The sequence below is a fragment of the Podarcis tiliguerta genome (genome assembly GCF_965153285.1).
Source record: "Podarcis tiliguerta genome assembly, chromosome: 1".
NCBI classification, from domain to species: Eukaryota; Metazoa; Chordata; class Lepidosauria; order Squamata; family Lacertidae; genus Podarcis; species Podarcis tiliguerta.
Genome location: NC_139534.1, coordinates 71,709,219 through 71,853,397, shown reverse-complemented (window position 1 = coordinate 71,853,397; position 144,179 = coordinate 71,709,219). Strand labels below are relative to the sequence as shown.

General features: G+C 42.4%; 1 protein-coding gene across 9 annotated transcripts; it reads right to left on the bottom strand.

Annotated features, from left to right (window-relative positions):
• Positions 1 to 61,366: 61,366 nt before the first annotated feature.
• On the bottom strand, positions 61,367 to 114,114 carry WT1 (WT1 transcription factor). Of its 9 annotated transcripts, none has more exons than XR_014512482.1 (9): positions 112,952 to 114,092; positions 104,368 to 104,490; positions 102,641 to 102,743; positions 89,872 to 89,949; positions 77,534 to 77,636; positions 76,479 to 76,629; positions 67,849 to 69,216; positions 65,515 to 67,253; positions 61,367 to 63,681 (listed from the first exon to the last, which is right to left on the bottom strand). XR_014512482.1 is itself a non-coding variant. In XM_083445262.1 (9 exons), the coding sequence occupies exons 1-9, from the start codon at positions 113,355 to 113,357 to the stop codon at positions 63,560 to 63,562; spliced, it is 1,269 nt and encodes a 422-aa protein (XP_083301388.1). In that variant the 5' UTR covers positions 113,358 to 114,114; the 3' UTR covers positions 61,367 to 63,559. The 9 variants fall into 9 exon arrangements, 5 of the variants coding, with proteins under 5 accessions (XP_083301388.1, XP_083301389.1, XP_083301392.1 ...); XR_014512483.1 differs by having other exon boundaries at positions 65,506 to 67,253; positions 112,952 to 113,997; XM_083445262.1 differs by having other exon boundaries at positions 65,506 to 65,598; positions 69,127 to 69,216; positions 112,952 to 114,114.
• Positions 114,115 to 144,179: the final 30,065 nt, after the last annotated feature.

Genomic DNA, 144,179 nt, shown 5'->3' with positions numbered 1-144,179 from the left:
TATTCCATAGCTCTGTTGGTGGGGAGAGGCAGGGGAGAAATGAATCTGATCTCATTCTGCTTTTGATTGGGTTTATCTTATTCTTGCGCTGTGCTATTTTCTGTGCTCCAGTTTCTCAAAAGTTTTCTTCTTCGGTGAAAGAAGCTTTCGTTTTTCTTCATTCTCAGTGGATGGTGGGTTTTGAGCTTAGTTTATCATTGCACAGATGCCAAGACTGGTGTGTTTTCTTTCCAGGTATACGTTTTTTCCAGCCCTCTGCAGCCTCCTTTACTGCCTGTGGCTCCTGATGTGAAGAAGTCTGGTGGAAAGTATTATCTCATGATGTGCTCCCTTGGGCTTTTATTAAAGTTCAGGCACCCAGGAAGGCTGCAGTGCAGACCATTGGTGAGGTGATTTATAAAATGAAAAGCCCCTTGCTAAAGAATTATCTTTTATTGCAAGAGATGAAACTTACAGAAGTTTAAAGTAGGTGCTATAAAAAAAACCTGCACCCCATCCATAAGAATTTTCCTCAGAATTTCTCTCCTCTTTGATACATTTTAATTTTATTTTATTTCATTTCATTATTTCATTTCTTAATTCAGTTTTAATAAATGTTATTGATTAAATTTGTTTACTGATCTATACTCATAGATCTCCGAGTGGTTCACAACATAAAATCACAATATAAAAAACAGAAAATACATAATAAAAACAAAAACAATAATTTCCAGATTGATGGATGAAGAATGGACAGGACAAATGTCCATCTAATTGTCTATCTAATTCCCTCCATCTAATGAGGGGGAAGCAGATATATCCCAATCTTCTGTTCATCGAGGTAAAGTAAAATTAAAAATAAAGGGCATCTTAATGGTAACCATATGTACACATGCCTGGGAGCAAGCTCCATTGGACACGGTGGGACTTATTTTTGAGTTAAACATGCTTAGAATCATGAAGTTCTGTATTGGTTTGCAATATGCTTGTAAAAACACTCCCATCACCCAAAATGCAAAGACCTGCATATCAAACAGCAGTCATGTTTGCTTTTGCTGAAGGAGTTTACTGTACTGATATATGCAAGTGTAGTGCTACTCTTAAAGACAACTCCAGGCTTACGTGTGTTTACACTAATACCTAATTTGCAATCCAAAAGGCAAGCGAGGTGGGGAAAATTCTGTATAATCCAGCTCCATATCTGCCATGTTTTTCCATCAGGGAGGTTTGAGGCCAACCAGGACTCATGATAAGTTTTTTAATCTAGATAAACAGGCCTAAGATATCTGACAGCTGTTTCATGCTCTTCATCATCATCTGAAACAATCAGTACGCATTAGAGAGTACTTTTCCCTTTACAAAGGTGATAATTAGATAACAAGCTGAGATTAAAGTAATTACAGTTAGACAGCTGGCAAGGCAGCACAGTCATGTTGAAATACTGTTGATGCTTCAGCATCTGGTTCTAACAACAGCACAGGCTAAAAGATTTTACATTAATTATATCACATAATTTAATATAAACATATTTAATTACAATTGATGGGTGATAAACTGTTCAAGAATGACTTAACCCCTTACAGATGTCAAAATGATGGGAGCGGCGTGTTGTTCTTTCCACTTGAGGTGCAACGCTGGAGTCTGGGAGAGAGGTTAGGAGATTCTCACCACTATAAAGCATTCAGAGGCAGCAACATAGAGAGAGAAAGATGGCTTAGGTTTTGTTCCATAACACACTGGAAGCTTCTGCTTGCACTATAGAAGCATATGTTCAGAACGAAGGAGGTTGCCATAATAAAAGTCTCTCTTTCTATTTCTTTTTCTTATTTTTCTGCCCTCATCTAACACTTCCTAGAATCAATATGTATTCATCAGGAGTCTATTCCCCACATATTTCCTCTCTTAATTTCTGGCAATGACATTTATTTTAGCCACTCATATATGCTTTTTTCCTAGAAAAATAGGTGTTGGCACTCACCATGAAGTCACACTTTTTAACAACAATGAAAAGAGGTGCCGGTACTGAGTACCCTTGAGTACCCCCGGGGAGCACTGGTCATAGGCAACAGGTTCCGCAAACTCAGATTCCTTCCTGTTCCTCTCAGTGTTTTCTAAAGTACCTCTTTGCCCACACCAGAGGAGTAAGTTGAACAGACAGACTCCCACACATATAGCCATCTGAAATATTACAATTATATGTATTTTCCCTATCTACCCATTCCATATTTCAGTCATGTGTCACAAAATTAATCAGGTGAAATATGATAAATATATACAGCTAACAATTAAAAAGTCTCTGTATTCAGAGTGTAAAAATCTTTAACTTATTTTCTTTATTTCTCTGATGTTTGACATCATCTTAAAAATAACTGATAATTTAATTCACAAACTGGGCTTAAATGGGCAACTTACTGTTTTGTGGGTGGTTTTTTTTAAAAGTAGATTTGCAGGCAGCTTAGAGTTAACATCTTCCTCTGAACATCAGGTTCATTAGTACTAACAGACATGTACTCCATCTGGGACCAATATTTTGGTAGCAAATTGTGTTGTCTAGCATAAAATGACATTGTTGTAAACATTTGTATTGCAGTTCGTTTACCGTGAATCATCAGATGGGATGTTGGTGGATAGAGTATATTCTTCCCTACTGTTATCGCCATGGTTTTTCATTTACTGGCTATTGTATAAGCCAGACTTCACTAACCTAGTGCCCTCCAGATGCTTTAGACTACAACTATGAACAGCCCAGTCACACTACCATTCTTGTAGTCCTAGAGGGCATCAAGTTGGTGAAAGCTGGTCTAAGTCAACGGGGGACAGAAAAATCTCCTCTTTATGTTTTCTATGTCCAAAATAACCATGGGTTGCATCCAGACTTGCCTTTCCAGAAATTGAAAGGATCCTTCCACTCATGAAGGGACTGTAATCCAACAGAAATTCATGCTGGAGGAAAAGGAAGGGGACAGTTTAAGCCCATTCCCCCTCTAGCCTCCAGCACCAGCTTTCAAGTTGTTCTGTAAAATAGCTCAAACAACTTTTTGGGAGACTCAGAAGGTTGTAGGGGAGAAGGAGAACCAGCAAAAATTGCCTGCCCCACATCCTTCCTTCAGGGTCTCAAGTACTGTGCTGAGTTCCACCCATGTTTTTTTCTGGATCTTATTCCTTAAAATTTACTGCCAAGCAACACTATTACAACCCAAATGGCAAAGCATTAAAATGAAACCTCTTCCCTAAAGATTAAATGAAAAAAATGTAGGGTCGTCTAGCTATAGGACTTGCAATAATGACTGCAACTAGGATTTCAGAAAGATGACAATCCTATGCTCGCTTATTTGGGAGTAAGTCCCTTTAAATTCAACGGATCTAACTTCTGAACTGAAATGCATAAGAACGCCCAGTGCTAAAATGTATTACAATGGTCACAATCTCTTCCCGACTTTCCGACTTGAGAGCAGAACATTTGTTCTCCTTCTTCAACACTTAAAATAGACATCATAAAAGATATGTGCTGCAGGTGGGATGTTTCATAAGAAAAGGGAATAATGGAAATTAGCATATGCTAGCCATGCCTAAAGCAATTTGTGTCTATCATTTGTTCAGATATGATATGCACCTACTACCATCCACCCATGTGAACATATCTGAGGTATTAAAAAAAGGAAAGAAACTGCATGAGTTAGAAGGGTAGTAGGCAGTTTTGACAGGTCTGTGGTCAAAAGGTAAGGGAATTGCTCACAGAGAGTGCTGCACTGGTAGACATGTGTACATATAGCCTGTCTTCTCTCCACTCTTTGATCCTTTGATGGACAATTCCTCCTCCCGTCGCCACCCCTTCATCCCCCCTCACAGAAGATCTGTGGAGTTTGGTTCTCTGGTGGGAAAAGAAACCTTTCCCCACTTGCTTATGGTTGAGTCATTAAGCCCACTTTTATACATCATAAAAAGAAAAAAGAAAGAGAGTTCCAAATGTATTCTTTGCCAAGCTGATGCCCTCCAGATGTTTTGGACCACAACTTGCCTCAGCCGCAACCAGCACAGCCAGCTTCTTTTAGTGTTGCTGCTTTAAAAAAATGAACGCACATTCAGTAAAGGGCAGAGCCTTTAAATAAATGGTGCATTCCTCACAGCATCTCAAAAAAACAGATTGACCGTGGTGCATGCTCACAGGAAAAGTCACATCCACCACTTTGAAGTCTCCATGGCTTTGAAGCCAGTAATATTCATCAGGTCAGATGGACCTAACCCTGTTAATTCCATGTACTTCACCTTACAAATCTAACAAATGGGCCCATGCTGGTTCGGCACATGAAAAAAGACAAATTCTGAGTTTCTCCACCAAGCAGGAGAAATTCAGGCTTCCTGGTTTTAGGGTTTGTTTTTTGTTTTTTTAATTAGAGGCTCCAAATAAGGAAATAGAAGAAAAAAGTTGATTGCACTGAAAGCAAAAGATAACACAGATTTTCTGGTTTTAGTGGGCTTTCAGCACTTGCTTAATGGACAGCATCTCTCCTATGTGCAATGAATACGCGGATCTCTCACACCTTCATCTGGCCTGGCAGAGAGAGACTCCTGAGACATGTCGGGGGAGAAGCAGCTTGATGTTCTTTCTTGTGAAAATTAAAAGAAAACTTCAAGCAAAGACAATGCATATTCAAAATTAGCCTTTTTAATGTTTCCCCCCCCCCCAAAAAAAAAAGTGAAAGAGAAAGCTCAATGAGCAAAGGGACCAGCTTTCAATCAGAGAAGATCTAGGAGCCAGGTAGGCAGAAAAGCAATACTTAGTACCTCACTAACCCAGGGAAACTTGAGGAGATCTTGAGGCATATCCAAGCAGTGTTGCTTATGAGATTTCTCTTTCCGGAGATCATGGAAGAAGTGAGACTTTGGACAGAGATAGAGAATTCTAGAGAGAAGAATGGTGGAAGCTGGCTTTTCTGTTACATTGAAATGCTGAGATTTTTCTGCAGAAAGGTCACTCACTTGTACTAAGATTATAGTCAGATAAAAGCCAATAGTCTGCATCTTGAAAGTCTGCAAGTTAGATGAGTTTCTTTCCTTGTAAAAATTGCATTTGCTGAAAAATTGCAGGAGTTTCGCTTGCTCCAGGAGATTTTTCTGCGGGTTGGTCAGACCTCACTCCATTCTGCATCACAAGGTTCACCTATGCTTTAGGGTCTCAAGAAAGCCCATACCACCAACACAGCTACCACAACCAGCTCCTGTCTGCCTCAACCTTGCTACCACCACTGTCCATCCCCATTCAATGAGTGCAGCACTGACACTGCCAAGAGAATGCCACTGTCTCCTCTCTCCATCCTACCCACCATTGGAAGCCATTTGTGGGAATGATGTGGTGGTTTCCTCCTCAAAGGAAAAGCAGGTGCCCCACTGGGCATCCTCAGATCCTCGGGGCCCCCTAAAGTAGCTAGTTGGACCTCAGCTGAAAGCCTGTTCTGTTCCTTCACTGGCCTTGAAAGTCACATGCAGCCCGTGAGTCCTTGGATGCTTGGCTAGTCACACAAAAACCTGATGACCCTGTATTATTAGAAAGGGAATAAATCCTTTGATGCAGAGTGATATCACACAACCTATATGTGTTTAAAAGCAACTTTAAGAACCACCTGAAATTCCAGTCTAGATAATGAACTCATTTAATATGCAGCTAAAATGTAAGGGGAGAGGGAGAGTGATGAGCTACAAATCGGCTGAACAAAATTAGCCAAGTCATCACACAATTGAAATAGATATCTGTGACAGGGAAACACAGATTGAATTCAGAAAGTCCAGCTTAATCTGGAAGACATCTTATTTGACCCCAGGCATGCTTTATAACCAAGATAGCTAAGAAAAAATTCAGGTAGATTCTCATCACTGTTACAGACATATAGATGGTATATTTTCTATTTGTAATTTCAGCTTCTGAACATGAAGTAAACAGCCTGGTTTTACGTACCATGGTGTCAAATGCTTAGAACATGCCTTACCAGCAGCTATGCCAATTCATATCATAACATTACACCAGCACCACAGATAGATGCACTAATGCAAAATCTTAGGTTTCAGATGTTGGTTCTTTGGGTATATCCTATCTTCCATGCATGGAATCATTAGGAAAATGATTGAAAATAAAACTACCAATATCATAATGCCATTTTACAAACTGATGTATCCCAGCTCCTACCCAGAATATGACCAGAGGGGCTCTTGCTCATAAGCAAGGAGGAGATCTTTATTAAAGCAGAGTTAACAGAACAGACTTAGCATCAGGCAAGCTTGAAGGTGCCCCTCATGGCACTATGATGTGACCACACTCGGAATTCCTGTCTACAGTTCTGGCTGCCTCACCTCAAAAAGGATATTGTGGAGCTGGGAAAAGGTGACCAAAATTATCCAGGTGGCAGAGCAACTCACCTATGAGGAATGGTTACAACATTTGGGGGGGTTTTAGTATGGAGAAAAGATGAGTAGAGAGAGAGATAATAGAGGTGTCTAAATTTGTACAGGATGAGAAGAAAGTGGACAGAGAAAAGTTTTCCTCCCTCTCTCATAACACTAGAGCTTGAGGAGATTCAAGGAAGTTGAATGTTGGAAGGCTCAGAACAGACAAAAGAAGTACTTCTTCATGCAGCACATTTGATGGCTTTGAAAACAAGTTAGACAAACTGGCCAAAGTGTGCATCATATCAAAGTCTGTTATTTTAAATAACATATTTTCTCTTAGTATGCCAGAAAAAATCCAGATGCCCTTGACTATTCCACTCTGCTGGGTCTTGATCCTAAGGATATATTAAATTCCTCTAGCCCAATTGAGATAAATGCAGCTTTTTTCTTTTTTTCTTTAAAAAAAAAGATATTTAAACTGTGACAACATGTGAGACCGTGGTTGTCCTTATGATTCTTTGGCACTCCATCACTGAGGTTATATCTATTTGTATTTTAAAGTGCACATTCTTGCTTATTAGGCATTAGAACTTACCCAAGACAATCATGACTGCACATTCGGATTTTTGTTAGTAATATGTATCTTGTCTGGAAGAGTGTTCTCATTACCAATCTCTTTATTTTATTTTATTTGGCAAATAGATAAAATTGTCAGTAGTGCAATTACATCTGATGCTTTTTAGAAGCCTTGCTAATGTTGCAAGTGATACAAAACAAGATGCATGTTGGCTCCTGCCTATCTCCAAAACTCATACTCATTTGCAAATTTAAAATAGTCTCCAATAATAACATCAGTGGAATTGCAACAACAACAGCAGCAGCAGCAGCAACAACAACAACAACCAAATACATGCAAAGCAATGTAAGCGCCTGGACACGTAAAATTTTTCAGTGGCCTGGGGGCTCTGTTCTCTGGTCTTTTCTGGGAAATCACTCATCGTGTAGTTATCAGGGAAAGAGAGAGAGCTGCAACCCCCTTTTCTGGGAGCAATCCAATGTGGTATGGATATTAATTAAATTTATTAAACAAATAACACAGCGACTCAGGGAAGCAGGGGTCCATCTGCCAGCACTACAGATTGATCTCTGCAGAGACGCAAGCTGAATGGTAGTTAAAGCTAAGTTGCAGAGCTCAGCAGATGGGCTCCCGTCTCTAGCGAGGGAGAATTTGGTGGCGGTCCAACAGCTTTCTCCCCCTCCAGGTTTTTGTTCCTTGCCACTGTGATTGAAGAAGCACTTCTCTGTCTTTTCTCAGCCTCCTCCGCTCTCTTGCCTCCCTCCCCCGGTTCACATTCCCCCCCCCCCCCCGTTGTTGTTTATGTGAGCAATGATTAAGTCTGAGTGATTTGTTCGAGAGGCAAGTCCCGGCTGATCTCATTCTGTGCCTGTGATGTAAACCTCAACCAGAAAATAATTAGGAAAATGTAATCCCATTGACTTTACACTCCATTTGTGTGCCCTGTTACATCTTTTGGGGAGGGGGGGCAGAGCAGAGAGGAAGGCAACAAGGCAGGCCTGCATCAGATCTATACAATCACTGTATGTTTTCTGCACATACTTTATCCTCTCTCCAAGGCTTATTGCAAACTGTCTGTGAACTAGGATCCATTTGTTTTTCCTGTTTGCAGCTTTTTTTATATATATATAAATTATATACTCTTTTTTCTTTTTTAGTTGGGGCACTGAATTTTTTTGAATTCTTTGAAAAGCAACCTGCTTTTCCTTCCAATACTTTATTGACAAAAAAAGTGTTTTCTGGCCATATGCCTGTCTCTGGTGTATTGAACTCTAGTGTCTCCCGTGATCCTTTTAGCACCGCAGCACTAATTGGAAGTAGGAGGAGGACCCTCAGGGAGGAAGGACCGTCTCGCGCAGGGAGTTGAATGTTTGCACTAGGGATGGACAGACCTGGCAATTTCAGTTCGTCTCCGTTCCTCATGTTTCTAGCCTTAAGTTCAGTCACGAAATTTCCGCATCAGTTTTGTTTTTCCCCTGCATCAGCATTTTAGTGGGCATTTCTTCTTAAGAGACATTTTTTGGTACGCAATTTTGCCTTGAAGACCCATATTTGCAAGCAATTTCCCCTAAAGTGATGCATTCATTTTGTGTTTCCTTTTGACTAACATATTCATTTTACTAGATTCAGGTAGGTAGCCGTGTTGGTCTGACGCAGTCTAATATATATATATATATATATATATATATATATCTTCCAGTAGCACCTTAGAGACCAACTAAGTTTGTTCTGAAGAACTGTGCAAGCACACGAAAACTTATACCAGGACAAACTTAGTTGGTCTCTAAGGTGCTACTGGACAATTTTTTTTTATTTTTTTATATATTTCAACAGTCATTTTACGTGCACTTGTGCTTTGGCTGGCAACGTACATGCAAAATTCCGAGAAGTGCCAATTTCAAGAGATGATTTCATTTCAGTTTGGACACTATTTCAGGAAATATGAAACCATATGCAAGGCGTATTAAAATGCAGCTTCGGGACCAAACTGAATTTCTTCCCCCCCACCCCCCGTTTTTACTAGAGCCTGTTTTTAACTGCCTCGCCATACTGATCCTCCTAGATAACAACCCCAGTCTGCAGTTTGGAGTGCCTGCAGAGCTGCGGCCAGTTAGAGTCAACATTACTAGGACAGATAATCACTTTCCAATGTTAGCTGGACTTGCAGGATCAGCAGCATTAGTCCCTATGCGGCTGCAGGTGCCAGACACACTGGATTTCTGTAGTTAAGCCACCACCACCCCCAAAATAAACCCTGGCATAATATTACTTGAGGAATATTGTTAATTGAATACACTCCTAACTGAGTGCATAATTGGCCTCCCCGTTACACCTCTGCAGACTTCAAAGATGTCAAAGCTACCACTGGGGAGATGAGATGAGCCCATCAGATACCACTGGGCCTTTTTATAGAATCAATTATCCTGGGATAAAAGGCAAATCCATGAGCTCACTTCAACCACTGATTTGTTTACACATTCAAGAGGTGAATCAGAGTTGAACTGTTCTGAAAGAGTCAACAGGAGTTTTAGGTGATGGGCCTATTGGCTCCCCTCTCCTTCATAGATCAAACCCAGTCACCCAGGCTTGTAAGTAAGTAAGTCAACAAATATTTTCAATAAGTTCATGCAGATTTGCAGCTGCACCGGTCCATGGCAGACAGATAAATCCATCATGAGAACTGATCTATATATTCAGAAAAATTATATGGTGCAGACCCTCCAAATGTCCCTATTTTCCAGGGACAGTCCTGGATTTACAGAAGCCGACCCAGTTTCTGATTTGATCCCAAAATGTCCAGCTTTTCCTTAAAACAACCCTATTTTCATTTGAGAAATGTTGGTGGGTATAGAGTTATGCAACCACCAAGCCTAGGAGATAAGTAACTATACAACCTTTAGAAGGTATCTGAAGGCAGCCCTGTATAAGAAAGTTTTAAAATGTTTAATGTTTTATTATGTTTTTATATGTGTTGGAAGCTGCCCAAAGTGGCTGGGCAACCCAGTCAGGTGGGCAGGGTATGAATAATAAAATTATTATCATAATCATCATGGAATAGGACTTCCCTGTTTTCATCGGAGAAATGTTGGAGGGTATTCATGGTGCGGTGTAGTTTTCTGGGACTTTGCAATTTAAGAATAGGCATTTAGGAGCCAGTGTGGTCTAATTTCCAACTAGAATCTGGAAGACCAGGGTTCAAATCCCCACTCAGCCAGGAGGCTTGATGACTCACTGCCTCTCAGTCTACCCTACCTCACAGGGTGGTTGTGAGGACAAAACGAGGAGGGGAGAACCATGTACACTGTCTTGAGCAATTTAGAGGAAAAGACGGCCTGTAAATGCAAGAAATTAAAACAAAATAAATAGAGGTTAAAGAATAAAGAAAGAAATATGTGTAAAGTGCACACAACTCCATGCCAAAGGGTAGGCTAGAACATAATAGCTAAGATTAGGGAGACCTGGCCTACAAATCACAACTCAGTGAATGAATTTTGCAAGGGTTTGTTTGATCCTCAGTGTACAGCATCCTTCCCTTTTGACTCTGCTCAGTGTCAGTTTAGTAGGACAATGCCAGTGTACAAATGAAAGTCTGAATTCCTCTTAGATTTCCACTACAGGAAGGGGAAATGGCTGAGTGCTGTGTGCGTCACTGTGGTTGAGCTTTCAGTTTTAGATCATGCTGACATTAATAACATGAATGCTTCAGTTACTATGGTAAATTGTCAGAATTAGTTGTTTTTTCATTAGTGTCCTGCCAAGAATTATTCTGAATTCCAACTCAAAGACCCATCACTTCTGCCACAGCTCTTTACGGTCTTTGAAACTAGGCCCGCTTAATGGATAAAGGAGAGAGTTTTCCTGAAAAATGTTTGTTTACCAGGATGCAGTAGGTGAACTACCAATTTATTTGTCTAATTTGTAGGAACTGAGAAATCTCAAGAGATGTGCAAGCCGCATTTGAATTCACAGGCTATTTACCACAACTCTCTTCACCATCATCTCGTACCTGGAATAATTTTGTTTTCTGATTTAAACAGCAATGTAGTCACTATGGCATCTCAATTTAAGATAAGATTGGATGGTATTCCTGAAATCAATTACAAGTGTTTTATCCCCCCCCCACCCTGGCTTGAAACATATTTTGCGCTTCCCTCCCCAATTAAATGTAAATTGGAAAATTAGATTGAGATATCAGAGTATGTATTTTGCAAGAAACATTAAAACTTCATTAACATGTAGCATGTAGGAAAATCGGAGAAGTCTATGCAACAGTTTAGTGGGACTAGCAGTATTTTAAGCCACTCTAAAACCCATATTAAATGTTCTGCTAGCTGCTGCACCCTTTCCTACAAGGGTGTATATTTGTCTAGAAAAAGTACATGGGTAGACATGGGATGAAAATCACAGGAGTGTCAGTTTGGTCTCAAATCTATTTGTTCAGGCCCCATTCCAACTGTGGACATAGACTCTTGCATAGTCTTCACACAGCATGAAAAGCTGGCTTCTGTACACATGTATTCATGACACAGTCATACCTCGGAAGTCGAATGCCTTGTGAGTTGAAGGTTTTGGCTTCCAAACGCCGCAAACCTGGAAGAGAGTGTTTGTGAACGTCCAGTTTGTGAACGTTCTTTGGAACCTGAAGGTCCGATGTGGGTTCCACAGGTTCCGATTGGCTGCAGGAGATTCCTGCAGCCAATCAGAAGCTGCACCTTGGTTTCTGAACATTTTGGAAGTCAAATGGACTTCCAGAATGGATTCTGTTCAACTTCCATGGTACGACTGTACTGTACAATGGATGACACACAGCTGAATTGAAAACAATTGCTAAAACATTATACTTTTAAAAAAATAAATAAATAAACACTACAGTCATACCTCATGTTGCGTTAGGTTTATGTTGCGTCTTTTCGGCTTGCAAATACGGCAAACCCGGAAGTGTATACTTGTGGGTTTCACTGCGCATGCATGCACAGAAGTGTTCTGCACACTTCGCACATGCGCAGAAGCACTCTATCGTGCCGTGCAAGTGCGCAGAAGCAGCTCTCTAGTTATAGACTTTTCGGGGTGCGAACAGCACCCCCGAACAGATTGAGTCTGTAACTAGAGGTAGCACTATATTAATACAGACATACAAACAATATATCCCATTCTTTAATTATTACAATTTTATTTTCCCCCATTCTGTTTTATCCTTACAACAACCCCATGGGGTAGGCTAAACTGAGAAATAATGAGTGAGGGTCACTGAGTGAACTACATGGCTGAACACGGATTTGATCGGGGGTCTCCATGATTCTAGACCAGGATTCTAACCGGTGCGTCACATTGGATCTTATTAAAATGTCAGCATCCCATGAGAACAAAAGTATCTAAAAGCAGCATAATTTGTTCTGAAGACTCTTTGAAAAAAGAGCAGTGACTGAGCCAGGCAGACCTCCCTTGGGAGGGCATTCAAGTCTATGGCATCATAGGAGAAAGATTTTCCCCAGCTTTGTGACCTCATCCACCCCACCTCTGATGGTCAGTGGAAACTGTAAGGTGTGTTGTATTTAACAAAGTAATATGAGAGAGAGAGAAGGAGCTTTACTGAAACAAGCGGTCAAACACAACATTTCCCTCTGCTACTTTCCACTTACAGTGGTACCTCGGGTTACGAACTTAATTTGTTCCGGAGGTCCGTTCTTAACCTAAAACTGTTCTTAACCTGAGGCACACTTTCGCTAATGGGGCTTCCCGCTGCCACCTCACCGCCGCCACGCAATTTCCGTTCTCATCCTGGGGCAAAGTTCGCAACCCGAGGTACTACTTCTGGGTTAGCAGAGTTTGTAACCCGAAGTGTTTGTAACCTGAAGCGTTTGTAACCTGAGGTACCACTGTACTTGTCTAGCACCCCATTTCTCTTCACTGACTCTGTTTTGTTCTTTTCATGTGTCCTCTCATCCCACAAGAAGGGTGCACCTATTTGTCATTCATGAAAATGCAAGCAGCCAGTGACCCACACAGAATCTCTCTCACACCATTATTATCCTTCTGGAATGATTCTTGGTGGAGTTTGCCAGCTGACGGAACCAAGATTTCATAGTATCAAGTAGTTCAATAGCAATGCCTAATATAGATGTCAACAGATGGCTTGAGAGGCAATTGTTAACCTACTGGATCTCTCAGTCCTTTTCCTGGCAACATATTTAATTTATTTAATTACCAGAAGGTGTGAAGAAGCTGACAAACGTCTCTGTTGCCCAGACGTGCATGGAAAATAAAATCAGAAGGCACTGGTTTTGTTTTGTTTTTTAAAAAAGGCTTAATGTCAATATGCAGGGTTGGGCTTTGACATCCAAACTTGCTGCACATCTTAAAACAATAATACTCATTGATGTTGTGATAACTCCCTAGAATCCTATAGCCAAAATTGCAGTAAAGGCATCACATTTAATTGTACTTGGCTATTTTAACAATGCTGTTTATTCAATGCAAGAGGGGAAGAAATGAACAAGCTTGAGATTCCTTTTTGCAAAAGGTTTATTTCAGGAATTCAATTTAGCAAGGGAATCTCTTTCTCTCTTTCTCTTCTCTTTCTCTCTCTTTTACACACACACATACACCTGCACGATCCTATGCACATTAAGGGTGGATTTCAACATTTGTGTTATTACAAACGTTTTGTCTGCTCAGCCATATAAGCTCGCCAGATGGAAGTATCACCCTCCATATACTGTTCCTGGGGGTCTCTAACACACACACACCCAGCCAATTTGGGGGGCAACCCCAGAGGGAAGGGGGGAAGCCCCATTGTGCAAGTGGAAGCCTATTAGTTTAATCCCATCCTAAGTTCTGTTTGAACTCAGTAATACTTACATCTGAGTAGACATGTATAGGATCACACTGACAAGCATACCGCATACAATTGTACCTCAAAAGTACTCATATCTCTGGTTTTGATGAAGTATAAAAAATGACCACAACATTAGCTATTTGAGGAGGCAATGGAGGCAGTAAAGTATTCCTCACTGCAATGCTTTAGGCACAATCATGCACACTAATGTGCATTCAGTTGTCTTTGCAGTGAGTCTTATACCATTTGTACTCAAGACTGTTGTCCAACCTTTGTCACTGTCCACAACTTCCCCAGAGTAATCAAGAAACAATGTAGGTTCCTCATCTAATACATCTTGTCACTCCATGGTGAGTCTAGAGCCTTGAAGGGACCACCAATTCTGTTCACCCAAAAAATTCCACAGAGCATTCAGGAGTCCCTTGCATTCCCAAAGTCTCTGGGGTTGGACTATCTTATTGGGTCCATCATGGGGAGGAACTGCCACTGTGAGATTAAATGCCACCAGTGAATGACCTGACCATGTTGGAAGGCTTATTTCAACCTCCCTCTATTTCCAGATCATTTCTTCCAAGTCCTGGGACAAAGATCAGATCCAGGGTATGCCTTGCTTTATGTGTTTCTGCCAATGACAAACTCACACAGCCTCATTGTTGCTATGGAGGCCATGATGTCCCAGACTGTCCCATTCAAGGACCATTGAGTGACTTTCTCTCAGCTCTAGCCTATACTGATGGACACAACTGTGGACCAGGTGGACACATCTGTATCACATCAACCCCACCCAGCACACCCACCCAGGTCTTGACAATAAATGCCAGGCTAAATTCCTCATCCATGATCAAATCATGAATGTGGGTCCTTATTATGAACTGACTTCACACTAGTAGCACCTTAGAGACCAACTAAGTTTGTTATTGGTATGAGCTTTCGTGTGTATGCACACTTCTGCAGATACCTGAAGAAAGCTCATACCAATAACAAACTTAGTTGGTCTCTAAGGTGCTACTGGGAGGAATTTTTTTATTTTGTTTCGACTACAGCAGACCAACACGGCTACCTACCTGTGACTTCACACTGAAAGAACATCACCAGGCTGGAAGGCATGGTGGCAGAGCAAACCAGGAATCTGAGGAATAGAGAAAGGGCCAGAAGAGGAGGTGGTCCATAAACACCTGTAAACTCTTAACACCATATCTCCCCCTTCCCATAATGACCATTATAGGTAGATTCCTCCATCCTTCCTCCTGCAGAGTCACCTCTGGCGCCATATTTCCAATAAACACACCCACTCAATACTCAGCAACCAACAATTCACTCCTACACTTAGCATGCAGCCGCCTGTCCTGGCAGGCATTTGGCTTGCCAGATGCTTAAGCACTTGCTACGGGATTTTATTTTAGTCTCCTGTTTTTGTTTTAGCTTGTGTTTTATTTTGATTTCTGAGCTTTCGTTGTAAAATGCCTCGGTAATTCATACTGAGGCAGAGGATGTGTACACAGGAGAGGATGTCAGAGAAAAAGACATGAAGTTGCATTCATGCAACTTTCCCCATGCAACCTATAAATTCTGAAATTTTAAATTTTGCATTCAGCCATAGATGCACAAGAACATAGATAACTAGAAAACACCTGGATATTATGAACTCTTCCCCTCCATTAACTATGCCTTCCTCAGTACAACCTCAGCTGTATTGTTGAGAGAGATTGCTTTTCTTTTCTTTTCTTTTCTTTTGCCTTTTGAGAGCACTATGAATGTACAGAATGTTCCCCAAGGTGTTGTTATCTTCTAATTTGCTAGTGGGGCAGCTTAAAACAAGGAGCAGCAGGAGCTTAACTGGTAATGGTTAACCAAGATCATTCTCTCAGTCCCCAGAGCCATGTCAATTTGTATACCAACACAAAGGTCCCAATACATGTGAAAGAGACGTTTTTCTGAAAGAAGCATACAATTATTTTCATAGAATCATAGAACTGTAGAGTTGGAAAGGACCGGGGGGGGTCATCTAGTCCAGCCCCCTCAATGCAGGAATCTTTTCGCCCAATCTTTTTACACAGCGTGGTTCGGAACAGGATAGGGATTGCATGTGTTTTTCCATGATGCTGGATTGTTTAAAATGCGAATGCCAAATTATTATCATGGCCAGGTTTCACCCAGAAAGGATTCTTAAATCTGGGTTTTATGTCAGAGTTCATTCCTGGAACATTACGATTTCAAATGAGGCAGTGGTGGATGCCAGTATGATGATAGTGTCACCTATTACACAAGAAGTGTAAAAGCACACAGAGCGCGAACAAGACTGAGTGTATGGGGGGGGGCTCATTTAATTTCACTGCACACAGGTGGTGTAGTGACAATAAAGGTTTATTATTTATTTATTTATTTATTTAAGACATCTCAAAGTGACTTGGCAGTACGTTAGCATCTCTACCCCACTGTGGGGTGGTGACAGCAGTAGCTAAAAGCTGATCCTCTTGAGTCCTCCAGCCTTTCTGCTCTTTTGCCACATCACCTTTTCTAGGACCCTGAGTCTTTTTCTGTTGCTTCAGGTGTGGTGGAAAATGCTGCTCTGTCCCCAGTGTTGAAGTCAGTTTCAACTGCCAATCGAGTCAGATTCTGGGGACGGAATGTGGGGCAAAGTATATTGGCCCAGGATTGTAAATTGCAAATAACTTCAGATTGTTATGAAGATCACAACAAATTGCAGGGTGGTACCAACATTTTGTTGTTGTTAAATTGTTGTTGTTTAGTCGTTTAGTTGTGTCCGACTCTTCGTGACCCCATGGACCAGAGCACGCCAGGCACTTCTGTCTTCCACTGCCTCCCGCAGTTTGGTCAGACTCATATTTGTAGCTTCAAGAACACTGTCCAACCATCTCATCCTCTGTCGTCCCCTTCTCCTTGTGCCCTCCATCTTTCCCAACATCAGGGTCTTTTCCAAGGAGTCTTCTCTTCTCATGAGGTGGCCAAAGTATTGCAGCCTCAGCTTCAGGATCTGTCCTTCCAGTGAGCACTCAGGGCTGATTTCCTTAAGAATGGATAGGTTTGATCTTCTTGCAGTCCATGGGACTCTCAAGAGTCTCCTCCAGCACCATAATTCAAAAGCATCAGTTCTTCGATGACCAGCCTTCTTTATGGTACTTTACTATAAATTGTGCATAGCCGCTTCACAAATAATTAAATGATAGTTAGTTAGTTAGTTAGTTAATAATTAAATATTAATTAATTACAGTTTTGACAACATAAAATCATAGAATTGCATAGTTGGAAGGGACCCCAAGGTTCATCTAGTCTAACCCCATGCAAAGCAAGAAACATCATTCCAAGTTGCCCAAAGCCAAAGTACATATTGAAGTTTGTTTGCATTTCCCTCATCTTTCCTCTCTCTGTTTCATTCTTTACTTTCTGTATTAAATTGCTATGATTTCTCCCCCACCCTCTACATGATTAAACAGCTGGTTTCACCACAGAGGTGACTTCATGTCAGGGGTGGATGAAGTGATCCTTTTATATCAATTAGTAATTACTGTAAAGTGCTTTGGGGTGAAAGGTACTATATAAATGCCACAAAGGATTAAGATTTCAAGGGATGAATAAGCAGCAGGAACACACAAACTCATAAGTGGCATAGATCCTATTTTTATGCAAATTGCCCTGGTGATAAAGAATGAGGAAAGGGTCAGGGAAATAGAGGAATAGATGATTTGGAGAATAGACATTTTTCTTCCCAGTTTCCGAAAGACATCAGAGTGCCTTTAAGCCTACAGCTCCCTCAGCTGAGCACCAGCTAGCTTCACATCAGTAATAGTCCTGTGTACAATAACATTCCAGGTTCTTTGACCCTGTTGACTAATTAATCCATGTTTCTGCATAATAGTATATTCAAAACTGTTCACACTCATGCCAAAATAATCAGAAGTCTGTGCCAAGAAGGCTCAAATGCTGCAATGAAAGCAAAATATGCACAGTGATAATATTCGTGTGATGTTTTGTTTTAGCTAAACTTGCTCAATTAACATGTTTTCATCTGAAGCTGTTATGTGAGTATTTGTAAAACCTGGTGAGATGTTATTTGTCTTTTGGGGAGTGGGATAAAAGAAGGTGGTGTAAGGGAACATAATTCAAAAGAGAGAGGGGGAAAGAGGAGGGGAGGGGAGAGGTGTAGCCATGGGCAAACACACATCCTGAAAAACGAAGATTTTCAATAAGTCTACATGAACCATTTTCAATCACATCCGCATCATAATGAGGACTAGAAACTTCATTGAAATGTATCAGATGTCATATTTTGAGTAAATTTTGCAGAGCTGCAGAAGATAAACAATGTTGGCTGTGTGTGAGAAGTCTTTTTACAGAGCAAAGTCGACTAATCTGAGATGGGGGCAAGATCTCTCCCACTGCTGCTTACAGCAAAATAAAATTTTGCGATCGACAAATGTCCCAGGAAGCTTGACAACAATGTTTGGCAGTGAGAATAGTTGTTTCCAACTAGAAACTAAATTCATGTTCTTTTCATCTCAATGCAAAAATGACCCCCTGCCGGTGTATCTGTACAATTCCTAGATCATTAGCTTGTCTTCCTATGCGCTCACATGTCTCTTGTTCAGCCATTCTTTGAGCATCAAACTTATCTCAATTTTGCAATGCAATTCTCCAGTCAAGTACAGAATGTATATACAGTGATACCTTGCTTTTCGAACGTAATCTGTTCCGAAAGACCATTCAAGTTCCAAAGCATTCAAAAACCCAAAGCTCAATATGGAACCCTCAATATGGAAAACGCAATACAGAAGCCTCATGGCATGTTCGACTTCTGAGGCATGTTCAAAAACTGAAGCATTTACTTCCGGGTTTACGGCGTTCAAAAACCGAAATGTTTGAAAACGGAGATGTTAAAACACCGATGTACCACTGTAACAGGTAAAGGCACATATTAGTAAAAGTAACATACAAAAACATATTTCAGTGGGATCAATTGCCCGGGAGGTAGGGAATGTGTGTTTTGCAAAATTGCATACAGAATGTATATATTAGGTGAAAGTTAAAATAAAATGTGGATGAATTTTCATGAGGACATAATCATCACAAGCTTATGTGTGGAAATGTGGAGAAGTGAATCTAAGATTGGGAAGATGAGAAGCAATGAAACAGTAATGGACATATCCGTCAATCTGCCACCCTAGCCAAAACCCCTGAACAGCCCTGCCCTGCCGATCTGATTATGACAGAAGCTGCAAAAGGAAGGCTTCCATAGCAAAGACCTTTGCACTGCTGTCAATTAATTGGGGCTAGAAGGAGCTATGATGAGTTCCATCTTCTCAATTGCCAAATCTGCAGAACAGAGGGTGCAGTTGCACCCCTGAACTTCCCCCACCCCCGCTCTCAGTTCAGGATGAACTTTTGAAATATCGAAAGTCCAGCCCAGTCCTGCTATAGCATAGGCTACGCCAGAGGGCAAATGCAATCACCACTGTAAAGCACTTCACAATATGAATAATACTGTGGGGAACTGTGAGCAGAAATATGCAGTATGGAGGGGAGGGGAAACCAATGTTATCACTTAGATCAGCCGGGGAGGGGGGCAGGTTTCTCCAAATTAATTATATCAGTAGAATTATCAAGCAAGAAGCCTGAAGTACATTGTGGTCATTGATTGAATGCTTATTGAGCATTCTCTTTCATATATTTGAAGGAGGTTATATGTTATTGCATCATGCAAGCATCTTTCCACACCTCTCGGTATATTTCTCCATCACTTGACTTATCACATATAGTTCGGTTTTGGGGGAAGTGGGTTTGTTGCATAAAAGCTCCAAATCAACATGAATGGTTGAATTATGCAACCTGAATTTGGCAGCACGTGGCTGAATCCCACCCGAAAAGAGTGATAGTCTAGGAGCATCCTGTATTATTTTTTTTAATTAATAGTGTAACTGAACAAATCCAAGTCCAAAACAAATCTTCATTGCATTTTTGCAAACCGATGTTGTGGTTGTATCTTCTGTCTGAGTTGCAAACGTTTGAAAATGATGTATTAAAAATTCAATCATAAAGCTCCACCAAGTGGAAATTCCTAAAACTGCACCCAGAAAGTTGTGCTCCACGTCAAGTTTCCGGGTAATGCAAATAAAAGAGAAACACAAGTCAGCTCTTCTTAGCTATGATGGTATCTCAGCATAAAGCAATTCTTGGCCTTCTTTGCAGCCCAACATCTCTATGATATGCATTGCAAGTAAAATTTCTGATTTGGAAGACAGAAGTTACAACAACAACGAAATCATAGATGAAAATGCACTCTCCTAAAAGACTCCCTTCCCAAACCTGTAAAATAAAACAGCATTTGAAAAAGGATCCCTTTACTCTCCTTGACATAAATGGGGAAGTGTGTGTAGACACTAATTTACCGCCTGAATGAAACCACCCTTCTGACTTCTTGGAAATGCCATGCGCAGCCATTTAATTTCTTTTCTTAACAGGCAACTTTGGTTATATATACAGAATTAACAGGCATTACTCTTCTAGGTGGCACCAGCTTCTAGAACGAATTCAGTTTGCTAAATGGTTTGCTCTTTCTCCTCATGAAATATTCATCACCTGTGTAGTTTTAACAACCTGATAAAAACTGTTAAAAGCATAGCTGTGCTATGCTAGCAGGTAGGGCCATTTTTAATGAAACCATAGCTACCATAAATAAAACATGACTGGCTCATGCAGTATTAAGACTTTACCTCGCCCTCCATCAAATGTTGAGTTTGGGTGTGGGGCCTGCAAAAGTTGCAAGGATATTTTGTATTCATTTTCAAAAGGCCATTTCCGCCACCACAGAGCTAATGTGTACTGATTTTATTTCAGGAAGGAGTTCTTAACCTCACAAAAGCTTGGTGGTGAAGGTTGCGCTAAGAGATAGCAAGTGGCCCAAGATAACGTACTGAGCTTCATAGCTGAGTGAGGATTTGAATTCAGGACACCCCAGGCCTCCTCCAGCAATACACTAGATGACACGGAGCTGGCAGGAAGAGCAAATCATTCACAGGTCAGAGAGGGAGAAGCGAGGCTGATGTGCTGTTAATTTCTTTACTAGGGAAAGGCAAAAAGACAAGGAAACTCATCAAGGCAAACCTCTCTAATGAAGAAGTTGCTCAAACTGGTGTGCAGCTCCTCCTTTGCTCTCCAGCCCTCTGAGTCAGAGCTCCTTCCCTGTAATCTTCTGCTACAATGATCCACTGGAGCCTCTCTCTGTGCCTGTCTGGTTCATTGCTCGGCAACATGTAACATCCTTTGCGTTCTAGGAGTAAGTGGGGCCAGAGAGCCATCAGCAGAAGAAGCTGTTGCGATGGAGCTGCAGGAGAGAAGCAGGGTCTGGCTCCCCTCTGTCAGAGCCTGTATCCAAACTGGAAACCTCATCACCCAGCGCCAGGCCATCTGCCTGCTTCTGCCTCTTTGTGATCCCTCACGTTTCCTGCTTCTAGTACCTTCCAGCTTGTCCCCTCCTCTGAGGTGTGGCCAGTATCTGGACCCGCCAAGATATGGGTTCAAAGTCATCTTCTTCTGTGCCTTCCCTGCAGGGTTCTTGGGTTCCATCACTCTTCCTCATCCTGGCTGTCCTGGCAATGGACCAGCAGCATTGTGTGTGCTCGTTTTGATTACTAAAAGGATACAGGCCTCCACAAGAATTCAAACACCTCAGGGTTCCCTTCCTTCTGTAAACACTCAAAGCCCCATACCAAGACCTTGCGTCAAATTTGTGCCTGTGTGTCCAGCAAAGCTTCTATTTTCCCACTCACCTACCTCAGCAGCATGTTTCAGATTCAAATTGACTATTTTGATAACTATGGTTGGGGCTCCTATGAACTGACCAGGCAATATTAACGATCGTCTGCCTCTTTTTGTGAGAAGTTTCAATACTGCAAAATAGTTCATGAATCCTAACTTGTGTAAGTGGTAGCCTGTGGCCCTCCAGCTGTTGTTGAACTCCAAGTCCCATCAGTCCCAGCCAACATGGCAAATGGTAACAGATGATGGGAGCTGTAGTCCAACAACAATCTCTCAAAAGCCACAGACTCCGTCCCTGCCCTATGCTATAATAACAACATAAAATAGACATGTGCAGAAGACTGGTTAGCATACTACAGAGTTGCTGCAATGGCTATTTCAGCCCCAACCTCTTCCCAAATAACACATTGTTATGTATTTGGATGCCCTTGAATATTGTGAGCGGGCAATCCAGGGTGGCTGGGGACTTTAGCAAGAAGAAAACGAAACAATAATGTATATTGAGAACTGGAAAACTCTGTCCAGCCCCTTCCTACAAACACATTTAAAAGACTGTAGAATGTTAATCAGCCAAAGGCCTGGTTGAAGAGGAAACTAATGCATGAAGTGCAGTTTTGCTGCCTATTTTTTGAGACTGTTAAAGGTTGTCCCTTTCTCCTTCTCATCAACAGGTGATCATCACTACCAGAAAGGAAATATTTAGGTATTTATAGGAGCAAGTATGAGAAATATGCATAAGAACATTTCTGGTTTGGAATCTAAGTACTTCCCTCGAGTTTGCACTTAAATCCAAACATTGGATTCAGCCAGAATCTATTTTAAAGAATGTGATATTTCTTCACGAAGTGTTTAGTATCACAGTATGAAAAATCTAAAAATACCTTGTTCTTCAGGAACATCCAGATGTAATTATTTGTGCAAAAGCATCTGCCTGCAGTTCATTCTTATTTGATCTTGACCTGGTTGTGAGTACACCCATCCTAAGAATTTATTTCATGGTGTGGCATTTCATTAGATTAATCTCTTGGGCTCTTTTACAGATAATAACTACCATCGTCAATTTTCTTTTGACCTAAATTTTCACTGAGATTAAAAGAATCCTCCTGTTGGATAATTACACATTCCTTTCTATCTGGAAAAATAAAAGGCTTGGCTTCTCTGATCTCAAACACAGCTTCAGAATCAGAGACTAACAATCTAATGGGCTCTTTCGGAGCTTTAGTACAGAAGAGGTAGTACCAGAGCCAAACATTTTAGTAACATAATCTCTGGAGCGGAAGGCAAAGAGAATTTGGTTTATTTCCAATGATGCACTCAAAATAATTTCCAAAGAGCAAAAATGTCAGACTGAATGATCAAAATATTAATTGTGGTTCTGTATAGTGGGCCATTTTTCACATTCATCTGGAGCAATTTTGCTTCCCTAAACCACCTGCTGGAAAGATCTTGGAAGCAATGCTCATTATTCAATGCCAAACAGTTTACATTTCATTTAGATATTCATAGGATACCATGTTCAGGTTGGGCAGCCAGACAATGAAGATACAGAAATGCCCACAACTCTTAGTTTTTCATATTACAAATAAAAATTATCAGTTAAAGGCTTAGATTTTTTTGTAGCCATGTTAATCTGCTGTACATAAAAATGCACAGTTCTGCAGATTATAGATGAATAAATTTTTGATAGCAAGAGCTTTTGTGAGCTAAAGGGCAAATGTTGTCTGATCTATGTAGCAATCTAGGAAGTCAGTAGGTATTTGGGCTCCTTTGGGAGGCAAGGAAAGAAGACATACATTTTGCAGGATTAATGCATCGTCCGGCCTGTGACAAAGACAATGCAAGGGGTAAATCCTGTATGGAGCCGGGATTAATTCAAGATGCAATCACTGTGGAACATTTCTCATTCCCAATGTGGTCTGAGGATGGAGGGTTGCTACAATCCTCATCCAGTTCACACAATATGCCACACAACTGTATTTGCTTGTAAAGTTATGAATCCTGTCTTGTAAATATGGCGGAAAGGTAAAATAAAAAATACACAGAAATGCCATAATGACTTTGTGAAGTATCTTGTAATCACACTAATAGCTGAATGTTAAAAAAGTTGCATTAAGGCATTTAAAAGCTGCTTACTTAAATTGTACACATCACTTAAGATGGGAAATGCCAGTTTTCCTTTCTCACCTGACTACTTTGACAGCACAGAATTACGTACATTTTTGGTGACATCTGAATGTTTTTCCTTCTTAATATTCAAGACATTCCAGTCAACTGGTCCTGGTGCAGGTATTCTGCAAACACGCCCAGGCGAGACCAGACCAGCCTTTTCTAAGTTTATTAAAAAGACAAATTCTTCCAGAGAGCACTCACAATCAAAAGTACCCCAATCCCCAACTGATGTTTTCTTGTTCTGATAGCTTTTCTCAACAACGTTTAAAGTGTTACCCCTTCCCTTGTGGATGTTGTTGTTTCCTTTGGCTTAATTCTTCACCTTCACATTCCATGCTATTAATGAAGAATTAACAGCATGATCATTACCCTTTCGCCTAGAAAAACACTGGTGTGTCCACCACAAAACCGTCTGTCAGTGACAGACTGTTTTGGCCTGTATAATTGATAACAATTTGAAACGGGATACTGCTATGCTCTCTTCACAGGCTGTCGTTCTCACGTGCAAAAACTGTATTCTGCAACCTACTGCCCTGAAAAAGTCAGTTTAAATGGGGATACTGTAAAGTAAATGGGGGGTAGGCACTGCACCAAAACAATGAAAGTGAATGGTTTCCTGTATTGTTTTAAAAGCCATCCCTTACATGCATAATTTAATGTTAGAACTACAAAGTTATTTTGACATGAGAAAATAGCACACACACACACCCTTTTTTTTTCCTTTCAGGACTGCATTTAAATCTTAGCAGCTACTAAGCAAGATTCTGAAATGATTCAAATGTCATTTTTATATTTAAAAAATGTTGTGTTGAGTAATGAAAATCATACTATTTTCCCCAGCATTATGCCCCAAAGCATGTAATAGACTTTTTAAAGTTCGTTTTAATTCTTTACAGTATTAGTGTAGCTTTTGAGCACTGGACTACAAATTTCTTCAGTTTTTTGGCACTCTTGCCGGCTTGCTGAGCTGACCACCATTCAAACGCTATGCTGGTAAATTAATCCAAGCTTTGGGGCCTGTTTTATGCATCTGCCAGCCCGCTGGTGAACTGAGGTGTTACAGGCACCATTGTGATGGACTAAGGAAATGCTAAGGTCTGTTGCTTTACATCATCAATCTGAGACCTGAAGGGAACTTTCCCTGAAGGCTGCCTCCAAATGCATTCCTGAAGGGTAGTGATTAGTGACCAGAAAGGCTGAGAAAGAGGACAGTAGTCATTTAACTAGCAGTACACCAGGATCTACTGCCCTTTTGAGAAACTTGTATCGTTTTTGATAGCTAAGAATAATAATTACAACCTTCCGTTTGCCTAAAATTATTCATAGGCCATTATCCTCTTCAGAGGATGCTAACCAAGAAGAATCCCACATGGGTTGCTCGAATGGAGCTGCAGATGGCATCATAGGGCAGCCAGCCATTCAGTCTTCCCTCACTGGCTAACTGCAATTGAATGAGCCTCCAAATCTATCTGCGTCTCTGTGGCAGCTCCTGGCAGCTCTTATAGCCCGTCTATGTGCAGCATGTTCTTCCTTTATTAAAGATTCAACGTGATTCAAGAGAGGACCTCCAATATCTCCAGAATGCTCGCTCTCTGTGCAATGTAATTTCAAGGTGATTTGTTTCGAATGGTTCTTTAGTCACCAGAAGGCTGGCCGAAGGGGTTCAGGAAATGTTGCAATTGCTGCTACACTGCTGGAGAGAAAGGAAAATCCACTGGTGGGAGTGGGCTTATGCTGCCAGGAGTCCCAGCGGTGCAGCTAAGGCACAGGCCCTGCGCAGGCCAGCCTCCCCCCCTCCCCAAATGACCCCAAAGACACCTCAGAGGCACCGTGGCAGTAAGCAGCAACAGCATAGGAGGAATTGAGGGCTGCATTGGCATCTAAGCTTCAGCTGCCTGCCAGGGAGAGAGTGACAATGTCAGTTTCACAGGTCTTTTAAAGTCCATTTTGTCCCATCAATCTGTGGAGCTCTTTAAGAAAAAAATGTATTATAAATCATATATAAATATTTCATCACAAAATATGTATTCAAGCGCATATTTTGTCTCAAAGTGCAGGTTTCTTAAATGCATATTATTGAAATAAGTGTGTGGTGGCAGAGTTATGCATCTGAGTACTTTTCTGAGGTGACAACTATATTGCAAAACTCAGAGAACTCTGAAACCCAAAGGATCATTATGTTCCGATCTGTGTGTTAATCCAGGATCTGAAAATAGTTTCTCTTTCAAATGCAGATAGAACAAACAAACAAAACCAAAAACGTCTCTTAAAAGAGAGCAACTGAAATCAAAATCTGCACGCAAAAGACAAAGAACCAGGTGGAAAGAACATTGGCCAGGTATTACATTCAGCAGGAGAGGCAGCATGGATAACGGTTGCTGGGGAACATGCATGGGAGTTCTCTCTTGTTGCCCTCATGGGCTGTGTGTGGACATCCATGAGGCCTCTGGAAAACAGGAAGTTGATATTCTGATCCAGCGGGGCTCTTCTGTGTTCTTTTTCTTACTCTGGAATCCTAGAGTCATAAGTAAGATTAATTTTATGCATAACATACTTGGGGGGTGGCGGAATTCAGTACCATCCATGCTAATGCTCTGGAATAAGATCAGGCTGCAGAAAACACATTTTGCTTTATTGTTTTCTCAAACAGAACACAAGAGGGCATACTTCTCTTCAACCTGAATTTGTGTGTAAGCAAAGCGCCAAAGCTTTCCTTGCTCCATCCAAAGTGGGCAAACTTAGGCAGTCGGGAAAGTTCTGTGGCTCAGTCTGACTCCCGATATTTTGCATAATTACATAATCACACAGACATTAAAATGTCTGCAGTATCTGTGTCAAACATCTGTTTGGGATAAAACCAATTTCAGGAGGTAGTGGGAAGCAGGAACATGAGAAGAGACCAAATGACTATCTAGTCCAGCATCTTCTTCAGATGCCTATGAGAAGCCCCCAAGCAGAACATGAGAGCAAAAGCACCCTCCCCACTTGGGATGTCCATAAAATGATATCTGAAGGCATACTGCCTCTGTCACTGGACGTAGTACAGTGACTAATAGTCATTGGTAGCTTTATATTCCAAAAATTTGTCTTAACCCCTTGTAAAGCCATCCAGGAATTATCTGGTTTTTAAAAACTATGTCATCTTCAGACTTTCTAGGTCAAGAAAACATCCCAAACTCTATAAGTGTAATTAAAGGCCAATTCAGCAGGGTTTGTTGATTGGTTTGTAGTAGCAGAGTTATTAGACAGATTCAATTTTCATGAAATAAAGTGTTTGTTCAAAACACCTGAATAAAAGTTAAATGATAGCTTCGGAAAGCACTTTTATTTATATTTATTTATTAAGATACATTTAAGGTGGCTTACATACAATCTGTAAAACAATGATAAAATACAATTAAAATGTGATACCAATCCAATTAAAACATATCAGGATATAAATATAAAAGCCAGCAAATAATTCACTCAGTCAATTCGAATTTTAAAACTGTAGGTTATCACAAAAAAGACTAGAACTGGAGAGATAAATACAAAAAGGCATGAGTCCTCAGAGAATGAAATAAAGCCATGCTCAGAACAGATGCATCAAAATCAGTGGACTTAACTATCAATTGCACCTCTAGATCTGTTCTGAGTAAAACTTAGTTGCAACCTATAGCACAGTAAATGTCATGAAAACTAAAACACATAATCAGTAAAAAGTAATTTAATTAAAACTCTGTATCTGACCCTTCAAATGGCACATTTTCCATCATGCCAGTTTCTTATTTTAATTTGTAGCTAACTATTGGTCAAGCTTCTCCAATATTGGCTTCTACGTTTACCTTATAACATTTGGCTTCTGCTATTTAAAAGTTGGCTACTCTTCTCATGATCTTAATATCCTTGTTAAAAAGTAGGAAATCTGTCTTTTGACATGTTTGCAACTGGGCACCATTTTTTAACAATCATTTTTATGGAATAAATCATTAGAATTCCCGTGGAACTGAAAATGGGAATGCTTTCACAAAACTGTTTCCTGAAAACAAAGAAGCCACTCCAAAACAACTCTTCTACTTCAAAAATGTTTAGCTGTACCTGGCTGACAGAATGAGAACTACCTCTTCTGCACAGCCATATTTCTTTCCTCTGTTTCTTCTATCTTTCTTACCAAATGCAGGTTTAAACAAATGTAGTTTCTGAGGCTGCGAGCTTCAGCAGAGGAATGAAGGGGTGGGGAAAGGAGGAGGAGGAGGAGGAGGGGACAGCTTAACCTTTTCCCTTTCTGACATTTTCCCACACAAAACCTTTCCTTTCAGAAACATGTTGCCCTGTGTGAATAAAGATCTTGGTACTAATTATATGGAATGATTTAAGCAGAAAAATAACGGGAAGGGAAAGAGTTAAACAGCCTCTCCTCCATTGAGACTTGTAGGCTGCTTTATTTTTTTAAAAAGAAAAAGAAGAAAATAAAAGAGAAAAAGCTGCAACTGGTTACATGTGATGTGTACTTTTGCCTTAAGATGGTTTGATAAGAAGAAGGAAGCGACAATAGGTGCTAAATGATTTTGACTTTACATTGCTACTGGCTCCTGTCAGAGAGAAAGCTAAGAGGGTTAGCCTAGCTAGCAGGAATCTTGGTTGTCAGGATAGAGTCAGGTCAAAGCAAAAATAGACCAAGCATATTTGCTACGTCAAATCTATACTATAATGCAATATATTATAGAAAAGCATAATATATTATTCCATTATAGTATGATTATAGTTTATATGAGATTGCCAGCCCAGCAGCCTTAGATACTAGTGTACCTGCCAGTACCTCTGATAGTGCCACGAAAAATCGCCAAAAATATTCCCTTCAAAAATCTGCAATGCATAACATTGAGCAACATGCCCACAGTATTTAATATTCCTGTCACTTTTTCTGATATCTTAAATATGGCAGCCGTTTTGTGTGTTGCCACACCCCCACAACTCCCACCCCCCCTTTTTTGCCGCACACTCTATGGCATCCAACCTTAAAGCAGCCATTTTGCAACCAACACCCATGGCACTTTCTCAAAATTCCAAACGTGTCCAGAAAAGTTAATGATCCCAGTAGGCATGCCTTTGTAAAAGGAAAAAGAAAACAGGCTTGGCAAAAAATCAAGCGGCTGCCATAATTAGTTTTTATTCCGTCTTTTTCTATATTTAAAATGTAGACTGTAGGTAACAAAGCACAAAGCTCTGTTTATCACTCTTTCCATTTCTCTTGTGTGTGTTTTTTCTTTTCCTTTCAGTTGTGCAGAAAAGCTTTGTTTTACCTGCTCTGTCCTGCTTATTTCCAACATCAAATGTTCTTGCATTTGTTTACTCCCAAGTGGCTAGCCTGTATGTTTTATGATGCCGTAAGTCGAAGCTTAGCAGTCCCTGTGAAATCTATGGCAGGGCAAGTGAACTTGCAGGCATCCTGGCTTCACATATAAATCTCTTCGGAAATAAGGAAAAGAAAATACAAAGAGACTAAAGCCGAGAATTACATCTAAAGAGGACACAAATATTCCTTTACGACGTTTGGCTGCTGATAAGGGTCAAGCAGGAGGAAATCCGCTCCTAGTTGATACTCCAAGAGAGGCATGTTTTCAAGGCAAGCAAATGGCAACTGTCAGAGAGGAATAATTTAGTAGCCCATGACTTATTTCAAATGTGGGTGCCTTGTGGAATTTTCTAGGGCAGCTTCGTGATCATAGAACCGCTTACTCCCTGCTTACATATTATACTTAGATTTACCTCACCATGATCACAGTGAAACTCAGTCCTAGGCTTTAGAATGGCTGAGCATGTTTTCCTGACTGGGGATAGCTGTCAACAGTTTATGAGGCAGACATTTCCCCAGTGGTGCTTCAGCACACGCTGGGCTCTGTGTATGGAACCTCAAATAACTTCTCCAAACTTAGCCATTCTTCAGTCCCCAGTGATGAAGAAGATCCTTGGTGAACTTCCATCCCAAAGCTCATGAAGTGGGTTCAAGTAAATACTAACCTACCAACAGGAGACATGGCAAAAGAGAACTGAGCAATATTTATAGGCTGTTCGTGTTAGGAAGCTTCCATTCTTAAGGTTGCAATTCTATTTCAAAGCTGTTTTTTCTCAACAAAGAAAATCTTTAATAAAAATAATTTTTTTATACATAAAAAGATGATTTTTCTCCAACCATCTTCTCTCACAAACACTCAAAATGCCTTACCATGAATAATGAATAATGCAATTAAATGCTTCTGCTGTAAATGAAGCTCTAGATATCTGTTGCTAGCCTTGGCTACTTGTATTTTCAGCAAAGTGCTCCCTTTGTGATAAGCTCTTCCTCACTTGTGCCTTCACACTTCTGGGAATAAGGGGTCGAGTGATGTAGCCTCATGTCCTGTGCATTGTTATATGAGTTGGGTTCCCTTGTTAAGGCCACATTCCCTTGTGGTGGGTAGCCTTATGGGGACCACATGCCCATGTTGGAGCCAGTGGGAAAAGGAGGTGGAGCAATGGATGTAACTCTTTCTTTTGTCCAGTAAGCTACATTCTGGGCCATGCAAAAGGCAGAGATTTCTACACACCCATACACATCTCCCCATTCTCCATCTAGGCAGGCAGCAGCATGACCACTGTTCAGGGACATATTCCAGCCAGGCAGAAGCACTCAAGAAGGGGGCAGAGCAGGGCTGGTGAAGGACATGGAAAGCCCCGAGGGCCAGATAGAAATGCCTAGGGGGCCACATTTGCCTCTGGGACATGAGGTTCCCTACCCCTGGTATAATTTGGTGTTCAGCATTTGGAGCAATTTCCTTACACCATATATTTTGCATGCATAAAGGTAAAGGTAAAGGGACCCCTGACCATTAGGTCCTCTCGTGGCCGACTCTGGGGTTGCGGCGCTCATCTCGCTTTATTGGCCGAGGGAGCCGGCGTACAGCTTCCGGGTCATGTGGCCAGCATGACTAAGCCGCTTCTGGCAAACCAGAGCAGCGCACGGAAATGCCGTTTACCTTCCCACCGGAGTGGTACCTATTTATCTATTTGCACTTTGAGGTACTTTCAAACTGGTAGGTTGGCAGGAGCAGGAACTGAGCAACGGGAGCTCACATCATCGCGGGGATTCGAACCGCCAACCTTCTGATCGGCAAGTCCTAGGCTCTGTGGTTTAACTCACAGTGCATCCCCTTTTGCATGCATAACTTTGCACAAATGGAAGCAAGCCCGGAGTGAGCACTGGATTCCATCTAGTTCTGATCCTTTGTTACCAAATCTTCAGCTCTACCTGCTTTGCTGGCAGCACTCCACCAACCTAAGAGTTTTGCCCAACGGTATTGTCTTCCGGGCAAAGATTTTGCTCCCTTGAGGGCATCAAGATCCTTTCCCAACCTGAAGATTTAACCTAGTGATAAGATTGCCCTTGTCAGTGGCGATGTAAAAGCCTGGCTCTGCCGCAGATTTCCTGTGGGTAATAACCTGCTTCGGTGGTGCTTTAAGAGCAGGATTACATTTTTCTGCTCCTTAGAAGTTACCACAACATAAGGAGCAATGGGTTTTAAAGAGAAGCAAAGATCACATCAACTTACATTAATTATTGGCCTGCTTCTCTGAAATGTTATACGTTATCTTCTGCATGTTTGTTTTTATCTGTCGGTGTGGTTTATTATTAGGGAAGTATAGTATCGGCTGTCTCTTCCCAGCCTTCAAAGCTGCTTCATTAAAGTTAATAGTGTTTGACTTCCAGACTAGGATCTTTTACCAAGGTAAGACAAAGGAGCTTCAGCTCTTGACTTCTTTCTACCCCCACAGTAGTAAAGGCACCAAACAGATGCAGTAATTTGTTCTGTCTCTTTTTTAAAAAAAGATTAATCTATTCTATTAAGTCCATTGAAATTGTATTTGCCTTTCATCCTTTGGTCTGAGCTCAAGTTGCGTAATGGCAAAAGCTTGGCAGGGCATCTCCTCTGGCAAACAACGATGAAAGAGGCAACGTTGAGTCACTGCATCAGTTCAAAGACACCTGCAAAGCAAAGACACCACAATTGGGTAATTGCAATAAAGCTCCCAGGACTACGCATGCCTTGGCACTGCAACTCCTCAGGGACGCATCCTGCACTCTCCCTCATGGCCTTCTGAAAAGCTTCAGGGGCACCACTTCAGGAAGTGGTGTTATTGCTGTGGTTGAATTATTTGTTGCTGGAGTAGGTAATAGAAAGAGAGAGAGAAATTGAGTGAACTAGAGCCACATTTATTGCTACAGATCTCAAAAGAGGGAAATAACAATCGGCATGGGGGCAATTCTAATTGTATACTGCCTTGGGTGAGTCCCTTTGCCCAAGAGAGGAGACCTTTCAGCATCATCCCTGAGCCACACCCATTCCATTGGGAGGTTTCCCTGACCCCTCCCCAGGGCCTCACAACTGTGGGTTCTAGGCTGCCTGAAGAGTGCTCCACAACCAGTCCATAGGTTACCCTGAGCAGCTGGCCTCCAGAAATAACTAGCACCCCAAGGGTGCCTACAGGTGATCACCTAATTGCCTCACCTCTGTACCCTGCACCTCCATGCCAAATGTGACCAGATTATTATTATTATTATTATTATTATTATTATTATTATTATTAATACCCCACCAATCTAGCTGGCCCCTTCATGGATCACTGCCTTGCCGTGGCGAAGGGGCTTGAAGAACTCAGAGAAGCTATGAACTATGCCGAGCAGGGCACCCAAGATGAACAGGTCATAGTGGAGAGTTTTGACCAAATGTGATCCACCTGGAGCAGGAACCGGCAAGCCACTCCAGTATCCCTGCCAAGAAAACTCCATGGACAAAGACAACAGGCATATAAAAGTTATGACGCTGGAAGATGAGCCCCTCAGGTCGGAAGGCGTCCAACATGCTACTGGGGAAGAGCGGAGGACAAGTACAAGTAGATCCAGAGCTGATGAAGCGGCTGGGCTAAAGCCAAAAGGATGTTCAGTTGCGGATATGCCTGGAAGCGAAAGGAAAGTCCAATGCTGTAAAGAAAAACATTGCATAGGAACCTGGAATGTAAGAACCATGAACCTGGGTAAGTTGGATGTGGTCAAAAATGAGATGGCAAGAATAAATATTGACATCCTGGGCATCAGTGAACTAAAATGGACGGGAATGGGCGAATTCAGTTCGGATGACCATCATATCTACTACTGTGGGCAAGAAACCCGCAAAAGAAATGGAGTGGCCCTCATAGTCAACAAAAGAGTGGTGAAAGCAGTACTAGGATGCAATCTAGGAAATGATAGAATGATCTCGTTACGAATCCAAGGCAGACCTTTTAACATAACAGTAATCCAAGTTTATGCACCAACTACTGGTGCTGAAGAAACTGAAATTGACCAATTCTATGAAGACTTACAACACCTTATAGAAGTGACACCAAAGAAGGATGTTCTTATCATTATAGGGGATTGGAATGCTAAAGTAGGGAATCAAGAGATAAAAGGAACAACTGGCAAGTTTGGCCTTGGAGAGCAAAATGAAGCAGGGCAAAGGCTAACAGAGTTCTGTCAAGAGAACAGGCTGGTCATCACAAACACTCTTTTCCAACAACACAAGAGACGACTCTACACGTGGACATCACCAGATGGGCAGCATCGAAACCAGATTGATTATATTCTCTGCAGCCAAAGATGGAGAAGCTCAATACAGTCAGCAAAAACAAGACCTGGAGCTGACTGTGGCTCAGATCATCAGCTTCTTATAGCAAAATTCAAGCTTAAACTGAAGAAAGTAGGAAAAACCACTGGGCCGGTAAGATACAATCTAAATCAAATCCCTTATGAATACACAGTGGAAGTGAGGAACAGGTTTAAGGATTTAGATTTGCTAGACAGAGTGCCTGAAGAACTATGGATGGAGGCTCGCAACATTATACAGGAGGCAGCAACGAAAACCATCCCAATGAAAAGGAAATGCAAGAAAGCAAAGTGGCTGTCCAGTGAGGCCTTACAAATAGCGGGGGAGAGAAGGCAAGCAAAATGTGAGGGAGATAGAGAAAGATACAGGAAATTGAATGCAGATTTCCAAAAAATAGCAAGGAGAGATAAGAAGGCCTTCTTAAACGAGCAATGCAAAGAAATAGAGGAAAACAACAGAATGGGAAGAACCAGAGATCTGTTCAAGAAAATTGGAGATATGAAAGAAACATTTCGTTCAAAGATTGCCATAATAAAGGACAAAAGTGGTAAGGACCTAACAGAAGCAGAAGACATCAAGAAGAGGTGGCAAGAATACACAGAGAAATTATACCAGAAAGATATGGATGTCTCGTACACCCCAGGTAGTGGGGTTGCTGACCTTGAGCCAGACATCCTGGAGAGTGAAGTCAAATGAGCCTTAGAAAGCACTGCAAATAACAAGGCCAGTGGAAATGATGGTATTCCAGCTGAACTATTTAAAATTTTAAAAGATGATGCTGTTAAGGTGCTACACTCAATATGCCAGCAAGTTTGGAAAACTCAGCAGTGGCCAGAGGATTGGAGAAGATCAGTCTACATCCCAATCCCAAAGAAGGGCAGTGCTAAAGAATGCTCCAACTACCTCACAATTGCACTCATTTCACATGCTAGCAAGGTTATGCTTAAAATTCTACAAGGAAGGCTCAAGCAGTATGTGGACCAAGAACTCCCAGAAGTGCAAGCTGGGAATCAGAGACCAAATTGCAAACATGCGCTGGATTATGGAGAAAGCTAGAGAGTTCCAGAAAGACATCTACTTCTGCTTCATTGACTATGCAAAAGCCTTTGACTGTGTCAACCACAGCAAACTCTGGCAAGTTCTTAAAGAAATGGGAGTGCCTGATCACCTCATCTGTCTCCTGAGAAATCTCTATGTGGGACAAAAAGCTACAGTTAGAACTGGATATGGAACAACTGATTGGTTCAAAATTGGGAAAGGAGTACGACAAGGCTGTATTTTGTCTCCCTGGTTATTTAACTCATATGCAGAATTCATCATGCGAAAGGCTGGGCTGGATGAATCCCTAGCCAGAAATAAGATTGCTGGAAAAAATATCAACAACCTCAGATATGCAGATGACACAACCTTGATGGCAGAAAGTGAGGAGGAATTAAAGAACCTTTTATTGAGGGTGAAAGAGGAGAGCGCAAATTATGGTCTGAAGCTCAACATCAAAAAAACGAAGATCATGGCCACTGGCCCCATCACCTCCTGGCAAATAGAAGGAGAAGAAATGGAGGCAGTGAGAGATTTTACTTTCTTGGGCTCCATGATCACTGCAGATGGTGACAGCAGCCACGAAATTAAGAGACGCCTGCTTCTTGGGAGGAAAGCAATGACCAACCTCGACAGCATCTTAAAAAGTAGAGACATCACCTTGCCAACAAAGGTCCGTATAGTAAAAGCTATGGTTTTCCCAGTAGTGATGTATGGAAGTGAGAGCTGGAGCATAAAGAAGACTGATCGCCGAAGAATTGATGCTTTTGATTTATGGTGCTGGAGGAGACTCTTGAGAGTCCCATGGACTGCAAGAAAATCAAACCTATCCATTCTTAAGGAAATCAGCCCTGAGTGCTCACTGGAAGGACAGATCGTGAAGCTGAGGCTCCAATACTTTGGCCACCTCATGAGAAGAGAAGACTCCTTGGGAAAGACCCTGATGTTGGGAAAGATGGAGGGCACAAGGAGAAGGGGACGACAGAGGACGAGATGGTTGGATAGCGTCTTCGAAGCTACAAACATGAGTCTGACCAAACTGCGGGAGGCAGTGGAAGACAGAAGTGCCTGGCGTGCTCTGGTCCATGGGGTCACAAAGAGTCAGACACAACTAAACGACTAAACAACAAAATCTGGCTGGGCTTCCCCAGCCACTCTGGGTGGCTTCTAACAAATATTAGAAAATACATTAAAACATCAGTCATTAAAAACTTCCCTAAACAGGGGCTGCCTTCAGATGTTTTCTAAACATCAGATACCGTAGTTGTTTATTTCTTTGACATCTGATGGGAGGGTGTTCCACAGGGCACGCGCCACTACCAAGAAGGCCCTCTGCCTGGTTCCCTGTAACTTGGCTTCTCACAGTGAGGAAACCGTCAGAAGGCCCTTGTGCTGAATATCAGTGTCTGGGCAGAACAATGGGGGGTGGAGACGCTCTTTCAGGTATACTGGGCTGAGGCCATTTAAGGCTTTAAAGGTCAACACCAACACTTTGAATTGTGCTCGGAAACATACTGGGAGCCAATGTAGATTAAACTATTTAACAACACCCATTACCTAATCCCAACCTCCACAAATGCAGACAGTGCGGAAGAAGAGAAAAAAGCTGCCCCACAAGTCCAGTTCCTACTGAACACCAAAGTGACTTGCCAAAGTCTGTAGAGCGTGCTGGGTGGCTGCCCTGCAACTAAACAGACCAATGGGGACAGTGCAGGAGTTTAAGCAGGCCATTGGCTCAGCCCCTGACATCACTCAGTGTGTCAAAACATGACTTGTCACAACGTCACGTCTCTTCTCACCTCCCAGCCACAAATGACACTCCTGCCCTTTCAACTTTCTGCTCATATCTTGGCCAAAAATGGCACTCCTACTGAGTGGCTTCATGCCAGCAACTGGAACATTTTCTGGTGATTGCTGTATATTTAATCCACTTAGTTCTGGGGCTTTATGACTGCTTTACTGTATTTATTGCTGGCAATATTTATTATTGTTGTTGTTAAGTAATTGTTAGTTGCCTAGGCCTCACTTAAGAAAGTTGGGGTATAAGTGTTTTAACTAAGCAAGTAAATAAATACTGGGCAGGAGGGGTCTGCCAAAGGGAGCTGTGAAGCCTGGATGAAGCCAGGACCAAAGAGATGTGTCCATAATCGCTCAGCACTTCAGGTATCTGGTAGTTCTGTGGGTGATGTCGCATGTAGCGTTTCCCTTGCTATTTTCATAGCAAGCGAAAGGTCCACTTTTTCAAAAAGAGATAACCTGACAGCAGCAGGAATGATTTGGAAGCAGGCGGAATGAATCCTGTCTTCCAAGATGGGCTGGAAAGAGACAAGCATCTGAGCAACCCCAGCCTTGAAGCATCATGGACTGGCACACTTAACACCTTGATGCCAATCATGTTTGCTGGGGAGTCCTGTTGGTTTCCTTCTCCTAACCTGATATGTAAATTCCTTCAACCTTGCCTCTCTGTCCAACTCAGCCTTTGCCTCCTCTGCCCTCATAATATCCTCCAAACAGTGAAAGTGTTACTGCTTCTTGGGGTGGTGGGGGCAGGGGGAAGTTGGTGCATTGTAAATGCAGTAATGCACCAGCAGGAGAGCTGGATTTGGTCACTGCCCCCCCCCCGCCCTCTATCTCCCAGTAAGCAGCAGTGACACAACCAACCAGAGGTCAGGTCAGCAGTGCCTCACAACACACCATCCACTCTGTTTCTGCTCTTTTTTACACCTGCTCCTTTCAGTTTCCTCTTCCCATTGTCTTTCCCTATCTTAATTTAGAATGTACACTTCATGGGGCAGAGACCTGTCTTTTGTCTCTGCTATTCTGTACAGCAGCCTTCCCGCAGCCTGAGGTCCTTCAGATATTTTTGACTACAACTCCCGTCAGCCCCAACCAAAACAGCATTTGAGAGACACTCTATGGATACAGCTAGGCTGATGGGAGTTGTAGTCCAAAATATCTGGAGGGCATCAGGTTGAGAAAACCTGTGTATAGCATCCCAAGTATCCTAATGGTGGGATAAAAAGAATTAATTTCTAAATATATATATGCTTGGGAGTGAAGCACAAAAATGAGTGTGAATGATTATAGAAAAGTATTTGCTGAATTATTGCTTTTGAACCAACATTTTTCAATCTATAGTTACAGTTATTATTCTAGAACTTCTTACTAGAGGACATTTCAGAAAGCATATCTCCTTTTAAAAGTTTTAAGGCTTCATTATTTTAATCTTCTCCCTCTACATCTTTCCTTATCTTTCTTTTCCATTTGGCATTTGAGAGACACTCTATGAATACATACAGCTGAGAAACATGAAACGGGCATCACTTTAGCAAAAGTGGCTGTAAATTTTATTGGTTGTCTTTAAAAAGCACACATGCCATGAATACTCTCTACTCAAGTCAATAGTTTTGTTTTGGTAAGGCAACTGGGGAGGAGGAAGGGTAGGCGGGAACAGCACAGAACCCGTATTAAAATAAATCTGGAAGGAAAAGATGTTCATTCATTAAGTGAATGAACCTAGAAAAAGCCTCTTACTTTTAATTAAGCTGCCAAATGTAAGGCACCAGCAGGTCCCCAAATGTTTTGGTTTTGTGTACAGCAGAAATGCTGGCTCAGTTAATGGTAAAAAATATAAATTGACATGGCACTTAGACAGCATTCAGATGTCACAAAAGGCTTTCATTCATTGTCATACAAACAATCCTAAGTGGGAACAACATAGGAAGCTGCCTTTCACTGAATCCGATCTCAGAAATGTTCCCTTAAATTCCAAAGGGCCTATTCCCAGGTAGATAGGTTTAGGTCTTAATCTGACATACAAATCCCTCCAGCATGTTGAGTACATCAACTGACAGGCAGTGGATTGGGTCCTGAGAACCACAAGTGGGAGGAAGTTTGTGGAAGGGGACTTTCCTCCTGCAGCCCCTTGCGTCCCCAAAAAACTTCTCCAGAGGTTCAGGATTACCTACTGAATGGCTTAAGATGGGGGGTGAGGAGTTCCAGCGGCAAGGGAATTGTACAAAATCAGGCAGAGGCTGCCTTTCACAAACTTTCTTCCACTCGTATTCTTGGGATTCATACTTGCGGAACTTCCACATTCCTTTGTAAGTGGCTTTATAAATGGGATTGGCAAGCAGAAATATGGAGGTTCACCTTGGCATTCCCATCTCATAGACTCATAGAGTTGGAAGGAATCACAGAGTTGGAAGGAATCACGAGGGTCATGTAGTCCAATCCCCCACAAAGCAGGAATGGTTTGCCCAACATGGGACTCAGACCCCTGACCCTGAGATTAAGAGACTCATGCTCTACCAACTGAGCTACCTCATTCCGTCAAATAACCTTATTTGTCAGGATAGCCTAGAGTCCCATCTGTGAATGCACAATCAGCATGGCAGAAGAGACTGGAATTCCATCATCTAATTCATGCCAAGGAAATGACATTCCTGCCCATTCACAAACTGTTGAGGCACTTCTGGCTTTTATAGTACGCTGGATTGTGATCAGTCTTGTTTTTGTCACCTTCCACATGGAATATTTTCTTTCTTTCCTCTCCTCTCTTTTTAAAAAGTTGTCATCATGGCTTTCATGAAGAGGACAGAAGATTTAAGACCTTCCGTACCAAAACTATCCATTGTTCAAAAGGTTCTGAGCAAAGCTTTGAGGAGCTCCAGCTTGCCAAGAGCTGCGCTTTCCACTAATAAGCCAGCAAACTCATTTCATCCAGCTTAGATAAAGCTCACATTTCTGCTGGAGTTGGCTCTGTTCCCCTCACCCACCCGCCCATTTCAAGTTATTCTGTGTTTGGTGTCCAACATAAACAAAACATGTTTCACGAAGAACTCTGACCCCCAACCCTTGGAAACCATAACAAATGCAGAGGAGCATTCTGAAGTGCTAAGGTCAGAGTATTTGTACTGCCAGATGGACGCAGCTTCAGTTAACATCACTCGGAATCTCCTTTGCAAAGTCTCTGTCTGAACTTGGCAGGCTCAGGCTGGAATACCTGAAGTCCACTCACAGGCCAGAGACCAGTGCTCAAGCCTGAAATGCATGCAACCAGCATCTTCCTGTGAAATAACAATAAAACCCTCTGTCATCATTTGGAATGGGCAAATCTCTCACTCTCAGTTTCTTACAGTTTTTCCTCCTACCAATCGTGACTCCAATTCTCCCCATTTCCACGTCAGTTTGTTTTATATGGCCATTTTAGCATGAATTTGTCGTACAAAACACATGTTAGGAGCAGTTGTGGAATTCTTTCCAGCAGTTATGGAATTCTTTTGAAAACAACATGCAGAGTCAGTGTGGTGCAGTGGTTAGAGTGCGGGACTATTGAGTGACTTTTTGTTCTGTTTATTTGTTTGTTGCTTCCCACACAGTGTAAGGCAGGAGGCCAACAGTAGGTGGAACCAGAGCCAATGACAGGTGCTGCCACAGTTTTGATTTTTCCTGCTGAGCTCCACAAGGATTACCGTATTTTTCGCTCTATAGGATGCACTTTTCCCCCTCCAAAAATTAAGGGGAAATGTGTGTGCGTCCTATGGAGCGAATGCAGGCTCCTTGGCTTCAGCGAAAGCAACGCGAAGCCTCCGAAGTGCAGAGGGAGCGCTCCCTCTGCGCTCTGGAGGCTTCGCGTTGCTTTCGCTGAAGCCTGGAGAGCGAGAGGGAGGAACCTGAAGCAAAAGGAACCTGAAGCCTGCGGAGCGCAATGGGAACTTGCGCTGCACTCCAAAGGCTTCAGGCGGCTATCCCTGAAGCCTTCGGAGTGCAGCGCAAGTTCCCGCGGCTAAAGAGGAAGCCAAGACTTGGCTTCTTTAGCCCTGCGCAGCCTCTCCCTGCTGGAGACGTTGCGCGCGGCTAAAGAGGACGCCAAGACAGCGAGCAGGATGGATAGCTGGATAGATTTTTTTTCTTGATTTCCCCCTCTAAAAACTAGGTGGACTTATGGTCCAGTGTGCCTTATGGAGCGAAAAATATGGTACATTGAAACTAAGGAGGAGGAAACTAACAGTCAGATTCATGTCTGGGCTAGCTGTATGAAAGCTAAGAAGGTGGTGTGGTTGAGGACAGATAGAGATTGGTGGGGCAGTGCCCCATTTGCCCTAGTAGACCGGCCTCCATTGCCATTTGTGCCAGATGGACAACACACCGGTTCCTAGATTTCTTTCTGAGTGCCAAAGCAGCTCCTTAATCTGCCTTTCTTTTATTCTTAAAGCTGGTTTCTCAGAATGTTGCTTTGCTATCAGTTAAGCTGGAGGAGAACATGCAGGGCTCCCCGCAAAACGATTATGCTTACAGGCAAGAGAGCTCCGTCAGTGTGGTCATGGAAAGCAGGATCAGTCCAAATAAAGGTAATCCATTGCAGCACATAACCGAACAGGAACAACTTAACAGTAATTGCCAAGAGGGATATGGCTGAGGATCAAAAATGTTTTACAAAACAGAAACACGATGATAAGAATAGAAGGATGTTCATTTTCAAAGCAGGAGATAAGATATGAATTACAGTTCATTCTTAGAAGAGTGCAAGAGGAAAAAAGGCTTAAAGCCCAGTCCCTTCCCCCTGTCCAGGAAGGTGCTCTTGGGCTAATGCATAGCCCTTTGCCTGGGCCTCATACCAGTTCAGGAGCCTTGCGGCTTCAATGGCTATAATAATAATTTATTATTTATACCCCGCCCATCTGGCTGAGTTTCCCCAGCCACTCTGGGCGGCTTCCAATCAAGTGTTAAAAAGAAGACAGCATTAAATATTAAAAACTTCCCTAAACAGGGTTGCCTTCAGATGTCTTTTAAAAAGAAGACAGCTGCTTATTTCCTTCACATCTGAAGGGAGGGCATTCCACAGGGCGGGCGCCACTACCGAGAAGGCCCTCTGTCTGGTTCCCTGTAACCTCACTTCTCGCAATGAGGGAACCGCCAGAAGGCCCTCGGCGCTGGATCTCAGTGTCCAGGCTGAACGATGGGGGTGGAGACGCTCCTTCAGGTATACTGGCTACCAACCAGTCACTGGAAACTGCTGGGAAGGAGGGTGTTGTCGCTCATGCTGCTTATGGATCTGACCATGGAGGCAAAGCATAGCCGTTGCGGCTAGTGGCCGTGGATAGACTGAACCTCCATGTCTTTGTCAAATCCTCTTTTAAAGCCATCCAAGTTGTGAGAGCGAGTTTAACTATGTTTAACAGTTTAACTATGTGCTGCATCCCATGAAGTATTTTTTAAAAATCTGTTCTGAATCCTTCAGCATTCCGCTTCCTTGGATGTCCAAAAGTTCTAGCATTATGAGAGAGGAAGGAAACCTTTTCCTATCCACTTTTGCCAAGCCATGCATAGTTCTGTAAATTCTATCATAGCGCCTCTTACCTTTTCTCTAAACTAAAAAATCTGAAGCGCTACAACCTTTTGTCACAAGGCAGTTTCTCCATCCCCTTGATCATTTTGTTTTTCTTTTTCTTAACCTTTTCCAAAATATATATGCAAAATTAAGATTTATTTATTTTTTTGTCCTGGCATGCATTGCTTTATACTTCTTTATGTTGAATTGTATTGGCCATTTTCCCATTCATTCACTCAGTTTGGAAAGATCATTTCTGTAATCTCTTTTGTTTTGACAACCCTGAACAAGTTAGTATCGTCAGGAAACATGGCCACCTCACTTCAGTGAGGCCACCTCAGAGCCAGTGTGGTGTAGTGGTTAAGAGCGATAGACTCGTAATCTGGTGAACTGGATTCGCATCTCCGCTCCTCCAGAAGCAGCTGCTGGGTGACCTTGGGCCAGTCACACTTCTCTGAAGTCTCTCAGCCCCACTCACCTCACAGAGTGTTGTGGGGGAGGAAGGGAAAGGAGAAGGTTAGCCGCTTTGAGACTCCTTCAGGTAGTGATAAAGCAGGATATCAAATCCAAACTCTCCTTCTCCTTTAGGAAAAGTTTAAAAGCACAGGTCCCTTTATGAAAAGCTAAAAGGCACAGGTCTCAGTAACAATCCTTGCAGGACTCCACTTTCTTCAACTCTTTTTTCAAAGAAGTACTCTGCATCCTGCTACTCAAATAATTCCTGATCCACAAGAGGACTTCTCTTCTTATTCTGTGACTACTCAGCTTACTCAGGAGTCTTTTGTGAGTTACCATGTCGAAAGCTTTGTGGCTTTTTAAAATTTATTTATTTGATTTTTCAAATTAAAGTTTTACAGAGATATATCAAACATAAATAATCAAAAACAAGATTCCAAGGAATCTCCTGGACTTCCATCCTCCCCTTTGCGGGTCCTGTCATTAATCATTTCCTCCCATTATGGTCCAAATCTTTTACATCTCCACTGTATCCAGAATTCACCCTTAAACTACAAGTGATATTCCAGTCCTACTCCCGATTCTAACTGTTTACAATGGTCTTTAAAATAAGTTATAAATTTTCCCCATTCCTTATTAAAATTTTGATTTCTGATTCTTCTGGTCATTTTAGCCATTTCAGCATAGTCCATCATCTGCCATTCTTCTCTGGTAGGGACTTTGTCTTCTTTCCATCTCTCGAAAGCCTTTTCGAAAGGACATACATTGATTAGACTTTTGCAGGTGCAAAGAGAGTTGAAAGTGGGATTGTGAAGAACTGCCCTGAGCACTAATAATCATGAATGCACAATGAAAAGAGCCTTCCAGATGAGGCCAGTGGCCCATCTAGTCCAGCATCGTGTTCTCAAAGTGGCCAACCAGATCCATGGGAATCTACCCATGGGAAGCCCAAAAGCAAAACCTGAAAGGGGAAACTGGAAGGGCGCCATGTTTATGCTGAAGGAGCTGATATGTATATGATGACACTTTAACAACATTTTAGCACTTAAACTCTTTTCGTGCTTAAATCTTTTAGCACGACTGTTGGGTCTTTTAGATCTCTTTGATCAATAAATGTAGCTCTCCCTTATCCTTGTGCACTGCACGAAGTGCTTTAAAGCTCACCAATGGTTTCATTCACTAAAATGGGTATTTGAGTCGATTCAATGAAATTTTTAGGTAAAGTCATTTATCAGAACCTAGATTCCCTCCCCCATTATAAATATTCTTCTTTCCTTCTCCCTGAATCCCTAAAAGATACCCATAAAAAGTTACAGAGGATCTCTGGTAAGCAGATAAAGAGCCAGTAGGTGGCACTCAAGTTTGAGAAGCCCAGCATCTTTACCAACATAGTTCCTTTTGCCAAAGTATTTCATCTTTTATTTTATAGCCATGTAGAAAGCATAAGTTATGTCTTTAAAAAAAAAAAAGCAAAATAGAATAAAATTGTCTATCTAACGAAAAGGAAAACGTAGAAGTGCCAGCTAATATATTACATATAGCTTGATCAAAGACTCTCTTGATCATCCTCTCTCCTTCACACCCACTTCCTTAGCACCAATTCCCACAGCCAGGATGGCTGTCCTGCTTCCTCTTCTGAAGAAAGCATTACAATGGGTCCTGCCTTGTTATCCATAAAGAGATCTTGCCTAATGTGTCTTAACAGGCGAGAATGAATTATTAGACCACCATTCAAAACACTGAAAGTTGGCATCATGCATCATCTACAAATTCCTTATTTGCACTACAATTTACAGTGGTATCTGTAAAGCTCAAATTCAACATGCACAGAAATATGGTCCTTGTGCAGTGCCATAGCTTATGACAGGGGCTCCTCTTCAATGCTGTAGCGGCAGCATGTCCTCAGCACAGGGGCTCAATTCAGCTGGGGAACCTGTCAGACTCCCATCAGATCCAGCCAGCGCAGCAAATGGTCTGAGATGATGGGAACTATAGTCCAGCAATCTCTGGAAGGTCATAGGATAGAAACCAATCAGAATGAGGAGATGGTGCTTTGTTGACTCATTATAAAAAGGCAAAATAGATGCAGGCTGTGTTGACATCTCTGATTAAACTGTCGCCAAAGGATGCTTTGTTCTGTAAATCTGGTAAACTGCAGACAAACTGCAGATGATAATGTGTGCGTGTTTGTTTTAGCGGTCGAGTCTATGGGCTGCTGGCACTCCTTGGCAAACAGGATGTTACGTTTGTACCAGGGAAGCTGTGAGACTTACCCATTCCTCTTGGTGGTCTTTTTTAGGTATTGTGCCCAAGTAGGCCAATGCATTGTCCACTGAGTGCATGTACATGCAACTGTAACCCCTTGGGGGCAACTTCTTGAGGCCTGGATGCCAGAGCCCATATCACTTGACTGGGCTGCAGAGGAATGCATTGAAATAATAATAATAATAATAATAATAATAATAATAATAATAATACCCTGGCCATCTGGCTGGGTTTCCCCAGCCACTCTAGGTAGCGCCCAACAGAATATTAAAAACACGATAAAATATCAAACATTAAAAACTTCCCTGAGCTTCCCAATAATATCCCTCAAGTCAAAACCCTAAGTCTCTGTCATTGAAAACAACATGCTTCAAAAACCATATCTGAATTAAAAGCCATAAACTACATAATGTAGATTGAACACTGTCATAGATGGCCTTATTCAGCAATATCAAAAACAACATGATGGCCAGAAACAATTACAATTTGAAAAACTTTATGGAATAATTCAAAACATCAAAACTAACAAACTGAAGTCTCTGAAAGTCTCTGAAAGTCCTTAAATGAATCACGGTGCCAGACTTCACCTGGAGGAGAGCAAGCTGTGAAGATTTGTATAATCAGCAAATGTCCAGCTGGGTTGGTTGATTCAGGATATATACTCAATGCCTTTGCCAAAGCCTACTTATATCTGTAATCGATAAAGTTGTGGCTTATTTTAACCCAATGCTGATGTCCAGTGCCTTGTTTATCCTGCTTGTCATTGACCCATGGCAGTCGCAAGCTTCCTGCTCATAGGCCTGCAAGTCACCACAAACACACTGTAATGACCGCTCCCCGCTTAAAACGGGGGGCGCCCTTTGCGTGGACGCGCGCAGCCCTAGATCTGGAGCGGCCCCATCAGCATAGGCTTGGCTTTGCCTTCCCTCAGGTGGGATACCTGGAGGTCTCCGCCTACCTCAATCAGTTGTCCAATCCCACCTGGGGGAAGCGTTGCCATGGAGACCAGGCCAGGTAGGGGAGGGATTACCTGCCCACACAATAGAGGGAGGATCTTACCTGGGAATCCTCACTTGGCTCCAGAGCTTCTCCCACCCTACCCACCCTCAGTTAATGTCTTCTTTTGCAGGTTAACTTTTCTTCATAGGTTTTGCAGGTTAACTTTTCTTCACAGGTATGCGGGCGCTGCTACGTTAAGGTCGCTGTTAAAGGGCCGGAAAGGAATTTCCCTGCATTGGCAGGTTTCGCCTTTCCCGTAGCAAAACGTCACAACTTTGGCGGTATCAGGCCTTGGGCGGAATCCTTTAGTCCATCTTCCTCTTTGCAGCGGTGATACCAGGGTTCCCCGTTAAAGGGGTTTCTGAAGGGAGGCTTCAACCGTACGCCGAAAGGTCGTCATTGCTCTCCCCTGCGGCGGCGGCGTAACGGGGGCGGCTATCTCTGCTTAAACATTTGTTCTCCAGAGCCGGCCCATCCCCCACACACACACACTGGATAACCCTATAGCTCCCTAGGTCCCCGGCTGGGGACTGGGGAGGGAGAACGCCCAATGCCTGAGCACATTTGAAATTTAATAAAGTTGTGGCCAATTTAATCCCATAGCACGTTGTCTTGAGTCATTATTCCACATGACGGGGGGGACCACTCGGGATCTGGGGACTCCGCCTGTCCACGCAATATATGAAATGTGGGTACCAGAGGCACACATTACTGGTATAAATCCAGAAAATACGCACAAACATTTTATTGGTCTTAATCCAGTTTCTTCTGTTTAATGAACCAGTAGAGGCTACATTAAAATTCCAAGTTTATCAGTACTTATACATTCTGTATAAGTAACCCGACAGATTGCAATAAACAGCCGTATGCAACTCTATCTGAAGTCTCCTTATGCTTCAAGTGCATGGGAGTTGTGCCATCAGAGCTGTGCAAGAATGGAAGTTCCAGTAATTTATTACTTCAGGAATCTCATGTCTTAGTTAGTAATAGGCTTCTTTCCCCCCAGAAACTTTAACAAGCCATTGACCAGACAACTGAATTTCTCAGCATCTCACTTTCTCAGGTCACCCATAAGCACCTCAAGATTTATGCGAAGGAGAAAGAGTGTTGCTATTTTAGGTGGCGGTGTTTTCTTAAGCAGTGCATCTCTGACCGAGATTTATTCTAGCGAGGCATACCGAGGGCCTCTGCTCTGAGAGGGCTTGGTATGAACTGGGTCACAAAGGCAATTAAAAGTCGTAAAGCAGATGTATCGTGTCTTGGTTCAATCCCTTTGCTTTCTGTCAAGAGGTGAAATCATTGCATGGTACTTGCTGGTGCATTTCTTCATTCCAGAAGTGGAAATGATGTAAACGGGGGAAGGGGGTGCAAGTGAGAGAGAGGGAGAGGGAGACTCTCTCTTATGCTATAATCCATGTTATTTTATATGCTGTGGTGTGTGTGTGTGTGTGTGTGTGTGTGTGTGTGTTTGCATGTGTGTATAAGAGAGAGGTCGAGATCTTGCCACTGATTTCACATGCACAGCTGGTTCTCATGATCAATCCATGATGTTTAAGGGACAAATTGCAATAGAAATTCCACATGCCAAAGCGCAGAAGAGGAAAGAGCAAAACATTCCATGGGATTGGCTTCAATGGTGCTGCATGGGGGAAGAGTATGCAAGAGTCCTCCCACCCTAAAAAATATTTTGTCTTCTCCCAGTTGCAGAACATCACTCAAGGCAGCACATTGTTAGCTATCCATAAAACTATAGCCAGCAATGAATGCCTCCCGATTCAGTCCCACAGCCTGAACACAGATTGGAATGGAACTAAATACTTTCTGAACTACTACTGCACATCAGTCAGTGGTGATTCTCACACACACACACACACACACACACACACATATATATATATATATATTAGAGGCTTTCTTATCATGTTTGCTTCCCACACATGCACATACAACAGTTCATTCTTCTTAAACAAAATCAGTGTTGCAAACAGATTTACTTGACTGTAAAATAATCAGCCGGTGGTGAAATCCCCCTGAACATAAAATTAACTAAGCAATGGCTATTTGCTTATGTTGTGGGAAAACAAAGAACCCTTTTCTATAGTTTTCTGGAGATTATGAATTATAATGTAATAGGTTCTTGTCAATTCCCATGTGTTTTGCCCTGGGATCCAGCAAGTGAATATTCTGTAGTTACCTGCATCCATCAGGCCTTTAAGCTAATAAAAGTCTTAGTTGGGACAGGTGACATTATTGAAGGGGTACACTGGCAAAGATTTGCTCTGTGTGGAAAAATCAACCACACTTCCTTCTCACTTTCTTCAGAGATAATCACAGCCCCGCCAGCCCCTGAAAAATGTGCAAAAGACACATTTAATAAAAAGGAGCTATTTCCAAACAACAGCATATATACATAGCAGACATTCACATTATTTCACATTCACATAATTTCCTCAAACAGAAAATCAGACAGTGAGGAAATTAGGCATACCTCTAAAAAAAAAATGGTGCCAGGACTTTTATTCTCTTTTATTTATTTGGCACTTGGAACAGTTTCCATATAACAGTTGTGTTTTTGCCGTGTGACAAAATCCCATAAGTGTTGCAACCATTCTTGCCTCTAGTGAGAGGGAGTTCTATAACTGAGGCCCTATGCAACTCCCATGTGATATAAGCATCGGCACCCACTTCAAAATGGAAAGCAAAAACTTCTAAGAAACTGGCATTTCCCCGCTCAAAAAAATATTTTATTGTTTTATGCATTTATTTATGTGTATAATAATAGTAGTAATGGCAAGTAGTTCAAACTGGAAAGCAAAAGCATCTAAGGCACAGTTCATTAAAAAAAGAATGTTTGCAAATGCTATCTTGCTTTCCAACTCAGTATAAAGTTAATACAGTTTGCAAGCAGGAAAAGGACTAGAAATAGATTACAAAAACCAAAATATGCTGATACTAAGAGGAAGGAAAGGGTTTTTTATGCCAAAAGAGAGAGGAGGGACGATTGCAGTATGACCTGGAAGTCTGAGAACTTGGAGAGCATTGCTGCAATGTTTAATTTTCTTTTTCTTTGGCACAGTTCAATTTACTGGCTGTGCATTAGGACACAGATGTTGACTGTCTCCAGCATGCAGTGATTATGACCTAGTACTCCAGTGATTTACTAAGCCTCAGTTCTATGTAGCCACTCAGCTAGTAAAGGCCTAATCCCTTAATGGTCATTTGTGTCTTTGCAACACATCTTAAGGAATTCAACAACACTGCAAATTGTACTTGGTGGATTTACTTGCACGTTGTCCACCCTTGTTATCTTATCAAGAGGCTAATTCCCACAAATTATCATGCAGTTTCAAGGAGGGAAAAAAGGAGCTGAATCATAAATTTGTCCTTCTCCAGACAGTTGCTAAATCAGTAGAATCTTGATCAAGTGAGAATTAGCAACTGCTCTGAACGATGAAAACCTGAGAAGATATTTGACCCGGGGTCAATGAAATGTACATTGATCGAAGGAGCTGATAGCATTTTGGGGGGGGGGGGGGAGATTCATTCCTAGGTGGAAAATAAATAATTGTTCTCAAAAGTTCTCACAAAATATATTAAACGTTTGGGTTATTTCCTTAGGACCAATCTTTGGAAAAGTGATGAATACATACCTCTGTCAGTATTATCTACAATCAAGCACTGTATAAATTTTATGAAATTAAATGAATGAATGAATATTGCATTCTAAACACATTTATAGTGCAATCCTACAAATGTCTAATCATAAAAAGTCCCACTGAGTTTAATGGGACTTGCTTACAGGTTAGTGTGTATAGAATTATTCAGCAAAGTCATAATCACCAGTGTTGAAGCAATGATTCTTCAACATCAACTTCATTGGATGCCTGATGATCATCTTCCAAAGCAACTACTCTATCCTGAACTTAAAAATGGAAAGCGTAATGCTGGTGGTCAACAATAGAGATTTAAAGACTCTCTCAACAAAAATCTTTTAAAAGCTAGTATAAACACTGACAACTGGGAAACACTGGCCTGCAAGCGCTCCAGTTGGAGAACAGCCTTTACCAAAGGTGCTGTGGGCTTTGAAGACACTCGAACTCAGGATGCAAGGGAGAAATGTGCTAAGAGGAAGGCACGCTTGGCAAATCCACACCATGATCAACTCCGGCCCGGAAACCAATGTCCCCACCGTGGAAGGACATGTGGATCCAGAATTGGCCTCCACAGTCACTTACGGACTCATTGTTAAAATCGTGTTTATGGAAGACAATCTAACTCGGCTACGAAGAATCGCCAAAGAAGAAGACTCAGTGTAGAAACAAAGTATATTTTCATTTGAATTTTTAACATGTACTGTATGCAACTTATAAACCAAAATATGGTGTGCTTCCTGGCGACAAGGTACGCCCTCCCGTTCTTCTACAGAGGTACACAGTATGTCCATCAGTAGATTGACTCTCAGCTGTACATCACTCAGTGGTAACATCCAGCAGTGACTTGTATGTGTGAACAAACCATTGTGTATCAAACATCATGGCTGGGACATTCCCTTCACCTCACATTGCTTCCAAAGCAATATTTTTCAAGGTAGTCAGTTCACACATTAAACCATGTCATTTTCAGGCATTTTCCTCAACATGCACCCTCGGTAGCGATGGAGGGGGGCAGAGGCACACATGCAAACCCACCTCACCTTCCCACATGTTTTGCCTCATATGCTCTCTGTTGAATGTGGAAAGTCTGCAGGCGATTCTACTGCCACCCAACATTATTTTGTACCAATTACCCCTCACCCAACTAGAAACATTAAATTTGCTCTTTCCAATTTATTTATTTTATTAATCATTTTTAATTGATTTTACAAATATAAGTTTATAACAATACCAAATACCGTACATATCCATATAAAGAGATCTCTCTGAATCTCGAGACTTTCCCCCATCCCCTCCATAGGTCCTATTGTCAACATTTTCAACTGAATATTATTTCATAATCTATATTTTCTATATATCCATATTATCCATAGTGTTTGTTACATTACAAGTGAGATTAAAATCCTGCTAATGTTTTCATTTGCTTACAGTGGTCTCCTAAATAAATTAGAAAATTTTCCCATTCTTTTTTAAAGTTTTTGTCCTCTTGTTTCCAGTCAGCTTTGCCATTTCGGCGTAGTCCATCAGCTTAGTTTGCCATTCCTCTCTGGTAGGGACTCTTTCTTCTTTCCATCTCTGAGCTAGTCTTTCTAATTTTGTTCAGTACTTCCCCTGGCTTGTTTCTCTTCAGGTGACGGAGATCTTCCTTTGCTTCCTCCTCCCAACTCCTCTGTACCCCGATGATCAGCATTGGGTGGGGGAGTGGTGGATTATTGGGGGGGGGAGTGGTGGATCAATGAGCTGGTGCTGCCATTGATCCAACCAAAATGCTATATGGCATTGCCAGGGGGCGGGGGGCAGGGGTAAGGAGGCAGTTTCCTTTGGCCCCAAAGCCCACCTGAAAGTATACTTAGCTCCGCCGGTGATCCTTTGAGTTCAGCATTTGAGAAACTATGCTGTAAAGAGGGCTCTGAGCAGATACACTTTCATCAGCATCCTATTCATTGACATTATTTGATGAAGCTGTTATCCAGTGCAAGATATAAGCAACCCTGCTCCTTCATTTGAGCCAAGGGTTTCAAACGTTGGTAGGGCAAGATGGGAGCCAAGAGTGAACACAACTTTAATCAGTGGCGGCAGCAGCAGCAGCAGAGTAGCAGCAAATGTAGTGTGTACATAAACAGGTGATAAAAGCCGATAAGAGAGATGACAAAAATTAGGAAAATAAAAAACACTGTTATAAAGATTTATGGAGCAGCTAAAGCAGAGCTAAATAAATGATAACAACCACTGATAAAAAGAAATGGGGCATCAGCCACATAAACAGTCGGGGGAACTTCAATGCTTCTGTGTGTTACTATGACACTGGTTTGTTTATGCCAGCATTGACCTTCTGCACCGGGAGAAGTATATTAACCATCTCAGTGTCTTTTGTGTTGTTTCACTCCTCAAGAGAAAGTTGTGCAGGGCTGATTCTGATGAATGGCTTTTGCCAAAAGTCAAGTTATCCTTGACTAGATGCAGATGGCCCAGTAAAAAATGAATACTGCCAGCAGACGTCGTCTTTATCAGTCGTAAAAGTTCAGCAGGGACTAGACTTCCTCATCTCTGGCCAGAAAATCCCCCCCAGCCTTCTTTTTCAGCACCAGATCACATATTGTCCTGACGAATTCTTGCACTGCACTGCGGCTCAGATAAATATGCTTATGTATGAATGGTTTCTGGCAGTTTGGCGCATGGTACAGAATTTAAACAAGCATTTCAAGTCCCGCCTGGGACAGACAGCAGGAATTTATAGAGCTCAGAAATATTAGACTGTTCTAGCATTGTTTGTCCTGCCTGCTGACCCGCTGTGTCACAGAGCACAGTTTTGTGGTCTCCAGACTATCCTCCAAGGGGTGAAGTCAGCAACAGACTTGAGATGAACTCCTGCATCCCAGTCAAAACAGGACAAGACATCAGCTTGCTTCCTTACGGGCAGTTGTGCTCTTCCTAGGAATATAGAAAGTCTATGATGTGGGAGTCATTCTAAAATGGAGCTCAGGGTTCAAAATGATGAAGTCTTGTGTTCCATTCACTTCATGTGTGCTGTTGGTGTCCAAATTGGGCAGCAAGCATTTTCCCTCGTTGATACTCTACTTCTGGTAAAAACAATAAAAGTTAGCTGGAAAGTAAATATGTTTGCCAGATTATCTCTAAACATAGGACTCTTATGCAAGGGCAGAAGAGCCCTGCAATAGTCAGGAGGGGAAAAAGAGGGTTAGGAAACACAGAAGCAGCATGAGATGAGAAAAAGCTGCAGTTTAGTGTCACGGCATCTGCTTTTGATACAGAAAGTCCCTGTCTGAATTCAGGAGAGCCATTACCAGCCAGTAATAGACACTAATGAGCTACAATGTTTAATGCTCTGACTCAGTATAAGACAGTTGCATGCATTCCAGATACGTAACTCTAAGCAATGCAGCACCATAGCTACGGGGGGGGGGGGCTAGCCGGGGGTTTTGCCCTGGTTGAAGCTTCCAGAGGGGGTGACATTGAGGCTCCCAGCCTCTGTGTGTGCGCATGCAAATGTGGTGTGTGTGTGTGTGTGTGTGTGCGCCAAACTGGGTTTTTGATCCAAGTGAAATAAAGCCTAGTTTCTTTCTTTTCTCCCCCGCCCCATCTCTTTATTATGTTCTCTTTTCCTGTACAGTGGTATCTCGGGTTACATACACTTCAGGTTACATACGCTTCAGGTTACAGACTCCGCTAACCCAGAAATATTACCTCAGGTAAAGAACTTTGCTTCAGGATAAGAACAGAAATTGTGCTCCGGCAGCGCGGCGGCAGCGGGAGGCCCCATTAGCTAAAGTGGTGCTTCAGGTTAAGAACAGTTTCAGGTTAAGAACGGACCTCTGGAACGAATTAAGTACTTAACCCAAGGTACCACTGTATTCATCAGAATTTTTTTAAAATAAAATATCCCCAAAATAAAATACAAATTACTGGGAGGGTGGGAACTGGCCCCAGGAGAAGAGGCGAGTGGGAGTGCCGGGGATAAAAACTGTCCCACTTTCTGTGGAGGAAGGCCCCTTCTGCCTGCCACAGCTATTATATCTGTAGAGCATGCCCTTCCCTCCTCTGACCAGCTGCTGGAAAAGGGTAAGCCCAATCCATGGCTGTCCCAGTCCTCTCCCAAGAAACCAGAGCTAGATTTGGGGTGGGGGGTGGGGGAAGGAAATAAAGCCTAGTTTTAACCAGAGATGAATGGCTGATGAAGGTGATTGACTACGCCGAAAAGGCAAAATTGACTTGGAAAATCAGAAACCAGGAAGAGAAGAATTTTAAGAAGGAATGAGGAAAAAATTATAATGTATTTAAGAGAACACTGTAAACAACTAAAACCTTTGGCAGGATTTGAGTAATGCTTGTACAAAAAACCATGGTAAAAATTGATTATTTTTCTTTTTAAAAAATAGAGAAAACAAGGAAGCAGTTGGAGAAAAAAAGATTCATGATAGTAACCATGGAAGAGTGGAGGGGAGTCAAAGGATTCAGGGTAATGGGGATGGTTTGTTTGAATTTAAATTTGTTATGTAAAACTTTTTTTATTTTTTAAAAGAAATAAAGCCTAGTTTCACCCCTAAGCAATGGCTGTATTTTGGTTTGAATTTGGTAGGTTCGCATTTCAACGTGAACTGAATCAAACATCTGCCTATCCATGAGGCAGCGAGGACACCCTAGGATGCCTCACCTTCATCTGTTGCTTGCCATGCATCTCCTGCTTTTTGTTGTTTTGGACTTTTTAATGCTCTGGGGAAGGGTGAGCCAAGGGTTTCCTATTGCACAGCGCTGGAGATTTGGTAAAAAAAAAAAGAGGCTCAGTGTAAAAGGCTGCTTTGAGCTGCAGCCTGTTTGTGGGCTGAGATTCTCCCCCCCCCCCCTTTTCCCTGAAACAAAAATTCAGGGGAAAAGGCACTTGAAATGTTTGTTTTGATAGGACACTCCTCACTGTGATTTTTCTTTTGTTATAAATTTTCAGCCAGAGGTATAATTTCTCTTTACGCAGTGCTTAGCCAAAGAGGCGTAATGGAGGAGGGCTTCCACCTAAAGACATAGGTTAGAGGTGCATGCCATAAAGCAGTTAAATTAAAATATGGTACCTACTGAGCTGTACAGTGGTACCTTGGGTTACATACACTTCAGGTTACATACGCTTCAGGTTACAGACTCCACTAACCCAGAAATATTACCTCAGGTAAAGAACGTTGCTTCAGGATAAGAACAGAAATTGTGCTCCGGCAGCACGGCGGCAGCAGGAGGCCCCCTTAGCTAAAGTGGTGCTTCAGGTTAAGAACAGTTTCAGGTTAAGATGCCTCACCTTCATCTGTTGCTTGCCATGCATCTCCTGCTTTTTGTTGTTTTGGACTTTTTAATGCTCTGGGGAAGGGTGAGCCAAGGGTTTCCTATTGCACAGCGCTGGAGATTTGGTAAAAAAAAAAAGAGGCTCAGTGTAAAAGGCTGCTTTGAGCTGCAGCCTGTTTGTGGGCTGAGATTCTCCCCCCCCCCCCTTTTCCCTGAAACAAAAATTCAGGGGAAAAGGCACTTGAAATGTTTGTTTTGATAGGACACTCCTCACTGTGATTTTTCTTTTGTTATAAATTTTCAGCCAGAGGTATAATTTCTCTTTACGCAGTGCTTAGCCAAAGAGGCGTAATGGAGGAGGGCTTCCACCTAAAGACATAGGTTAGAGGTGCAGTTAAATTAAAATATGGTACCTACTGAGCTGGTGGAAGAAAGCCCTTCCTTTCTCTTCCTTAATGAATGAACTGTTCATTAATTCCTCTGAGCTCTTCAACTATTTTCATGCATGGAGAAGATACAGGCCTTAATTTGAGAATTGCTTGCTAATTCAGCATGAGACATATGGGTCCAAAAGTAATGCACAGCACTTGCATCTTCTCAACGAAGACATTTTGAGGCTCACCTGTGAGAACATTCAAATGTTCTTACATAACTAAAGAAACCCATCTTTGCTTCAAGCTGTAGCTTAGAGGCTATAAAATTGTATAGTCAATAAAAAAATATATATTTGGGAGTGAGCCATCTAGTGGTTGAAGATTATTATACTGCAAAATTAATTTTTGAGCAGTCCAGATATGTGGTTTTGAAGTTTCCTGAAAGCAGTGTTATAACTAGGATGGGAAGGTAGAGGGACCTTAAGAGCATCTTTTCTTTGTGTTAGAAAGGCTACAGAATAACAAGCGTTTTATTCCACATGTGTCAGTGAAAATCTTTTGGCCTCAAGTGTTTGAGCGTAATTTCAGACATAACCAAAGAACTAATTGTTCCGGAGCCTAAATTTGCTACATTGTCTTTATTTCCAGATAATCAAAATAAAATACCATGAAAACACAGTATTGATTACACTCAATTATGGCCATAAGAACAAGGATAAAGGGGAAATATCAGCAGGTTTTTTGCTATGTGAGCTTCAGATTTTCAGAATGTGTTACTTGGGTTCTCTGAAATTAAATGCATATGAAGGGCTTCAAATATATTAGCTAAATATCCACATTCCCCAGCAATAGTTGACCCTCAGTCCACAGACCATCTGGCTAATATGAAAGGGTTTTTTAAAGCTTCATGTCAGCACATCTCTCGGGCTGCACAGAAAAAGGAGAGACAGAAGAGAAGAGAACCACAGTTTACAGTCCACTTTACACTGGAGCAGTTGCACTGATCTTAGTTAAAAGAGCAACAGAGGACATGATTTGTGGAATAAATCCATAGAATAATTGTATGCAAATATGTCTTCAGGTTACTACTGTGTTAGTGCTCTCATCCCTATCACTTCTATATTGGTATGTTTGGTGAACTAGATAAAGTGCAGTTCTTGTGTGGTTCTGCCAGGTCTTCATAAAGTTATGTTGGCCTATTTGCTGAAGTTGACTTTTTCATTTACTGCTTTATTGTCACATAATGTCATTTTCAGATCAGATTGTGAGAGTATTTCACTCATTCTTGCTGCTGCGATCATTGCTCCTTACTTTCCTGTATTTGATACTTTTCCAGTCCTCAAACTCTCGTAGCTACAATGAGACTGAGCCTAGGGGTTTTCTTTCCCTCTGGTGAGCCATTTTGCCCCAAGTGAGAGGGAAAGAAACAAAAACGTTATTGTCTTCCCCACAAATTAAGTAAGTGGAAGTTCTTACTCATAAAAAGTAATTTGGATTGGTCCTTGGAACATAGATCAACAACAGCTATTACCCTGGAAGAGGAGGGAGTTTTGGATCTAGCCTCAGAAATTACCCTTCCCAGAAGCTGCAAGCCAATAGCTACTGGGAAGGATCGAAAAGCACTTCAGATGTTAATGGACAAAGAGATACTGAAAGTCACATCTTTTCTGCAGTAGGGTGAAATGAAGGCAGGGTCAGGCTTTGAACAGGAAAATAGCTGGGGGTCCAACGGTTGGGCAGACCCTTCCCCATGAAGCTTCTACAGCTATTTTTTAAAAAAAAACACTTGGGGGAAAGGAGAATAAACAACTGAGCATCAAGTATAATTTGGGCCTTAAACTGCGGTAGGGAAAACTTTACAGTTATGTGCAACAATGAGCATATGTATAGGCAGTGCTTTTTTTCTGGGGGTACGCATACCCCTAAACATTTTGTGAATCTAAGTTTGGCCTCATTGAGGGGCAGTATTTCAATATGAGTAGGAAAATGAGAGTACCCCTAAACATTTTTTAAAAAGAAAAAAAGCACTGTATATAGCGAAAAACCTAGAATTATCAGACCTCCTTGTCACAGATGTGTGTGTGTTTAACAAAGCAGCTGCTCCTATACCTTGCAGTGTGGGGTTGGGTACCTTAGTCTACATGCTCCTTGGATGATCCATAATGTCGGCTTTGGCAGCACTCCGATCAAGATCAAGGCTTCTTGTTCGTATTCTGAAGACAGAAGTCTGTTTTTCAAACACACGTGCGGCCTTCATACTGATGGGATAAGTGTGTCTTTTTGAGTTTGGGCTTTTCTTGTGCAGGTTGAGTGGACTAGGGGAGAAGCAGAAGTGGGATGGGTTTGGCTTGATGCAGCTTCATAATGATGGTGAGAAAAACTGAGGAGTCAGAATCTCAGGACATTCAAATGCCTTTTTAAAAATAAACAAACTAATAATGGGAACTTCACAGTGAACAAAGCCAAATCAAATATCTCTAGCGCACTTATTAGCTGAGAATTCTACAGTAGGCAAAAGGAGAGCCTGGGATGTTATTCACACATGCATGTTCCTCACCTGATTACTTGCCACTTGCTGGCTGGTAGCAGATGTATGAACTGACACTCCTTCACACCTCTGTCTTTGAGATGATGGAAAGTGATGGAAGTCATATTGGCAGACTTTTCTCTGGTATATGAAGTCTCTCATTCACACACCCATTTTCGTTCAAGCGGTCACTCCATGTTCTATGAAAATAGCAGCTATACACAATCTATGTGAAGCATGGCTGGGATCTATGCTAGTGTAGTTGTTTCTAAAACTTTGTTGGGGCCAGGACTGGCACGGTCCCTAATGACACACTGCTCTGAAAAATTGACAACAAATGTTGTTCCATTTTCCTTATGATCCTTACCATCAAGACCCCACACATGGGAGGTAATTGGAACTGTTAGGAATGATTAAAAGAAGGGTGGATCTAAGAAAACCACACATACACTAGCTGCAAAAAGGCTTTTCATTACTTATACCACTAAATCAGACTGAAGAGTCAATCTGGTTATCATGGAGCAATGTCAAATGCCATTTAATGACACCTCAAAAAAGGCACATGGGTACCTTAGAAAAATTATATCACAAGGCATACTTGAAGAACTCATGTTGGACACCATTCTTTGAAGAATACCTAAGACAGGGCACACCTCTCTTGGATACCTAACTTAGCACAATCCTATTCATGTCCATTAACAGATCTGTTTTGGGGAGGATGACTGCAGCTACAGGAAAGAGGGTGTGTGTGTGGTTTGTGGAAGAGAATGGGACTTACTTCTAAGTAGACAGGCATATAATTGCATTGACAGACATCTTGGAAGAGGCTGTTGTCCTCCTCTTTCAAATAGGAGGGAATGTTGTTTCAAAGCAGAGCCCTTATGACATACCTACGGATTACCTAAAATAATATTTTTCTTTTCAGAATTCTTGTAGTTTATATATATATATATGCAGATTTAAGCAGATTTACAGTGCGAACATATACCTAGCTACTCAGAACCAAGCCTTACAGTATTGAATGGAGCTTACTCTCAGATAAGTGTGCATATGTTCATACTTACCAGTAAATGTCACTGAACTCAACACAGTGTATTTATAATCTCATAATATTCTTTGACTAAGAATTCTTCAATTGGTGACAACCCAAATCAAAACATTTTTATGATTTGATTCCCAAAGTGTCAGTATTATTCATCATGAACAAGTTCTTAAAATTATTTAACTATTGTACATTTTGAGTTGTAGCATAAATCCATTTTAGCAGGTGTTTAGGATGCAAATTAAAACCAAACCAGCCTCAATATATTAAATGCATCATTCTTATTAAGTCTAAACTTTTTAAGAGGGCATTTTTACCTGAATCATCAAGATATATAATCCGTAAATCATATGTTGTGTGTGTATCTATTTCTAATCCATATCTATGGATTAAATATGGAGGTGGGGTGCATGTGAATATGCATAAGCAGCTAAACATACGACTTTTAAAATGCCACTCTTGTTATGAGTTTCTCCAGAGGCCTACTGTCTTCTGACAGCAAAAGATAAAGCTGGCTAATACAAATGAGTCACTGTTCCCTTGAAATAAGATGATTCAATTCCTATGTAAGAAAGGACTTGAATAATTGTTGGCTTATCCTAAAAGATGCATCAGTAAACAGTAACAGAAAGCATAAGCCTCATCATGTTTGCTCTCTTTCTTCTATATATTACCATGGGGGAAATGATACACACACACACACACCCCTACTTCTGATGTGTGTTGTGTTACTTCTCGGGTAGTTTGTCCACCTTTGGTTCTCACCCTGAACTCAGCTGTCACCTGTGGTTCCTAAAGGCTGTCAGCATGTTACAGTGGCCACACCCTGAGAACAGTTTCAGCTGGCCAGCTAAACCAGGTGAGGGTAGCTGATGAGTCTCAAGCCCTCAGTGAGTTAAGGACATCCCCTGCATGTGAAGCAGGCTCCGGTGGCTTGAATGGATGAGACCAATAGCAGGTCCAAAGGTCAATAAAGCAGTTTCTATGCGTGCAGTAGAGGCAAGTGAGGGACAGATAGGGCTTGCCAACCTGGGAAGGTAGCCCACCTAGGAGAAAGAAAACTTTGATTCTAAACCACCTCTGCCTTGTGGGATATCTTCGAGAGAAGAAAAGGCTAAGGAGTAAACCCAACACAAATCTGGAGCAGAGTCCCTAAGACGGTGGGATGATACCTTGTATGCCTCCTTATGGCAACTCCTGCAGCCAAGCTGCTGCCAAAGGTAAAGCTATGCTTTTCTTTGGACCACATCAGTCAGACCAAGATGGGGGTCTTGTTGTCTGGGCAGCCCGGGACCTCCATACTCACAATCCAGGCTTGCACCCTGGGGAGGCCACTTTGGTGCTGCTAACACAGCAGTTTGACTTCATTCCTTGTGTCTCGAGACAGATGGATGCCAACAACATGCACATCCAGATAAATTGCAAGATTTTAAAAAATAATGAAGGGCATGTATGCACCATGTATGCCATATAATATCCATTACTGTGGGAAAATCCAATTGGCTGTATACCTGGTCTCCACCACCATCGTTCAGCCCCAACACTGAGATCCTCCTCTAAGTGTCTTCTGGTGGTTCCCTCACTGCAAGAAGCGAAGTTACAGGTAACCAGGCTGCCCTGTGGAGCACCCTCCCTTCAGATGTCAAGAAGATAAAGAATTACATAACCTTTTAAGTTTGATGTTTTACTATGTTTTATATGTGCTGTAAGCCACCCAGAGTGGCTGGGGAAAGCCAGCCAGATGGGTGGGATATGAAGAAGAAGAAGAAGAAGAAGAAGAAGAAGAAGAAGAAGAAGAAGTTAATGCTAATAATAATAATAATAATAATAATAATAATAATATATTTGATGCCTATATCCATACTTTATTATGCACAATGATTCAAGTGCTGGAAATAAGGGACACTTCAGTCATTATATTTTGGGGGGTATATACCTAATGTTTTTAAAGTGCACAACAACAAATGTCCATTTGCAAACATATGTACCGTGATGCAGGTACGCTAATCAAGAAACGATGACTGGCAACCATTCCCTGTTGAGTGTATGCTTGATGGCAAATCATGCATCTTGGTAATGTGTGAAATACACCACCGCTGTAAATTAAATATAATTGTATAAGACAATCATTCCCAATGTGAGTATTTTAATCTACAGCTCCTATTATGCCTAGCCATTGATCATGCTGGCTGAGACTGATGGGAGTTGGTGTCCAAAACATTTGGAAGGCCCCACTTTGGAGCAGGCCAGTATGAAGAAATAACTTCCTAATATAGTAGTCATTTCATGTTGAGCATTTCCTGAGATTTGAACAGGAGCCGGATAATAATTACTATGCCAAACTTACTAGTTAGAAAATTTAAGTTCAGCATACTTGCAAGGAAATGGAAAACCAATATAGTGTAGTGATTAGAGTGTCTGTGGAGATCAGATCCCCACTCAGCCTCAAAGTTCACCATGTGTCCTTCAGACATTTACTCTCTCCAAATCTAATCTACCTTACAGGATTGTTGTGAGGATAAACTGAGATAGCCTAGATCTATGTACACCACCCTGAGCTGATAGGAAGAAATGTGGGATACAGATGTGGTTAAAAATAAGAATGCACTCAGCCATGGTTAGGCTGGGATTGTGTGGTGATATGATTAAAGTTAGTGAGACTGTAATCCTTATCTGGGTGTAGCTACATTATGTTTGTCTACTCCAAAGTAGGGAAAGATAATTCACAGAAATCAATGAGACCAATTCAAGTGTGGCCTGTGGGTCATTCTCTTAAAGGAAAACTGCTGCAAGTATCTGGGAAGAAGAGTGAACCAACTCTCTACAACATAATATGAAATTTGATACTGTTGTCAGTACAATTCCCCAGTGAGAAGGATAAATTGTGGTCAAGACCTGGACAGGTTAACTAGTGGTCATCCCTTCTGGTGGTACCTTTTATATACAAAAAGAGGTCAACACGATTGGAGAAAAAATCTGAAACCTAATACCAGCCATGAAACAAGACATCTGTTGGACTCTTATTTGTTTCTTTTTAAATGGGCTTTAATTGAAAGCTCAGTGAAAAATGCAGGTTACAGTCTTTGTGGTATCAATAGCTTATAGCAACATCTGAACTGTGATGCATCTAAATTATGTTTGTTCACTTTCTAATTTTAATTGTTTAAGAGCAATACATTATTAGATATATATTTATAGACATATATACACCACTTCAAACAATTAATCGTAAATAATAACCCCTAAACCCTGAAATAATATATTTCCTCACATTGGGCATTTATTTTCGCACATATAATTGTAAATGAGAAGACGTTCAAGTCACTTAAGAGCTATTTGTGTAGCTTAAGAGCCATATGTTAATGGAAATTCTGGACCAGCCTCTTCTTGAGTTCAACTTTAACTTTATTTTACACATTTTGCTAGCCATATAACCAGCATGGCTGCATGTTAAACAAATCCTAAACATTTACAATGATACTGACTTTATTTTGTGTGAGGATCTGTATCTCAAAGTGGAATATTTAACATTAAAAAGCTGAAATTTAAACCAGCTTCAAAATACAAAAAAACCATACATTTTCTCTACATTAATGCTGTTTGTGTTAAAACAAGTTAACTTCAATGCAAGATTTTCATTTTCAGTATAGAAAAATATCAGTTCCTCTAACTTTACCAGTTTTAGAAGCAAAGCTAGTGATCTTGCAGATCGTACACACTCTCATAGTCTCTCTCTCATAGTCTCCTATGGGAAGGGAAAGTCCAATGTAATATATTGTTTGAGCTTCCTTAGAAAACTGCAAGTATACCAGCACTTCTTTCTATTGCCCTTCATCAAGGCAATAGGGGAGGAGAAAGAGAGTCTCCAATAGCAAGATGATGACCAAGTCATTGGGGTGCAAAAAATATTGTGCTCAGTGGTGGCTGGCACCTAAATATGGGAGTCAGATGACTCACATCTTGGCTGCTTAGGAGGACAAGAAGCATCTCTCATTTAAATGTTGCTCCTGCCTAAGGCACATTCAATTACAGTGGTACCTTGGGTTACATATGCTTCAGGTTAAATACGCTTCAGGTTACAGACTCCGCTAACCCAGAAATATTACCTAGGGTTAAGAACTTTGCTTCAGGATGAAAACAGAAATTGTGCTCTGGCGGTGCAGCAGCAGCAGGAGGCCCCCTTAGCTAAAGTGGTGCTTTAGGTTAAGAACAGTTTCAGGTTAAGAACGGACCTCCAGAACGAATTAAGTACTTAACCCGAGGTATCACTATACCAGTCTGCATAACACATATGACTATACCACTGTATAGGGTTCTCTCCACTTGAACAGGAATCTTGAAAAAGAAGGTTCCCAATCGGACATAGAGAAGCCTATTCATATATACTTATATGCTCATCGGTTCTGTGCAGACTTTAAACTGAGCATGCACATGTTGTGGAAAGGCGTTGTGCAGTCCTGGCCTCCCCCATATACATCTATTTATTGACTTTCTGAAACCAGCCACACTGGTCCCTTTGTTTTCCCTCTCTTCAGTGTAAACTATTGTGGGAACTGCACAAGCCTATGTGAATTGTGGGGCTCTGGTGTACATCAAAGTGTGCATCCAACCCCCAGATGAATTGCATGTGCATATAAGAAACTACTAGAGCACCCACAACTCTGAGGAGTGCAAGCAAGATATTGGAATGGTTGACACTGAAAATTCACAGAATGATATAAAATTGTCCCATTTGGGCAGTACAAAGATTACTAAAATTGACTCAATATTTGTACAGGACTGCATCAGTATTTTGAAACTACAGTGTTTGCAGTAAGCACACAGTATACATGGAACAGACTTTCAAACCTACCAATCATTTATATATGAGCATGACATAGCACTAGCTTGCACTTGCAAATTTCAAGTAAGAAATAAAAAGTACAAAACCTTTTAAGGAAAGAACAAATATACATAGCTAAAGTCTATCGTAATATTTAAAGTATAACATAGTCAACTTGTAATTATATAATAATGTTACAAATCGAGGTTTTGGAATAGGAAGGTTCAAAATTCCAAGCAGAGGCCTATACTGAACATTATCCTACAGTTTAGTTAACTTGTCTCAACCGCATTATGAAGGCATCTGAGATTTCCTAAAGATTTGACAGACAATGGTTGAAATGTTTGCAGTAGTTCATAGGGTCCATCTGGTTTGTACAGACAGTGTGAAACATCTAAAGCGTAAGTTGAAGTTTAGTCATGTTCCTGTTGTGCATATTATGATGACGGACCAATTCATCAGACCGAGCAAATTTTTTTTGACAGCTGGGCCACCGACAACTGAAAGGCTTTTCACCTGTCAACAAAACACAGAGTTATTAAACTGTCACAGGATGAATTTTTATCATCTAGGCCCATCCCTTCTTAGCATATAGAAAATGTCAATAGAAGCGTGTCCCTAACTTTTAAATATATGGTGCTCCATCGAGGTCTTTGGAGTCTAGCCTACTGATTTCAAAGGGAGATGGATGGTGCTTTTAGCTTCTACTACTTTTCATTAAAAAATATTAATTATGTTTCCACCATTCTCTGCCTCCAAAAAAGCTCAGAGTGCCTTATTTATGCCTCCAACAGATCTTCCATCCAGGCAATGCTCAGGAGTAGATCTAGTTTGCTTCAGCAGGAGAACTGCTTCATCTCCCTATATATCATACTCTGGGCAATAGCTTCTATTATTATTTTCAATGGGAAATGAACATTCAAAATCTATAAAGAACTGAGACTTATGGAATGATATTCTCCTGTTATCATGTAGTTTAAAGCAGTTATTTGTTTATGGTTTGTTTACAGATTTATATGCCCTTATGGGGAAATGCTCACAAGGCGGCTTACAGATAATTACCATTAAACAATAAAAACAACCAAATCAACAATAATCACTTTTAAACACTCACTTTTAAACAAAGGAATGGGCAACTTCTACTCTCAGCTAAGCTAGTTTCAGCTTCCTTTTCACATTAGAAGGCAGTCTATTATTGGCCATCCCAACCCCACCAACTTTCAGCAATGAACGCAATAGTATGATAACACAACAGTACTGAAGAGGCAACCGACCTCAAAAGAATAGATCAGCACATAAGTGGCATAACTAGTACTCTCTGCACTGCAGTTTTCAGAATCGGACTACGTTCTATGTTAATGGTGTATTTGAACACCATCAGAGGCAAACTTTGTTAATATGGCTCCCTAAGCGAGGACAAAAACTACCGCCGCCACCCTCTATTTCTGATATTTCACAATAATTCCTTTTGGTTCAGTGGCTTTTTATGGATCTTAAAGGGTACACTTATAAATATTGGTTCTTTCGAATTACTATTATTATTTAGTGCCTCCTCGCCTCAGTTCCCTGTGCAGGAAAACCGCCTGCATCACCCTAAATCCGACACTAATCTCATGCAGCACCAAGGCCACAATTCAGATCAGCACTTTAGCCCAAGGGAGTAGGGTTTAACTCTTCCTCTGGCAGCAATCCTGCGCTGCTGAAAATTGCCCCTACCTGAAGCTGCAACTTGCCTCCAGAGCTGCAGAAAATGGCAGCTTTGGGGACAAACAGAAGCTATGTATTGCGGGATATGATTTTTTACAAGAAAATGGGGCAGGGTGAAAGCTAAATCTCCTCTTCTGTGGTCCTGACAGAGATATACAAAGAGGGGGATTGATTATTTGTAGTGGCAACACCACTCTAAACTTCTAAGAATTTTTTGTAGATGACCCATTAATGAAAGCAGCAGATAATTTTTACATTCCTTTCAAAATATGATCCTACAGTCTCCAGCTTCAGTGCAGTTCTCACTATTTTTCAAATACTTAATGTTCAGGTGAAGGCACACGAAGCTTCATAGGATGGACTAAGCAGGATCACTTGTTTAGTACATCTCCATATAGCACCAAAAGAAAAGTGCTGATATCACCTAGAGAAGCTCTGAACCTTTCAGCATTTATTTATATTTTGCACCTTTATTTGAGTTTTACTTTTCCACCATGTGATAGTGATAACTCTAACCCATGCCTCTTATGACATTCACTAATTTCCTGGAACTACCATATGCATTTAAAACATAGCAAAATCAATTCAGTTAAAAGAAATTTAAAAATATAAATGGGAAAAAAGTATACGCACTTGTTTTACCTGTATGAGTCCTGGTGTGAGTCTTCAGGTGGTCAGATCTGGAGAACTTTCTCTGACAGGTTTTACACTGGAAGGGTTTCACACCTAAATAGATAAAAGAAGTCTAGTCCCATGTTCCAATACCTTTTCAGAGGAGGGAGGGACACCAGTTGCTTATGACCTCCAAACTATGGATTTTTGCTTTGCGTTTGTTGTTTAATAGTTACCGAAATTAATCTTTCTCTTTGCACATGCCTACACATCCCAAAGGTCATTAATCAGGCGTCTCAACTTCATAACCTTTCTTCAACCCTCTTTCACCAGTTAGTGCTTTCACAGTGCCTTTGTTCCTGGCAAAGCAGGTATGGATTAACTCACTACCAGCCCTCTGGTGCTGGGGCATTATTTCATTTAAATTTGAAATTTACTTTTGTTCAATATTCTACATATTTTCCTAACACGTTAAAAAAAAAGGTCCATCAATTATGTGCTTTAACCTAGGAAATTTACTTTCTGTATCCAGCAAAGGATATGCTAACCAACAAAAGAGCTAACCTACCATAAAGCTAAGCACAATATTCCATGTCCTTCATCACCAAGCCTAAAGTTTTAATATTTGTTAACAAAATGTTTGATGCCCACAAAAAAAATGTTTAATGGTTTATTTCCCATAGCAGAAAGCACTTCCACAAACCAAGGCATTTTCTTTTCTTTTATTCACTCCCCACCTGGTTAAGTTCCCCCATCCTTTCCAAAAAGCTGCTCTTGAGGGTTTGGAGACTTCTGGGATAGTATGGAATATGGCATGGAGTGCTGAAGTAAATTGGAGAAACTGGATGGCAAGGGTACTTAACCTTTTTTGGTCTGAGGGATACATTCATCCTTGACCAACCTGGGAAGAGGGGCACATGCCACGTGTGGGCAGCAACATCCCTAGGCTCTCTTGCGCCCTTTGCAAGGAGCTGTATCAGCACCCATCCACCCTTCCCTTGCACCCTTGGTAGGAGATACATTGGTTCCTCCAAAGCCAGGAGAGACCATGGACCAGAAACTCAAAAAGTTTACTTTTTGTTGCCTTCTGCACTCCTCCAGTGATTTCCTCCATGGCCATCTCCATTGGGTCTGCTCCACCTCCCCCCGTTCTCCTCCTCCACTGGTTCACCTCCCTCCCTCCCTCCCTCCCTGCACTGCTTTCCCTTCTGCATCCTTCCTCCTCCCTCCCTTCCTTTTTCCTCCTCCTGCAACTCTCGCCCACTCTCTTTAGCTTTCTTCCCTCCAAGCCCTGCTGGGTGCTCCACTCACACTTCTAATAGTGCCCCTAGCCAATTGGAATGGGCTCCCTGCAGAGATGTTGCGATGGTCCACACCAGTGACCAAATTCTTCTGCCAAGGTGCTCAGAGGAGCCTGCGTGTATCACCTGGCCACCCGGAGTAGTGGAAGTCCTGCCCAGGGAGTATGCAGATGGGTGGGTGCACCTCTCTGGGCCTATGCCCTTGGGAGGGGCCAACCTGAGTAACCCCCAGGTACGCCCCTGCTTGTGGGTGTAATTGAAAATTGGTGTGGCTGCCCCACACTCTCACTTGCAAATGCACAGAGCACATCCCCCAACATCCCCCTGTAGATTAGCTGGGGGGGGGATTATTGCCCCCTTCCTACTCATCACATGATTGATCTGATGACTGAGGAGGGGCTGGATTGTATCATCGTCAAGAATGTTGGGCTGGACAGAGAGAGTTAAACTTCACCATCCACCACATCACTGTTTCTACTTTCTTAATTTTTCTTTTTGGCACAACACAAAATATGTGGGGTCTTTGGGGTCCCCCAAAATTTGCTTGGTGACTGCATCAAGCCCCCAAATCTATGGCTAGTGATGCCTGCACTAATCCAAAGGCACTACTGGGTACAACCCTATATATGTTAACTCCAGAGATTCCAAAATCCAGAACGTTCTGCATGAGCAAATGTTCTCATTATTTCTTAAAACAAACATATAAAATGCTCAGGATTATTGCCCATTCACAGGACCCTTGGGATAGGTCTATCCCAAGTATGATTGGATTTTCAATCCAATCAAAGCGCCGCTACTTCCACATCATTCTGGCCAAACAAATTTGAACCATAACTTCACCTCTACTAACTCTTAAAAGAGTGTGTGTGCATGTTTACTCACTGGGAAATGGAGAGAACAGAAGGGGGGTCCTTATTTTTCTAACTGATGGGATGAGAAAGAGTGAGAAGGCAGCTTCAGTGTAGCTATGTTAAGAGTACTGCACCAGATGTTCTGTTTTGTGCTGAAGATGTTCTGTTTTGAGCAGCTGAAAATGGTGCCAAATGGAAATGGCTCCTAGAACCAGCCTTTGAAATTGAGGGCTTCAGGGCAGCTGAAAATTAACAATGTACAGTGCCATGAAAAGTGCATCTTGCACAAAATTCACTTCTGATGGCCACGGTAAGCGCACCCAGTGTCAGGTGATTGGCAGCTGGATGTTTGGGCTGAGAAATGCCACCTCATGAAGCAAACTAGCCTGTTGGATCAAATTAGACTGGCAGCTCAGAGGTTCCGGCTTTCTTCAAAAATACGCCCCAGCATTTTAAATTGGGCTCAGGTTGAAATAGGCAACCAATACTAGTCTTCCAAAATAGGTGTAATATAAATTGCTCTGGCTGTACCCATTAAAAACCTAGTAGTCATGTTTTGCACTAAATGAAGTGTTTAATGCAGCACAGTAGTCCAGCTTGGAGGTTACCAGAGCATTGATCACTGTGGCTAGGCTATCTCTATACAGGAACAGTCACAGCTGAAGAAGCAGCCATCTCTGATGAAAGGTTTCTCTGACTTTTGTATAGCTTGCATGTGACCTACTGCACAAAGGCACGAGTCACACCCATTGAGCCACCCACTGTTGTGCCTGGCCGTCCCCACCACTGGCATGTGTCCCCCAGAAGATTGCCTGTCAGGAAGCGTGATCTGATGAGGTTTCCCCATCCCTGTTGTCAAGAAAACCAAGAAAGCAAAATAGCAATATTATCTGCTGCTTTGTTTGAAATACTGAGACACAGACAAGAGGCTTTTCACAACTGATTTAACAATTCCAGAATGAAGACATCAAAATCATCAGGCATTAAGTCAGCATTAATAATATGTTATAAATTATACATGTAAATAAAATGTATAAATGCATGTAATGGCTCTCCAAATAACAATGTTTCTACTTAGTGAAGTTTGCATAAGCCCTTTCACAGTATTATTCATCAGGATCACCTGTATCAATGGACAGCATATTTGTTCTTTGCACTGACTCCTCTTAAAAACAATTGGATTCTCCTGCATCTAACAATATGTACCAAAAGCACAAATCTTTTTGCTTCTCCCCAAAACAGAAGTGTTAGTGTTGCTAGCCATGCTACAATTTTAATGATACATGAAAATATCCACTGCATATGTTCAATAAACTGCTTTTTTGCTGTTTAAATTTGAATGTATCCAAACAATTGATGACACATGAGCCCATAATCCTGAATTACAGGGGCAAGGAGGAGAGAAAGGAATAAGAATTCAATTTTTCATACGCTATGTTATGGAAACTGCAAACTGCTACAAATTTCAAAAGCCAAGGCATGCAACAAACCTGTATGTCGTCTTTGGTGTCGTTTGAGTTGATCTGAACGAGAAAATCTTCGTTCACAGTCCTTAAAGTCACACTGATATGGTTTTTCACCTTAGGGAGAACAAGTTTCATTTGAAAAAGGTGAATTAAGTTGGAAAATAAAAGCCCATACAAACACACTAGAACAATTTTCAATCACATACACATTTAAAGGAGGTGAATATATCTGTGTTGTAGCAGGGGTGCTTTATATAAGTTATTTTCAAGGAAAATCTCTGCATGGGAAGAATTGGGTATGCAGTCACATTTGAATTGTGGCAAAGCAGTTTATTTTGCTACCAGTATATGGATATGACAATTTATGTATACTGCAGTTACCCCATCTGTGTACTTAATGCAAAGTAAGTTAAAATTCCTTTAGGAACGATAATCCTGAAACAGATGTTTGTCGGATTCTGTCAGTTTTCTGCCATCAGAAATCAGTTTAAAAGCTGTTCTGACAACCTTGTAGATTTTAAGTACCAAGGGTGGGATTTTCCAGACCAACCCCGGCAGCAGAAGACTTGAATGAGGACTTTCGATTGCATAATGGGGCTTTCAGTGGGCTGGATCCAAGCGAAGCATGAATGAAGGTCCATTGAATGGTGGGGAGAAGGTGACTTCTTCCAGTTCACCTTTCTGCCTGAAGTAGCCCTTTGAGCCCCCTTAAATCTGCTGGGAGGAAGAGGGAACCTTCCAAATGAGAGTGAGAGGTGTTACTGGAGACTGCAGTGTAAGGGGGAATCACTTCTGTGGATTCATAGCCCATTCCATGACCAGGACTCTTGTTACTTCTTAATTGCATCTTATGTTTTGAGAATATTCAGTCACTGTCTACCAAAGTCACAGCTGGGCCCATGCTTTGTTTTGATTTTGATTTTTTGATTTTTGAAGAAGGTCAACATGTACTGGAAGTGATTAATAATTCAAGATCACAAGTGGCAATTTCCCAAAAATAACTAAGGATAAAGTTACATAAATAATATGCTTATTTTCTTCCAACATTAATAGATTGTGAGACCATAACATTTGTTGGAAGAAAGGCCATGCCTTCATCTTGCCCCAAAATTGTCCTATCTGTGATTTTGATTTTGTTCTCTAGATCTAGTAAAATATGTCAACTTTGCTATAAGGGCATCCTCCCAAATTCTTCTATGGATGCTTCATTGCTCAATCTCCATTTCTCAGCATAAAGAATTGTAGCTGCGACTGGCAAGTAAGAAACCATGTCTAATAGAACCTTCCAAACGATTTAGCAATATTTTTAAAAAAATACTGGGGTTCGATTCATATGAGATTTTAGTAGGGCTTTCAATAGAGGCCAGATAAACATCCAGAGTGGTGGCAGTCTTTGTTCTGACCCTTTGCGGGCAAAAGGCTTAGGAAGTAACTCTATACATGCCTCACTCTGTCACAATAAGTCATTTCATACCAGTTTTCAATCTTGAGACAGAAATGCCATGTGCTTATACTTGTAATGTCCCAACTTTTCAATATTTTGATGGCAAAGAAGGAAAACAGCATACAAAAAAATATTGCATTTAAAGCAAAATGGGCAAATGTGTATTGGTAAGATATTTATAGTCAATGGTCAATTCAGATGTTCAGAAACAAAGGAATGCATATCCCAAAGGAGCCCAAGGGAGCAAACGCCTCTGTGATTATTATTTTTTTTTTAAAAAAAGAAAGATTAAAAATAAAATGAAAACATATTATACTCATTTTTAAAAGGAATAAAAAATCTAAAAACAATAAAACACAATAAAACATATGAATCAGATTTAAGAGCAGGTGTAACACAATCTTGTGTCTGGATTGGCCTGCCAAAGCTGACGTTTTCAGCAGGCATCTAAAAGGGTAGTGATGATGACTGCCTAATATCAATAGGCAGGGAGTTCCAAAGTTCAGGTGCTGCCACCCTAAAGGACTGGCTTGTTACAAATGCAAAGCAGACTTCCTCTGAGTGACAGTGAGTTTCAGGCTGGGTTCCCCTGCATCCCTTTCATCTTCTAGAGATGCTAGTGATTTGGCTTGTTCATGCAAAGCATGTGCTCTGACCACACAGCTAAGAATCCTGCATAGTGGCATGCATTTCTACATTTCTTCAGGACTAATAAACACTGAATCAGTTCTAGTTTATTCAAGATGCTATATGATTCTTTTGTAAACTAGGTTTATTCCTATTAAAAAGAGTTATTTTTGCTAGCATGCCATAAAGCAACTGCTTTGAAACATTGTTATGTCTTTTCCAAATGACAAGGGACATCACCCATATTAACTTCTCTTTCACATTTACACTGAAAGCAAGGAGTTCAATATCTAAACGTTTCTGTTGGATATCTGTAAGAGAATCTTTATAGCTTCCTGTGGAAGTCACCCAAAGGAGTTTACTGGCTTTTAAAACCCAAAATGGGTTGTTTCCATGTCCATTCAGATTAATTTATTTATACAAAAAGTTATATTTGTCACATGTGTTTAAAACGGTTCCTTTTAAATCTGCCCACAAGGTCTCCCGTAGGAATTGCTGTGCCTTAAAACTGATTGTGAGGAAGGCTGAAGCCTTGGCAGATTTAAGGCAGAGAATGCTGGTGGAACACAATGCACTGAGCAGATTGTAGTCTCCAAAGTTCAGTGCAAATGCAGTTCTAAAGCATGAGCATCTGAGCAGCATGAAGTGATACATTTCACACTGCTTCCACATTGCAAACAAAGGTCTTCTGTTATTATCAGGCTTACTGGAACTGTTATATCTTTCTCAAGTTAAGCTACAGCAACCATCTGCTACAGACCTCTGCTGTCATTCATCTATGTGTGGGAATGTTTTCAAACAGAATATGTCATTTACCCTTTTCAGTATCTTACTATCTTCACATGTCTCTGCATTTCCGAATAGAAACGTTTGTCATTGTAGGAAATCACATTAGATTTTGATGTAAAACATGCATGAAGCCACTTATGTAATCAAGAAAGTTTCAATAACCCAGGGACCTTGTCACACTTCATGAGTTGTATCGAACTAGGCCATACTCAATGTAGATCCATTATGCTCAATCCATTAAAATCAATTGACCTCCACTAGTTTCAGTGGATCTACTCTTGAGCAATGCTTTTTCTGGGGGTATGCAAGGGTACACATACCCCTAAACATTTTGTGAATCTTTGTACTTTTGTTCATTTACTGTATTTATTTTTGAACTATAAAATGGTGTTTTTCTTGAGACAAAATGAGAGTATCTCTAAATATTTTTATAGGGGGAAAAGCACTGTTCTTAAGTATGACTTAGTCAGATGCAACCCTATAAGCCTAAGATGTTTCAAGTTTAAACCCATAAATGCAAACATTGGTGTCATACAGTTCCCTTGTCAGGAATTATATGCTGAATAGCAAACAATGTACAATGTGTGAATGGCTTTTGGCATTGTTACAAATCTTATAGCTTCTGTGTGTTCTTCTTGAGCTATTGCTACTATTATCTGATATTTATTCAGTGTAAAAAGTATGCTAGGTCCCAAGCACTTTGTTGAATGATAACATGGGGCATCTTGTTATGCTTCTGATGCAATTTGTGTCCTGAAATAAGGGTTAAGAACTTAGGACAGTGCCATGGGAGTTGCCCTGTGGTGTCCTGCAAGGTTACATATTGTGCCCCATGCTATGTAACACCTATATGAAGCCCCTGGGAGCTGTCATTAGGAGATTTAGAGTGAAGTGTCATTATGCAGAAATGATGGGGGCCTTTTGCTTGCAGAGTATGTGCTCAGGCACTGGGCTACTGCCCTCCTCCCTATAATTAGCTACCTATGAATTTCTAGTAAACATCAGGATTGATTCAGACACATGCTGAGATATGAGATGCCAGAAGCACTTTCCAACACAGGTTGGGCTCATAGAAAGCACCTGCTCAGCAGCACACAAGGGAACTAGATGAGCAACATCTGACCTACTGAAAGCCATAGATTAAGGGTAACCACCACATATCTATCCATAATGCAGACTGCTGCTACTGTGCATTCATGCTTGGGTGCACAAATTATTCTTATAGCATGGTAAATTTAATGTGCTGAACATCAGAAAACCTTTTCCCATCTCCTTCCAAAAAGGTGAAGACAGATATCATTACTGCTGAAAATGTAAGCAACAGAAACTTGTGGAAAGTCACTCAATGGGGAATACCTGATAAACCAGCTATGAAACATTTACAGGAAGAAAGACCATGTGTATTTATTTTCCAAAGAGCTTTGTGGTTATGTAGAAAACCCCATTCATGTTACTTTTTTTATACACTAGCTATCTATAAATTGAAACTGGCCTCAAGATTACACTCGGTGCATACATTCCAGGAAATAGCAGATGTTCCCCAGAGAGCTGTCTCCCACTCGTTTCTCCTCAAGGTTAAACCACTTCATTCTATTCTGTTGAGGCAGCAGACTGATAAGGGCCCAAAAAAGTGAAGTTTAAGGGACATCCCCATACTGATCACCAGTAAACTCCTTTCCTGTCCCTTTTGCCTTTGGTAATTAGGAAAACACATGGAAGGTTCATCTTCACAGCTACCTTCCCACTGTCTGGTCCCAAATCTAAGGTGCAAAAGACTTGGGGCCAGATTCTGCTGAAGAATTGTGCTAGTGGGAAGCAGGCAATGAGTTTCACCAGCATGATGGAGATTTCCCCTCTTCTACTCTCCACTCCCATTAGGTCTGGAGAGTCAGGAGAACCTCCAGAACAGCTCACAGGGAGAGAAGAGCAGAGGTCAGAAATGCTTGCATTGATGGAACAATTGTATTAGCTCAATGTTGAATTCCACCCATTTGCCTGAAAAGAGTCATGAAGCACAATTGCATCTTCAAGAATGTTTTTCTTATAGGAGGGGAGCGAGAAACCAGTCATACCAAGGAGATGCTGTCTGTTATGTGTAATCAGAGTGTAATTATGGGAATGCTGATCTTTAGCTTAGCTTGGTATGTGCATGCGTGCTTGCAGCAAGCTCAGCAACGTGCATCAGTGCAGCATAGGGTGACCAGAAAAGGAAGGTGTGTCTCCTGCACCTATAATACCTGTGTATAAAATGGCTTTTCAGCAGGTGTAGGCTGTCATTCAAGCTACCGTGTAGCCATCCTAATGTATAGCCAGAGCTGAAAAGTTGGCATGAAGTTTACAGAAGGGTTTATATGTGCTGATACTTTTTCCCTCATAGTATAATACCTCATAACTGATATAGTTCTCCAAGTTCATGAATACATCCATGGGCCTTGAAAAAAATTATTGTTCTGAAGAGGAATGGGGTACTGGATGAGGTTGGAAAGACTGCACACCCAGAGAGTGTGTTCTCACAGAGAACAACTTCATAAGCTAACTCTAAAGGCAATCCTTTAATTGGAAGAGACCAGCCTACAGTGATGGAGAGAACAAAATGGCCTGGTCAGGAAAGAATGTGTAATAAGAACCACAAGACCCAGTATGAACTGGGGTGAGCTGCTCCAGGTCATCAGGTTTGTGACAGTGACTTATGCAAATGTTCTGAAGAAGAGACGGTTATTTAATTTACACACTCTGTAATTTACACATCCTGGAGAAGGAGCCATGACTTTCCAAACAAAATCTTTAATATAAATTTGTTAAAGTAATGAAATTTTGCTTTTCAAAACTAGAAAAACTGTTGCAAGAACTGTGCCTGTTATATGGTTGTTTGTTCTGTGCAAAACATTTTTACAGTTTTGCTGAGAAGAAAACTCTGATGGGTACAAAGTAGTACACTTCACTGATTAAAAAACTAAGAGTGGCATTCTACTAATGAGTCACGTCAGTGCATAAGGACTTCTGTTTGTGCAATAGGGCTTCCCCCCTTTATCTGGGGGGTTGGATCAGGCGAATCCCTGGAACAGTGCACGGGGGAAGGAGGTGGGGGGTCATTTTGGCTTGAAAACGCGAAATTGCATTCCTTCCAGACTCCCAAACCATACACCAATTTCCAAAAAACCTTCAAAAACACAAATCATAGTTGCTGGGTTATGTTAATGGTGATTGAAAGCTCCATGAAATCTTACCACTTAATCCAGTGTATTGTTTATATTTCTTTTCCCCCATTGTATTTCTCAGCTTCCTAATGCTCCAAATCAACCAGATGCCTTTTATTATTATATGTTTCGGTTAATGGTATTGTTAATAACCAGCAAAGCACTCAATAAGCAGTTAAAGGGCACATGAGAAGTCAGCAAAAGCTGTGTCGAAACATTAAGAAATGCTGACATGAATTCCAAATTTTTCTATCCGAGCTCTGCATGTTTTCTAATCCAACTGTGGGTAACACTATCTGAGTGAGCAGTCTGCAGGAAATGTAATGAGCCAGTCATGTATAAATATCTAGGTGATGAGAAAGAGGAATCTTATGGAGCACATCCAGCTCCACCCCCACATTTGTGTGTGTGTGTGTGTGTGTGTGTGTGTGTATTATCAAGCACAATTCACTGGAAAAACATCACATACAAATCATTAATTTGGAATGATATACAGAAGCATTTTGTTCCTTAAAAAAACCCTTCCAGACTTGTGAGGCCTGCCTGACAAATAAGGTAGTCATTCAGTTGTGCTGTATATGCAAAGCAACCACACACACACACACACACACACACACACTGCATCCCTATTAGAGGTGACCAGTGAAGGACTATCTTGCTCTTTTTAGCCCAAGGACCCTAAAATGCCCCATGTTTGAGGGATTATGAACACAGCATGGTCATGTATTCCACTGTCTGAAGGAGTCTTCTACTTGAAGGGTCCACTCCAAGGCTTAATTAAAAACCATATTAGTTCCTTGAAGTTCTCCATCAGCAGTAAGAAGGCCCAAAGGTCACCTAGTCCTAGTGTTTCCCATTATATATATTGTATTTCTATTTAAATCATATGAATTTGTATATAAATTTGCATACCTATAAACCTATGCGAATTTTATGCAAATCAGCACTTGCTTTTGCTGTTGGTATGTAAATAGCCATTTTATATGAATGGGTTCAATTCCCAGTACATTGGTACCTCGGGTTACATACACTTCAGGTTACATACGCTTCAGGTTACAGACTCCGCTAACCCAGAAATAGTGTTTCAGGTTAAGAACTTTGCTTCAGGATAAGAACAGAAATCGTGCTTTAGCGGCGCGGCGGCAGCAGGAGGCCCCATTAGCTAAAGTGGTGCTTCAGGTTAAGAACAGTTTCAGGTTAAGAACGGACCTCCGGAACTAATTAAGTACTTAACCCGAGGTACCAGTGTACAGTAAACACCAAAGCACAGAATCAGACTTCTAACTAGGGACAATTTTGCAGTGCATTAAAATACTTACCTGTGTGCTTTCTTCCATGCATCTGCAGATGAGACAGTTTGAAATATCGTTTATTGCAGCCAGGGTATTCACACATGAAAGGTCTTTTCTCATTTGTGTCACCTGCTGATCTAACAATCATAGGAGCTACTCCAGGTACTCGTCTCACATCCTATAATTGCATTAAGAATTTGGATTATTATATGACCAGTTTTCAGAACTGAAAGCAGTGCATGCAATAACTGCTCCAATTATACTACCTTAAACTCAAAACATATCTATTGTAATTAATATTTATCTAATTTGTTTATTAATCTTTTTTCCCTTCCTGTAAAACAAGCTTTAACATATTACTGCTTAGCAAAAAATGAAAATTTCAGGCCTTCAGTTAATAATCACATGTCATCTGACATGCCAGATCTAATATTTAGGAAAGTGCAATGCCACTTTGAAGTTTCCCATTTAGAGGAATATTGTAGCTTGTTCTAAAGAAAATTATTTCTGTTGTTTCTTTTTCTTTAAGTCAGCCAATAGTTTCTCACTGAGTTTATTACTGATGCAGTTGAACAGTAGAGAAACGATCCTGTATAGAAGTGTAAAAAATAATAATGCATGGCATAGAAAAAGTAGATAGAGAAAAGTTTTTCTCCCTCTCAAAGCACTAGAACTCATGGACCTCCAATGAAGCTGAATGTTGGAGAATTCAAGGCAGGCAAAAGAAAGCTCTTCACACAGTACATAGTTAAAAATATGGAACCCATTCTCACAGGAGGCAGTGGTGGCCACCAATTTAGATGGCTTTAAAAGGGGATTCAGCAAATTCATGGAGGATAATGTATATCAGTGGCTACCAGCCATGATGGCTGCCTCCATGGTCAGATGCAGTAATTATTCTGAATGCCAGTTGCTGGAAACCACAGGAAGAGAGAGACTCCTGTCATGCTCAGGTCCTGCCGGCGAGCTCCCTATGGGTATCTGGGACCATGGCCTGATCCAGTTCTTAACTTAAAAGCAGCAGTTTCCAATGACAGCCTGGAAATCCATTTAGAATTGTACATTTTCTGCAATACACTTACCTGTATTCCTCTAAAGACTCCATGGGTGTGTATTCTATACTGGGCCCCACAGCTGTATAACATAGGGCCTGCATGGTTATCACTTTCATATCCTGTTGCATGGCTGAAAATAAAGAGAGGCCAAAGGTTGGAAATTAACTATACTCTGTTGATGAAGTATTAGCGACAGGCCTTCATTCAATCCAAAAACAACTAAATAGACCAAGGAAACGTAATGGAAACTTAGTGATTCTGTTTCAAACATAGGTTTCAAAGAGAGAACATAAGATTTGCCTAGTAGTGCTTTAAATTTTGATTACTGAAAAAAAATAGTACAGATTAGGGGTGGGGGAACACAGAGAAGCAAAAGTTAACACAGCAGATACGTGCAAGTTATTTATCAGTTAAATGCCAAGTTGGCTATTGCTAATATCTTTGGAATGAGCAAAATGCCTCAGGTTTCACATTAAGTGCAGTGGGTTTTTGTCAGCACCTCATGACTCAGATATAACCAGATAGGACTGAGAAAGTGATGACATTTACAAGAACAGCAGTGGTGCAGGCACAGGATAGGATTACAAATCAGAGTCCTAACTATTTAACCCACATATCAGCTTGGAAGATGTACTGTAGCTTAACCTTTAGTAAAATCAACAAACAAGGAAATCGTTACCTTGTGGAAATCAAGAACCCCCCTCTGTGCAGCAAGGATGCAACCCAAACGTTTCCCTTGAAGTATTTAGGACTTTCAGTTTAAGGCTAAAAATAAGTGAACTTCATCCTGCAACATTTAACTTTCTATAAATATAAACCTGTATTTACCAGACTTCTGATAGCTGAGAGACACACTTTTATTCCAAAATGAAACTGGAAAACCATTTCAGTCTTACACTTGAAGAAAAAATTTACCTTTAAGTCGTGTAAGAGTTAAGAAATTAAACGACACCATCCCTTGACTTCTGTATCAGTCATTGATCACAGTGTGCTTCCTAATTGGAAATTCAATGGAACTTACTCCCAGATAACTGTGCAAGACTGCAAATATGCAGGGCAATAATAATTATAATAATTATAATTTATTATTTATACCCCGCCCACCTGGCTGAATTTCCCCAGCCACTCTGGGCGGCTCCCAATCAAGTGTTAAAAACAATACAGCATTAAATATCCTATGCATCCTATGCATACTTGTTTAGAAGTACATTTCATGGTGGCTTTCTCCCTAGTAAGTATGTTTTAAGGACTGTAGCCTCAGGTTGTTTGTTTCTTATGGCACAGCACAGAGAATGGAAATTACTGGCATAGATGGAGACCTTTTGCGGGGGGACTATTTGTGCTCAGAACTCTTCTTTACCTTGAAGCTAGGTTACTTGCCCATGGGCAAACTTCTAATGAATCACTCAGTTTTCAAAGTGAATGTAGTTAGACACACACACACACACACAGACACACGCACGCACGCACACACACACACACACCACTATCTATCCTCCATCCAGGCAAGCAAGAAGTATTATCACAGTTCAAGGGACATTCCAGCCATATGTAGTGGCAGATGCGGAGCATGGCTGTTGGGGGTCATGGCCAGTGGGTGAGTGTCCTGTATAGAGTCCTGAGGGCTAGAAGGTCCCATTCATCCCCCAGGCCTAAGGTGCTCCACCCCTGGTATAACCCAAGGAAGCCTCTCCAAATATCACATCCTATTATAATGACCCAACACAAACAACATGGAAAAGGAAAGAGGCACAAATAAAAAATGGATTCTCCAACCTGCAGAGCAATAAGAAACTGTAGATTTTATCCTCATCAATCAGTCTGAATGCTATAGAATCATAGAACTGTAAAATTGGAAGGGACCCTGAGGGTCATCTAATGCAACTCCCTGCAGAGCAGGAATCCTGCCCACAGCCGTCCCTCAGTGGGCTCCAACCACCAACCTTTTGGTTAGCAGCCACATGCACTAAACCATAGCACCACAGGAGGGCCCCAAGATGTATGTAACTATTCAATAAAATTTCCACTGCTGTACCTAAATAAAAGAACATCCATGTGTCTTTGTGCATTATGTAAGTATGGATGAATATATTATTATTATTATTATTATTATTATTATTATTATTATTATTATTATTATTGCTACTTAGTATTACTTTTAAAGTTGCCCTTCAATAAAAATTTCCTGGGTGGCTTACAAGCAAGACATTATTTTAAAAATACTGAATTAATAATTAAAATCAATAAAAGACAAAAACTATACTTGCAACAGCATAGTCTGTAGCCAATTAAGTCCTACTCAAAGTTAGACCCGTTGATATTAATGTAATAAATTTAAGTCCATTGGTTTCAATTGGTCTACTCAGAGTATGTCTTATTTGGATATAACCCACAGCCTGGATTATACTGCAATAGCCCACAGTAGACTAGAGCAGTATAAAACACAACTGCCAATTCAAACAGTTTGAAGACCTTCTTTCAAGTGCTAAAAAAAGATGCATTCACAACCGAGAAACAAAAAAATACCCCCAAAATGTTAAGCAAGCATTATATATTTCTCTGTTTAGAAGACCAAAAAATACTTGATCCTTGGAACAGAAGAAATGTAAAATGATTGAGCATAATAGTATATAGTACACCCAAGGCTATTTAAATGTATATCTTATATAATAAAATGTGTGATGAAAAACAGAGCAGTTCTGAAGAATCATGACAACTCTGTTTAAAAAAAAAAATCATAAAAAGATATCTGAAAAGTATGAATCCTTGAATTACTTCCTTCCAGAAACTTTATTTTGTTGCACTGGCATTGTTCGTAAGACGGATAAACTAGAGCCCCAGGTTAATAAAGATGTACTAAGCTTTTTCTAGGGAATCCAGAGGCAAGTTAGCAAACATCAGCATAAAATATGAAAACTGAGTGATTCATCACCATCAACCCTGGATGTTTTTTAAACAGTTCGGGGGAAGTGGGGGGGAGATTACACAGAACAGATACCACATTAAGCCATAACTTAATAGCCGTTCAAGAAAGAGATCAGGATTTTAGCATGGAGAAGCAGCCAAAAATGTGAGGCACAGGAAATATGCCACTTTCATTTAGGAAAATAATGAAATGATGTTCAATATGACTGATTATTTAAAACAATTGTCATCATAGCACTGAAAAAATGTACACTGCTGCTTTCTTTGGTAATAATGCTACTACCAAGCAGATGCATTATTAAGATTATTTACATTTTTTTTAAGAAAAAGTAAAACTCTGTTGAGGCATTCTCATTGGCCAAGCAAGGCCAGTGCCACAGTCTAGAACAGTTAGGTATTCTTAAGCCCATTGCTTTCATTGAGCTCCGCTAATTGTACCTATTAAATTAGCTCCTCCATTTCCCCCTTCCTGCTTCATCCCCCAACATCCAATCTTGTTGCAAAACGCCCAAAGAACACTTCTACTGGGGAGGGAAAGTTGGGAATGGGGTTCTGCCCATGCATATCCTGATCCGCACCTATTGATTATTGCAGTCTTTGCCTTCTGAGTTCTAATTTGAATTATAGTCAGGCTTGGAAACAGCACCAGGCAGCTCCCAGAAAATTTTATGATGGCAGGTACTTGACATTTGCTGGGAGTCAGCATTCTGGAAATCCTTTTAACGTGCTGATCATATTGGGAAGTCACCAATTTGAAGAAGAAAAGAACCCAACCTTTTTTTTCTTTTTTTTTGCAAGTGGAACCACCATAACCATGAAAAAAAGTAGTAGATAACGGAAATGTAGTTGGGTCATTAGTGTTTAAACTACATACCATGGGAGAAAGTAATTGTCAAAGATTGGCAGTGTTGTATAGATTTAATACACCTTTGTCACGGCTAAAATGGCCGCTGTTTCTGTAATGTGAATAAAGCTGGGTCAGCATGGCCTGCACCAGGTTGTATATATAGAGTGAGAAATGTTAGTTTGTTGCTGAGTTGGGTTGGTTGGTTAGTTAGTTAGCTAGTTAGTTAGTGAGTGAGTTAGTGAAAGCTGGTAGTGTTGGTGTGTACAATTGGTCAGTTGCTTTTGCACAAAGACTTTTAAGAATAAAACTCTGCAAGGATACTTTTCTCATGGACTCTTTTATGCCGACAAGGGTCTGAGGACCAGGCTGAAGAGACAAAGGGAGGTCAGAACCCTTTCCTTTTTTTTTTTTTTTTTTTTTACAAACACTGACAACCTTTTCTTTTTTGGCTTAGATTGAATAAGATCTTTTTTAAGGACCAGCTTTTTTTCAGAAGCCATGCCAGGCTATGATGGGATAGGAAGGAGGTGAGAAAGCCGTGTTGTGAACAAAGAACACTGCATGCACTTCCATGCCAGTAAAATTAGGATAAAGAAAAGGTTGTGTGCATCTGTGAACTTGTGTTACTTCAGCATGACCTATTTGGAAAGAGTGTGAAACATTGCTGATAAGCCCTCGTGTGTTCCGGTTTATGATTAATATATGGCTTTGAACCTCTGCAGTTATTTAAATGTAGTTTATTGTACAGTGGTGCCCCGCAAGACGGAAAACCCGCAAGACGAAAGGGTTTTCCGTTTGCAGAGGCGCTTCGCAAGACGAATTTCCCTATGGGCTTGCTTCGCAAGACGAAAAATGATGAAAAAATTTGAATTTTTTTTCCGCTCCAAAACCCCTTATTTTGAATCGCTAAGCTGCTAAAAGCATTTTAGCAGCAAAACCGCTAATCTCCCAAGCGTTAAAAAGCCATTTTTAGCCCTTAAAATGTCAATAGCGCTAATAGCGCTACTCCGTCAATGGGCTTGCTTCGCAAGACGAAAAAACCGCAAGACGAAAAGACCCGCGGAACGGATTCTTTTCGTCTTGCGAGGCACCACTGTATATCGCTTTGGATTTTTTTTAAAAAAGAGAAAACCCATAACCCCACTTAGGATGGGGAAGGGGTAGGCTGGCACAATCACCTCTCCACCAGCAGAGAGAAGTGGTGCTGGGTGGGGAGGCAGGCTCTGGGGCAGTAGAAGGCGGAATCCAGCAGAAAACCCCCAAACAGGGCATGAGTGGGGTCAGGGACTGAGGGCACCAGAGAGTTTGGATCTGCTAGATTCAAGTCTCCTCCAGATATGCCATCCTGGAGCTGACACATCAAAACAAAAACAAAAAACCTACTGCCTGCACCATCTTTCTGCCTGGCCAGCAGGAGGCAACCACTTTGCCACTCCACATCTCCCTAGTCCAATGTTAGAATTGCTCTGCCCACATGGCATTTATAAAAACTAGAAATCTCAGCAGTAGAAATATAACAACTTATTCACAGAGCAGGGAATCCTAGCTTCTACTTTTTGTGTGCTTGTAGCATAAAAGAAGGTTGCTTAAAGTGGTAGATTAGCAGATAAATCGTGAAAAAGAAGCAGCAGATGAACCTCCCTTAGAATAACATATCATTTCCTTCTGTAGTTCTTTGTTATTACTCCCACTGCTGTTCATTGACTGTTACACCACTGGCAAGGGCTTGGCTTTTGTTTTTAATTGTATCTAGAATATCATGCACTTATCATCATAATTTTAAATGCATTTTTGTCAAACACAAAATGAATGGTTTGGTTTAATTGCAATTTAATTTTAGGGTCATGTGAATTGATTCTATTTGGAGTGTACTGTTTTAATATGAAAAAGAATTTATCACCCACCTTTCACCAGCAGGTCTGAGGATAGGTTTGGACAATTTAAGAATCAGTATTAAAAACAGTTAAATATAGCTGTGATTACTGCATTGCAGGGAGTTGGAATACATGATCCTTTGGGTCGGTTATAACTCTGGTTCTATGAAATCACAGTCTCAGGAGCAGGGTTAGGGTCCTGAAAAACACATCTCATTTGTGCGTGTGTGATTATACCGAATGTCATATACATCACTTGATCTGTGTTTAAGGTTTACTCACAACAAAGTACATGAACTTGCTATTATTTTAGTGTCAACGATGCAGTGCCCAGAGACACCAGCATGCCTGCTAGTACTTCCTATGGTGAAAGGTCTCAGAATATATCTATTTATTTATACAGTGTTTTACCAAATTTATAAACCTCTTCGCAGATTGAGGCCATCAAAGCAGTGTACAACACAATAAAAAGTAAGATAAATCCAAATTCTAAAAACAATTTAAACCATTTCTGGAAACTCTATAGATGTACAATTAATTTTTCACAAATGACTCGATCACACCTCAGGGAAACAACTTCCGTAGGTGCCTAAACACTGGACGCCTGTATCATAATTAATTCCAGAGGTCTGGAGCTGCAACACTAAAAGCCCAGTTTCTAAGTGGACTTCCAGGGCAGGTGATACGCTCAGCAGCACCAAATCTGGGGAGCACAGTTGCCGGACAGGGATATAGTGGTGGTGGGGTGTTGCTTAGGTAAGTTGTTTATGGTTCAAAAATACATGATAACATGTTAGCTCTTCCTGCCCAGTTCCTATTTGCACAGGCTCAGACTCTTCTACACTGAACACACCCCATTAAACATATCTACACTTCACTGGATTACAGGATTGGACACCCACCTTCCCATTTGTTTTGAACAGAGGAGAGTTGCAAAGAGCTCCTCTCTCTTGAGTGTGGCAGTGGCTGATTTGGGTACCTTCCCCACTAATTAATGGGGTTGCTGACAGGTGAGTGATATGCCCACACTATTTTATGTTCCCATCTCCTTTTCTGCTCTTTTAGATGTGGTTGCGTCTTCAAAGTATCTACTGTGTGTTGTGCCACAACCATGGAACCATTTTGTGTTGCGTCACACCCCAATGGCAGCTGCTTTATGACTGGTGCCCATGGCACTTCCTCAAAATTCCAAGTGGGGCCCAAAGCTTGGTGACCCTTGAAGAGAGCTGTTCAAAGACAGTGATTCCAACTATGAGTGTGCACACAGCAATGATGGATGTAGCCCTTTCAGAAAATCATCAGTCGTACTAAAACCAAGTGTTTGACAAGTTGGGGCCTAAATCCAGCAACATCTACCTATTCTGAAAGGCTGTTCCAGAAGCTAGGTATGGAGATGATTTCTGTGTACACCACCCATCATTGTGTACTATTAGGGCTATGCCTATGTCCAATCGCATATGCCCCCAAGCAGAATCTGCTTTGGTACATTTAAAAAAAAAAAACTTCTCAGATTTGGAAAGCCTTTTCAAACATTTTGTTGCAGTATAGTATGGGAAGGAAATCTTAACTGAATCACATAGGAAAATGACAGCAAGTACGGTATATAAAGGCTATAATCTGTGAAGAGATATATAGAAGCCACATATTTCAATGCAAAGAAGGATGCCAATATTCATTAAGTTCTTCAAGAAGGAGGGAAACATCTGAAACACTACACTCCTGGGAATCCCTTATGAACAGTCCATGTATTTTAAAGATGTAAATCTTAGGAAGAGTAGCTTATGTTCATGGCAACTGAAACTGAAGGCGCTGTGTTTTGTAACTCTCTCAGCCAAAGAAGACAGATAACTATTTTGGCTCATATTACCAACGATGAGGCTATGTCTAGCTCTGATTTTCCACAGATTCTACAATCTTGGCCTATACCAAAACATTTAAATTGACTTTACCATAGATCGTTCATCATGATTCCATCTTCTCCTTGCTTTTTCCTCCTAAACAACCCAGGTCGCATCACTGCTAAAAGTCTGCACTTATGGATGCATAGAATGCCATTTATTGTCTTCATTCTACTTTCAATATTTCTGTTTAAGCCAGGGGGTTTCCTCCTCCTCCACCACTCAGATCCCTAAAGAGTAACCTCTTCCTTGCTTTAATTACTTGGATCTCAGACAAGGTTTATATGCTTCTTCATTTTGCAGGATATTTTCTCTAGAAGAGACAAAACATCATATCTAAAGAGGAAATTGCAGACAATGAAGGAGAAAAGTCCGAAATGGCCTCCAAAAAAAAAGGCAGAAGTGGGTATTGTATTGAGTTTTTTTAAAAAAAAAAAAAATCAAAGCCATGTAATGTGATGGATTGTTGAGAAACTGGGTATCCTTTCCATTTTTTCTCTCCTTTGAGATGTCAAAGGTACCGCTGGAAACATTGGTCTCAGTTCATTACCATGTTACCGTTACATTTTACATTACTATGTAATGTGAATTTTATCCTGCATATTTATTTATTTTTGCAATGTAACAAGTACCATATCTGAATGGGATGCAAGAGTACATAATTGTTATTGTTGTTGTTATTATTATTAATTTGTGTCCTGCATTTTTGCCTGACAGGGGCTCATGCAAGTCTGCAAACACATTACATGGGTCATACAATAACGTTCGCCAAGGAAGTAGCTTAAGAATCCTTTAATCAGTTGGAGGTATGCACTGTTAATATTATTCCCATCTGTGCTCAAACAATCCAAGAGAGATGGGAAAACCGTGATCTTCCAGATGTTGTTGGGCTTGCACTTCCATCAGCCCCAGCCAGTGGTCAGGGATTATGGCATTTATGGTTCAATAACATCTGGAGGGTCATGGGTTCCCAAGCCCTGCAACAGAGGATATAACAGTTTGCTACATCCTAGGAGTAGGGCTTATTTGTTTTTATAAGCTTACCAAGATGAATAAGTAGCATCATTAACTTACGTTTATTCGCAACAGATTTGCAACCACACCACTGAGATAACTACAGGTTTCGATTTTCAGTCATCTTAGCATGACTTTATATGTAGCAGTTTCCATATAATAAATGGCACGTTTTCTCAGTGCTGCCATAGCAACATAAACAATGCGCTCCATCATACTGTTCTCACTGTAAATTTGCTTACTGGCCTAATTTTATTTCCTTTCTTTTTTAAGGGGGGGGGGACTCCTGATGTCCAACACACAGAAAATGAGCTGAAATAGAAAAAGTGTTGTTTTTTAATTGCTAGCATACGCAGTGCTGAATCATTTGAAACAAGTAGCACTGAATAAGAGTGCTATCTAATAATGCTACCTCCCCATAATTAGATAGTATACATTTTGGTTAAGATTTCCAGTGACATGTTAGGATATCTCTTGCACTATAGGTTAATCCATTTCTGTTTAGTGTCATGTCAAACTCACATTACTTACACTCTATCTTTATTTAGTTTTCAGCTCATTCCAGGGCTTCTGTATAATAAGTACATACTATGTCTGCACATGCTGGATTTGGGGGGGGGGGGAGAGACCTGGATGAGCAACTACTTCTTCTTCATCTTTATGTCTCCCTTCCCACTATTTTTTTTTTAGAAAGAATCTCTTGACAATAATTGATTATGTGTGGATGGGGAATGCTCAGATCTAATTTTTCATGCTTCTGTTAGGGCTTGGTTTCAACAAATACACGAAGCATAGTCAGGAAAAACTAATTCAGAACCTCAAATGAGAGGGTGTGGAGGAATTCCAACACAGAGAAATGTGCACTTAACACACATTGGTCTCAGTGAGACTAAGTGAGACTAACTCTTCCAGTTGCAGCTAGGCTGTTTGAACTGTGGGATTTCAGTCCACAAATAAATATTGTTATAAGATAGGATAAGGAAATTTGCTTTTCTTCAAACCAAAATTATTTTCAACATGCTAACACCAGAAGGATCCAACTATTAGCTATTACAGTGGTACCTTAGGTTATAAACGCCTCGGGTTACAAACACTTTGGGTTACAAACATTTTGGGTTACCGACTCCGCTAACCCAGAAGTAGTACCTCGGGTTAAGAGCTTTACCTCAGGATGAGAACAGAAATCATGCAGTGGCGGCGCAGTGGCAGCAGGAGGCCCCATTAGTTAAAGTGGTACCTCAGGTTAAGAACGGTTTCAGGTTAAGAGTGGACCTCCAGAACAAATTAAGTTTGTAATGAGAGGTACCACTGTAGTTAATTAATACTGATATATCTTTTAAAAAATAAAATAAAATGCTGCAGTTTTACTCTCAGAAGATGCAAGTAAACACCTTGCCAGAAAAAAAGCAATTACCGTACATATAAATGAAAATAAAGCAATTATAATGATTTAAAATATAGTGAATCATTTTTTCATACATTTGTGAAAATGCATTTTCTTATTTTCTCTCAAGTGTTGATTTCAAATCTACACACCAGATACAAATATCATTTATAACTCACACAGTCGAAAGGTTCTACTCCACCAAAACATGCTAACCAACATTAAATTCTGTGAGTTGTCCTCTGATTGCTATACTTATAATGACCTTCATCTCCCCACTCTGTTCAAACTTCAGGAAAAAAAGGAGTGCACTGTCCATAACCGCCCCCATATCCTGCCTGCAGCTTCATCAAATATCTTTAGTAGCATGCGGCTCCTTCAAGAAGGACTTCCTGCTTCCAGGGTAACAGGAAACAATTTCTGGGCAAGCAGTGGCCAGACTGGAGCCCACTCCCTACAGGTGGGAGAGAACAACAGTCCGGTCCATAGGGAGGAAGCTAAGGAAAATGGGAGGGACAGCGGAAAAGCAAAGGCAAAGGATGTAAGATGTATGAGAATTCAAGGTAATAAAAGGACGCGAGAGACGGAAAAAGTATAAAGAAACGGGGAGGAAGATTAGAATAAGGCATTTGAAAAGGGATGGAGAAAAGGAAAGCGTGGGCTGTGGCATTGTTACTGTCAGGAGCCACTGTGGCTGGACCGGGAGCCACTTTGGCTTTGACCTGAGCTCTGTTGCTCTTTGTGTGAGCAAGCAAGGCCACAGACTAAAAGCATCTCCAGGCCCACAGTCCTGCTTCAGGCTCCAGAATGACACAGCCCATCCAAGCAGACCACTGGTCTCTTCTGACCTGGCAAAGCTGTAAAAGCTTCCAGATCAGCCTTAGGGTTTCCCCTCTTTGGGGACAGTTGACAGAAAATTAAAGGGCCAACCGAGGTTTCCCCCACATATCCACTCTCCATTATGTAGCGTAAGTAAATAAAATCATGCTGTATTGGACCCTGCCTTCACACCCTTTCCAAACTGATGAACTTTAGCACTTGGGTCCATTTCAAACCCAGAGAACTCAATTCCCCAACCCCAGGCATCACCCAGACCCCAACATCTGGTATCCCTGGTCAGGCTTGGGTTTATACTAGGCAATAGTCAGCGTGGCCTTTTCTATGTGGTTACTATGCCCAAACCTTATTTTTCTGTCTGCTGGCCCTGGTCCTAGGTACTCTCCATCTCGCCAGCTCCCTGCGACACAGCCCTGCAGTTTTGGGAGGGCTGGATGCAGTAGGTACAGATTTTGATCAGGTCCATTTATGGAGTTATTCCAAAGAGCTGCCAGTTTATTCAAGGTGTATGGTTTTGTTAAGAAATGCTGGTGAAAAATAGTGTCACTGTTCTGAAAGTCACCCCAAAAATAAAAAGGCTGGTTAGGCCAGAATACCATCCACATCAATGAATGAATGCTGTCACAGCCAAGGCATCTATGGGACTATCAGGCTGCAGTCATTTACCGTATTTTGCGCTTTATAAGACGCACTTTTCCCCTCCTAAAAAGTAAAGGGAAATGTGTGTGCGTCTTATGGAGCGAATGCAGGCGGGAGGCTCTGCTCAGCGCTCCCTTTAAAGAGCCGCGTGGAGCTGCCCTTCTCCCTCCTCAGGGAAAAGTCCCCAAGAGCCGCACACACACTCCACACACTGTTTAAAGAGAGTGCGGCTCTTGGGGGAGCCTTAGCTGCACACAGCCTCTTCCGGGCAGGGGACAAAGGCTCCCCTTGCCCGGGAGATGCTGCGCGCGGCCAAGCAAGAAGCCAGGACAGCCAGCAGGATCACTGTGCAGCGATCCCACTTGCTGTCCTGGCTTCTGGGATTCAGAATATTTTTTTTCCTTGTTTTCTTCTTCCAAAAACTAGGTGCATCTTATGGTCCGGTGCGTCTTATAGAGTGAAAAATACGGTATGTTCTTACCTGGGAGTAAGTTCAACTGAACTCAATGGGACTTACTTTTGAGTAGACATAAATAAGATTTCACTGTACATCAATGGATACTGGAAATCTACAAGATTACACCAGTGTAAGTGAAAGCATGATTATCAGAAGTGGTTATGACTGCACCATATTTTTTCCAAATGTTATAAAATGAATGCAATCCACACCTATAATGTGTTATATAAAAAATTCTAGCTCATAACAAATTAGATAATATTGCTCTCTTGTGCCCTTTAACTGCTTAACACGCTCAAGAAAAAAATGGTTTTATTGAGCATTTCAAAATCTAACACACACAAACATAAACAGCAAGGATGTCAGTGACAAATATCCACATGCTAAGAAGTTTAGTATTTTGATAAGTCGTTTTATCAAAAAAATAAATTATTTCATAATTCTGCAATATAAGATTGATTTAAAAACAAAACAAAAACATAAACCTTACCCCTTAAGTTGAGATCCCAAGTTCATTTGATTCCATGTCATGCATTCAAGCTGTGAGGTCATTTGGTATAAATTGTCACTGTTACAAAAATATTTAAAGTTAGAACTAAAGTTATGTGATCCAGTTCAAATAAATTGTTTTAACTGAGAAGCAATGTTCTTATTTTCTTCTTTTAAAAAAAATAATTTCAAAAATAAAGGTAAACCAGTTTAAAGTAATTTATTGCTTTGACAACATGGTGCTTATCTGTAAGGCTGAATTAAAAAGAAAGAAAATAATAAAAAAAGAGGAGAGTATCAGAGGATAATATATCATACTACTTTCAGGGTAGCATTCAACTAAGTTTTATTTAGAATAGACTCACTGAAATTAATGAACAAGACTAAGTTAAGGTCATTCATTTCAGTGGGTCTACTCAGAGTAACACTTAGTTGCATACTTCCCTTATAGTGTTTGTAAAATGTCCATAAAATATGATATAACGAAATTAGTTCTGCAAAGAAGAAAAATGTTACATGCAATTAAATTACAGTATTTATAGACCCATAACAGCAAATTTTTGCTTTGGGGGAGCTGGGGTGGAATTCAGCATCACGCTCTTTTGATCTGAACGCCCCTCTCCTTCCCCATGTGATGTTCTGGGGGTTCTCCAGGATCCCTCCTCATCAACTTTTAGGGGTGTGGGGGCATGGAGGAGGAGAGGAAGGAAAGCCCTATAATGCAAGCAGAAGTCCTTCTGCAGGGCTTCCGCTGATAGGGCTTGTTAGCTCAGTTCCACCTATGTTTTTTTACTCTTCAATGGAGACTGCAATAGTTAGTTAACTGAAACAGCTATAGGGATAGGTGATAAATATTGCTTCATAAAGTAACATGACTCCAAGTAAAAAAACCATAAGAACCTGAACTTCAAACTGGGCTCCACCATGTGGGGACAAGCTATGAAGTTTGTGAACACAAATGCTTTTTATTGTTTCACTTTTATTATTATTAAAACATTCTTAGGCAACATCACCTTAATGTTATTAATATAATATCTGGTGACTATTCTTGGGGCATTGACGTGGGCAAAATGTGGTATGTAAATGTTTCTATTTTAAAAAAGGAGAACTAAAATAGCTGCAAGACCAATTACATGATTGTCATTGGACACTTCCACCCCATAACAGCAGGTTAGTACTGTAGTGATCCAAGCAAATACTTACTGCACATAGGTGCCAACTCCCTGAGGCCCTGGGTGCCCAAGCACCCACAAAATTACGAAGGGGGCGCGCACCTACAAATTTCGGTTCTATAGTCATGCATGCTGCATGGGCACCCACAGACCCAGTTACCCATAGTCGCAGGGCCAAGCTGGTACTCCTGTTACTGCATAGTTCTTTCAGAGGACTAATTATTACATGGAAATGCTCCCATTTCCTTGGAGCTCTTAGGAGAAAAGTATTTTGGCTACCTCATGAGAAGAGAAGACTCCCTGGAAAAGACCCTGATGTTGGGAAAGATTGAGGGCACAAGGAGAAGGGGATGACAGAGGACGAGATGGTTGGACAGTGTTCTCGAAGCTACTAACATGAGTTTGACCAAACTGCGGGAGGCAATGGAAAACAGGAGTGCCTGGAGTGCTCTGGTCCATGGGGTCACGAAGAGTCGGACACGACTAAACGACTAAACAACAGCAACAGCAACAACAAACAGCTAAGATCAACTTTCTTACAAGTTGCTAAAGGAACCTTCCTGATGAAGGAAAAGAAGTTACCTTCCTTGATTCTTGTTCATACTTGCATCAGGTGTAAGACAGCATAAAGCCCCAGGGCCATATCAGGCACCCCAAGGCTTCCTTGCAGCCTGCACATAGCCCTGCTCTGCTGTCAGGCATCCATTTGCCCGTGTTCTTTGTTATCAGAAAACATTATTCTGAAGAAAGTCTTGGTGTGCTGGCCATTCACTGTGAATTTTTATATACATATATAGATAGAGGTAGAGATAGATACACACAAACACACACACCACTATAAATTACCAAACCTTTCTAAATTTAATTAGAACTAATTTCACTCAAATATATATTTTTATACCATTTTCTCTTCAAATTTCACTGGACCACTTTTAATATACACCCTTAGAAGCAAAGAAATAAAGTTAAATGACTTCAGCTACGAAGTATGTGTAATATCATTTGTCATTACCGCTGAATACTATTATTCATGAGAGTGTCTAAACTGCTATTATGTGACTACAATGTCCTGCATATCAGCTCAGAAATTGTTAAGACTCTCCTGCAGTTTCCCCATTTGCAACAGCAGCTCGTGCTGGTCTGTGCCACTACATTTTGCAATTCCATGAATTCTTCCTGTAATGCTGATGTAATTAATTCCTCCAGGGCCCTGATTTTTATTAGAAGCGCCAGACCTCTGCATTTACAGCAGGAGATTTTCCTTTAACTTTATTTCATTTGACAGTTCATTTATAAGGGCCTCCTCCACAAGATCTCCTTTTTTCCTTCATTTGCTTTTTCATCAAGTAATACACTTACTCATCTTGTCACCAGCAGAAAGCCACTCAGGTTGCCAGGTCCAGGCCCTGAAATGACTTGCATGTATATTTTTATGAGTTACACTGAATGAAGATTTCTGCTAGGGCAGCGTTTTCATCTTGCAGTGCAGTAGTGACAGGAGTAGCCAGACCATATGCAGTTTTTGCTTGAATGGAAAAACCCATTTTTATATATGTAGATACAGGAGAAGGCAATCGCCAAAAGGATTTAGAAATCAGGACAATTTTTGAACTCAGGCACAGGTTGCAGTATCTTAAGAACCTAAGCAGAAGCCTGCTAGATCAAAGCAGGGATCCATTTAGTCCAGCATGCAGCTTCCCACAGAGGCTAACCAGATACCCACTGGGAAACCACAAATAGGTTATGAAGGAAGGCAATACATCTCAAACTGTTGCTTATGAACAAGCAGGTTCCAGGTAGCCATCTTAACTAATAACCATTGATAGAATGACTCATGGAGCAAAATCAGTCTAACTGCCTTTCAAAGCCATCTAACCTAATGGTTGTCAACAAATTAAATAGCAGTGAGTTCTATACATTAATTATGCTTTTGTGGAGTACCTAGTTTCTCCAAAATCTGCTGTAAAATAGTTTCATTGAGTAACCTCAAATTTTCATTGAGTAACCTCAAATTACAGTAGGGAGAAAACTGTTCCCTATCCACGTTGATGGTTCCCTATCCACGTTGATCCACTATTCATGGTTTTATATCAGGACCTCCCTTGCTCACATTTTTCTAAAGTAAAAAACCTAAAATGTTTAAACCTTTCCTCATTTGGAAGCTGCTCCTAACTCCTTGGTCATTTTAGTTGCCCTTCTTTTGCACTTTTCCTAGTTCTACAATATTATAGATCCATGCTATTGACTCGAGCTAAGCGTTCAGTATTCTGTCATTATAAAACATGAAAATTCTGTTTGTCATGCACTCAGGACAACTTGTAACTACTTTGTATGGAGAAGCAACAGGTGAGGGGTATAATCTGACCAAATGTTTGTTTATTTATTACACAAATTTATAGGCTGCTTCACAGTTTAAAGCCAGCTAAGCATTGAACATGGTAAAAACTGAACAAAACACAGATATGGATGCTCTAAGAAAAATAAAATCAATTCAATGAACTCTAAAAACAAGAAAACAGACCGTGCGAACTCTAAAAAACAGTGAGAAACAATTGCATCAGATATAAAACTGATCTTCCAAAAATTGCTAGGTTGAAAATCTTGAAAATTCTGATGAAGAATGGATAAGTTATACACCAGTTTTTGCACCACAGCCTTCACACTGTTTGTAACTTTTCTGTGCCTATCCAAAACATACATTAAATTTACCCTGTTGGCAGTTTAGATTGTGTCGAAAATTGAACGGTATTGTGCCTTTTGCCAGTTTAGTGAAAATCCAGTGTGTATTGCTTAAGTTTTGAGAATTCAAAGTTTCTGTTTTAATCAATCATTTAAGCGAGGCAGGGGTCACCAACCTTTTTTGAACCCTTTTTTGCAAACAAGAGAAACTGTCATGGGCACCACGCATTAGCAGTATGCATTGTCTGCATAGGCAGAATAATGAGACAAATTGTGGTGATTTGAGGGTCCACCCAGCCCCCTCCAGGGTTGAAGCACAATGTCAATAAACCCCACTGGGTAGGATCAGGGCTCCCCAAAGCCTCATGTTGTCCTGTCACTCTGGTTTTTTATTTTCTTCTATACTTTTCTTAGCTTTATATTTTTCTATATCTCCTTGTTTCTCTAGGTCTGTGGACTTTGCAAGAAGCGAGGCTGTGCAAACTGGTTCCTGCAGAGCATTGAAGAACTCTGGATTGTTTGTTAAAGCACAGCAGTGGAGGATTAAAAAAAAGAAGTTTAAAGCATCATTGACTTTTTTAAAAATCCTGTGTTGCTCTGCTTTAACACACACATAAAAACAGAGCTTCATGTTTAAGGTCTGTTGGAGGCCTGAGGACACAAGCAAGTCCTGGATTTATTTATTTTTAAATGTACAAGGAAGAATATACAATACCTGGCGACCTATTAATTATTTTAAGGTAAAAAAAGAGCAAAAAACAAATCTCTCTCCCTCTGTTGAAAACATGATGTTAATATGAATAGTGGAGTCCAAATTGCCTAATAAAGATATTGCCCTAATACAGTTTTTATAGAGGAAAGCTCCTGACAAAAGCCCCTTGACCAATATGTCTGAATTTTGGCAGACTTAAGGGGGGAAAGGAAATTCCTGATTATGATGAATGGGGACCACAAAGCTTTGTTTTACGCAGAATGGCTCAGAACTCAAAGCAGAGATCAAAACTTGATAGAGCACGGAGCAGGGGTGCCAACTTGAATAAACTATTGGGGGACCCAGGTAACCCCTGCCCCACATAACTGATCATAATACGTGGAGCATGCACACCATTTGAATGGCAATTCCATTCAACTGAGGGGGGGGTGGCCCCCTCAAATATTTTATTGGGGGGAGCCGAAGGGACCTTGTTGCTACGAGTTGGCTCCTATGGCACAGAGTGAATGAAAAAAAGATCAGCTTTTTTTTTTTAATTCACAGATACTAGGCCAGTATTGGGTCTTATGCACACACCCCTAACTACACACACACACCTCAAACAAGCAGTGTAGCAGACCTCTTTGTTTCCATGATGGGAAGGACCCTGTGGGTACATGGAATGTCTCTGTGGATGCATGTTCACCTGCTGATGCCACATTGGTCACCCTTGAACTGAGGACAAGTATTGTGGCACATGGCTGTGTAATTTATTGAAGCCTCCCAGAAGAAAAAACAGCTGCTGTTGAAGTGAGCAGGCTGTGAAGTGGAAGGCAATGCACACAGGTGTAAATGCTGCAATTGTGCAGACTCATTAACATACGTAATATAACCCTAAGACTGCAATTTGAAGAGAAGATTTTCTGAATGGCTAATGCACGGTAATTGATTGCAACAGAGCACATGCGGATACATGTATGGAAAAATAACAAATGAGATAGTGTCAATGCAACCTTAGGTCACTTCTACAGGAGGACCTTTGCCTTAGAAGATACCTCTTCTGACCAGAATGATCAGATTATTCCCCTGACCGTGCAATCAATCTACTTAGAAGTTAGGCCCATTAAATAAATTGGGAATTACTCCCAGTTAAGTGTATATAGGAATGCAGCCAAAATATGCTGTTGCTAGTTTCTGTTTCTACTCCAGTCATTCATGACAATGAACCAGAATAGAAGCCTGGAAGATCCAGAGAATGAGCGAGTAAGGAAATAAATAAATACTGTTTCTGATTTATGAGGGAGCAGAAAATAATTCCATGACCCCTCTATGATGGCTAGAAGAACTTCTGTCATATAACATAGTGTTGTGAGTGGTTGAGGGCTTAGGCTGTATGCCTGAGTTCCTTCTAATTCCTGGATGCAGCTGGAATAGCCAGGCCAGCTTCTTGGTAATGCCTCACCAAGCATGTGGGTAGGCCTCCCCTCCCTCAACTGGCTGGTAGTTAGAAGGACAAAAGCCAGAGTTTTGTGAGAGAGAGCTGGGCTAGAAGCAGGAGGCAGGCAGAAGCCTGAGAGACATACTTGATATCTGCTTGAATCCAAGGTTGTGACTATGGGAGACACAAGACCTTCTCGGGGCATTAATGCTGTGAGCCCCTCCATTGTAGGCTCAGGTTGAATATATGTGTAAATAAACCATATATCATAAAGACACCACAGTCTCCGCTGTCCCTCATTACGAGGAAACCGAACCCTGGGTCAGTGCCTGCAACCCCTGGAATCTTGCACGACTCATAGATTGGGATGGCACACAACAATATTCAAATCTCATTAAAATTGGCTTACATATCAACATGCAATAGAATACATTTTTGAACCAATGGATCTATTCAAATATCTGCTTTAAATGAGTCTGAAGTACTAGAACTAATTGGAAATAATTGGATTGTTTCAATTATTATGAACTGAACCTCCTAAGGCACTGCAAAGAAAGTACTACAAAAGTCAGTCTTCCCTTCCAGAGATGTTTTGAAAATGAAGTAGGGGGAGGGGAAGACATTCATACAACAGGGATTAATGTCAGTTGGAGTGAAATAAAAGGAAGTTAACTTTAAGCAAAAAAGGGGGGGGGACTTAAAAGGAAACCAGTAGTAGATCATATAGAGTTTGTTTTGGCCTGTACTGCTGCCTACGAGTTCTTGACCTTGGTGCAGAAAGAGCTATAATCTGTGCTGCAACTCCTCCACTCTTAAAGTCTTTGTAAGTGTGACTCATAGTAAATTTTCAGCATTAAACATGTTTACTACATCAAACTGCATCAAACTGATACAGAAAAGTTCACAATGTCATTTTAATAGATCCGCAACTGTTGGATATCTAATGCATGTTTGGAGTCTGTGTTTCTTTGCCTTCTGCGCCTGACCATCAAACACTAACACAACGTTCTTGAAAAACAGATATTATGTTGCAGCCAGGGTTGCCAAGTCAACAATGAGGAGATTCCTGTTAAGGGTTATATAGAACGAACGAATATTTTTTTCCAGATACAGCTTTCCTACTTAACAGTTCTGCTATGACAGGAGAAGCTGTATTTGGGCAAATTCCCCTTTTCAAATATTTCACTCATGCAACATAATCCCATGCAAGTTTTTCAGACTCTCTCAGTTCAGTTCACAAACTGTGTATACACGTAGCCTTTCAAACATACAGGGCTTGTTTTTTCACAGTGTGCTTTTGTACGTAAGAGTTTGCAATTGTACACAATAACTTCCTCTAAGGCAGCAGCTAATATCTGTGTTGTCTATGCACACCAGTGGGCTTGTTTTCCAACTAGTGCACACCTGGTGTTCTCTAGACCCCTCTCCTCAATTAGTATCTCCGCTGAGTTCAGATACTTTTCGCCCTTTCAAAAGAGAAAGGTGGAAACTGGTGTGCTGATAGACTGGTATTCAGAAGTATACAGAGATGAGTAAGTCACTGTACTGTTTCCTGTTTTACTTATTTCGCTCATTGACAAGTGAAACATGGTGAGGGGGAGTGGCACAGCCCTGCAATGTCAGTAGGTCTGCCCCAGTAGGAGGTGACCTGACAAAGCACTCTCCTCTGTACACATGTCTGCAGCAAGCACTTGAGAAGTGCATGCTAGGCACAAAGCAGATTACAACGGTTTCAGCAAAATGTGCTTTGGATCGGCAAATAGTGCAGGACGGGGATGGCATTGGGATGATGTCATGCATACAGCACTCCAAAAAGGCACCTGCATCCAGCACTGGCTGCTCCTTATCACACAGTGTGTACACGCACTCATAGATAAAGGAGCTATCCTGGCAACTGTTCTTGCTACAAGGAGGAAACATTTACTAAAACAAAAGCAGGACACACACAAAAAGTCCACCATAATATTTGTACTGTGAAAAGTTATAGGATTCCAGTAGGAAGCTAGGGACATGCACAGATTGGAAATGAAGCTTCCTTGAAAAGGGAGGAGGTAGAGAGAGAGAAAACGGCATGGTGCATCTGCAGCAGCACAACTCAACACCTTCCAGCAGTTTTATTAAAGTGCTAACCAAGTCAGTAGGTGCTATGGCTTTTTAATAGTTATTGAAAAGTACAAAAGTACTTTCACCCTATGCTTTTGGGTACTTTGACGGAACTGTTTTTAGAAGTTGTTTCTTTGAACGTGGATGGATCAAGCTGTTAAATGGAGGGACACTGAGTGATACAGATTTGAACAGCTCTGCTCATGTTATAAACTGCAGAATGTATCTGCTTAGTACAAAATCTGGTTGCTTTGTCAGAATTATGAGAACATCAGCGTTAAATAATGTTTAGTCCACAGTTGCAAATAAAGTTAAAATGATATTTTAAACCTCAAAAACAACATGGTATAAATTTCTGCTCTAAAGATCAGATTTTTAAACAGGTCCTTGTCCACAGTACTAGGACTCCATGTGTGCAGATGCACACATCAAGCTATGGTATCCCCATTTCCTGCTTCTTAGCCACGTATGCACAGAGCTGTCATGCCCATTGGTATAGTGGAGCAGGAACACAGGGGATCAAAGCTCTGATACTTCTCTGCATAGAAAGAGCAGTGGTGTAATATGCCAGAGTTGTAAGGTTTTTTTGGGGGGGGGGGTGGAGGACAGAATGGAAAGGCTCACCCAGTGACTAGCTCAAGTTCACTCAGTGAGTTTGATGTCTGAATGGAGATGTGAACCTAGGTCTCTCCAGCCCAAATCTAACACGCAAACCAGTACACACACACACCCGTTGCCAGATCACTATTCTATGACTGCCATAGCTGATCTTAATAAAATGGGCTTTATACTATGTACTGTTGCTCTTTGGTGGGGTGGAGGTGTATCAACAAGCTGCTGCATTTTTGCATTTTCCTCAGGGAGTGTGGCTGTGGGAACCATCATGAGAAGCTCCTTCAAAATGTACTGCTACTTGTTATGCCATGGCCTTCAAAATGGAAATAATGGAAGCATCAGAGTAAGGACATGATGTAAGTGAGTGGAAGCACACCACTTTCTTGCTTAGGAACCAAATCTTCTGGAGCCTGTACCCCACTCCTTTGCTGTAGGGCATTCTGCAGTGTCTTGGCATTGAGGAGGGTGGTTCTGTCCAAAGAGGACTCCTGTGCAGCTCAGAAGGCTTACTACCAAGTTTGAGCAACATGACTACTATCTCTAAAATAATGGAAGTTATCTTATTGAAATTCTAGCTGTTATTAAGTCAGCAGAATGAAGTATTATTATTTTTTCATAAACAAGTTACTGTGGTCACTGACAGAAATTGTGCTCAGTGAGTGAATGTCTTGCCAGCCAGTCATTAAATATTATTAATTGTGCTTCCAAAGATAGTATCCTTGAGAAATGTAGTCCTTTCAGTTTCTCAGAGTTTGCTCCTCAGTTTTCATACTGGGTATCTTCATATCTACCACAATGGGAAGGCAAAACTAAACAAATTCTCAAATGGATGAAGAAGTAGGTTAAGGTGGTAGAGGCATTTCGAAAACATGCATATTGGGTTTGAAATAGTAAGTCCCATTGAAGTGGTTCCTATGGAGCAACATCTTGACTTGTAGTACCTTGGTGTAAGCAAGGGGGGAGAGGTGGGGGCCCCTCAACCAATCCAAACGGAAGGCCAGCTTATGAGGAAAGTAGTTTGCAGAAGGCTGATGCCACAGCGAGGCCTTTGGAGTCAGCAAATCATGGTTCTGCAAGAAACTCTTGGGCAACCTAAAGCAGAAAACCGCGCGGACTATGTGCGAGGCGAATCAGGTGAGAGATGCATTACTTGGGCAGAAAAGAGCTACCCTTAATTCGACAATAATAAATGGGACATAGAATCTGGGAAGCCTATTAGAGCCGAAGTCTTGGCTACACAATGCATCTCTTTCCGCTTCGTTTGCTGCCGCATTGCTTCTGGCACCGACCGGTGAGCGACAAACAGAGCCTAGAGGATACTTTGTTCGGTTCCGCTAACGGCTGACATCCCAGCCCTGCTCCACTCGGATCTCACTCATTAAGCTTAATGAAGCAAGCGCAACACTCGGCTCCACGACTCCTGCAGAGCAACACCTCCGAAGGCGGAGAGGCGCTCAGGTCCGCGCGCCCGTCACCGCCCCACCTTGGCCCTCCTTACAGGACCCTTGTGGGGTTTCGCGGGGCGGAGACCTTTGAGCTGCCCTGATCTGAAATAATGTAAGAGGCACAGGAGTCTCCGCAGCCCCGATTTACTGGAACCATGTTCAGGAGGTTACCCGACGCAGGCAGACTTGGGAGCAGGCTCGTTTAGAAACAGTGGAACTGACTGCTAAACACACCCAGCAAAGAAAGAAATCGTGGTGTCCCACAGAGGTACGCATTGCGCGGAGACGAGATTTGCTCCCCACGGTTATTCCTGTACAACATCTCTATCTCTATCTCTCTCTCTCGCCATCCATCCATCCATCCGATCCATGCATCCCATTTTCCCCGCGTCTCCTCCTTCTATGACTTCAGGTCAGGCTCACTAGCAAAGGGGCTTCTAGAACTGAGCGGCACAATATCAATCAGTAGAGTTAGAACGAAAGTCCGCGTCGCTCTCCTTTGCAGGAGTACATTGTTTTTGCGCCGCACGTTTCTTAGCAGCTCCCTAGACGTGGGACTGGTTCCAAGTTCACCAAAAGTTGAAGCATAGGTGGGAGAGAGCGGAGTGGAGGGTTTTGTTCGGGCTCCTAAACAAGCTCAAAACAAACTTAAAAGGTGCTTCGCTCTTCTCCCCTCGGCCCCGGGCCCCTCTCCACCATCGCTTCAAAGCAAAGGGCAACAGCTACCGGTCCCAAGGCAAAGGGTAGCAGATGGGGCTTGTTTTGATTTTTAAACGCCTGCTGGACGGGCCACAAAGCTAAGCCCGGATAGAATGGAAAGGGACGGTTTTGTTTAAAATCAACACAGTGTGGATGGCCTCAAGCGAGTTACATTTTCAACCTCGGTTCCCCCATCGGCAGGGAAAGGAGAGGGGAAAGAGAAAGCTTATTAACTACCAACATCTCCTGTAGTGATGTTATTTCAGGTACTGCATCCCGCATCCGACTTCGAAAAAATGAGAATATTATTTTGCTGTGAAACCCCGCAGTTTGGTCTTTTTTCTCACAGTTGGTATCCATCTCTGGTAAGAGGCCGTTTGCGCTGATTAAACTTTACATCCCCAGAATTCCGGAATGCTGCCTATCTCAGGGACGCCTTGACATTTTGAAGTGGCTCCTATTTGGTCCTGCCATTCTGCGGTGGTGGAAAGGAACACACCCGGGTAACTCCCTTCCTCCTTTCTGTCAGAGAGATGGACTTTTGCCACAGACCAGAATGGAGAAATATTAAGGAGCGCATCCTTTCCTTCGGCTTACTAATTAACAAATGAACAAGCTCCTTAATTTTCCATATCACTGACAGACCAGGCACCCAGCACAGTTAAACTGAGCAATACTTCTGTGTCCAGCCAGATTGGTCCCATTAACTTCAGTGGACCCTAAACTGAACTTGCTTCCAAGGTCCTAGTAAACTGGACTGTGAGAAAAGAGTCGAGTTCCTTTCTAGATCTGAATGCAGCTTTATCAGAGGACAAGGCCTTGGATGAAATACAGAATAAACCCAGTTGTTCCAGGCTTAGCACCAAATACAAGTAATAATGCTCTATAATCTATACGCCCATTTTGTGTCAGAAACCATTTTTTTAAACTGAAGAGGTTGGCTGGTTAATTGGGACATGAAAGCTTGGGCTACCATAAATTTATTCATCTTTAAGGTGCAACAAGATTTTTTTATTATTATTATTATTTGCTTTTGCTTTTGCTGCATTGTATTATCAAGACTAAATCCACTTTAAATGATAGCCACTGTTAACAAATATGGGCCTAGAGTCACAAAATCCTTTCAGTGAGAATTGAATGGGCTTGTTGGAAGGAAAGGTGGGATAGATATCTATGAATTTAATTTTTTTAAAATTGCAACAAGAGTGGAGTAATTTAAAATAACAAAAATAGATACGGTTTTTGTTTCATTTATCTACCACCCTTCATCACGAGATCTCAGGGCAGTTCATAGAATAAAATACTTGTTTACGAGACGGCAGGACTAGAATCAAGGGTAGAAACCGCAAGGGAATAGATTTTGGCCAAACATTAGGAGACACTTTCTAACTGCAAAAGGCTGTTCCATAGTGGATGAGACTGCCTCCGGTTGTGATGGGCTCTTCTTCCCTGGAGGTGCTTAAAGCAAATTCTGGAGGGCAGTCTGTCAGGGATTCTGGTAAGGAAAGGCACTGCAGATCCTGCATTAATCCAGGGGCTTGGGCTAGGTGCTATCCAATGTACCTTCCAATAACATTGCCACATCACATATATTTTTAATAACAAACAAATATGAGCATCTAAGAGCAACACGGTTTTCTGTCCTTGCATTTTAATATTTAGGGCTAGATTTTGTCAACTTTAATTCTTTGGAAGGAGAATTAGAGACATGCCAAAGTGAGATGTTCCTCATGTTATTGGAGGCCTAAATATGAGAGTTTTGTATAAATAAAGTCTGGTGGGGTGAAGAAGAAAGGAGGAGGTACAGGACAGCAATTCAACTTCGGAGGCGTTTGCACCAACAATAAAGCTGTTTTGCCAATATGTGGGAGGTGAACTGTACACAAGAGAACGGGAAGATGAAGAGACCAGAACTAAAGGCTTCGCACCTGTTGTATGGGGTCCTCAGGAGCAAAGCCTGGCTGCCCGTGCAACTGTCCGTCGGGGTGTGGCAGCCATAAACAGGAGGAGGCACCGAATATTGCTGGTCACCTGCAGACAAACCATAGAGAAGTTACTACTGCACAGCAAGGCTGATTTCCATGCTCAGAAGGGTTAATGTCACATCCTGTAAGCTAGAGGAAGGGCTTTTTCTCATGCTCAGGGGTTGATGAGGGCAAGGGGCACCTGAGTCTTCAATCATTTGGAACCAATAATTATTTCCATTTTCAGTAGATATTTCATCATTGAGTAGAACAGAGCTAATGCCTATAGTTATTTCTAAGCTGTGCAGCCGTTGACAAAAATCTTACGGAAAACAGGCAAACACTTTGTTTTTGCAAGTGTTCCGTCGGATCCCCAGTTCTGTGAGAGCTATCGGATGATAAAAACCTTCAAATCTCCCTTCAACCATAAACCTGCAAAGTGCTTTTTTCTCAGCCCCCCATTTGTCACATGGAAATAAGACCATAGGAAGCTGCCCTATACCAATTCAGATAATTTATTCATCTAGTTCAGTATTGCCTGTAACACTACATTGACTGGCAGTGTTCTCCAGGATTTCAGAGAAGGAGCATTTCCCACCTCTACCAACAGAAGCAAGCCAGAGATTAAATTTGGGACTTTTTGTATGCAGCACGATTACTCTGGTGCAGGGGTCAGCAAACTTTTTCAGCAGGGCGCCGGTCCACTGTCCCTCAGACCTTGTGGGGGGCTGGACTATATTTGGGGGGGTGAACGAATTCCTATGCCCCACAAAAAACCCAGAGATGCATTTTAAATAAAAGGACACATTCTACTCAGGAACAGACTGATTCCTGGACCGTCTGCAGGCTGGATTTAGAAGGTGATTGGGCCAGATCCGACCCCCAGGCCTTAGTTTGCCTACCCATGCTCTGGTGCATGCAGTAATACTGGCCAACTTTATATGGCTGTCCTGAACATGACTTTATTAGGAATTGCTCCCAGGTAATTGTGTACAGGATTGTAGCATTAAGACTTCTAACATTTGAAACACCTTTTGTAAATGCTAACAGCATCACCCAAACAAAGGGCACTATCAAGCTTGAAATCCCAAGATAGTTTCGATGGGATCTGCTTGATTTTGACTGATTTATGCCCTGAATATTTAATCAATAATATCACAATAATGTCCAGCCAGTAATATAATTCAGTCACACAAACGAGAAGTGTCCACTTAGGCACGATAGGGCTTAGATTTTTGTCCATAACCATTTGTGTGTGTGTGTGTAAAAGTTGCACTTTCAATTAAACCTACTACTTATAGTGCACAAGCATGTTTATTCAGAAGTAATCCTTACTGTGTTCAATGCAGGTTGTTCTACTCTTAAACTGGAATAAATCCCACTGAACTCACTGAGACACTTAGGAGCAGTCAGGGCCTAGGTTTGCACTATTGAAGTCATATGAGCTTCAGAAAATCTACACTTGTCTAGGCTGTGATTAATGTACTTTTATGTGCACAGGACCACATTTGTGTTCGTTATCAATGGTATAATCTCTGAGAAGGTATTTTGAACAGCAGCGGAGTTTTTATGGGTACACATAAGGGCAGACCACTGCCATCCTGATCATGATGATCAGTACCACTAACCTGTTCGCTACTTATTTGTCTCAAAACTACTTCCGTTTGGTTCCTAGAAGCCTAAGTAGTTACCTAGAGACGTCTGCTGGACGATGGGATCCTCGTGCTTGAAGGAGTGGTTTGTAAACTGCGCTGCGTGGTGAGAGGGGGTGTGGCCATAACTTGGAGTCCCATCAAACGCCACCGTGCCGTAACCTGCCAAAAGAACAACATTGTCAAGAACCAGGAGTTGAATCGCCTGCCCTTGAACTTTCTCACGAAGCGGCTTCCTGCAAGAATGTCCCCACCCGGGGCAGGCAGGCGTCGAAAACCTGAAGCCCCCGCTGGTGGCTACTTCCTTCGGGAAGAGAGAGCCTGCTCAATGAACCCAGATAAACCCACGGCGTGACCAAAATAGTTCTCTCTGTGTTTATGACTTTGGTGAGAGTCCATTCTAAATCTGGTCTTTGGGGCTGTTTGCGTCACTTTCTCCGTCATTCCTTAATTCCTGAATTGGCATCCGAGCTCGGCCTATTGAAAGGTACCTCTTTCTTTCCATAAACATCAGCACACAGGCTGCTGGTAGCCAAGAACTGCTCAGGGGAATCATTGGGTGTTAAGAGATCCATTAACATCCGAGGCGCACGTCTAATTACTTTCCCCACGATGAGCCACAATTCTCTTTCTGTAAAATGACGGCAGTGCAGCTTCTCTCTGGGAGCAAGGAGGACTGAGTAGGAGGCTCTCAGGCACGTGCTGCAGGAGCTCTGGGCAGGGGGGAGAATCTTACAGTTCTAAGCACTTTTTTTAAAAAACGTTGATCTCAATGTGACTTGCTGCCAAGTCATAACGAGATCATAAGTTTGTTTACTTGGAAATGACTTGTGTTTGGGAATCTAGGTGCCAAGTAGGCTGTAGGGATGGCGAGGCTCAAAGGTTGTTGTCAAGACTAGTCAAGCCTGGGATCGATGCTTCGGTGGGAAATTAGGAGTCAGGCGTTTTGGCTACGCCTGGAAAGGGCAGGCCGGTCGCTTCTCGCAGTGAGCGATGCTTTCATTAATTCTTCCTCATATTTAAGAGAAAGTCCCCCGTCTGTTGAGCAAACTAGTCTGCCGTTTCACATGTAAAAGGTACCCTTTAATCTCGTTCTCTCTTAACTTCTCACTTATTTTATAAGATTAACTTTCTGAAGAGCCTGCAATAAAAATGGCAGGCCGTTAAATGAAAAATAGCCTCCTACTTTAAGCGAAAATTGCTCGCTCAAATAATAATAAACAGCCTATTTAAAAAAAAACCGGAGTGAATTCAGATGGAAACGGATCGCCTCTAGTGACCTCAGGGTGACACCGAATCGTAAATCAGGCGTTTGGACACCAACTTTCATTAATTACTTGGAGCCAGTTAAACAACTTCAGCTAAAAAGTAATTACAAAGTAATATTATCTTTGAGGCTTCTCGGCTCATCAGCATTTACCCCAAGACCAAAGAATGTTTAGTGTAGCGCTTATGAGATCTACCCTTGGTTTCCCAACCACACGTTATGTTGACTTAGAAATATATTTTAAACTCCATGCTTGCAAAGTTCTTAGGTATACTTAAAGACCAGCGTCTTCTCAAACCCCCCCGCCCCGCCCTCTTTCAAGATCACCGTTTATTTCGAGAACACCAAACTGGCGGCAGGGGGGCAGGCAAGATTGTGCAACGCACGCAGAGAGAGCAAGCACCGCTGCACACTTTTCTGTGACTTGAGCTTTCCTAGGGCAGCAGCCTCCTTCGCTAGATGCATCTGGCGGACTCCCGATGGAGTGACCGTTCTTTCAATAAGCAGTAGATCGGGGGTGATCATTATGGATGTTAGACAGAATGTGACAGAACTCGGGAGAGAAGAGCGAAAGGGAAATTCTTCCAGCTCCCTCAGTGACAACCCAAATAAAAGCAGAAACACATAAAACAAAGAAGGTTCTGGCAGAAGACAATTTAGACCTCTATTGCTAAACACATATCTGTGTACTGAGAACAAACATCCTTAGCATGTTTACTCAGAAGTACTATTGATTTCCTAAACGTGATCCCTGGTAAACATGCCCACGCTTCAACCCTCCTTGACAGTGAAAACCCATTGAAATTCATTGGATGAAATCTGGAAGCCACCCGCGTTGGTTTATTCTGCCTGTGAACCGTTCTACGTACCGATTGGAACGGAACTTATGTTAATATTTACAAATTTAGGTAATCGGAGTACCGGGCCCTTTTGCTTTAGTGTAAATAAGACCCGGAACATTAAGGTATTTGCTTAAGAAGTAAATCTCACGGCTTTTAACGGAACTTGGCTCTAGAAAACAATGATTGGATCGTAGAATTAAGCTCTTGTGCTAAAGTACAGTTGTGCTGGCCTCCTGGAGTGCCACATTGATGCCAATGGCGCTGATCCAGAAGAAAATTATCTACGCGGATTGCAACTTTTTTGCTTTAGGGTCTCAGCATAAAGTAGATTGGCGTACCTGCTTCCGGTATAAAGCGTTTGCAGTGGCTCCTATTTTAGCAAACTTTTACAGTGAGGTAGATTTTACAGTGAAATAGCTAGTTTTGAATCGACTGGTTTCCACTGAAGTCAGCAGGACTAAAAGTCGGTCCCGATCCTGAACTTATTTCTGCTGAAATGAGTCTAAAGGCCGCCTAGTTGGAAGCAAGTTTCTTTGTAGTACAATATTTCCTCAGCAACCGTTTTCTCGAAAGCAGGAGCCACTGTGCTCAATGGGGCTTAATCTCGAGCAAGTGCGCCTAGGGCTGCAGCTCCGGTGTATCCTAGATCTGAATGTAAACGGGCTTAAATCACAGTGTTTACAGTGATATGGAATGGGCTGCATTCTTCTCTTGTCCTCTCTGGAAAACGCGCTTTCCTAAAGCGCTTTTGGTAACTGCCCTTCCCCACCCCTATCCCTGCCACAGGGGTGCAAAAATGTTTGGGCCTGAAGGGCGAGGCAGAGAATTCCCTCCACAAGAAGTGAAGGAAGGTACCCAGCACTGTTTTCCCCTTGCCAGTTGGCCAGCGGGGGAGCAGGGAGCGGGAAGCGCCTCTCCAAGGCTGCTGCGTGCGCCTGGCGCGTTCTGTTGCGCGCAGCCTTCCTTTTTTTTCCCCGGCGCACGGACGGCGTTGACAGCCGGTGCCCAACCCTTGCACTTCCCTGCTGCAGCTGTCCCGGGCTTCTTTATCTCCGCTCATAACCCACAAAGCAAAGGTTTGCCTCCTCCCTTTCTCCCTCCTCTTTCCTTTTCAACTTTCCCCGAAGCATTGACACTTCAGATCTGTTCGTTACTCTTGGCCCAGCGTGCAACTTTATTGGGTGACCTTCACAATTCGACTCGGAGCAGAATGATGTTTTGGCCACATTTCCCGGTGTTGCCTGACCCACAGCTTCAGGAATGCGATAAGGGGGCTGAGTTCTGAACCAGCCCTCTGATAGCGAGGGCTCTTTAATTAGGACTTTATCGGAGGCCGGGCTGATTAAAATGTGCTGAAAATAATTGAGATCTGGACATCTGGCGGAGAAGGCAAATCTTCTGAAGGGATACAATTGTTGGAGGAGCCCAGCTGCATGGAAGAATGGAAGCGGCGGGGAGGAGGACGCGGACGGGGCAAGAGATTCAAAGCAGGAAGGTCCCCCCCCCCCCCCCCGCCCAAGCCTTGGCAAAACCATCAAGGTAATATCTTTCCCACGCTGGAAAACTCGTCTGAAACCTAAACTTCGACCTTGACTGATTCAAAGCAAGAACATTATATTCGTGCCCAAAACATTGTTTGCCAGCTTCTCCAAATTCTTCCCAGCCACCCAATGAAACCTTGGTGTCCTGTCACAGTGCTCTCGCCTGCCCTCTCTTGCGTTCGCCTGTTTCAGCCAGAAAGGCGCTGGTGGTTTGTTTTTATTCTGGATTATCGTTAAATTTCTTCTCTACATTTTTTAAAAAAAATCATACTCTTCCTCACCGTTGGTCTTGTGATGCAGTAATTAAAGCAAACCAGCATATTGTTATCACCAGCTTTCTCACTTTCGAGTACCGGTATATAAAGATCGGGGATCTAACTTTGAATCTAAGGTATCTGGGCGAACCTGTCACTCATCAGGACCAGGACTCACGTTGCCAAGAAACCCATATTTATCAATGCACTCTTTTGAAGATCAAAAGCATGGCTATTTATTTTCTTCATATCAAAACGGCAGTTATAAGGACTCGAATTCTTATTTTACAAGCATAACTGCCCTACCAAAGTAAATTATTTTCTTTCGCTATTCTGATTTCATATAATATATAGCCTCTGGCTTCTGACAGAATTACCGTGTCTCGGACGTAGGACGTATGGACAAAATGCACGCCTCCAAAAGCCATTTCTCATCACTAAACAAGGCGAGGAGAACTAATGCAATTGTGGAACTTCTATTTAACACTTTTCAACAACACTAATCTGATTTATTAAAAACAGAATATAAAAGTTGCTGTTGATTAATGTGTCCACGGGAAAGCATGGATTTAGGATAAATTGTGCTAATTTCCCCTGCATTATTTTAATGTTAACAATTACATTTATCCTGCTGTCATTCGAACTCTTTTCCTATATCTATACACTTTAGCTAATCTAGCAAGATTCTTTTGCAACAACTAACAAAAACTGATAACAAATATATTTCGGGTCTCACACACAAAAAGGTGTAAGAAGGGATGTGAATTTTAATCAACACATGATAAAGTGATATAATGCAAAACAATTATAACTGCAATAAGAGAATTCCAAGGCAATGTTCTTCAAAAAAAATTACTGTATGTATTATATATGCATATATGTTCACAGGTATGTGCATGCGTACATACAGGGAGAAAGATACACGAAGAACATGGAATTGGATCAACATAGCAACAGAAGTACTCTGAGGTTCTGATCACTTATATCTGAGTTTGCTTATTTCCTTCTCCTTCCCAATCGATTTTCCTTTTGTGTTGTGTATTTTCAAATTGCAAATCTTTGTCTGGGAGCCTTTTCTGAACGAGGAGTGGAATAAAAATAATATCTAAATGAAAATAAATGAAAATCAACTGGTAGCGAACAGGTTGGCAGTTCACATCAAAAGAAATTGAATTGCACTTCTGTTCCATTCTGACAGTTCTGATTAATTTAACTACCCTCCCCCATGATACACAGAAACCCACACATTATATTGGAATCATCATCATGATGTGGAATTCGCTAAGGAGTCAGAAATTGTCAGACCCAATAACCAAACATCAGCATTCCAGTAGGGCAGGGTCCATAAAAAATTACTATTGACCCAGATGCACGAACTTGATTGGGGGGAGGGAGAGAGGTTAACTGCTATTTAGAAAAGGAGTGGCTTCCCAAAATAATGAAAGAGATTGCCTCCCTAACCTAACATTTTGCAGAACAAAGCTCTAGGTCTTAAAACCCGCCAACAAGGTAACACTTCCTAAAAAGGATTTTAAAAAGTTTCCTCTCTCCTCACTTTACCCATAACACTTTATCCAAGTGTTACAAATTTTAGCCATGCTGATTTGGTAACTTCCTTAAAATAATGACAAACTGAGTGGTTTCGTGCAAAAGTAAAACTTGGCGAACTGTATGAACTGCGTGAACTACTGTGAACTGTTAATTCGATTAAATGAATTCTTACTGGAAATTAATCATACTTTGGGCTGCTCTGCATTGTTCCAGAACCGCGTTTTCAAGGGACAATTGCAAAGTAAGCGAAAGGAAGTCCTTCGCTTTTCTCCAAGATGCCTTCCCTCCAAGACGCCGTTGAGAGCCTCAGTCGGTGTAGTATTGCAACAGACCAAGTTACAGAAGCAAACACGAATATTTATGGAATTCACAACAAATAATTCTCTGGAATTCACCAATAATTATATAGTACTTCCACTTCATGCATCTGCTAAAGTAAGCTATTGCCTAGGAAAACTAGTCAACTAGTCAACTCAACTCAAGTCGCAGTAAACTGTTCAGGTGACAAACAATCCACCTGGAGGTTCCCCCGAATTGAATTGGAGCTGCAGGGTCTAAGGTTAGGTCCCACTAATTTCGCAGTAGAGGACACGCCTTTCTCTTTTACATATAGGAATCTAGATGAAAACAAGAACAATTTAGCATTTTAGTTGAATAATTGCTTCAAGCTGCTTCCAGTTTTACAGTCACCTGTTTTCCTGTTCCTAAATAGAAGAGCAGCCAGAATAAGAATATGACTCGATTCAAGACAAATTTCCTTGAGTCAATGGGATTCTACATATTCTTATTTGGACGTGTCTTCTACCGAAATCAATAGAATTTATATGTCTAGGTCAATTTATTTGTTTAGCGTGCAGCAGAGGTTCCGAGCTTAACTGTTCTTATAAACCCCCAAGTCTAAAGAGATAATAGTGCAGTCCTACGCACGTCTTCTCAAAAGTAAACCCCACTGAGTATCCTGCTACTTAATCCCAGGAAAGTGCGTTTAGGATCGCAGTTCGAGTCCTATGGATTTCAACAGAACTTACTACCACACGCTTATTGCTGAGAATTGGGGGGGGCGGGGTACTGTTTAGTCTGGCAAGACTGGCCCGTACGGGCAGGGGTACCTTTACCTTTACTACTGTTTAGTACACCGTTCCCCTGAGAACTTACACCTTTTAGACGACAACTTTAATATATTCCTCTACAGCTATTGTGTAAAAATTGTTATTTAGCCAAGCTCTGCGCGGGAAAAAACCCCACGCGTTTCAACACAAGGCAACTCCTTTGCAGGTTTAGCTTCTCAATATGAGCAGGTCAGCCAATTGCCTAATGCCACCTTTCTCCTACCCCCAGCCCTTTAAAAAAACATTGCAGGGGGGAAACCATTATATGATAATTCCCACCATCTCCAGTGCTTATAGACTGGCAAAAGAATCCTGCATGCAAGCTGCACAAGGTTGTTTATGGAATTTAGTTCCAGTCAAATCAATCTTAAAATTCCTCTTGGTAAGTGTCATTCCCGCGGTTTGGTTTCTGTAACATTAACCAAACATTTCGCAGGGTAATCAAGAGCGCCATTATGTACTTTGCCAGGATATCTCCAAGTAGCACTACAACCTGTTAGCTAAAAAAGGAACGAAGTGGGCGTGTGTTCAGAGCACGGATTTTAGAGTTTTACTAACACCAGGCACCACTGGAGTGAGAATAAGTAAACGAACGCTAACTGACAGGAAAATTGATATCCCAAAGAACTGTTAAAGATAATTTACACACAAATACACGGATAATTTTTTGCACATGGGGTAAGGCAAAAACAGCGAGTCTTCTCATAAACTCATTTAGGCTGCAATCCTATGTACAACTGCATTCCTTAAGTACAGTTATTAGAAGAAAGTAAGTCCTGTTGAACTCAGCATCGCTCCTAGGGTGGAGAAGTTTGTTTTCCTGAAACACCACTGAATCTATCTCTTTGAAGGCCGCTAGGAAAAAAGAAGTCTGCGGAGTTTATGCTCATCCGGTACTTGAACAGCCGGAAAGGCTAACACTAAAAATGGCAGCTACCACAAAATCAGTGCTAAGTGTTCCGCTGACTGTACAGTAGTGAATCTGTACCGCACACCCAAAGAAGCGCCCGATAACTTCCACCCCCTTCCTTCCAGCTTCATGTGGGGCGTTAAATGTCATAATTGTTACACCTGGCGAATACTTCAGGACCACAATCCGACGCTTTGAATTGCAGTTTTGAAGCCGCAAACCCTCAAACCGCTTAATCGCGTAGTAATTTCTCTGCATGTGGGGGGGGGGGGACGACTATAATTCACAACGCAACCTGGATAGGACACAATTAAAGGCATGTCCCATTGTCGCCTATCAGATGATCTTTTTAAAAAGTTAGAATTATCGTTTTAAATTACATGGGGTGAGTGCCACTGGCATCTAATCCACTCCAACACTCAGCTCGGAAGTATTCACCTGCCGCCTGCTTAATCTGGTACCTATTGCTTTCCCCGTAGTCTGAAATGGGAAATTCCAGAGCAGCCGAACTTCACATTTCTAGCAACCCGATTTTTATCTTCCTTCAAAAGCAACTCCCGTTCGATTCCACATAGACGCGGCTGTCGTTTTGACTGAGAAGGGGTATACTTACAATGCAGTCAAACCAACAATGCACATCCCTACAATGGTTAAGATTGCTGGAGTACTCTCAGCGAAGTACGGCTGCAATCCTATGTGCACTCCCTCGGGAGAAAGGCTGCAGTGTGACTTGCCCCTTGAACTCGGCGGTACTTGCTTTCGCGTGGACTCGCATTGCAGCACGTGTGCGTCGGAACACACGCATGAACGGAACACCAGTGTGAACTTTCCCCCGAAATATCTAGATATTTATACACAGGCCGCCGTATATACCAACTCTTTATGTAACAACTGGGTTGTAACAGCCCGTGGCTAAATGCGGAGAGCGGGGATAGCTCAACAGACCGTCTGCCCGCCTGCGAGCCTGGTTCTGATTGAGGTTCCCACGTTTGCCGCCGCCGGCTTGCGGTCCAGCGATGGCACCGTCCGACGGGAGCATCTTCCAGCCCTTGCTGTCAATCACGGCGAGGGAGGCGAGCGAGAACCCCCGAGGCAGCCAGTCAGGCTGGCGCGCATACGCGGCGTGTCCAATGGACGCGGCGGCCTTACCTTGGTTGCGGATGGCTTGCTGGCTCTCCAGGCAGTTGGGCAGGTAAGGGCCGCTGGGAAACATCCTGGCCTGGCTGGCGGGCGCTTGGCTGGGCGGCGGCGGGGGCGGCGGCGCGAAGGGGCCGTAGCGGCAGGCTCCGGCGGTGCCGGTGAACTGGCCCGAGAAGTGCACCGTGAAGGCGCTCAGGCACTGCTCCTCGTGAGCCTCCGTGGCGCTCCAGCTGGGCTCCTGCTTGATGAAGGCCGAGTGCGGCGCCAGCGAGCCGTACGACGCTCCGGGCGGGAAGTCCAGCACAGGCGCCCACTGCGCCGCGCCGCTCACCGGCATGGGGCAGTTGCCGTTGCCCGGCAGGGAGGGCACGGCCGGAGGCAGCAGCGCGTTCAGGTCGCGCACGTCGGAGCCCATGGCGTCGCCGCAAACTTTCCGCCTGGGCGCCGGGAACCACTCGCTGCTGCCGCCGCCGCTAATGCCGCCGCCGCCGCCTCCTCCTCCGGCGCCGGCGCTGCACTTGCTCCAAGCGCTCTGGCCCCTGCCCGGGTCCGGCTGAAGGCACCAGGCGGCCGAGCCGAGCCCTTTCGGCGACGCGGGGTCCGGGTTGGGCACGCAACTCCCCGGCTCCAGCCCTGCGGGAGCGGGCAAAAGCGACAGCGCAAGGTTGGTCTCCAGGGTCGCCTTCGGGTCCGGCGGACAGCGAAGTTGAGGAGAGAGACAGAGAGAGAGAGAGCGAGAGAGAGCGGGTGTGAGGGAATAGAAAGGCGAGCGAGGCAAAAAAAAAAAGCCGAGTGCGGGACTGGCGGGAAGCGGCTGAGGGGAAGACCTGGCCTGCTGAACTGGCTGCGCGGGAGGAGGGAGGCGCGAACTGACTGAGGAGCCGCCTTGAACTTCTTACCTCAGCGGCGGCTTTGCCCTCAAGTCCCCAAAGCTCAGCTAATTGAGAGGGGGGAGCCGCGCGAGGCGGCAGCGGCAGCGGAGGAGGAGGAGGAGTCAGTGGCAGCAGCAGCAGCAGTAACGCGCGGGCGCTCCCTTCACACTTCGCTCGGCGCCTCAGCCGCCTTCGCGCGCCTCAGAAGCACTCGCAGCCCTGGGGGGCAGGAGCGGACAAGGCAGACGCCTCTCGCTGCGGCTGTCCCGCCATTGCGCGGGCGGAGGGGCGGAACTCCGAGCCCTCCCGCATCCCGCGGAGTCCTGACTTCAGCCACCCGACGTAAACAAACCCGGGTTTCTTTCCCAGGCAAGCTGGAGGCTGCTGAGGCGAAATGCTCGGAGGCTGGCTTGGTTCCATAAGCGGCTTAGTTTGCGAAGGGAACTTTGACAAGAGAAAAGGCGCTTGGAAGCGGGAAATGCCCAATCCAGCGCCCGGCCTTTCCAAGGAAATGCCCCTCCCTGGATGAAACCCTGGGAGACAGGGCGGACCACGCTGAGCCAGGCTATCCCCACGTGCCCACATAACACCTGTTCTCAATACTCGTCCCGCAGTGGTAAACAAAAAACAAAAACCCGATCTTGTAGTATGGCAGTCCTTGCACTTTGGAACTCCCTGACTCTTGACATCCGTCAGGAACTTTTGGAGAGCTGCTTAAAACATTTTAAAACATGAAGAAGTTATGTGTGTTCAGCTTATTGCTAGTTTTTGAGTGTTTTGATACCGGCTTTTAACTGTGTCTATAAATAAGGTTCTCTTGGGGTGGGTTGTAAACCGCTTGGAGGTTTTATTACAGTCAAGCGATGCACAATTTTTTTTTAATAATTAAGACGGACCAGGAGTTTTAAAGCACGCCCCGCCCGCAATAATCCTAAACCGGAGGTCCTGGGAATTGTAGCTCTGTGTGAATTGTAGCTCTACAGTTCCCAGGTTTCTTTGGAGGTCCTTTAAATGCATGGTGTGTAGCAGCCTACGCCTTCGGAGTATGTCCGTCCATCATCTAGAAGCACACAAGGATTTAAGAAGTTCTTAAATTAAAGACATCCGATTGGGGTCGCAGATTCCCCTAATGCCGCACAAATATACTCCATCCTCCTCTTCTTCATCTCATATTCATTAGGTTGGCCGGCTGCCATCCAAGAGTGCTTCTTCCTGAATTTCACTGGAGGTCGAATCCTGCTTTAGGGCTCCCCTGCCATGTGCTTTTATGGAAGGCGGTCTAGCTTACGATGGCCTTAAGGCGCTGGTGAAGCTCATCTTGCAGCTCTACCTCTGAGCTGCGAAACAGGAAGCCTCCAATTCGAATCTCACCTCAGCCAGGAGGTCTCCCTCCCTCAGCATAAGTGGGTGTCCATCACCTTCCGAGCCAGTTAGACGAATTACAACCCGTTTCTAAGAACGACCAAGGGCACTGAATACTATATAAATGCTAGTAGATGCACAGATGTCAAGAAGGTGACATCGGCTGAAAAGAGGGAAAGGGGGACTCTGGCGACGTTCTAACAGGAACAGTAGAACGAAAGGGAGAGAGACTTTTAAAGTAAATCACCGCTTCCTTCGCACTCCGTGGTTGTGTTAATATGCATCCAAACAGTAAAAGAATGAGGGCGGATTCTCACTTCAACAGGGTTTGAAGCAGTTGTTGGCTTCGGTGGTCTGTCCCGGGAGACAAAGGAGTGCGCCTCCGGGGATGAAGTCAAACCGCTGGAGAATCACAGCGCCTGCTGTGGCTGCAGAGACTAGTAACTCATAATTGCTGCCTCCCGTGTTGCTTTTGTCTCGTTAGAAGCACTGAAGTGACCTGCCTGGGGTGCAAGCCTGGGCAGTGTGCATGGAGGTCCTGGGATGCCCAGAAGACAAGACTTCTTGGCCTCGCTGATGTGGTCCAAAGGAAAACAGAGCAAAGTTTGGCTGCAAGAGTTGCCGGAAGAAGACGCCATCCAGCCGTCCCAGGGACTCATGATCCTGGATGCTGCAGCCCAAATCATAGTGAAATTGCTCCACCAAACAGCGGAGCTGAGCAAAAGGGAATGGGGGCACCATTTCTGCCATTATTTCTTCCCAGACCTTATTATTGAATTGCCCTACAGAATACCTTCCCTACTAAATCCGGCTCTTCTTCCGCCTCTAAGGGTATGCACGAATAAGGCTGCCGCCCCAAGCACGCCTTACTCAGAAGCAAGTCCTTTGAAACCAGTGGGACTGACTTCTGAGTACAAATAATGAGGCTGCTTAAGAGAGCCGCATTTGAGGAAGGTTTCTTCTTCTAATCCCGTGAACTGAAGAAGAGCTTGAAATTCACAGCATCAGCTGAGGCGGATCTGCCCTCTGTTGCTGGATCCCTGCGGTTACTTGAAGAAAAGTCATTTTTCACAAGTACCCCCCACCCTTAGTTCATTTTGCCCCTTCTGATTTTATTTTTATATCTGGTGTCGTCTCTGGTCGTCTGTATTGACCTATCAAGGATCTCCCCGCTCTCTTGCTTCCAGGATCTACTCGACACACTTTTGCCACCTGAGCCGAAGGGGTGGTGACCCTCCCGCTTTCCACATAAGTCATATGTGCCTGAACCAGCAGGTGGATCCCACCGCCACACTAACAATACGACGGCGCAGCAGGTTCGCTTATGGGGAAGCAGGGCAGGCTGCCTCTACTCTCTCATTGATGCTCCAGGCATTCTAGCACCTGCTGCCTGAAGCACTGCCTCCCTCTGCCTAATGATAGGGACCCGGTTCACTACGGAGACCCTCATTTGAATCCAGGCCTTCTCAGACCATGCCTTCCTCAGTCCACTACGCCGTGCAGCAGGCTCCTTTCTGAAATACAGGACTCATACCCTCGATCGAATTCGAATGAGGAAAAGGAGGATGTTATGGACATAGTATATATTATTTACGGAGAGTAGTTGTGTTCCGGCAGTAGAAACAAAAGAAGAGTCTTAGGGGCACCACAAAGACTTGACCCTTTTTTTCATTGTGGCATAAGCTGTTGTTGATTAGAGTCAGCTACGTTAGATCACGTAGTAACTGTATGTTATTGCTTCTGCGACACTTTTCAGTGTACAGAGTGCTTGACATGCACCTTATTCCTCAATGCAGCAAAAAGGATTTTCGTGGAGTTTTTAAGGTCTTCTAAAGTGGACTTCTAAAGGCATCCCTTTAGTGGACTCTTTTCGACTAAATAAACAGCCCCTTTGGTTCTCCTTCATTGTCCCTTCACTGCAAGGGGGTGGAGGAAGACTGTAAGATGGCAGACACTTCGTCCTAAGAACATTTTGTCCCCCATTAGGGGGTCTGATCCGGAGCGATTCTGAAGAGGAGCTGCAATAAAAGAAACTGTGATTAGAGGGTGTTAGAGGCTGTTTGGCCCAGTAGCGGTCGCTCAACCTACTTCACAGGGTTTGTTGTAAGAGAAACGGCGAGTGATTTACTAAAAGCAAATATAACAAGCAATACAGTTTAGTGGAAAGTGGAGTTCTGTGTGCCATCTACTTTATCTATTTAAATGCACGCCAACCAGCAAACAGCTTAAGAGAAGGACCGCATTTGATTTTAAAAAAAAATGAAAGTACTGTGTTCATGGAGTATGATAAAACTCATCTCCAAATCTCCACGTAGTTAATATTGTGATTTTATTTAGCACCCAAGCCCAAGCTTGTGCATTTGTCTACACTTCAACTAACCTATATAACCTATAGAGGTGGTGACTTTCTCTCCAAGCAACTAATTCCAGCAGAGACTGGGGGGAGCAAGCAACACCCCCCAAAAAATCTCACCTCCCACTTGCCTTCCCATTTCTGAACTCCTGTCATTCATATATGCTGCTATTTTTCTTTGGCCCCCACTTAGAAACACACTTTGTCCCTTCTGTGCCCACCCTGATATTTTCCCCCTGGTCCCGCCACTGAACTCCCGATCCTTAAAGGCGGCGGGGGGGGGGGTTACTTAGCAGCCACTTACTTGTTTTAGTGGGACTTTATTACGAGTGAAAATAGGAGCAGACGCTGACGTTAATAACATCGACTCGGAAGTAAACCGCACTGAGACCAGTTGCGCTTTCGCCGAGAGAATCTCAGCCTCAAGATGGCAGCCTGAGCCGTTTTTGACATCTGGCTCTGATGACAGCTCCTAACAGATGAAATTTAATGCAATAAACTTACCGGTGTATATTACAGGAGAGGAAGCAAAATGTTGCAAATCACTCTTCTGGTGTCACGTGCAGTTTTTCAGCAGGTATTAAACAACCTAGTTAACATAACCCTCTCTAGGGGACAGGGTTACTTGGTACATGAAAAGGGCAACATCTAGAATTTCAGACTCAGCTTATGTGACTTTCTTAACATTCAAAACTAGTGCAGCAATCTATACATTTTTAAAGGATCTTGTAAAGTTTGGATATGCGTAGTTACTTGCACACACACACACACACACACTGCCCAAGTTTGTTTTGTTTGCTGATTTCTTTATTCATTGGACTATATAGTGCCCGGAAAGTACAGTATTGCCAAATATCTTCATTTTAAAAATAGCACCCATATATTTCTCAGTTAAAAGCAAGTGCCGAATCAAACCAAGTCAGCAAAATTATTCTGTTTCCTGACCGTGTCTCTGTGTGCGTGTGTTTAACTTCAGTATGGGATATGGTTTGTAAAGGATCTTTACTTCTCCTTTACAGAGAGAGAGAGAGAGAGAGAGAGAGAGAGAGAGAGAGAGAGAGTTTCGGACACATAATTCCAGAATTCAACTTTGAATGACTTTGGTAAGTTTATACCTTTTCCTTCTTAGACTGAACTCAATTGCAGAGTGACAAATCACCTTTGCCTTCGGAGAGTGGTAAATGGTACAGAGTTCAAAAGCGCCCAAGCCGCCTTCTGCTCCTACACAAGCAGTAACAGGTAGGTGCCTATTTAACCGCTAGCCATCGCTTTCTGGGTTTCCCCGTGTTTCTGCCATTTTATTCCGATCTGCCGTAATATAGCACATAAAACTGCAGTGGTTTAAATTGCAATGCTTGAGAAGTCCGATCCGTTCTGATCATTGGAAAGTTCCTTTTAAACCCGGACACCGTCATCTTTTCCTTGCCAAACCGCCCCGTCTCAAATAAATCCAGGTAGCATTTTTCTCAGCACGGAATGAAAGATACTGAGTCAGAGCTTATCTTTTTTTAGTACAGGCGGAGAGGCATCGCTGTTTTTAAACCACTTAATGGTTGTTGTTTTTTAAATCTCCCCACCCTAAACTATTGCGAAATCTTTAGCAATTCCCATTTGCTCTTCCCTCTAAACTGGCAAAGGCTCTTTTTAAGTACCGTAGAACGAACCGAGATAATATAATCTGTCAACGACCCGTATCCCAGGTTCGCCATCCGCACTAATGAACGACCCCTGCGGCCCTAGATGGACCAGAGCTCTTTGCGAGGGCCATTGTTGTCTTAACCCTGTGTTAGCTTTTTTTTTGTCCGGATTATAAATTGGTCGACCTTTTCTAGGTTAGCTTTTGTCTATTTACATAGTACAGTTCAGAGTTGTTATTGGCTTTCAAAGGAGAATAACCCGCCCTCAGACCTCTGGAAGGAGTGGGAAAGAATGAACCACACAGCCACTGGTGTTTAATCTGATTTCGGTCTAACTGAACGAAATACATTCAGATCAGTGTGGTTTGGCTGGAGCTCAGCGTGGGTCACGCCGACTGATAAATCCCCCGCAAACATGAAGTGGCAGGGTCAAATTTCCGCCCCCTCCCGGCTAAGTTCTCCTTAAATTTTCCACTACCCCTTTGAAATGGATGGAACTGGCTTGTTGCTTAAGTCGAGGAGAGGCTCAGAATTTCAGGAATTGAGACCATAACAGGGCTGGATGAAAGCCCATTGGCTGGTCAGGTTCCCCAGTGGATCCCGTGTAAGATAGTCCCATCTCATGTTTTGCTTCTAGCTCCTCATTCGCAGCATTTAAAAATAACCCCAATAACAGATACACCGGGTTGATTGGATTTCTCCTTTGAACTTGAAGGCCAAGAGAAAGATATGACAAGCGCTCGGTTCTCTAAACAACAATAGCAACAATAAATGGCCAGTGACGCGCCCCCTCTCATTTTATGGAAACCGGCAAATTCCAAAATATTTGGGAGGGACAGCCGTAGAAACAGAGTCTACCGACGCCTCCGGTGGGGGAAAAAGATTTCTAGATGTTGGGAATCTTTACTTCGCTATTGCTCTGGCACACGACTCGCTTAACCAGTGGTTTAACCCCACCACTTTGGGGGAGAGCGGACAGACACGCAGGCTGTCGCAGGAGCAGCACTCCAAACCCACGTCCGTGGAAAGCGCCCAAGGAAAGTGGGAACGAAAGTGTTGTTCCGGCACTCTCACTTTCCCGCTTGCACACACAGCCTCCTCCCCCACTCAGCTTCGGAAGCGATTTGATCCCGTTTAGGATGGGCGGAGGATGTATGATGCAGGATTCAGACTGCAATCTTCCTTCGTCATGTCTATTCGGGAGCAAAGCGGGGCTTACTCCCTGGTAAAGGAGATTCGAAGGAATGCTGCCTGAATCGTCAAAATAAATGCGCTCAGGGACCGCAGCCTTCAAAGAAGTGGAGGAGAGAGAGAGAGAGAGAGAGAGAGAGAGAGAGAGAGAGAGAGAGAGAGAGAGATCCAAGCGCATTTCTGTGCCTTTTCCTCGCTGGTGAGTCTCAAACAGAGAAGCAGAGGAGAAATATCTTTCTTCTCACTCACTCAAGGGTTTGATTATTTAAAGTGCCAACCCCGGGAAAAACAAAGCTGTGAACCATCTCCAGGCAGGAGCCGCGGAGGGTGAAGGGAGCAGTGAGAGCTGCGAGGAGACAGAGAATCAATCACCGGCCGCCAGTCCCCCATTCCCAGGAGCGAATCTGTCACCCAGCGCGCCAGGACGCAGGAGAAAGCGCCGTCCCGGGCGGCAGCGCTGTGCAGAGCAGCCTTCTTGTTCTCCCAAACTGAGCGCATGGATAGACCACCTTTCCTGCAAGCAGCTCAAGGCGGTATACACTGTTTTCCCCCTCTCCCCTTTTTTATCTTCACAACAGCCTTGCCGGGTAGGTTAGGCTGAGAGGGCAGTCACTGGGGCAGGCAGAGGTTTCTGGGAGAGCAGCACAGAGTTCTTCTGAACTGAGGCCGGGTGCGTGTGTGCCTGAACCATTTTGCATTGTGAATCGGCTGAAGCTCCGCTGTTCCCAATACCCGGAGCTCAAACGTGTCCCTTTCCCAGTCAAGGGTTTGAGAAGGAAGCTTCAATAGCCGAATGGAGAAGAGAGGGGCTGTTCTGGCTTCTGGCCCCTTCCACGCCAGTCTTTCTCCCCACCCCGGAAAAAAATCTGAAAGAGATCTGCTGGGATGGTCCATTGGACCTTTGGGCCAAGAAAGTGTGCAAAGTGTGCAGGCTTTCCGGTTTCACAGAAGCCTTCGTCGCGCGCGGCAGCCTAGAGGGCGGCAACTACAAAACCAAGAAGCTGGGAAAGTTAACGTAATTCGTGTAACTGGAGATGATTGCGACTATTTTGAGTTCTTCAGCTGCAGGGGGGGGGGGGGCGGCACGAGAGACGCGACAATAAGTCTTGGTCGCCTGCAACGGATTTGAAGATGTACACAAATCTCTTCCCAGGAAGTCCAGGCGTTAGATCTTTCTCTCTCTCTCTCTCTCTTCCTCCATCTCTCCCTTGCTAGGTCACACCTCCCGCACAAACAAGCGCCTTAAGCGAAAAACCCCCCAATTGCTGTGAACGTCGGCGGAGCCCCGGCCATGAAATCCATCCCGCCTCCGCTGGAGCTATAGGATGCGTTCTCCACCTCCACCCCCTTTTCCCCATACCAAACTGGCCTAAATCTGTCGGCTTCAGCTCTTTCCAAGTGGGGAATTCCTGGCACCTCTGAAAAAAATACATGTTTAAAAGGAGATGTTTCCACCCAGCTTGTGAAAAGTGTGGAGGGGCGCGCGCGGAGGAACCCTGTGCTTAAAGCAGGGCTGGCGCAGAAGAAGTTGCTTTGGTGGAACAAGCATTCCAGAAAAATGCACATGCACACAAACACACACCGAAACGCCCATCGCGCTCTACTGGAGAAGGGAAATGGGCACATTTGTCTCTGTTTTGCACTCTGATTTCCGGGCTCATCGGAGCTTTTTTGGGGAGGGGGTGGAGATCCACCGTAAGCAACATAAACCAGCGCTATGGGAGCGATGCGCAGCCATTGAATAGTTCAGCTCAAGAAGTGGGGTGGGGGTGACAATGAGCGATTTCGCCGGCACAGGAAACCAAACTGCGTAAAAAACCACAATAATACGAGTCACCGCTCGCGCTGATCGGCGTGTAGACATATATTATTCCGAGATCAAAAGAGGCGCGCTGCAAAAGGGAGAGGGATTCCCTCTGCCCTCAGACTCCTTCCTTTCAACTTCGGCGTGTTGTCCTCCCCATCTTTGAAGGGGGGCTGTGAGCAGAGAGGGAGGGCGAGAGAGAAACGAGCCGGGTCTCTGTTAGCTCATCCTCGCCAGGGAATTCTCGGCGCTTCGAGCCCGTCTCTTCCCGCTTCCTCTGTAACCTCACCAGCAACGCGCAACTGTAAAAACAGACAAGAGACGAGCTATCTGTCAAGATTCATGGACTCCTTCGAGCGAAGGAACTTAGGCAAGTAATAAATAGCGCCGCTGACCTCCCTTTGGCCTCAGCCAGTGCCGAAGTATGCATTATGAGATCCCAGGGCAGGCCTGCCATTGGGCTGCAGCGCCTTGGCAATCCCAAGATGTGGACCAATGAAAAATGAAAGGGAGCCGGGAGAGACTTTAATTAATGCGCGTCTTGCTCCGGGAGTTCAGCGCGGCGGGGGCAGCGAGGGCGAAAGGGGGCTCGCTCGCATTCACAGCCAGATCCGCTCGGTGGGAAGGCGCTCTCTAACCCAGAAGGGCTGAAGAGAAAGGGGCCTTCGGCTGCAGCCCTAAACCCACGCAAATCTTTGAAAAAAAAAGACCCATGGAAATCAATGGATCTCACTCCATTGTCTGGAGTGCAGCCAACAGGAGCAGTTAACCCTGTACCCACTTACCTGGAAGTAAGACTCCACCGAGCAAATCTGAGGTTGCTTTTGTGTAGACGCGAATAGATCTTAGTACAGTATACTTATTTGGGAGTAAGTGCCATCGAATAAAGATGATTAGGATAGGGCAGTAAGATAATGATCATTATTTCAGGAGCAAATGTCTGAAACTAATGTAGAACACAGGGGAGAGAGGAACGAGCCGAATTCATTGAGAGAGAAACACACAGCATCATAGTCCAGCTGATTTTAAGCGGACAGTTGCGTGAATCGATTGAAAACAATGGCTCTTGTTACAAAGGAAATGTATTTAAAGAATGGGGGAGCCCGTCCAACTAAGACAAATGAGAATAAATGCCCCCCCCCCTTTGTAAAATATGTATTAATGTTCTTAACCGCCAAAGGGCACAATTCATGGAAAGCCGGGCTATACATTATATACTGGTATATATATATATATATATATATATATATATATATATATATATACACACACACACACACACTTCGACTTAACCAGATTGTGAATCAGAAACTAACATAGATAAGTTAAGCGTTTGTTAACAATATATATTTTAAATCAGAAACTTCTTTCTGAAATTTTAAGAGTAGTCTTAAGTTTCCTGTCCTCAGACTTCTTAATCTCAAGTAAATGCACTCTAGCGGCTATTTCGGAGAGAAAATATTACCCGATTATGAGAATGAGCGTGTGCCTAAGGAAGAAGGCAAATAGTCGGACCCACTGGATCTCCACTTCCAGCCCCCCCCCCTGCCCCCATCTCGCCTGGGAAGTTCACCCGGGCCTAGTCTTGCAAACACAGTGAGGGCGTAATGCCCTTTGTTTTGGGGATGCTTATGGGAATCTGCCCAATATGAAAAGAAAAGAAAACATATTTTCCTTCCTGCTTTTGACAGATCCCAGCCAACAGTGAAGAAGACTTTTGCTCTGTTGCTGTGTGGTCTCGGGATATGACCGCTATTGCTTTTGGGTGTCCAACTCATAGCCTGTGTTGTAAATTTATTGTGCTGGATTATTAATTTTAAAAATAAAAAAGGCTTTATGTATCCTTCCTTGGGACTAAGCCCTATTGAGCGCAGTGGGGGCTGCACGTGCAGACGCTTGGTCTGTCTGAGTTCCTTTGCTGGATCAGACCGAAGGCCCTCCCATTTCCATCCGGGGTCATGGCGCCGTTCCTGCTAAGAAATGGGCCAGACAATGGAGGGGTAGCCGTTTTCTGTGGCTAGATCCCAGGCGTACCATAGCTCAAACTACCGGGGGCCCTTTGGGGCCTGGTGGATAGATGAGACTCTCGGTCTGCAGTCCTATTCCCACTTGGCTGAGAGCAAACCCCACGCAATGCCACTTACTTCTGAGTAAGCATACGGAGGCTTCCGCTGGAGAACTTTTTCAAGCTATCTTAAGCCTCCTTGCTAGCACCGTGCCTCCTGGCAGTTATAAATGCCTTAAGATGATTGTTCTCTTTTGCGGGGGTGGGGGTGAAAAAAGTAGGGGGCTGATTAGGCTATTGGGAGTGTGTGGTCCTCCCTCTAGAAGACAGACCGTGGATCCTTTACTTTTAAAACCTCCCCACACAGAGCAAATTCAATAAAACCAGTGGGACTTACTTAGTTCCAAGACCCAAGATTATTATGCACGTTTACTCGGAAGTCAGCCCCAGTGACTTAAATGGGGCTCCTTCCCAAATAGGCTTGCATAGGTTGCACTGTGCTATGTATCCGGCCCTCTTCTTCCTCGCCCAACTTATAAATATATGGCACTCTCTCGTTCTGGGTTCCTTCCTAGCTTCATGCGCTGCTAATGGTTTCACTCCCATACCAGCAACTCATCCGGAGTCCTGGCTCCCTCTTCACCCTCTCCGGTGCCAACTTTGCGCAGCAGCAGCAACAGCAGCAGCATCTCAGCCAAAGCACTCTCCTCCTCCTTGTTCGGTGGTAGGCAAAAAAAAAATCCCCAGCTTTTGTGGAGTTTGCTCTATTATTTTACCGTAAATCTTGGGCAATCCTGGAACTAATTATCAAGAGGATATGTCTCAATTTGTTCTGCATTAATGCCACGTTGGGAATGGAGTCGGGGCCACAGCCAGAGCAGACACTCGAGCACATGAAATTGATGAACTGAGACTTGCTCCGAGTCTTGAACACACCATCTGGAATTCCAGTCTGAGGTTACAATTAGAAGTTCTGACCCCAGATTCAACTTTGGGGAAGAACAAGAGGAGGGGAGAGAAAGAAAGAAAGACAAGGGGAGAGGGGTCTCGAGAGAGATAAACAGGGGAGGGGGGGACCAAGTTGCTTTTTCTGCACCTGTAGGAAACACAGTGCTCCTAATCTCTTCTCCCAGAACATTATTCCTCTCCAAACTATTTCGAAATGATCCTATGAACAACTTGTCTGCCGGGCGGAGGGTATTTATACTGTCATAACTTTCCCAACCAGAAGAAAGATTTTGGCTGCAAATTCTGAGCCCTTGACGTCAACAGATTGCCTCAGGGTGTTCTGAATTAGGAACCTTGCACTGATCCTATAACAGCAGGATATGGGTATGGGTGTGGAGTGGGGGCAGTCTTCATTAGGTCAGGTGACTGGGATCCACAAACCTCTTAAGCCGGTCCACTTCCATTTGAGCGGCCTGCTGCATCTGGGGCTATACCAGTTTCATAAACCAATTAATCCTGTACCTGGGTTTATGACTCACTACTGGGGTTTCATTGAACTGGAGTGGATTCCTCTCACTCCCCTATCTGGAAGCAAGCTCTGTACCAAATGAAACCCCTGATCTGAACCTGTTTTTCTAGGGGGACGCACACCTCTAAACATTTTGTGAATCTTTGTACTTTTGTCCATTTGTTTTCCCCAATTTGAACTATAAAATGGTGATTTTCTTGAGTCAAAATGAGAGTACCCCTAAACATTTTTTAAAAGAAAAAAAGCACTAATCCTACCTAATAGAAAAGTAAAACCCGTTGAACTGGGGGTGGGTATAGGATTGTGCAACACAATCCTATATCCATGTTTGCTTGGGAGGTAACCTGTGTTTTGATGCAGACTATGTTTTGAGTTGGGTGGCGCTGTGGGTTAAAGCCTCAGCGCCTAGGGCTTGCCGATCGAAAGGTCGGCGATTCGAATCCCCGCGGCGGGGTGCGCTCCCGTTGTTCGGTCCCAGCGCCTGCCAACCTAGCAGTTCGAAAGCACTCTCGGGTGCAAGTAGATAAATAGGGACCGCTTACTAGCGGGAAGGTAAACGGCGTTCCGTGTGCGGCTCTGGCTCGCCAGAGCAGCGATGTCACGCTGGCCACGTGACCCGGAAGTGTCTTCGGACAGCGCTGGCCCCCGGCCTCTTGAGTGAGATGGGCGCACAACCCTAGAGTCTGTCAAGACTGGCCCTTACGGGCAGGGGTACCTTTACCTTTACCTTTTTATGTTTTGATTGCAACCTTGGTTCCAAGTAAACATGCATAGGATGGGGCTGCGCTTGGGTTCAGAATGGAGATTAGACTCAACTAACTTGGAATTATGCTTAAAATCACAATGTTCTTTAAGTCCCATAATGATTTCCAGCTCTATTTCTAGATAGAGAGGATCGCAGCTGTCTGAAATTGCTCGAGCTGTTTTCACAGATTGGTCTGTTAACCGGTTTAGGTCCACACGTTACTACTTCCTGCATTTGTGAATTGCACTCTTTCTTCCAGTTTTCTAGAGCATTTCCCCCCTTTCTCTGCCTCCCTGCCCCCCACAAGCGATGTCTCACCTTGCACCAAGTTTCATTTTAAATGAAGTACGAGGGTACTACAGGGGTCTTGTTAAATTTATTAGCATATTGCTAGGGCAAAACTGAACATAAATCACCAGGCTGCATAAGGCCATAAAATATCCCTCTACAGCTAGTTCCAGCCAAGATTCTGGTGAATAAGAGTTCATATAGGAGTAGGTATCGGTAACATCTTTCAGATCTATGTGACGTTTTAAACATCTCAGGCACACAATAGGATCTATGGAAAGATTAGCTGGGGCTGCTCAGAAAGTGTAGCCGTGGTTAAGTCTTCTCAAATATACAAGAAAAATAAAAGTGAGTTTAAAACCTTTCCTGTTCAATTTCATAATTTATATCAACCCTTTTCTCTGTAGATTGGTGGAAAAGGGGGCAGACCGCATGACTCTCCACATTTGCTACTTCAGGGGTCTTGAATAGGGTTCTATCATGTCCAGAATTTCCTGGACATACCCAGAATACTGCAGTCCGAAGCAGTGTCGGGGCGGAAATCAGCGAAATGTCCAGGAAAATCTGGACATATGGCAACACATGTTGGCAGTGTCGTTTTTGCCAGTTTTCCTGAAAAATAGCTCCAAAAGTCACTTTTGTTTGTGATTTTGCCAAAAATGCTTCTTGCCAAGAAAAGCTCAACAACACTTCTGTCCGGATTTTCACTTTTTAAATTGAGGTAACCCTAATCTTGAATCCTAAATGCATTATTTTAAAAATAAAAGTCCTGTTGATTACAAGGAGGAAGGACCACTAGGCCAACCAGCTGTTGGCTTTTTAAAAAGTAGTTCTAAGCCATTTTCAGAGATGGAAACAGAAAAGGTTCTTATGCTGATCCCATATGCATCAAGATACACATTAATTGGCCCTCTGCATTACTCCCTTATTGGCATTTAGATATGGAACATACTGCACTGAAATCAACAAACTTTCCTTCCAAGGAAACAAACACAGTGAATGTCAATTGCTATGAAGGCTGAGAAAAGGCAAAGGTTTATTCTGCTGAAGTAAGTCCTTGCCTTTGTTGCCAGAGATTGCTGTTTTTTGCCACAGTGGACTAACTCAGTGACTTTGCTATACCAGCAGTGCTTAGTAACAATTATCTATGTCTATGCAGAAATAAGCCTTGTTTAGTTCAATGGGATTTACTCCCAGGTCAGTTAATTGGATTATGCCCAGTTTACAGTGGTACCTCGGGTTACAAACACCTCAGGTTACAAACACTTCGGCTTGCAGATTCCGCTAACCCGGAAGTAGTACCTTGAGTTAAGAACTTTACCTCAGGATGAGAACAGAAATTGTGCGCTGGCGGCAGCGGAAGACCCCATTAGCTAAAGTGGTACCTCAGGTTTCAGGTTAAGAATGGACCTCCAGAATGAATTAAGTTCGTAACCAGAGGTACCACTGTATTCAATTTGCTTTCAGCATAGAATCAGAACTGTAGAGTTGGAAGGGACCCTGAGGATCATCTAGTCCAACCCCCTGTAATGCAGGAATATGCAGCTGTCCTATATGGGAACTGAACCTTGGCGTTATCAGCACCGTGCTCTAACCAACTGAGCTATCCAAGCTCAGATAAAGCAATACATACTGAAAAATATTATGAAGTGTTTAATTATAAGGAATGTTAGGTTATATCACCAGGATTCAAGCCTGTGTGTTCAGAATTACAATTTAAAGTTCCAAAACTAACAAGAAAGGGTTCCCGTTGGAAGGGGGGGGGTAAAGCACACATCTCTAGTGAATCAATAAGTGTGTTTAGAAAGAAGTACAGCATGCGAGATGTTTCGATGAGTCAGTGCCAGTCATTGGTAAGACACAGAGAGACAATTTGATGAGTCAATGTAAGTCATTTGTAACATCACTGAGACGGAAGAGAAGTCAAGGCCATGTTTATTGTAGCAAAGCTCTAGTGCAAACAGTTAAGGAGGAGGAGGGCAGAGGAGGGCAACCAAAATGGTCAAAGGCCTGGAAACGATGCCTTATGAGGAAGGGCTAAGGGAGCTGGGCATGTTTAGCCTGGAGAAGAGGTTAAGGGGTGATATGATAGCCATGTTCAAATATATAAAAGGATGTCACATAGAGGAGGGAGAAAGGTTGTTTTCTGCTGCTCCAGAGAAGCGGACACGGAGCAATGGATCCAAATTACAAGAAAGAAGATTCCACCTAAACATTAGGAAGAACTTCCTGACAGTAAGAGCTGTTTGACAGTGGAATTTGCTGCCAAGGAGTGTGGTGGAGTCTCCTTCTTTGGAGGTCTTTAAGCAGAGGCTTGACAAGCATATGTCAGGAGTGCTCTGATGGTGATTCCTGCTTGGCAGGGGGTTGGACTCGATGGCCTTTGTGGTCTCTTCCAACTCTATGATTCTATGATTCTAAGAAGGATGAAATGTTCTACATTTCCGGCACCCACCCCAATTAAGTACCAATGCTGAGGACAGACTATGACTTCATGTTTCTACTTTTTAAATTGCCAGAAGAAATAATGGTGGTCAGCGATGCAAGGAGATTCTTTTGGTCACTCGACCCTTGAGTATCCCAGGAGCCGGTGTATACAGCTATATTCCCTTCAATAGCACAACACCCATTGGCTTGCTCCTTTTGTGGCCGCTTGTCCCAAAACTCATTTCAACATAAACTAGGATCATATTTCAAATGTCAGGATAGCAGTACATATTTTATTGCCCAAGCTGTAAAAGACTGTAATTCACTGTCAAAGCATGACAAATAATTAAAATACCTATTTCAGATCCCATGTTATTCCTTCTCAGAAGCAGCCAAATCTGTGACTAGCTCACAGCTTCTTTGCTCTGAGTGGGGGTTGTTTTTAACAATGAATGCTGCAATCCTATACCTACTTACCTGGAAGTTTGCCCATTGAATGCAAGTTGACATGAATGGGGGCGTGTTTGCAAATTGGTCCTATGCACCAGGAAAGCATGACAATAGCCCTTAGGCTGATTCCATAACTCATATTTGCTAAGAATTTACAACATGCTCTATATGAGGAAATAGTATTCTCTTTTGTATGTACTAAACCCCACATTAATCTCCTAAACAGATTAGCAGATTAGCATCATGCACCACAGTTCTTGAAGATCCTCTCTCTCCCCAATTTATGGCAAGAAAAGTCCTTCCATTAGGCAACCGCTGAAGTAGCAATTACAAGTTCCATCTTAAATTGCAGCCAAGACTTTGTAAAACAGTGAGTTTCTTTGTTCACAGGACTGTCCTAGGGAGACGATTTTACACATCTAATATTTTACAACTTAATTCCTGTGACCGTAGCTCTTTCATAATGATAATTAAGAAATACAGACCTTGGATAAAATCCAACTCCCATCATAGCTTATTTGGCAGCTTGTACTGAAATTCCATTTGGGCAAAAATGTGTGTGTGTGTGTGTGTTCAAACTGTAAAAGCACTTTCCCTTCTATACACATGATATCTCATATACCTACCCACCTATCAAAACTTGAGCTCTCTAAGCTGCCTTTTGCTATAGTCAACCTTTCCCAGTCCACACTGACAGACCTTATTCCACCCCTTGCCTCAGCAATCAAATTGCTTCTTACTGCTGTTATTTGAATATGTGGACAATATAGGTAACTAGTTTCTTATAATTTTCCAGACAGGCAAAGAATATGAAACATAACATGTTTCTAATTTATCTTTATGTAGCAGTAGAGGAAAAACAAGCAAACTCTATTTCTATTTTTTTCTATCATTTATTTATTTATCTCTCTCTCAGTATTATTGTTCTTCATCAGCACACGGGAAGTTGGTAGTAATTGTGTTCAATATCAGCAAAGATGAATCTGGGAGAATTCACCCTGCTCGGAGCAAATGGCTGTCTAGAAGCCTGAACAGGACCATGCCTTTTTGAAGGAAGAATAATGCACTGCAAAAACTTTGTTGAAGATCCCACTACTACTGATGCTGCTGCTGCTGCTGCTGCTACCACTCACTACTACTCTGTTACCCACTTTGCAGAAATGTAATATTCTGTCTGTTCAAATTAACTCAGTGGTTAAACAGCTGACTCTTAATTAAATCTGAGTTTAAAGTGCTCTAATATACAGGGAAATACAGACCTTGAAGAGCATATTTATATCTGTCATCCAGAATGCATCAGTCATGGAAATGCAGTCAAGGGGTCTTAACACCAGTCTCCTACACCAAGTGGGCTAATTCCCTATGATCCCGGATCCACAATAATTAAAAAGTGGAAAAGAGCGACCAGGCCATGCAGGTCAAGCCCCACATGGCAATGCAGGATTGTTCCCTATGGCACACATTTCAACTCTTTGTCAAATTGAATGTTATGTTTCCCACACTGTGGGACTTCCATCATGTTCCTGAAGAAATGAATTCATAATCTAACAGATCTTCTCCTTACTCAAGTTCCTTCCGTTCCTTAATTGCCTCCATTATTCATTATCCCTTCATGCAATAACTCTACGTTGTGGGTTGTTGTTTTTTAAGTCTCCATCATGCAGGATTGGCCTTGGCACTTAAGGCATTTAACTCTGATCAGCAAGACCAAGGTAGTGGAGTACCCAAAGCATGATCCCAGTTCATACAATTGTATTTCTTCCTTATACTCTCAGGCAACCCACATCCCAATCTCCCCCATGGGCACAGGAGCAGGGGACATGGTGAGCCTGGCAGGGTTTCAGAACTGCTACAAAAGCTGCATCTGAGGCTATCTTTGGAGGATAGAGAAGTTGGGCTGAGAGCCAGGAAGAGGTGGATTCTCTAACTTCCGTATCAGCTCCCTGTCTAGAGCAGCTTCCTTACCGAACTAACAGCTCTTTACCAAATTTTAGCCTTCCTGGCTTGGGGAAAACAGACAGTACTAGAGGAAGAACTCATGAATTATAAGCACCTAAGTGCCTCCATTATTACTGATCTCAGAAGTTCCTGTCCCTGTCCTGTTGCATCCATTTTACATGGATGGAAGGAAAGATAGGTGTCAAACAAATTGCACTTCATAAACAAATGCTGGGAAACACCCTCTCTTATCACCTCCTGGTCAACTTTCACCATGAGAAGTAGGAGTCGCAAGAGGTCAAGAAAGGGGTTAAGGGAAGGACAGCTGGGCCATGAGAAATAAGTTGCGGGAAGATAAGGAGATGAGCACTAGAGATGCCGGAACCAAGGCCTTTCCCCAAGAGAAGATTTAGGATGCAAAGGTCCTTCATGAAGTGGACTCTTGTCCAGGAACATTTCTGCTATAATAAGTTGGTTCATCTTTAAGGACATTTTTGCTGCAATTGGCTAACACCAAGGGCCTTCTCAGTGGCTGCTCCTGGACTTTGGAACTCCCTGTCTAGAGAAGCTAGACTTGTTCCCTCCCTCCTTCTTGTCCTTCCTCCGGCAGCTGAAGACTTTTCTGTTTCTACAGGCTTTGGGGATTGTTTTTAATGAAAAGGCTGATGCCATGCTGTTTTTATTGTAATTATTTGTATGGTTTTAATAGATTTTATATATGTACATAGTTTTAATTCTATCAATCTTTAATTGTTTTGTTTTTTCTATGTTTTTAGCAGTTCTTATTTTTAGCATAGGCCGCCTTGAGTTCTTTTAGGGGGAAATGTGAGGTACAAACAAACACAGCTACACCGTTGGAAATTATGTCTGATTTGTGTCATCACTTTTCAGCACTGGTCTGAAGAGAATGTGGGAAGCTGTTCTGCAACAAGAAACAAACTAACATACTGCACATAGAGATCAATTAGCTAAAATTCACCTAACTCTGTGTTGGGTTATGGGAAAAGGTTCTCATTCTGTCATCAAAATGTGTATACCTGGGCAGATTCACCTGGGCACACACTGTATCTATCTCCCCTGAACATTAACATTCAATATTGAAGAAAGAACTTGAAGGACTGCTTCATTCTTTCTGAACTTCCTTGATAGCTTTGTTCATTTGCTCATCCTTGATTTCAAAGGATATATTTCCTTGGGCTCCCTTCCAATCCAATCCTAGCTGTTTATTACTGGTGATCCCTGTACTGCCCCAGTACCTGAAGATCTCTGGGCAGCTTACACATACATTCTTAAAACATAAACAGTAAAAATACATCGTAGCAGAGATAGATCAATAAAATCAGGCAGGTCTTAATACTTGAACAAAACTGTTTTGTTTGTTGTTGTTGTTTTAAAAAAAGACCAACCCTATTGATCTGATCTGCATTTTGATAATTTTAGGATGGCTACTGTTTTTAACATCTGTACTGTATTACTAGCATTAATTAATATTTTTTTCCAATTTTTTGGTAAGCCACTTAGGACCCAAAAGCATTGCATAGGTCTTAAAGGTTTCACGCCCTTGCAGAACGTTAGCCTGTTGGCAGGGGGTCAAAGGGTTTGGCCAGCTAGCCCCACCCATGAAGAGTAAGAACTCTGGCATAGCTTCAAGTGGTTCCCAGGGGCAAAGCCTATTTATCTGGAGGCTGTTTGAGGTGGGTTGCTGCTGGTAGGCTGGCCTCAGTGGGCAAGAGGGTGACATCAAGGGGCCTTCTCCCCTTTGTGTCTCTCCTTCAGGGCACTCTCTAATGGAAAAAGCTGCATCTGTGTTGACGGCATGAATGCATCTCACAAATGTGATTGGTGGGTATTTGGTGATGGTGCTATTTTACCCTGTTTTGGTTGATTTATTGTGTTTATTGTACTTTCATTCTCTCTCTCGTTAGCATTAATGTGTTACTCACTGCTTTGGGAATCTTTGGGCCAAAAAGTGGTATATAAATAAATCATAACCTAACAGTGGCTGTGGATTTCTGCCATTTATTTTATTAGACATTAGAACCCTAAAATGTTTTTAAAGTCTTTTAGGGTGAGTGTTGCACAATGGGAATACATACCAACATTTAACAAAAGCCACACTGCAAAATGTAAAAACAAAAAAAGGACCCCCCCCCCCCTTTTAGCTCTTCTCCCCAAGGAGCGAAAAGGCATTTTCTACATGTCTAAGGAGACATTAAAAATAATTACGTGGAAGAGTAATAGCTCCCTTGGTTGTTTTAATGTATTTTTGTCTACAAACAGGGGAAAAATCTCTAATCTGCTGCCTTGGCTTTGCTTGAAAGGTCTCTCAAACAAAAGTACTTCCAAGTAACTTTAGGATTGTTAAGCAGCAAGAACAATGGATGTGGATTTCAATACAACTCCCTACCTTAAAACACAGACACTAGCAGATAGAATAGGGTTTAGCTGCTCAAATCTTTCACAGTAACATGAGATGCACAAAATATACTTTTGGATTTAATAGTGATCCCTCCCCAGGAAAATATATGAATGAGATCTAACATACTGTTATCTAAAGCCAATACAAAAAAGTTGATAGAGGGCCACTGTTGGACTGTGGGGGGGGGGGATTAGTGATTATGCGACTCAAATTATAGCTTTTATATGACAGGGGCCAATGACAAATATTTATTTAGACTCTAGTTTGAGTATCAGGGAGCTCTTCGTGCCATGTCAAGAACTGTGTGGGAAATGACATACATAGCCAAAAACTATGCACTCCATTAAATGGTGGAGTCATATCAGAAGACACTTCAGGTTGCATGGAAGGTTAATTCTAACCAAGTGCAATTTGTGACATTGCGCAACATCACTGCTGATCACAGGACACACCTGTTTAGACATCAGCCTAGGCTTCCAGTTCTCTGGCTTCTGGAACTTGAACCACTGGGAGATAGTCTTAGCAGGTTTTTATTTTAATCATTGAATTTAATTATGTGCACATCCATCTCACTAAAATTGAAATGGGTCAGGGTATGATTTTAAGCAGAGGCACCATTTAGTGGAGCAAGTTTCTATCTCTATCCCATGTTCCCAGGTCAAATTCCATGTGACATGGAAGATTCCTTCCCTCAAAGTCTTCCTCTGCCATTTTTTGTTTTTTGCTGCACTCGGTGCTTTTCTTCTGGGGGGACGCAGGAGTACGCATACCCCTAAACATTTTGTGAATCTTTGTACTTTTGTCCATTTACTGTATTTATTTTTCCCGATTTGAAGTATAAAATGGTGATTTTCTTGAGTCAAACTGAGAGTACCCCTAAACATTTTTTAAGGAAAAAAAGCACTGGCTGCTCTGATTCTTCTTTCAAATCATAGCGCTTTCTGTGTTTTAGGCCTCTAGGCTGTCAGTATTTCACGGGAGAGATTTGTGCAAGCAAATCAGGATGAAGCACCTTGATTGTATTTTCATCATATTTTTTATCAATAGATAGGCTCTTTATTTTATTTGTTAGTTGCCTTGAACCTTTTGGAATGGCAGGATGCAGTTGATTTTAAAAGGTATTGAATAACATGAATGAACAGAAATCCCCATGTATTTTTCTGCCAGAAAAAGCAGCTCAGAAGGGGTCCAGTTTAGGACCTCATCCTTTACCTCAGTGCTACAGACCTGATACAAATCACTCTTTGTCCAAGGTGCCTTTAGCCTCAAAACAGAGTATCTATAGACTCCATAGTTGAACTGAAATCACTTGCCACCCAAATATCAAAATACAAAATGATTACCTCTGATCCTAGCAGAAGTGAGGTCAACCACCAAGTATGTGCCAAGTATGTGCACTTATAGCTTGGGCTTAGCACTGTTGGGCAGCTGCCAAGGCTCCCATCATAGCCATGGGCCCCCTGACACCTCATGGCCCTGCCTTCTTTTTCTCTGTGCAGTCACTGCCTTTTTGCTTCTCACCTTCTAAGACAGTTCAGCAGTAGACAGGTGGAGTAAGGATAAGGAGAGTCTGCCTCTGGTCACCATGCCATCTGAGCCCAGTCTGCACAGCTACCCAGATGGAGAGGGTAAGATAATTGGCAGTGGGGACCACTTTTGACTTCTTGCCCCCCCCCCCCCGAAGTCTGAAGATGGAAGCACTTATGCTGGGGGGGGGGGGGGATTCATGATCACAGCTGGCTGTGCCCGGGCTCACTTGCTCCAGTCTTTTGCACCACGGTGGTCATTCAGTGGTCTACTTGCTCTCCATACAGTGATCCCCGGGTTCTTCTCTTCTCTCGGGACAATACAATTCAGTAACTTGGACCCTGTACTTCTGGGATAGGGAACACCAAGCCCTAGGGTCAAATTAATCTCTCCTGGAATTCAGGCCTTTTTATCTGTTATTCTCCCCAGACCACATCCTTATCAGCCTGGCTTTGCACCCTCCATGAATGTTTCTGCCTGGCTGGAATGTGTCCTTGAACTCTGGGAACGCCTCTTAGTTGACTGGAAGGATGCTGCTGAGGGGAGTGAGTGGGTGTAGAAACTGCCCAACTGTGCAATGACATTCATATTTCTTTATTTCATTTACCGGTATATACAGTGGTACCCCGCAAGACGAATGCCTCAGAAGACGAAAAACTCGCTAGACAAAAGGGTTTTTCATTTTCTGAGGTGCTTCGCAAGACGGATTTTCCTAAGGGCTTGCTTCGCTAGCCGAAACGGCCCTGCCTCTCCTGTCATGGCGACGGTCACTGCACGCACGCACGCTCGCTTCCCCGCTCCTCCGGCTCCCTCCGACCTTCCAGCTGACGGCCGACCTTCCGGCTGCCTCGCGCCGCTGCCCACCCCCCTCGGGTGCTCCCCTCAGAGAGCCGCTGCCACCAGCAGCCAGCGTTGCAGCCAGAATCGCGCTCCTGAGCCCCGCCGCCCTCCAGCAGCCGCGTCGCACGGTGGCCACAACGCGCGGGTGAGTCTGAGGTACTGGCTGCGGCAGCTGCCCTGCTTCTCCCCGCCCCTCCCCGCCGTTGTTAGTGTTTAAATGCAGTAGTGCTTCACAAGACGAAAAAACTCGCGGAACAAATTAATTTTGTCTTGCAAGGCACCACTGTACCACCTTTATCTTCCGACGTGCTCAAGGCAGTGCACATGGTTCTCCTCCACATCCTTACAACAACCCTGTGAGGCAGAGTATGAGATGGTGAATGGCCCAGGGTCACCCAGTGAGCTTCATGGCTGAGTGGGGATTCAAACCCTGGTCTCCTGGGTCATTGCCCAACATCTTAACCATTATTCAACGCTGGCTTCCCACCCATTTTGTTGCTCCACCAACTTTTACCTCTGACCCTACCTACCCATAGGATGCTGCCTCTGGAAGGTTACAAAGAAGGGAATGCAGCCCCCAGGCAGAAAAAATTTTCCCATCCTTGCTGTGCGTATATACAACTACAAGCTTGAAGACCAAGCTGAGCTAATGGGTATACTTGCACTTCCGTATACACAACGTGTTGCTTTTTATAAACGGATATTAATAGAAACAGACACAACTTTTCCCTCCTATTTCTGTGAACTGCTGACATTCTTCCAGCAAAGAGGCTACTAAAGTATGTTTTGTACTTTCAGGCAGCAGGAAGGGGCGGGGAGAGACATTTGTGGGGGAAATAAGCGATGGGACGTTATCCAAGTCCGTTCATATGAACCAGAAAAACATAGAAAAACAGCCTAGATGAAGGAGCCAAGGTGGTACCGCCAGCTGCAGGGCCATTAATTAAATGTTCTCCGGTATGTAGCAGTAAGAATGACCTTGGTACTTGTTGAATGCAAGGAGATAACATTTACAGAGAAGCTCTGCTTGTCCTACACAGGTATATTTATCCAAGAAGTAGCTTGCACATTTTACTGCTCTCGAGGCAGTAAATTAGTTCTAATTGCAGAGATATGTAATAAAGCTGTGCTCGGCCTTCTGCAGCATTTGAAGATTTATTTTAGGGTTTCAGCTTTGCTTTGAGTGTCCAACTTAAAAGGGAGGGGGGTGGAGAACACAAGGGGAAATGTAGGTTTTATGGATCTATAAAATTACTCAGCTTCAGATAAATGTATGTTCCAGTGCAACTTAAACAGGATAACCAGAGGCGATGGGACTGTGGCAGGCAGTGCAATGCACTGTATACTTTTACATTACATATTTCCCTCACAAGCAGGGGGCCTCTCTGAAAGCAGACATAATGAGCGTTATCGTTATCTCTTGGGAAAGGAAAATGTGGTCACCTGGAAGGACACAGGAAATCTGTGTTAGCCCAGGATTTCTATTAAAACGGTGAGCTCACTAGTAATGCTTCACAAAGCCAAATTCCTTTAATTCAGTTGCTGTTGAATTCAAGGGCTCCATGTGAACTCTTTAGATTTGCCCCCCCCCCTCTTTGTTTTAGCTAAGCAAAAACAAAACAGAACAAAACATGAATGAACCAGATAAGAGGCCATGGGCTGGATACAACTAAACAGTTACACTAGAGTAACAGTACAAGTGCAATGCGGTTTTGCCTCTGCTTTCCTCTTCCTAGTCAGTTCTGGGGGATCTGGAAAACCTCCAAGACAGGGCACAGGGGTCGGGTGGGGAGGACAGAATGATCAAATTAGCATGGTGTTGAATTCCACCCAGTGGAACCCAAAATCTCGGTATGTCACACAAGGGGTGCCAACTTGAATAAAATATTGATGGGCCCCAGGTAAGCCCTGCCCCACATAATCAATCACATGACACGGTGCATGCACATAATTTGAATAGCAGTGCCCATCAAATTTAGGGACCCGGGACCCCTCAAATGTTTTATGGGGGGGGCTGAAGTCCCCTTAGCCGCTAGGAGTTGGCTCCTATGTGTCACACAAAAATTAGCCTATTGGTAACCTGTTTAGTATTATCTGAGATAAAACTGTACGCCGGCTACATGGAACAAAATGGGACTGGTAACAAATTGTTGCAGCGATTCCTCACCTCCTAGCAGAAGTGCTTCTGTTTTGAGAGCGCCAGCCAGCCATGCCCTCATTTAGGACACACGCTTCCAACATCAACACCATTTCCCATTATTCTGGCCCACAGTGTAGTAGGGTTTTAATGATTCTCAATAGTGCAGGGAACCTTCATCACATAGCTGTCAACTTTCAGATTTGAAAATAAGGGATCAGCAGCCTCACCTGTCCCAGGGACAGTCTACGGGATATATAACAATCCAGGATAGCAGCAGGAAGCAGCGGGAAACGGCGCTGGAATAAGGGAATTTCCGACAAAAAAGGGAAGGTTGACAGCTATGCTTCATCATGGAAAAGGCACAGAGAATTTGTGCAGCAATGGCCCCATAGCCCCACTGTACAAATGTTCCCTTTTACCTCCATAATGCCTGAAAAGGGGTATTCTCAGGATAAAATGAGGGTGGAGTGGGACACAGAAGGACAAAGACCTTGGAAGATGTACTCAGACCTGAAGTCTTTGGGAAAAGACAATATGTATATTTAATGAATGAATAACACTCCCCAAAATGTTCCATAAAGGGATACTGCAATAGAGTGTTCCACACCTTCAATCTGCCAAGCAGAATTTAGCCCCTTTTAGCACGTCATTGTTCCCCAACAGTGTTGTGGAATTTGGGTACTTGCCCACCCACAATGATCCCATAACTGACTGGTGGACCTCCGCATCTCCAGTTGGGAATAACAAGTACAATGTAAGAGATTAGGATATAAAATGAAAATTTATTGCTTCCAGTTATTGCCCTAATCTTTTTACCTTTAGCGGCACATCTGTCTTCCACACGTTTTAGCACCAGAAAAGCATATAAAACTTTTTTTTTTTTTTTTGAACTGCACAATTTTGGAATGCTACTTTGCATCTCTTCTCTGATCTCCAAGAATCTGCTTATTTTTAGGAACAGAGTGAGAAAACAAGGCTGAACTTCTTCAAAATGCTCAGTGCATGCCTGCAAACAGCAATCCCTTCCACTGCCAGCACAAGCCTTTTTTATTGCCAGAAATAAAGTGTACAGAGTGAGACAGAGCCCCACTGAAAGGTTCATAAAAATTAGACCGCTCCTTCTGAGGCATACTAGTGCATACTGGTTCAGTAATGTGCAGGCAAGCCAATAGGAAAAACAAGGAAAAACTAGGGACATGGGTGGCTCTGTGGGTTAAACCACAGAGCCTAGGACTTGCCGATCAGAAGGTCGGCAATTCGAATCCCCACAACGGGGTGAGCTCCTGTTGCTCGGTCCCTGCTCCTGCCAACCTAGCAGTTCGAAAGCACGTCAAAGTGCCAGTAGATAAATAGGTACTGCTCTGGCAGGAAGGTAAACAGCATTTCCATGCGCTGCTCTGGTTTGCCAGAAGCGGCTTAGTCATGCTGGCCACATGACCCGGAAGCTGTACACCGGCTCCCTCGGCCAATAAAGCGAGATGAGTGCTGCAATCCCAGAGTCGGTCAGTACATCTGGAGGAAATATTTTGTGGTAGCCTCAGTACTACTTCTCCCTGTGTCTCAGCAAGATAGTTGGGAAATCCAGTTGTGAATTCTTAACACCCAGACAACTATGCTTGTGTGTAAATTCTGCAAGTTAGCAGACTGGATGACGAGAAAGCAACTGACTAATTAAACTGATATATCAGTCCTCAGAACCCAAGATAAATATTGCTAGCACATCAATTAGGCAAGCCATTTTACATGGCTGTGGGTAATATATAAACAAAGTGCTTTATCTGAGCATTGCCTACAAACTCAAAGACTGTAATGTACTTTCAGATAACATTCCAAACCTATCCTTTTAAGCTTTCAGCCAAGAATTTATTTTTGTATTTTCTTTACTGTTGACAAAAAAAAAATAATTCTGAAGCTTTGCTCCAACTTCTTTTGTTTTTGCTGTATGTTGCATATTTTAAAGCAAATCTTGATACTAGCATTAACTACCTGTTGCCATCTGTTTCATTTTCTTCTAACTTGCTTATCTTATTGGCTAGCAGGTACTAAATGACAAAGTGCTGGCCATCTGAATAGGACTCCATCTAAAAATGTAACTGGATTTTTGCAAACTCCTTCAAATACAATGAATTTCTTTCTACTAATCTTTGCTATTTCCACCAGAATGTGTCCGCTGGTGTTATGGCAAGGATTTATAAAATCATCCTTCAAGGAGGGGAAATCAGTGTTGTCTCTACACTGCTCCCACTGAATCTAATTGTGAAACTCCTCAGTGACCTTGGTGGGAGTTTAGGAGTGATGAAAGTTGATTACATGTTTTCTGCACTCCCGTAACGTTATACTGGAACTTTAAGCTCAGTGATGAATGTGGGGGGAAAATTGAAACGAAATAATCTGGAGTGGACTTTATCACTCCTCAGCAAACCTCATTCACCATATGTTCATCGACATTATGAGAGGGAGGGTGCAAGGTTTGAATGCAGTGTTTGAATGCAGGTTTTGCAGGCTGACTAGCCTGCCCATCTCTATGTAGACAAACAGTGGGTCACCTGGGGCCCTTCAGAGGTTGATGGACTCATCCTTGGTCATTGGTCCATGCTGGCTGGGGCTGGTAGAAGTCTAAAATCACCTGGAGGGTCAAAGGTTTCCCACCACAGATACAGACCTACATATTCATTTGCATAGCTCCACCCTACAGGACTGGCCCTGCCATGTGACAGAATAAAGCAGCGGGAGAATTCAGGAATTAGTGTCTGAATGGTGTATCAAGCCTTGTCAAAGTGTTCGTCCTAGCAAAAGGGAGGCCATTTTGGCTTTGCTTCAGATACAAGGCTGGCATCAGACATTGTGCTGCCCAAATGGGTTGGTTCGGCCATCCCTGCTCCTCTTTCCTCCTTCTCCCCTGACCTCATCCCCCCTCCTCTCCCTCATTCTTATTCCCCACCTTTTAAAGTATTTTGCCACCACATAAGCAGGCTCTCTCCTTCCTCCTTCCCATTGCATCTGACCTTGCTGTTAGAAAGGGGGCCTTTCCTCAGAGACATTCTGAACCAGGTGGCTTGGGATAGCGTTGGCAGCATTTTGTCACCACAGCTAGAAATTCTCTTTTAAATTTAAACAAGTTGCATTAGCCTCTTTCTTGCCAGATTAGTCTGTCACCATTCAAATTAGCAACAGAGGGGTGGTGGGGGCAGTAATGGAAACTTATATGAACTAATGACTGCACAGGAACATTAAATATCGGAGGCAAAGCACATAGGATTCCAAGAAGGAAATATTTTGCTTCTGATGCTAGCGTTGACACGATCAAGGTCAGACTAAATACTTACTGGGGAAAATAGCTTCTCCTTTGATAGTCTTCTCTGTATGTTTGGGTTGGTGTTTTCTTTTAACCAACACCTGCTCTGTATTGATTGTACAACAAAAGTGTTTGGTCTATGGATCACAATCTCAGGAACAAAGACTGTGTAAGCACATTCCAGGCCATCAGATGTTAGAATTCTTATAGCAATGTACTTCAAAAGCATATGAAGGGCAAAGCTACATGTTGCATGTAAACGCATGTTATGTTAGCCTAATGTTGCTTTTTAAACTGGAAAAGCCATTTCCAGATGGGAAAATTTGGAGTGGAAAAACACTCAACACTTTTCTGTCTTCTGTTTCCTGGTTTCAAAATCGCATATACCCTCCTGACTTTTCCATTGTGGAATTTCAGATGCATGCTTCAGAGGGTTTAGAACCCCATGCGGAGAAAGTTGCTTCGGGAACAATTTCAAGTAAGGAAGTGGCAGAAAAAGAAAGGGCTAAACATCCCTCTCCTGAACACACATACACCCCTCTTCATTTAAAAAATTGCTGTCAAGCTACTACTACACATATTGGCTTCTAATGTAGTATTGCAAGCTACCCCAATCTCTGACTGCTGCAAGATTCCAGGGGTTCCAGGTGCTTGTCTAGGGACAGCGGAGACTGTGGTGTCTTTATAATATATGGTTTATTTATATGTGGCGTGTGTGGTTTATTTATGGTTTATTTATACAAACAAACACACACACACACTTACAAAACAAACATGCTCATGGGAACTTGTGCAACTGTATGTATGCGTCGACAGTCATAAAAGCACATGTGAAGAAAGAAAGTATTCGATAGGTTCAGTAGCAAACAGAAAATTAGCTAACTACCAGCTAATAGCTGGTAATTTTATTTTCTTTTTGTATGCATGGGGCTAAATTCTAATATGAAAAACATATTTATAACACACTCAATTAGCAACATAGATTTTACAGTGTTATTGTCCTTTAACCTTTTTAATGCATCTTATTGCAAAGGCAAATTTACTGGATACTTGGATTATTTCATATTGTCTCTATCTGCTATCATCTGTCATTTGACAATCATGTGCTAGGGCAGATCTGCTACCAATTCCTCTCATCTTCTATAGGAAGAAACTTAATTCTTTAAGCCAAGGGTGTAAGACAGGGTCATGAGGTCAACTTAATCTTACAAATAATCTTTGCAACGTAGAAGGGAGATCCTCCAGTGTGCTTATCTCTTGTGCTTAGGGCAGTTATCTTTGTTAAAAGTCAGGATTAGAGTTATCAGGCCAGTGCCTTAAGTTTTAGGAGTTAGACTATTGATCATTATAGGCAGAACACTGGCTTGGACAAGCAGCACATGAAAGATTTCCAGTCCACCCTTTATAAATTAAACTGACTGCTATTTTAGTTAGTTAAAAGCTTTTCTAGAATACAAATTCTCATTATCAGTTAGATAGGAATGGGGGAAAGACCTATGCAATCTATGGAACATACATGGTTTCAGTGGGATAAATGCCATCCACCCTATATTTCATAAGGCAAAGCCTTGCTTAGCTTGGTTAGAAAGTAAGGAATCTGACATGAACTGTTTTAGTTTAGGGAATGCATACACAAAGTTAATATGGTTTTAATGTGGAGCCAGTAGAATGTATCCTTTCAAGCAAGTATGAAATGCCCATTAATCTGTTCAGCTGTCCTCGTTCTTCATGTTCAGGATGTTAAAGAGCTGTAAAAGGATGGAATTTTGTCACTCTTTCAATGTACAGCTAGGTGCAGAGTGTTGTTCCTAAATTAGCTTCAGAACAAATTATTCCAGATTTTTATTGAATGCATCATTATTGTTAACTAATTATTCCATATTACTCCTCTGACATGTGCTGTAAGACAAAACTGGAGACCTGCTTACTACAGCAGGGGTGCCCAAACTTTTTTCAAAGAGTGCCAGATTTAATGAAGTGAACATGCACGAGGGCCGACCGAAGTTGTTGAACTTTTTTTAGGATTGAAGTTGTTGAGCTTTTTTTTAAGATTTTACCCCAGGACATATATTGCCGCGGGGACCGGATTAAATTGACCGGCGGGTTAGGCCCCCAAAACAGACTTTACTACAAAATGAAGGGGGTGGAAGCGTCAGTGTAGGAGTCAGTCACCATTCCTAAATAATGTCTTGTTGCCCTAGAACAGTTAACACAACACTTGCTGTCTGTGAGCCAGGATCTATCAACACTATTCCCCACACAGCCCATATCCACATTTCTTTCCTTTCCTAGTAAAATACCTGGGTAGACCGGCTCCAGAGCATGAATGGAAAATGGCAAGGGTCTTTAAGAAATCATAGGATGCTGTTCCCTCATCACTTCCTCTTCCAACCTGGAAGTAGTTTGGGACCTGTATCCAAGATATGTAAACATATCCATATGAGAGTCTTCTTAACTGGAAAGCAGT

Coding starts and splice junctions, on each gene's coding strand:
- WT1 (XM_083445262.1), bottom strand. CDS start 113,357: ATGGGCTCCGACGTGCGCGACCTGAACGCGCTGCTGCCTCCGGCCGTG. Junction 104,491..112,951: donor GCAAGCCATCCGCAACCAAG/GTAAGGCCGCCG, acceptor TTCTTTTGGCAG/GTTACGGCACGGTGGCGTTT. Junction 76,630..77,533: donor GAGTCTTTAGAGGAATACAG/GTAAGTGTATTG, acceptor ATGCAATTATAG/GATGTGAGACGAGTACCTGG.